The sequence below is a fragment of the Archocentrus centrarchus genome, chromosome 19, assembly GCF_007364275.1.
Source record: "Archocentrus centrarchus isolate MPI-CPG fArcCen1 chromosome 19, fArcCen1, whole genome shotgun sequence".
NCBI classification, from domain to species: Eukaryota; Metazoa; Chordata; class Actinopteri; order Cichliformes; family Cichlidae; genus Archocentrus; species Archocentrus centrarchus.
Genome location: NC_044364.1, coordinates 25,154,111 through 25,298,289, shown reverse-complemented (window position 1 = coordinate 25,298,289; position 144,179 = coordinate 25,154,111). Strand labels below are relative to the sequence as shown.

The 144,179-nt window shown below is 41.8% G+C and overlaps 1 protein-coding gene across 1 annotated transcript; it reads right to left on the bottom strand.

Moving 5' to 3' along the window:
- Positions 1-32,086: 32,086 nt before the first annotated feature.
- fmn2b (formin 2b) lies at positions 32,087-137,231 on the bottom strand. Its single transcript, XM_030755152.1, has 19 exons — positions 135,397-137,231; positions 128,020-128,261; positions 126,597-126,775; positions 125,616-125,766; positions 123,247-123,296; positions 119,649-120,661; positions 118,954-119,098; positions 95,429-95,516; positions 91,003-91,064; positions 90,192-90,283; positions 81,154-81,283; positions 80,285-80,431; positions 65,590-65,649; positions 50,672-50,792; positions 48,895-48,987; positions 44,988-45,039; positions 34,897-35,046; positions 34,613-34,694; positions 32,087-33,176 (listed from the first exon to the last, which is right to left on the bottom strand). Exons 1-19 carry the CDS (start codon positions 136,980-136,982, stop codon positions 33,150-33,152), a joined length of 4,470 nt encoding a protein of 1,489 aa, XP_030611012.1. The 5' UTR covers positions 136,983-137,231; the 3' UTR covers positions 32,087-33,149.
- Positions 137,232-144,179: the final 6,948 nt, after the last annotated feature.

The window sequence follows — 144,179 nt, the reverse complement described above, 5'->3', positions numbered from 1 at the left end:
TTTTTTTTTTTTTTTCCTGCTCTCGGTGGAGACAGACGCATTTTCCTCTTCTCCCCAACCTTCCCTATCTACCCCTGCTTTTTGCTGCTTCACTGCTTAGAGCATCTCTTCACACATCCCCGAACTGGAAATTAAATTATGGATCTGGTCAGCTGGTCTTGCAACACTATTAATGGCCAAAAATCTCATCACGAGGAGATTGGAAGAAGGGAAACCCTCTTTACTCTCGTCCAACTACACACCCGGCTGGCTATGTTATGGATTCCTGTGGGGACGGAAGATAACGTTCCTGGCTGCACTGTGTGGACGTGACATATATATTGATACCAGGATTTTTTTCCCCGAATTGGACCTGGGGATACCTGGTTTCCGGGCAGCTGTTTAGGCCCTAGTAAGGCTGCCTATGCAGAAACAGTACGAACTCAATCAGACTCAGTAGAACTGAATCGAAATGGATTACATCTGGAGGAGTGTTGGAGTCTCTGTTCTGCATGGTGGAGTAGAACCAAATTCAGATTATTGGACTTCTGAGATGTGACCAGAAAATTGTAAGGTCTGTCAGCAAATAGTTATGACAGCCTGAACCAAAACAATTGCAGTATTTGGAATTTGGCTCCCAGACAGCCTTGGATGGCTGTCTATCTAAATTGCCTCTTGGAGATTTTATGTAAACAGATGCTCTTCACCCCCACCCCATGTAGTGACCTGTATGAACTGGTATCCTGGCAACCAAGGCTGACTATACCATCTTATCATGAACATTATCATGAACTGCTGGTCTGGAAGCTGTGTGGCCATCACAGTGTCCTCCTCGTCTCCACTGGCAACCCCTCCCATACCCACCCTAGTGCTCTCCAGACTTTAAATGTGCTACTGCTTTGCTGAGGTGTTTTTTGGAACCTCGTAAGGTGTTCACAATGAACACAATATGAGATGTGTTTGATCCCACAGGTATTTACCTCTGTGACAGCTTCTCCGTTTCATAGGGTCCTGATCATTTGGTTCGGCAGGGCATTACCCACTTCCGAGCCCAGTGATACTACTTAAGCTGTGGCGGGGCTGCTCGTCTGGCTCTAACTGCTAATAATCCTATCATCTGCCCCTCTACCTCTCTGTTCTGATGCTATCGTTCAGGAAGGCTCACACAGACGACCCAAAACAAAGTCCAGATAGTTATAGCAGCCAGCCCCTTGATCAGTGCACTTGTAACCGACCAGAATCTTTTATCGGCTCGGAGTGAGCCCAAGGGACATAAGTAAAGTTGAAGTGGATTACTAAAGACTAGTGTGTCCAAATAGAACCTGATGATATAGCTTAACTTTTACTGTTCATGGACATTAAGTGTACCGTTAGAAAGGGAAATAAATTCTCAACAAATTTCACTGACCTTTTAGAGTCAAATTTTATTTGCAGGTTTTTAGCTCAAGCAGTTTGCATTTAGCTTTGAATCAATCCTTAATCAATGCTCTACATGCAGTAATCACTCCTAATTACCAGATCTCAAAATCATAATAAATCAATCACTTCTTAAACTGAGTAAATACTTATGAGCTGGGTTGATGAAGAAGGGGCTTGAAATTGTCCAAATCATTTAAAATCCTTTTTGGAAGAAAAGACTTCAAGTTGGTGCCTGGCCAGAAGCGACCACACCCAAAGTCCAGTCCGTTGCTGCTGCAGTGAAGTTGGGGAAAAAGGAGAAGTCCAAAAGAGTGAAGTTATCCACTTCTAATTGACTGTCCTTCTTTTGTAATCCTTACTGTTCTTCAGGCTTCATTTTAGAAATCCAACAGCTCAGGCACTTCCAATCTTCATCTGACAATGCAGGGAGAATTCTCACAAAGACAGTTTGAAGTCAATTAAATGTCCACATCTGGGTTGGCTTAGTCCAAAGAGCAGACCTGTCTAGGTGCTGAGAAGGGCTCCGCAGAATCTCGTACGATGTTTTCGTGCACCTCCTTATATAAGCTGTCTAAGACACATCCTAGTTTTAACAACAACATCATGACAAATTATCACCCCACTGCTCTTATTACCAATTATGGTATTAGGCTTTAGTCAATACCTCATTTCTCGTAATACATGGCTTGTTTGGTACTTTCCAGTTAAGATTATTTTTAACTTGTTTTTCTCCTCTGTTCCGTCTTATTCCTAGGCAACAGGTTTCAGTTCCTCATTTCCCTTGCTCAGTGATTTTCCAAGATTTCGCAACTTTGTATCACACTCTGAATCATTTCTGTGTTACACACGTACTTATCAACCTTAAGTAGAAATCATACAGATTATTTGTTACATTCCATAAATCAACTTTTAACAACCTAATAAATTGCAATCATAAATGCCCACATAGTATCAGGCACAGGCCATCGAATAACCAAGATCTCAACCTCAATCCACTTCACTTGACACCCCCTTCTTGAGATTGCAGGTTACCTTTCGATGACTTTACAGATCACCGTCCCAAGAATCATCAGAGATTGTTTCCAAAAGGGCTGGAACGTAGTGCTCACTGGGTGTTTCAATGCCTTCGAGCTGATTCTCCGAATGCTGTGCTAGCGCAGGTTCTCTCGGCCATTCTGTCACATCGAGCTGCTCCAACATTGCTGCCAATGTGGGTGCTTCTTCCACTGGAACGCCCAAGGGCTCCGATGCAGGAGAGGGCTCTTGTAACTGTTGTTCCACAGCCTCGGCCATCTCTTCCAGGTGTGCCTCGTTACCCCCGTCTTCGTTCTCCACGCCGGCGTCATCGAAGTCCGTCTGCGTCTCCACGTCCCGATGCTCCATTAGGGATTCTGCCGATGACTCCGGTGCTGCTGATAGGGGTGTACGGGGTCCTGCCTGGTATGGTGCAGGTAGCTGTCGAGCACCTGCTATCAGGATTCGCCCATCCAAAGAATGGGTTGTGCGAAGGCGAGATCTGTCGTGGAACTCCCAAATGCGGGTGTAGGTTGGTGTGTAGAATCCCCCCACGACGACGCGTGGTATCCACATTGTTCCTCTGTTCCAGAACGAACTCCAGATGATTCTAGCTTGCTCTTCAAGCTCCATGGCCGTTTCTACTGGCACTTGTGTGGTCATAGTTCCTTGGAGGACGCCATGGACTGCATGCGGGTGAGGATCCTCCATGTAGCACCTGGAACACTGCATTCTTACTCCTAGGTTCCACAAACAACCGGCCTCTCTCAGCGTGGCCCCGCACCTGCTGCATCCTGCGTCCTCCTATAATCAAACAACAAAATCAATAATTAATGATTAATTATTTTCCATTTCTTCTTCTCATTTTCGTGCAAGCGGAGCGTTGGTCAAGCTTCTTTTTTGGATCAGGCTAGGGTTCCTCCTCCTTGAACCCTACTGCTGATCAGATCAAGCCAGCCTTCTTTCTGGAGGTGGGGTTCTTCCTGCCATTCGGGCTTGGACTCGGGGATAGAAGATGGGATACAGCATGAACCATCCAGCCATGGAGACCGATCCCTCAGCCCCAGCACAGCAGGCGGATGTCAGGACTATCCAGCCCAGGGCCCATATGGTTCCAGTGATGACCCGGTCAAGCTGACACCATCCTGGCCTCCCATATCTGACCAACGTCCAGGTCAGTAGATATGCCAGGAAGACAGCCAATGACACTCCTTCAAACAGGTAGCCAATGTTCCATCTGTCTCCGATGACGTCCACTGCGATGTCGAGCAGCAACCAAATCAGCAACGCCACTGTTCTAATCACTCCTCTTCTGTTGGTGTCAATGTCGGTGCGTCCCAGTAAGTAGATGACGAACCAGGACAGGGTGATCTTCATTCTTTGCATCATGATTGTTTCCATCAACGCCTTGATTATAGCCGATAAATAAGGCTATAATCCTCAAGGGTTGCTTGGTAGACCAATCTCCACTGCAGCAGAATGCCAACCATATACACTCGAAAATCCAGAAATCAATACTTTTAAACTTGATTTCTGGCTCTTGGGACTCAGTGCAATTCTGGAGATAAGTTGGAACTGTACTTACTCCTATGAACATGGTAGTGGCAGTAGTTGCTGCAGACATGGTACTCATGGTGCTCATCTTTCCGCTGTGGTGTTGCCTCGGCTCTCCCCGATCTCGAACTGACCACTTCCTCTTTGGAAGTTATATCTTTTAACCCCGCCCCCTTTGGGCAGGTTCCTTCGTCTCCTGCTTACTTTCTTATCCATACATGGTAACATAAATCTTGATTGGGTGATTATTTTTAACAGAGCTGTAGCTAGCAAAAAGCATTGGGCTGCCTTTGTGACGAGGTTAACGCCTTCCAGTATCTTTTTCAGAGTGGGACTTCTTCATACATATGTTCCACGCCCCTCGTCCAGCGTCGGGTGTCGGCTGTCCTGGCTCTTCCTTCCCTGGGCGAACCGCTATCCGGCTCTTTCCGAACTGGTTGAGGGAACAGATCCCCATACAGGATGAACCAAACGATCAGGGGTAGGTTGGTGGTGACTTCCAGTATACTCATGATACTCAGAATTCCCCAGCCGAATCCCCACAGGCACAGTCGAAGTAACTTGAGTGCCCACCTTGAAGCATGGCTGCCTTTCAACTTGCTGACTTGGGAGTACATGTAGCTCAGTAAGCCCACAACCACCAGTCCCTCTAGTACCAGCCTAGCCCAATATGCTACTGGGTACCACATTGAGGCCAAGTCCAGTACCAGCCAGATGACTAGTATGATCATTCTCATAATTCCTCTTTTGGTGGTGTCGATCTTGAGCCTCCCAAGAAGGAAGGCGACGAACCAGGATGTGGTGTAAACAGGCTCACCTCTCCATACGTTTACTAGCCGTACTCGTACCATCCCTTCAACCAGGCAAAGGACCCTGAATGCTTGACTTCCAGCCCAGAGTCCTGTACAGCAGAAGACAAACCATATTACTTCTAAGGTGACGAACTCCGTGACTTCTCCCTTGAAGTCTTTAATCTGCCAGGGTGGTGCTGTGGTTGACCCAGTCCAGTTTCCTGTTTCTGTGGTCATGTCGAAGGCTTCAATGCTGATTGTGGTCTCCCTTGTCACGCAGGCAAGTCCCGTTATGGGTTCAAGTTGGCAATTAGAACCCTTTACTCGCGAGGTGATCCTTCCTCGCGTAGGAGGAGCTCCAACTCCTCCCGGTTTCTGGGCGTAGCTCTTTTCTTCCGCCCCCTTCTGCAGAGTCCTCTGACTCCTGACTTGATCAGACCTCCTAGGAGTGGCACCAACAGGACGACTCCTATTCCAATCAAGGCGTAGGGCAGAAGTGATCTTATAATCGCCCAAAGCTCTGACCCCAGAGCTACTGCTCCATCCTCAATCTTCTCGATTATCTCCTTGGGTACTTCCTCAATACCCTCGAGCACGGTTCTTCCGTACAGTTCCGCCACTGTACAGTCGTGCCCATTGCACTGCAACCAATGTTCCTGTGGCATTTCACAAGTTCCATTGTTATACATTTTGTTAGGTCCGATCCATTCGAACCCCTCTACTTCTTTTCCATCACACAGGCTTTTGCGGAATGCATATTCCTCCAGCCTGGTGAGTTCTGCTTTACTTACTGCAGGTACTACTTTCCCAGTCAGATGGCGCTGTTTTACCATCGGACCTAGTAGGGCTTTTACACAACCGTACCTTCCTGGTCCTGGCGCCCATTGCCACTCTGGTTGTTTCTGCTTTCTTCTAGTCAGATTTCCCAATATATGGACATCGTTTCTTACCCAGGTGGCGCCCTGCTGATAGGCCTCGTAAGCTCCGTCATACCATTCAGTACAGTCGTTACTCCAGCCTTCTAACTCACTGCAGGGTCTACGTGCCAGCTCTATGGTGCAGGTGTCGTTGGCCTGATTACATCTCATTTTCCACGGTCTCGGGGTTAAGGTCACACTCGGTCTGATGCCAGTCCATCTATACCATTCATAGAGTCCTTCCCCAGTGGAGTAGACTGTAGCCACGTACTGATACTTAATCCAATAATTCTTCGCTTGTGACAGGCATGGTAAAACCCAGGCTTCGGTTTCCTCTTTCTGCAGCCCCCACCACGTCCGAGTCCCACCACAGCGGCCACTGCTCCAGCACCCCCTTCATGGTGTTATGGCCTTTCATCCGGGAACAATTATACTTCCAATATCCCTCATCCCATGCTCCTACCTGAGTAATGTCACATCTCGGCGACGCCCAGTACTGCGACACTGTTCCTTCACCTTTTGAGTAGTCCTTCCCATCAAGATCTTCCGCCATTCTCTTCAGAACACACCTGTCGATTTTGTCGAAGTCTCCTGATGGTGCAGACCATAACTCATCAGGGGTAGGGATCTTTTGGACATACTTTTCTGATTTCTCTGGGCCTCCCAGTTGGTTGGGTTGCGTCACGGTGTCGGTAGTTGCCCTCAAATGGGTGACTCCCTTCTTCCATACCCACGGTAGACTCTGATTCAGCCAGTCGTCAATCCAGATCCCCCCAGAATCGGGTGGATCTCCCTTCCTTCTCGTCCTCCTCCCGAACCAGTCATTACTCCAGATTCCCCAAGTCTTTTCTTCGACCTGGCTCAGAACCAGATAGTGCTGTTTTTTGCACACTATAGGCCCCAAACTCCAGTGACAAGGATCAAGCTTGAAGACTTTCCCCTCCATACACCTACTCATTCTCTGCTGATCAGCTTCTGAGACCTGGGGAGGCCTCTTCTGGACCGGTTGTAGCCTTTACCTCGTTCCTGGCTTCGGTGTAGAGTTGCTGGCTGTTGTGGAGCTATTCCCGCGGGTTGTGGGAAACTCTCTGGTGCCGTTATTCTCATTCCCTTCGAGTTGGGTCTGCATATCACATGTTAGATTCAGATTTCCCCAAAACCCCTCCGGTTTAAGGATAGTTGCGTGACATTGCTGCGGAAGTTCATGAGCTGGCAGAGTCACCTCTTCAGCCCAGTAGGTTATCTTTCTTCCTCTGATACATGCCTGCGTGTAGTACCAGTACGGGCTTTGTCCATCCACTTGGATCCAATTAGCTTGCACCATACGAGTCTCATTTTGTTGAGAGATGATGCCATGCAAAAGCAGTGTCTCACCTTGAAAGTCAATTGCTTCGATTACTCCCCCTCCTTCTCCTCTCTGGGAGTCAAAGAATTGCAGTAACGTTGAAACATTAAAAGCCGACACTGCTTCCGTGCAGTTCTCTTCTCCGTTTTCATCACAAAATAAGGAGAAATTCCTTATTGTGACTATTTCCTTTTTGACCTTCCAACAGGTCTTAATATATCTCTCAGTTGAAGTGTGGCTGATCCTCACATGATCATTCTCCCAGAGTCCACTTCCATGACAATACAAAAATATCAAAATAGCAGAAAGTCCCAGAAAGCCGGCTACAGTTTTAAAAATAATCCCTTTTGCGGGACAGAATAGAATTCTTTCAGCCATGCTGCTCACCTCTCAAGGCCTCAGGTGGTGAATGGATTTAGGCCTTTCAGGGCTCAGTGTTAATCACAGCCAGTAGCTCCTCCCCTTGTCTCCAGGTGACAGAGGAACCACTGTTACCCGGGGTCGTGGGGAGTGCAGATGTCCTGATGGGTTCCTCCACAGTCGAGCTATCATGAGCGGTCTCATCAACGGCCAAGGGTGGTCCCCATCACAGTTGTGCACCTTGTAATTTTCTTTAATGTATGGGTCGAGGCCCTTCCACATCCAACGATAGCGGGTGATGATGACTCTTCCCGTAGGCTGCCGCGGATTCTCTGGCCGTACTATTGCGAGTTCAGCACATAGGGGTTCCCCACAGCGGTCCACAAGTTCCACCACCTTGCCCCAGATCTCAGGCCTTGTTGTAGGGCTGATGATTATGTCCCTATTTACCTTTGGGAGGCTGCTTATAGACTGCCGATCATTGGGATAGTCTTTCTCCTGCACCTTCAGAGGTAAATGCTGGTTTTCCATAATGATCCTTTCTGGATCATTAACCCTCTGCTCTAAATTCTTAGAGGTGCTAGGGCTATTAGTCCATATCAGCATGTTCCCGAGCCATATTTCCACATATGGCCCTAACCAAGGTTGGCAGTGATTGACTCCCCACTTTAACTTAATCAGCTCCTGATTGACCTGTAAGTACACTGTGTTAAGGATCCAGGGCATCCGTTTTGGACACTCCGGCACTGACTGGTTCTTCCATTTGCCCTTAGTGAGTTCATAGCTCATGGAAAAGCACTGCAATTCATAGCCTCGGAACACTCTTTTCCCTATCTTCCCTTCATCAGGCTTAGACAAGTCGGCTAATCTGGTAAATTCCACATTGCTGCAGCAATAAGCTGCAGATCCACAATACATCCAATTATAGAAATAGTCTTTCTTCGGGTATTTTAACCATACCTTCTGATTTGGCAGTTTAATATAGGGTACACGGGCTAGCTTCCTCTGCCATTCTTCTTTCCGCCTCCTGGCCCGTCCCTTTGTCCCAGGTTTGGCTACTGCTGGGACTTGCGGCTCCATTTCTTCACTTTGAAGCGTTGGAAAGGGTTCCACTTCCCTTTCCCCTCTTTTTCTGCCTCTTCAGGCTTTGGTGGTTCTCCAAGGCACGTCACTGTAGCTCCGACTGAGTAGATTCCTCTGAAGGGAATGATCACAGTCTGAACCGCCACTCGTACTCTGGTGAGCTGCTCAGGGTAGGTGGGCGTGGCCGCACGCCCTGCCCACGTCCCAGGCAGTTGGACCACCCCTTCTCTACGCCACACCTCTGGCGTCACCACATACTCTTTACTCTTTTCTTTGGCTCGCGCCGCCTGGTGGCCCCATGCGTCCAGGCTTGTGGTGCTGTAGAACAGGTTGGTGCTTCTCGCCCCGGCCTCTCTTGGAAGTGGTTCCAAATCCTGGACCGGTATGGACGGATCAGAGTAAACCTCCTCTATCAGTCGACCCCAAGTGGTCAGCTCCCATGGTCCCTTCCAGCCCTGGCTCTCCGCCATCTCCCGTTGATCCTCTCTCAGGTCATTCGAGATAGGGGAGTATCCTGGGTCCTCGGGATCCCATTGCACTCGAAACACCATATTCACCTGCTCCATTGATGGTGGTGGCTCATGAATCTTCTTTCAAGCTGGACTGTAAGTCCATCCTCTTCTAATCGCCTCCTTCCACAGTTGCTCCTCCTCAGGATGTCTCGCTGGTCCTTTCCCTCGCCCTTTCGCTGACGAGGGTCCCGGTGGCAGGGGTGGTGCAGAAGGGCCTTCAGTCTCCGGCGAGCCGGGATCAGGGGAACTGAGTGGGTCACTCCCACTTTCCCCTCGTTCTCTTCCTTCCAACGTCGCTGTCATGAAGCATTGCAGAGGGTCCAGGAATTTCCTCACCTGCCATCCCTCTGCGGTGGCAACCTGCAGCAGACGTCCACTCTCTTGCTGCAGCTTGCAGCTGCTACATGGGTGGATACGTTCACCATCCCACTGGCAGGCACATTCTCTGCAGTCCACTTTTCCTCCTCTTAAATCCCACTGAGTGTAAAACTTCAGCCGGGGTAATCCGTTTAGCCGGCATAGTCCACACACATGACCATCCAGCACTTTCACTGGTTTGGGGTACATCCCCTTGTATTCCCTCCGATTTGCTTCAGCCCGGAGGGGCTTGTTTCTTCCTGGGCCTTCCCACTGGACTCCCAGGGTGGTGGGCTTCCAACACACCACACAGTTGTTTTTAATCTCCTTCCATTGCAGGAACTCTCTGTCTCTTGAAAGAATTCCTTCTTTAGCAAACTCCATTTTCTCAAGGGCTCTGCCTGCCCAGAGCCCATCGGTACTGCGTCGCATGATAACCACCCCCTTAACAGTGGCCAGTCTGACATAGGGTGGTAGGCAAGGTGTGCTACTGGCCATGGTTTTGGTTCCTAGGTCACCTAGTCAGGAACTGGTTTCAGCTGCTCTACTCCTTGGATCCCCGACTTCTTCAACCGAACCGTATTTCGGTCCAAGATCTCAGTCACTATGTCAGTCTTGTCGTACTTTGCTTTCACAGCTGCTCCAGCTGGGTGAGCCCGTGCTTTAATCCATACTCGCTGTCCAACCTGCAGTGACATCCTGCCATCGGGGGAGGGCCTCTTGTCATCTGAGCTCCTCCCCGCCTCTTGTGACGTGAAGGGGCGTCGATTCAGCTCCTCTGCTGGCGAGGGCCTCCCTTGTCGATGCCTGTCATTTAGGGTTTTGACTAGCTCCAGGACCTTTGTACTCCATTCTTTACCATTAGCATTTTTACCAATCCAGCTCTTTACCAGTCCAATAGTTCGCTCGACCACTCCGTTGGCCTGTGGCGTGTATGGTGGTGAATACACTCTTATCACCCCATTCTCTTGACACCATTTGTCCACCTTAGTGTTCCGAAAGTGCGTTCCATTGTCTGTTCTTAGCTCGTTTGGTATTCCCATATAGCAGCATGCCTGATCCAGCATGCTGACCACACTAGATCCATTTGCTTGGCGCACAGGTTTCACAGCAACATACCCCGACATAGAGTCCACCAACACTAACAGATATTTTTCTCCTTTCATACCTGTTATCCCTAAGGGTCCTGCTACATCCATACAGATCGACCCCCAGGGAATGGTGCTCTTGATGGTGAGTCCTCCCATGCGCTGTCCCCGCCGACCTGCGTTGTACCGACCACACTCAACACAGTCTTTGAGAACACGCTGGATTTCTCGTACTGGAATCCATAACTGCTGTTTCCTCAGTTCCCTGCGCGTTGGGTCAGCTCCGGCATGGCCTAGTGCCTCATGCACTGCTTCCGTTACCCCCTTCACGCAGTCTTTCGGGACAATCTTACCCTGAGGCGTGTTGTCCCATTTCTCGATCCCGACAACGACAATTTTTCTCATCTGGACGAAACGATCCACTTCTTCGTTTCCTCGCCAGTGAGCTCCTTCCTTCACATGGGCTTTTTGATGTACAATTTCCAAATCCAGGTTCATCCGCAACTCGGCAATCTTTTTCCACAAATCTTCATGGGCTACTTTCTTTCCTTTCGCTGTTTCATATCCATTTTCTTCCCAAATGGTCAGATCTTCTCTTAGTGCTTGAGCGCAATAATAACTGTCTGTTATTATTTTTGCTCGTTTAATCTTCCTCTTTTCCAGCTCCAACAGGCCCTCCAACACTGCTGTCACTTCCCCAGCCTGCGCGCTGCCGGGTGCTTTCCCTCGCTGGCGGGTCTGTTCTTTACCTTTCAGCTTGAGAATAAATCCCCAGTACGCGGTGTCGTCAGGTCCTTTTCTCGAGCCGTCTGTGAAAAGAGTCCAATCATACTCTTCTTGCATCGGTTTTTCAGCTGTTGCAGCCTTGGGAACTCTCGGTTGTAGCGGTCCAATTTCAAGATCTGGATCTAGTAGGATGTCCTCCCACCGACCCCATCTGGCGTTAGTTGCTTTGGTGCTCTCGATAGTGGCTTTTCTGAGGAAATGGTGTACTTGGCTTTCGGTGATGACTCGGATTCCCTGACCTTGCGCCAAGTCCTTCAGGGAGCCCCAGTACCTTGCAAGCACTGCAAGCTCCTTCTCTTCAGGGGGGAATTTCACCTCCACCGAAGTCAAAGTTTAACTCCATAGGGTGACTAATCCACCGCCCTCATTGCTCACCTTCACCGTAGCACTGTCCTCATCGCAACTTATTTCTGCAACCAACCTTGCTGTTGGACTCCGGGGTTCAAGCCTCAGCGCCCCTTGGATTGCTTGTCTCAGCTCTTCCAAGTGACTTTGGTCAGCCGCTGTCCAAATCCATGCCGTAGTCTCATCCGGCTTCCTTAGTTTGGCATACAGGGGTTTAGCATACCTCTGATAACCTGGAACATAGTCTCTTACATAGTTACATAGTCCTAATACTTTCTGCAGTTCATTCAGTGACGCTGGAGGCTCTATCTGTTCAATCTTTTTCCTGTACACTTCAGATAATCCCAAATCGTCAGACACCTGGAATCCCAGATAATCCACTCGCTTTCGCCCAAACTGACACTTTTTCAAGTTCAGCTTGAGTCCTGCAGCGGTTAGTCGTTCCACGATCTTTTGCAGTCTATCCAAGTGCTGCTCCTCCGTGTCATCTGCAATGAACACATCATCTATATAAATAGTGGCTCCTAATCCGTCAAGTACATTCATAACTGCTGCTTGGAACACGTTGGGAGAATTTTTGTAACCCTGCGGAAGCCTCTCCCAAACGTAGGATCTTCCCTTATGGGTGAAGGCTGTTTTCCCTTGGGATCCTCGTGCCAGTCGTAGGGAGAAAAATCCATTTGCCAAATCTATACAGGATTTATAGGGTTTTAGCTTTAGGGTCTTTAAAGTCCCTTGCGGGTTAATCAGGCTGGCTCTGTTTGCTACAGTCCTTCTATTCAGAGCTTTGAAGTTGATCACCGGTCGCCAGCCTCCTCCTGAGGATTCTGGCTTCTTCACTGCCTGTATCGGGCTGTTAGTGATCGGATTCAACTCCTGACGAATCACCCCCAAAGTCAGTAGTACTCTGACTATGAGGTCCATTTCTTTCACAGCTCCTGGGTTCAGGGGGTACTGTCGAACTGGTGGATGTACTCCCCCTTCTATGGTATGGATGTATTTGGTTCCTAAATCGCCACAGTCATTTTTGAATCTCGCTACTTTTGCTTTGGAGATGATCTCCCTCAGCCGCTGTTTTCCTTCTGGAGAGAGATCACTCTCCTGTAATTTCTGCTCTGTCACCTCTGGAACATTAACCGGTTTGTACCAGGCCCCTTCAGCCTGGTCCTCGACCGTAGGTATCTTAACCAGGCGCGCCTGCAAAATCTTCAGACGTTCCTCCACCTTCCTGCGGTTTCGTGGTTTCTGATGTAATCCTTCTAAATCCGTGATGGTTACCAAGTCATAGGTCCCCAGGATCCATATAATCCCCCTCCAGATGCCATAGGGGACTTCGGCGATGGAGGCGTCCGCTAACTGCACCGTCAACCTTCCTTTAGGACTCAGAGCCCTCCGTGTCATTGACACCTCAGCCCCTGAGTCCACCAAATACGGAGCTCCATCGACCTGGGTGTAGATCTTATCCTTGACCCGGTAAGCATGCTCTAGGGTGACTTGAGCTGTCGTGTCCATTACTCCTTCTTCCCCCCAGCAGCTGTCTGCTGACGGGCTATTCTGAGGGCGTCCTTCTGTTCAGGCGTTAATTTCTTAAACTCCTCGAAAGGCAGATATCCAGGCCTCTTATTTGTAGAATCCCCTTTCGGTGGTCTCTGGTCCGATGGCCGGCTGCTCGTAGCATTCTTTGGTGGACCCTGGAAAGCAGGTCGCTGATCTGTCTTCCTTTGTTGGCCCTGTGGGTTTGGTGGGGGTTTCGGGGTGGCTGCCTTCTGTTGAGTTCGTTGACTCTCTTCGGCCCGCCTTTGTTCCTCAAACTTCCTCTTGAGGTCCCACTTTCTCACCACCTCCCTTATCTGCTCCTGTGTGCTGTTTGCAGGGTGCAGGGCAACGAAATCCATCTCACCCTTACGGCCCTTCATCAGCTTCCTGAGCGCCTGCACATTCCGACCTACGGGGATCTCATTACTCAGCACATGCCATAATTGTGACAGGGTCTGCCCTTGGTCTAATTGTCCCCGTGCCTTTTCTATCTTGGTGTCTTCATCATCGAAGTCTTCCAAGACTAGTCTTTTGTAATGCTCTTCAGCTGACTCTTCTGGGCCCAATGCCTGCCCAGTGGCACGGGCTAGCCACATTAGTCGTGCCTGGTTATCTTGGGTGCAGGTCATCACCATTTGCCAGTGTTGCTTCAGGTACTCCTGTAAACTCTGTGTTGGAGATCTTTCCTGCACCAACGCCTTTATTTTTTTGAATTCTTCAAAACTCGAACCTCCTCCCATCACTGCTGCTGCTCCAACCCTGTTAGCATCCACCGCTACATCTCTGCTGGTCTGGCGTGTCTGCAGTTCAACTCTTGGGTGGAGGGGTATTCGTGGCTCTTCCTCATCACTAGAGGATAGTTCCCGTTGGTGCCGAATCTCTGTGTCCTTTGCATATTTGAGGGCTGATTTCTTCAGGCGACGGAGCATGACATCATGTGTGATGGCTAGGAAGGCATTCTTGAAATTTGTTGTTAGCGGCTCATGGCTTCTCAGGATAGGATACGTAGGAGCCATTAGGAAGTTAGCCCATTCTCTCATTGGTGCTTTCACTGGCAAGACGACCTCTTCCTCAAGTCGGTCTGCCCATTCTATCGGTATTCCGTAATCCTGCTGGCCGACCTCTGGCATATATGCCTTCCGTCCATCCCTGGTTTCCACACACCCGAAGGAGATATCCCGGGCCATCTTCTCTGAGGCTCGATAGACAGAGTACACGGGGGGTTTCTTCTTTGCCCCTTTCCTCTGTCCTACCCTCAGCTCCACCGCTCCGGTAATATCCTCCTGTCGTGCAGAAGTCATGGCATCCACCTCTTCCTCACTCTCTCTCTCTCCCCCACTGCCACTGTCCTCACTGATGTCACTATACTCCGGCTGTCGTTCAGCGTAGCTGGACGAGATCATCGGCTCCCTTTGCACCTCACGTCGTGGGGTAACTGCTGGTCCACGACTCGATGTGTTGACCACTTCTGGCACATTAGTGGGAGATGGCACCCTGTAAGTGAAGGTGGCAACCCCTGTATTCCCCTCAGTCTGCATACCAACATAATCATTCACTGGCTGCAGGCTAAGTCGTGCAGGGGAGGCCTTCACCTTTGAGGTTACCTCTTCTGGCTTCATCTGCGCTGGTGTCATGACTGGGGGATGCTGTCTTTGAGATGTCGATGGTTCTTCACCGTCATCCTTGCCCGGGGTTGAAGTACTCTTAAGCCGCGATGTCCTCAGTGGGGCTCCTGGCGTCTCTCTGGCCACCGGAACCCAGGAATTCTCACCTCCCTGCCGCCTCAGCTTCACGGAGAGTCGTTCCCGGAACTCTTTATGTTGCTTCTTGGAGGTGACCAGGACCAACTCTGTGATCCCAGACCAAGCCGCTGCTCCAGTGGTGTGTAGACGCCCCGCTCTCACCATAGCCTGTTCCGCCACAATCCACAGTCCTGCACAGTCCTTCTTCTAGGGCATCGACCAACCGTTGCTCATACTCCTCCGAAGGTTGCCCCTTCGGATATCCCGGCACCGGAACATGTATGATGGCAAAGTGCCTAGACTGTCCCCCACTGGTAATCAGGACCTGAGTTCCTTTCTCCGATCCCTTCAACTCTTTAACTCTATCTTTTAACTCCTCGGTGTATTCTCTGCCAGCTTGATTCTTTAACTCCTTTTTGAAATTATTATTTCTAGGATTATACTGGGAGTTTGTCAGAATAATCAATCCATGTCCATCCAACTCCCATGGCTCACCGTAATGATGATACATTGTCCTCTGAGTCTGTCCCCTCCACCTCAGGGCCTCCACTGGAACAGGACCAAGTCTGGGGAGCCAGTCCGACGGCGATTCCTCTCGAGCCGGTTCCTCAGCCAGGCCGAATGGAGAAGTCCATTTGTACTTCTCTCTCAGCCGGTCCTCCTGCTCCCGCAGGAGATTTTGCACCTTCCTGGGTGTCTCTGATGCACTCTCAAGCTTGTATGGCAGGTCCGCTAGATGCAGGGTCGTTCCCTTTAAATCCCATCTTCCATCTTTTCCAGAATCCAATTCGGAGTTATATTCCGAACCTGTCTCTTCACCCTCTACTTGGGACCCTATTACACTTTCAGGCGGGTCTCTTAACAGTTCTTCAGCCTTTCCTTGATACTTCTCCAACTGTATCAATAACTCTCTGTGTTCTTTGTACTGCTTAGCTGCAGTGACTTTCGTTTCTATCTCGACTGTAACAGTACCCGTCACTTTCCCTAACATTTTGATAACAGGGTCATATTCTCGTTGGGGACTAAGCCACCCTGCTATTGGTAGGGGCTCCTCTTCTACGCCGTTGGGCCATATTACCTTCACTGCCCATTCCAGCCACTTCTGTATTATATCCTTCTTCGTCCCGGGCTCAGGGGACGGTTCCACTTGAACCCAAATTCGTTTCATCACTTCGGGCGTCCGAAAAGCTTGGTTTTTACTACAAGCCTCGTCCACCGCCCTACCAACTTCTCCTTCGTCCATTTCCATACACCTTGAAGCTACATGATATTGAATTGCAGCTTCCCATTTCTTCCATCCTTGTCCCCATGGGACAACATGAATCATAGCCCATGCCTGGACTTTGGAGGCTGCTGGCCCTGTTGCACCCTGCTCCTCCGTCGACCCTGCCTCCGATGGCGCAGGCGCCTCTGGTTCTTCCTCGCTGGGTGCCTTGAGTGATTTAAAGAGGGACGCTCCTTCTGATTGGGGCTCCTCTAGCACTCCTGCTTCTGCTGCTGCAGCCATCACTAGACTGGATCAGCACTCTTGTCTTTGTCGTCTCGAGTTGCTCTCCTCCAAGGCCCCTCATGATATCTCCGAGGCAAGGGATGGAATCGAGCGATGCCTTCCTGCAGAGTCCTCTGGGCCCCTGTCGGTCTGGGTGTCCTCAGCGATGTCTGCTGCTACTTCTGTCCGCGTCACTCTGCTTCCTGGACAGGTTGAGAGCGTCGGTTGATCCCCGCTTACGCTCCTGAACAGCTCACGAAGTCCTCTCTGCCTCGCGCTGCTCCTTCAATCAGTCCTGGGGTTATCTCCCACGAATGATAACCTCTCCGGGCTATCTAGGTTCTTTTAGAGCGACGAAATCCTCTCAATTTCTGTGGCCCCACGTTGGGCGCCACGTGTTTGATCCCACAGGTATTTACCTCTGTGACAGCTTCTCCGTTTCATAGGGTCCTGATCATTTGGTTCGGCAGGGTATTACCCACTTCCGAGCCCAGTGATACTACTTAAGCTGTGGCGGGGCTGCTCGTCTGGCTCTAACTGCTAATAATCCTATCATCTGCCCCTCTACCTCTCTGTTCTGATGCTATCATTCAGGAAGGCTCACACAGACGACCCAAAACAAAGTCCAGATAGTTATAGCAGCCAGCCCCTTGATCAGTGCACTTGTAACCGACCAGAATCTTTTATCGGCTCGGAGTGAGCCCAAGGGACATAAGTAAAGTTGAAGTGGATTACTAAAGACTAGTGTGTCCAAATAGAACCTGATGATATAGCTTAACTTGCTTAACTTTTACTGTTCATGGACATTAAGTGTACCGTTAGAAAGGGAAATAAATTCTCAACAAATTTCACTGACCTTTTAGAGTCAAATTTTATTTGCAGGTTTTTAGCTCAAGCAGTTTGCATTTAGCTTTGAATCAATCCTTAATCAATGCTCTACATGCAGTAATCACTCCTAATTACCAGATCTCAAAATCATAATAAATCAATCACTTCTTAAACTGAGTAAATACTTATGAGCTGGGTTGATGAAGAAGGGGCTTGAAATTGTCCAAATCATTTAAAATCCTTTTTGGAAGAAAAGACTTCAAGTTGGTGCCTGGCCAGAAGCGACCACACCCAAAGTCCAGTCCGTTGCTGCTGCAGTGAAGTTGGGGAAAAAGGAGAAGTCCAAAAGAGTGAAGTTATCCACTTCTAATTGACTGTCCTTCTTTTATAATCCTTACTGTTCATCAGGCTTCATTTTAGAAATCCAACAGCTCAGGCACTTCCAATCTTCATCTGACAATGCAGGGAGAATTCTCACAAAGACAGTTTGAAGTCAATTAAATGTCCACATCTGGGTTGGCTTAGTCCAAAGAGCAGACCTGTCTAGGTGCTGAGAAGGGCTCCGCAGAATCTCGTACGATGTTTTCGTGCACCTCCTTATATAAGCTGTCTAAGACACATCCTAGTTTTAACAACAACATCATGACAAATTATCACCCCACTGCTCTTATTACCAATTATGGTATTAGGCTTTAGTCAATACCTCATTTCTTGTAATACATGGCTTGTTTGGTACTTTCCAGTTAAGATTATTTTTAACTTGTTTTTCTCCTCTGTTCCGTCTTATTCCTAGGCAACAGGTTTCAGTTCCTCATTTCCCTTGCTCAGTGATTTTCCAAGATTTCGCAACTTTGTATCACACTCTGAATCATTTCTGTGTTACACACGTACTTATCAACCTTAAGTAGAAATCATACAGATTATTTGTTACATTCCATAAATCAACTTTTAACAACCTAATAAATTGCTATCATAAATGCCCACATAGTATCAGGCACAGGCCATTGAATAACCAAGATCTCAACCTCAATCCACTTCACTTGACAGATGATTTTTTTGAACCTACCTATCCCAGTGTATCTCTTTCTGTTTTCCTGCTAAAGGTAGTGCCGGCAAAATGGCTGCACGACCTCAGACACCTGTCCCCCCCTGTTTGTTTGTTTTGTTTGTATTTCTCTTGGATAGGTGTTCTGGAATGCAAATTTTGTTATATGTTTACATATAATGATAATAAAGTCTTCTTCTTCTTGAATATTCAATGAGTACAGCTTAGCATTCAACACCATTGTCCCACATAGTCTATGTGAGCTGCTCTCACTTGGACTCACACTCTCTCTCTTTAACTGGGTGCTGAACATCCTGTCAGTCAGAGTTGGAAAGTGGACATCAAGCCTCAGAACCATGAGGCCAGGGATCCCTCCAGTGTGTGACAAAAGCTGCACAATACATCACTGGAGCAGCCTTCCCATCACTACAGGACATTTATACCACCAGGGTCACGAGGAGCACCCACAACATCATTAAGGACAAAGCACACCCACAACATAGCCTGTTCACACTTCTGCCCTTGGGCAGATGCTACAAGAATCTGAAATCAAGACTCTTGTGGCAAAAGACTCTTAAATACCTCCTACCCACACATCAGACTTCTGAATAAGACAGTCAGCACTGTCCCTGTCCTACACCATAACTTCTCTTACTGTAATTATTATTTGCTATTACACAAATCTGTTTGCAACCTTGCACAAGCCATAAGTATGACTCAGATTTTCAAGCCCAGGTCTTTTTAAAGCTCATTTCATTGCATATTTATTACTTGCACTTCTTTTTGTAAATTTCTTGGATCTTTGCTTTTATTCTATGATCTTTAGTCTTATTTTATTAGAATTGTCATAATTGTTTTTGGGCAGCGTGGTGGTGTGGTAGTTAGCACTACCGCTGCACAGCAAGAATGACATCTAGAAGGCCTGGGTTTGATTCCACTTTGGCCCAGACCTCTCATTGTATGGAGTTTGCATGTTGTCCCCGCGTCTGGGTGGGTTTCCTCTGGGTTCTCTCGTTTCCTCCTGCAGACCAAAGACATGCAATTACTGTGGTTAGGTTAAACTCTAAATTGCCAATAGGTATGAATGTGAGTGTGGAAGTTTGTCTGTCTCTCTGTGTTGGCCCTGTGACAGGCTGGCGACCTGTACAGGGTGTACCCTGTCTCTCGCAAAAGAAGAATTTCATTGTACAGTGTAAACCACAGTGAAACTTCTAATGAAGCACTACTGTAACTTTTCCTTTTAGAAATTAGGAATGCGCTCATTAATATCATTCCGATTCTGACCAAAAAAAGCTGCATTGGGTATTTGTCACAATGGGTTGACATCTCCAAATGGAGGTATCTCAGGGTTCACGAATCAGGGGGAGAAGGGAGTGGGAGACTGACAGATGGATTGAGGCTGCAGCTGCAGTGATGCGAACAATGCTCTGGTCTATCATAGTAAAGAGAGAGCTGAGCATAAAAGCTGTCGATTTACCAAGCAATCTATGTCCCCACCCTCACCTATGGTCACGAGCTTTGGATAGTAACCCAAAGAATGAGACTACGGATACTATGAAACATTAGAAATGAGCTTCCTCCAATGAATAGCTGGCCTCTGCATTAGAGATTGGTTGAGTACAGTCATCTGGGAGGGGCTCAGCATAGGGGCACTGCTCCTCCACATTGAAAGGAGCCAGTTGATGGTGGTTCAGGCATCTGACTAGGATACATCCTTGGTGCTTCTTGGTTGAGGTGTTCCAGACATGTCCTGCTGGGAGGATGGCCCTGGGCAGACCCAGGACATGCTGGAGAGATTAGATCTCTTGACTGGCCTGAGAATGCCTTGGTGTTACACTGGATAAGCTAGAGGTTGCTGAAGAGAGGGAGGTCTGGGTTTCTCTGCTTGGGTTGCTGCCCTCACGACCTGGTTCCAGATAATTGGATGGAAATGGATTGGTGGGTTGAAATATGGGGCAGATATAATCAATTCAGTTCCATATTGTTCTGTGTTTACTGTGTGGACAGGTTGCTACAAAATTAGAGAGAAAACCCCCACAATCAAGCAACTACTATGAATGAGCACTTGGCAACAGTGGAAGGAAAACCTCACCTTTTGACCCTATAACACCAGGTGATCACCACTGATGCTCCTGTGACCTGCCCTTATCTGCCATGAACAGCTGGTTAACAGTGAGCATTAACATTATTAAATGCACTTTGAATTACCATAATTACGTGACTGTTTGTCTTATTGGAAAAATTCAAACAGTTTTTGAAAACTGAGAAATTGTGTTTCATGGCAAACATATGGTTATTACAGTAATTGTTGATGAAAGTCCACAAACAGCAGGACATTTGAAGTACGCAATGTGCCTGACAACACATTCAGGGTTACTGGGAAGAAACCTGCAGCAGAACCAGGCTCATGACTGTGTGCAGCCCTGTGAAAAACAGTATACACCATGATTCAGTAGTTTGTAGAATCACTTTTAGCAGTGTATTCGATACACTCCAGGGAAGTTAAAAATCATGTTGTACCAAAGTAAAAAATTCAGGTTTATGTTTTTTGGAATAAATTATTTTTTTAGTTAGTATTAATGTAAATTTCTGGGAAATTAAATACTTTTGACTGATTTAAAATACAATATACAGTTTCAATCAAATCAGAATTATGGCTTTAGAAAAACTAATAAATTTAGCTGTAACAAATTAGAGTAATTTTTTAAAGTTAAATCATTGCAGGCAGACTTTGTTGTACCACATTTTTCCATTTTATTTCTCAAAGCTCAATATAAACAATTAACTCAATTGCCTTGTGAAGCAGGTGTGACCTTTCCAGCAACCCTAAGCCAAGCACAGAGGGAGAAAACCACCAAAAGAAAAAAAAAAAACCCTCTTGACTGGGCAATTAGCAGCCCCTTTTATACCCAGCTGCTGATGAGCCACACCTTGCTACACAACTTGTAGGAATATCACACATTTTTATCAACAATAAAAATATGCAAACAGTTAGACAACAACATTTACAATTAAAACCATCACCCAAACAAGCTCCCTAACCCAATGTCTACAATAAAACCAAATACACGTAAAAAAAAAAAAAAAAATCCCAAGCAACTCCCCCACCGTCCTTGGTCTTTCCCAGAAACTTTAAATTGTGTTCAGACCCCCGGGAACACATTTGCCTGAACACACCCTAGAAGGACAAAAGAAGAAACAGGTGAGTGATTGCTACACCACAAACCCACTTGCACTATATCACTATATCTGCACCCATATTGGCAGTCACTGCATAAGTTAATGACCCACACTTTTCTTAACCACAGGTCAATTACAGTTGTGGTTAACACTAGTTCTTTATTTTACAGCATCTGCCTGCCACACACCGAGTAGCTGGAAGACAGAGCCATACTAATTAAAATACTCAATAAAGAATCAATAAATATTTAAGAGTCCTCATTTTTGAGTGTATGTCAAACAGTGCTGAGTGCTAATAAAGTGCAAATGTGTCCCAACATTTAATGCCCAAACCATACAAATTAATATAAACAAGTAATGAAAAACCTCGTCGTTATAGGCTCTCTCCGGGCTTTCTTCCACCTGCTTTCTACTCTCACTGCAGATTGCAATATCCTCTGCAAACATAGTCCACAAAGACTCATGCCTGACCTCTCAACCTGTCCACTGATGTTCCTCCCTCTTCTTTAAATATGTGTTCACCACTGCCATTTCCACTGTTTTCGCAAAATCCACTACAATCTGGCCATCTGCCTTTCTCTCCTTAACGCCATACTTACTCAACACCTCCTTGTGACCTCTGTTCCCTTCCCTACATGTCCATTGAAGTCCGGTCCAATCACCACTCTCTACCACCTGACCCATCTTACTCCAGAATGGTTCCTTTTTTTTTTTTCCAGCTGACATATAAACGTGTGGGGTATACGCTAGGGATGTTCCTGGTGACTGAATTCTTATGTGACCAAACATGGGAAAAAAAAAAAGCAGTTGTTAACCCAGGTCTTAACCAACTCTCATTCTTGATGTTCCAGAATTTGATTAGGCAATGATTTTATGCTTAATGCCCTACTTGACGAAACCCTCCCCATTTATCTGGCACTTGGAGTACACTGATTTGTGGCCCACCCATGGCTGGGTTGTATAATTCTCCCGTGTATGACCTTTTTTTGGTATTCTGCATCTTGTCTGCCTTCTTTTATCAGTTGTTTGCTCCTGGACTGTCTACTGATGTTCATCCCAAACTCTGACCCATAAGACTAAGACACAGACCTTTTGATCAAAGTAAGAGCCTAGAGTTAGACATAAAACACTGTTGGCAATTTTAAAAGGTTTATTAAAAGACAGTCAGTTCTGAATAAGGAGCTAGTGTGAAACTCGAGACTTTGTTATTATGTGGAGAAGGAGGGGTGAGTTATGCCTACTGAAAATCACGAAATGCTAGCATTCAAGAACTCCCTAACAGATATGAACAAACAATGAGGTAAGATGGGTCTTTTATTATTAGATAACTTATTGAACATTAACTCTTTGGGAGCATGTTATTTGTTCGTTAGCATTAATGTAAAATTAAGCTAAGGAGCACAATCTTTAACCTTCCTAAATATATGGGCCACTGACATCTGTAGTTTTGTGTGCATCATTTTGTGTTTAAAAGAACCTTTTTTTTTTTTTTAAGAATTTATTCGGTTCATGTCATGATCCTTTGTTTTTTGATTCTTTGTGTTTTTTTTTTAATTTACAATTTTTGGCCACATCAGCTTTTATTGGCAGTGGAGAGAGACAGGAAATGGGGTAAGGATACAGGGGAGTTGGAGGCAGCCCGGGACTTGAGCCTGCGCCACCCGCACCGCAGCGCGGCATATGTATGTGGTTGCTGGCTTCACCACTAAGCCACCCAGGTGCCCCCGTGTTTTGCAGGAGCACAAAATGTGTTTTTTTCCCCTTGTGTTATTATGTTCAGCTGTGCCCTTCACCTCTTGCCTGTTCCCTCATTATCCCTCTATGTACAGGGTTTGGACAATGAAACTGAAACACCTGGTTTTAGAAAACAATAATTTATTAGTATGGTGTAGGGCCTCCTTTTGCAGCCAATACAGCGTCAGTTCGTCTTGGGAATGACATATACAAGTCCTGCACAGTGGTCAGAGGGATTTTAAGCCATTCTTCTTGCAGGATGGTGGCCAGGTCACGACATGATGCTGGTGGAGGAAAACGTTTCCTGACTCGCTCCTCCAAAACACCCCAAAGTGGCTCAATAATATTTAGATCTGGTGACTGTGCAGGCCATGGGAGATGTTCAACTTCACTTTCATGTTCATCAAACCAATCTTTCACCAGTCTTGCTGTGTGTATTGGTGCATTGTCATCCTGATACACAGCACCGCCTTCAGGATACAATGTTTGAACCATTGGATGCACATGGTCCTCCAGAATGGTTTGGTAGTCCTTGGCAGTGACGCGCCCATCTAGCACAAGTATTGGGCCAAGGGAATGCCATGATATGGCAGCCCAAACCATCACTGATCCACCCCCCATGCTTCACTTTGGGCATGCAACAGTCGTACGCTTCTTTGGGGCTTCTCCACACAGTAACTCTCCCGGATGTGGGGAAAACAGTAAAGGTGGACTCATCAGAGAACAATACATGTTTCACATTGTCCATAGCCCAAGATTTGCGCTCCTTGCACCATTGAAACCGACATTTGGCATTGGCACGAGTGACCAATGGTTTGGCTATACCAGCCCGGCCGTGTATATTGACCCTGTGGAGCTCCCGACGGACAGTTTTGGTGGAAACAGGAGAGTTGAGGTGCACATTTAATTCTGCCGTGATTTGGGCAGACATGGTTTTATGTTTTTTGGATACAATCCGGGTTAGCACCTGAACATCCCTTTCAGACAGCTTCCTCTTGCGTCCACAGTTAATCCTGTTGGATGTGGTTCATCCTTCTTTGTGGTATGCTGACATTACCCTGGATACCGTGGCTCTTGATACATCACAAAGACTTGCTGTCTTGGTCACAGATGCGCCAGCAAGATGTGCACCAACAATTTGTCCTCTTTTGAACTCTGGTATGTCACCCATAATGTTGTGTGCATTGCAATATTTTGAGCAAAACTGTGCTCTTACCCTGCTAATTGAACCTTCACACTCTGCTCTTACTGGTGCAATGTGCAATTAATGAAGATTGGCCACCAGGCTGGTCCAATTTAGCCATGAAACCTCCCACACTTAAATGACAGGTGTTTCGGTTTCATTGTCCAACCCCTGTATATATTGTGTGTGTTCTCCCTTGTTCCTTTCCATGTCCTTGTCTATGTGTGGTCAGTGTCATCATTACTTCCCTGCTGTGTACTTGAGGTTTCATACTACGTTCTTAGTTATTTTCATGTTTATGTTCATCTTCAAGTTTAATATTGTGTACTGCTGGCACCTGGTCAGCCTCGCTTCATATTTGACATGGTCAGTAAAGTCTAAGTTTAATTATAACTCTTGCCTTGGAGTTCTGCATTGGGGTTCTCTGCTTTGCCTGCGCAAGCAGAACTTGACAGTTCATGAGTAACAGGACTTTATACTATAAAAACTTGAATGTAGAGTACAGGTACTGGTCATAAAATTAGAATATTATGAAAAAGTTGATTTATTTCAGTAATTTCATTCAAAAGGTGAAACTTGTATATTATATTAATTCATTACACACAGACTGATATATTTCAAATTTTTATTTCTTTTAATTTTGATGATTATAACTGATAACTAATGAAAACCCCAAAATCAGTATCTCAGAAAATTAGAATATTAAGACCAATACAAAAAAAGATTTTTAGAAACGTTGGCCAACTCAAAAGTATGAACATGAAAAGTATGAGCATGTACAGCACTCAGTACTTAGTTGCGGCTCCTTTTGCCTGGATTACAGCAGCAATGTGGTGTGGCATGGATTCGATCAGTCTGTGGCCCTGCTCAGGTGTTATGAGAGCCCAGGTTTCTCTGATAGTGGCCTTCAGCTCTACTGAATTGCTGGCTCTGGCGTATCACATCTTCCTCTTTACAATGCCCCATAGATTTTCTATGGGGCTAAGTCAGGTGAGTTTGCTGGCCAATTAAGTATAGGGATACCATGGTCCTTAAACCAGCTACTGGTAGCTTTGGCACTGTGTGCAGGTGCCAGGTCCTGTTGGAAAATAAAATCTACATCTCCATAAAGTTGGTCAGCAGCAGGAAGCATGAAGTGCTCTAAAACTTACTGGTAGATGGCTGCACTGCCCTTGGACCTCAGAAAACACAGCGGACCAACACCAGCAGATGACATGGCACCCCAAACCATCACTGACTGTGGAAACTTTACACTGGACGTCAAGCAACATGGATTCTGTGCCTCTCCTCTCTTCCTCCAGACTCTGGGACCCTGATTTCCAAAGGAAATGCACAATTTCCTTTCATCAGAGAACATAACTTTAGACTACTCAGCAGCAGTCCACTCCTTTTTGTCTTTAGCCCAGGCAAAATGCTTCTGATGCTGTCTCTTGTTCAAGAGTGAAGCTGAAACCCATGTCTTGCATATGTCTGTGCGTGGTGGTTCTTGAAGAACTGACTCCAGCTGCAGTCCACTCTTTGTGAATCTCCCCCAAATTTTTGAATGGGTTTTATTTCACAATCTTCTCCATCGTGCTTGTACACTTTTTTTCTACCACATCTTTTTCTTCCCTTCGCCTCTCTATTAATGTGCTTGGACACAGGCACTGTGAACAGCCAGGCTCTTTAGCAAGACACCTTTTGTGTCTTGCCCTCCTTGTGCAAGCTGTCAGTGGTTGTCTTTTGGACAGCTATCAAGTCAGCAGTCTTTCCCATGATTGTGTAGCCTACAGAACTAGACTGAGAGACCAGTTAACCTATTAAAGCCTTGCTGCTCATGGTCATCTCGGCGTCACAGAGCCTGAATATTAGAAATAGAGAATAGCAGAGAAGATTTATGGATGTATTCAAAGAGGATATGCATCAGCTTGTGCACATCCATCTTTGTCCCCTCTTTTCACTCTGTTTATACACCACTCCACATTTAACCTTTAGTTATTATTAATCTCTGGATCTCTTCCACAGCATGTCTTTTGTCCTGTCTCTCTCTCCTCAGCCCCAACCAGCTGTGGTTGAGCAGAAATATTATTTAAAGTGTTCAAAAGGATTGTCTACAGCAGGAGTCTACTGGAAACTGCTTCAAAGAGCAGTGAGAGCATGATAAATGTGAGCTGTAGTTGTCAGTTAAGTGTCTGTAATAAAAAACAGCATATCCCTAAAACAGTTGGAGTTTTTTGAGTGAGTTGGGTTGACGTCACTCTGAAATTGCACTGAACATCCTTCATCTGCTACAAAAGCCAAGGATGGATATCTTAGGTATGTAGAATTCATACTTATAGATAAGAGAAGAGAGTGGTTCAGTTTCCAACAACAACTGTTTGGCCAAATCAGAGTAGCTCCTGAAGCGTCCATCGTAAGAAGTACAAAGTGCTCTGAGTACTCAGTTGAATAGAAAGGTGCTATATAAATGACATATCAAAAACAATTTGAATGTTGGTTTTCTTCAATAAATGTGGGTAGGGCAGGGTTAGGGTTACCACCTATAATGGCTTAGATCTCAAAAGGTTAAACAGGCAACGAGCCAAGAAATGTCTAAGTTGCCAACACAAGATTTGCCTCACCTCACAAACATGAGAGTGATTGTCCAGCCACTGTCAGCTGCCAGAGTGAGGAACTTGATGTGGCAGAGTTGCTGACTATGCCACATCAAGTTCATAGTCAGCAACTCTGCCCCTGCCTTGACATAACAAACTTCTTGCACCACAAATTTACCAGAGAAGAATGTCATATGGCAGGGTCCCCATTATATTTCTCAACTCAGTTCATTAATTGGATGGTGAGGTTCAGTGGGTGGATCCTGCTCTCCACAGGAGAATGGTTTGAGGTGGAGAGTCAGAAGGAGCTGGAGTTACAGAAGAGGTTGCCAACTAGAGAAGGAATCCATCATGGTTTCCAGGGAAGATTGAAAATTTCTCTGTCCTGTCTAAAGCTTTTACATCCCAGTTGTTAGGCTGGTGAGCCCGATAGCCTTGATTTTAAGTAGCAGTGCAGAGAGGATCAGATCCTGTCATGATTAAATTGTACTATAATGGGTGAACCAAATAGTAGAATGTATAGAATAAAAGTCCATGTGTCAGTTTCATTGGTAAAAACTTGGGTCAGACACAGCTCCAGGAAGTCAATAGTTGACAAAAAGGGGTAGGCAAGAGGCAGAATCTAAAACAGCCCCAAAAGTCCATAAATTCACAGGCACAATCCCATTAGAGTGATAAGGCAAACAACAACAACAAAAAGAAAAAAAAAAAAAAAAAACAACCAAAAAAATCAGTGGTCAAGAAAATGTAAGGAGGTCATACATGAGACACTGGAAAAAGACACTGGACACTGGAAAAGGCTAAAAGGCTTGGCAAAATGCTGAGACAATCTGGCAGGGAAAAATGGAAATGTGGCTGTATATATACTGGTTGAGTGATTAGTTGATGGCAAAGCAGAAAATTGTTAGGAAAACTGGAACAAAGGCAGTAAGTAGAATTAGCAACACTAAAATCAGATCAGTAATTTCAAAATAAAAAATTAAATGATTAAACAGAGTTCATGTGGGTCATCACACTGTTCACTCAGTATTTCTGTTTCAGTTCAGTTCCTCCATCTTCTCTTCCCCTTCAACCCACCTATGATACTCTGGCAAGGAAATATTGCACAAAAACAGAGTAATGCCTGCACAATTCATCTCTTTATTTAACGTAACTCACTCCATTCTCCCAGACTCCATACATCATGTCATGTTTATATACATGTCCACAGAAACATTAATTACATGACGCTGAATTAGATTACAATTGTAAGTATCATGCTGTCAAAGAGAAGAGGATATAAAATAAAGGAAAGACAAAAATGTGTCTCATTGTTTTAACAATTTATTACTTTGCATTAATCCCGCAACTCCTGGAAAATGCGATCAGTGAGGTGATATGACCCCTCCATACACCACACACACACACACACACACACACACACACACACACACACACACACACACACACACACACACACACACACACACACACACAATCACTGTATATGTCATAGGATATGACATAATATTGAACATACTTTAAAAGAATGTTACTTTACAATGACATTGTTCTCCCACCTATCAGCACTGCTATACAAACACATTCTGATTTTCTAGTGAAATGTAGTCTGTGGATGTAGAAGCACACACAGCATTGCTGTGAGAGGTTTATTGAGACAAGATAATACTGCAGCTTTTACAAGGATGGCTGTATTCTGTGATGAACCACATTTATGTTCATTTTAGAACACAGCCTATTAAGTGACAGAATCTACACATTAAAGCCCAATAGAGCCATGAGTATCTTCTAATGAAGCTAATTAGTGCCAGTCACTCCAGTTCTTTTGGCACAGCTGGTTGGCTCTGTGTAATTTATTGGAATATTTCACACTCCCAGACACAGTTACAAGAAAGCAAAACATATAGTAAAGAACAATCATAGTGATATCTGATGTTTACAAAGAGTTATGTCGCAGCTAAATAAGTAAAAGATAAAATGAAACACCCATATGCATATAGGTGTCTTACTGCAGATAAACACTGATCATGTTCCTGTTGAGTTTTTTCTTTGTAGGCCTACACCTTCCTGAACTGTATGTGCACTGCACAGTATGTGCAGTGAAGTCTTCTCTCTCCCCTGTTCCTAAGCAACAGTATGTTCACAAAAATAAAATTGTGAAGTGTTCAGATGAGGTAACTTTGAATGGTGTTTGATATCAATTTGCTATTACTAAAACTATTAATGATAGATTGTGATGAATCATGTTTCTCTAAAGTTTAATATTTAATAATAGCAAAGTCTATGAGATAAGTCTATAAATTCAAAATGCCACAGCTGGGATTCATAAGAATGTGATGTGGAAAATAGCCAGTGCAACTTCTGTGGGCATGTATGCTATCCTAAGTGGTCAATACAAAATTTGTACAACACTTAGAGTAGGACTGAGCTGAGTTGTGTTGCGGTGGAACTGAATCAGTCTGTTAGAAATGGTGCTCCTCTGCCTTTGCAGTATGGCCAACACTAGTCATACCCCTACCATTTTTCACATTTTATTGTGTTATTAATTTTATCCCAATTATTCTACACTCAGTAACCCATGTAACAAAGTGAAATCATGACCTTCTTTTGATAATTTGAAAGTCAACTCCAAATTATCATATCAGAGCTGTTGTGGCACTCCAAATTGTAGTCACCTGCAAGTGGATGCCTCTGTGGCTCAGGCAGTAGAGCACATCATCTACTACTCAGAAAATTGGGGGTTCAATTCCTGGCACATGCCAAAATATCATTGGGTAAGCCCAAGTTGCTCTCCAGTGCAACTGTTGGGGTGTGAATGTTAGATTGTAAGCACTTAGCTGTAGAAGGAAGTGAATGGGTAAATGCAGATGTGTTTGTGTAAAGTGCCTTGAGTGCTCAGCTAGAATAGAAAAGCAATTTAAGAACTAGTTTAGGAGAAAGGTCATTCTTTTGAGGATGCCATTGTTCACATTTTGGACAAGGAAGACAGATGGTTTGAAAGAGGACTTAAAGAAGCCATCTATGTCCACTATGAACAACCATCACTGAACAGAGATGGATTACGTCACCAACTTTCCCCCATCTACAATAGTGTCCTGAGCTCCCTCCCCAGGCTCCTCAAACCCCATTCACACCAGTGACTTCAATAGGTCACTTGATACAATGGAGCGATGGTCCCAAATTGGTTTCACCTGAAACCACTGATTGTAATGACCCACGCCTCCATTCACACCTTCATGCTTGTTATTATGCACATAAACAATAGTGGGTCACAACCATCTCCATGGGACTAAGCATACTGAGGTTTAAATACCTGGGTCTCTCCACCTTTTGGTTTGAAAACTGAAGAAGCTTTTCAGATGAGAGGTGAAATGTGTTCAAGAAACATAAAGACATCCGGTCACCCTTTTTCAAGCTTCAGAGACCGATCACCACAAGTAAACCTTTTCTTAAGGTTTGTGGCTCAGGAGGTAGAGTGGGTCATCCAGTCAGAAGGACTGGCTCCTCCAGTCTGCATGCTGAAGTATTCTTGGGTGAGATACTGAATCACAAGTTGCGACTGATGCATCCATCAGAGGGTGATTGTGTGAATGTTAGACAAGGGGTGATTGGTATAGAAAAAAAGTGCCTCTAACTATGTGTGATAGGGTGAATGAGCCTTGTAGTGAAAGCACTTTGTGTTTTCAGTTAAGAGTAGAAAACTAAATAAAAGTCCATTTAAGCTTAATGTACACTGCTCAAAAGAATAAAGGGAACACTCAAATAACATCCTAGATCTGAATGAATGAAATATTCTCATTGAATACTTTGTTCTGTACAAAGTTGAATGTGCTGACAACAAAAAATCACACAAAAATCATCAATAGAAATCAAATTTATTAACCAATGGAGGCCTGGATTTGGAGTCACACACAAAATTAAAGTGGAAAAACACACTACAGGCTGATCCAACTTTGATGTAATGTCCTTAAAACAAGTCAAAATGAGGCTCAGTATTGTGTGTGGCCTCCACGTGCCTGTATGACCTCCCTACAACGCCTGGGCATGCTCCTGATGAGGTGGCGGTGGCCAGTCCATAGCTTCAATGCATTGTCCTGCATTAGAAGGAACTCAGGGCCAACCGCACCAGCATATGGTCTCACAAGGGGTCTGAGGATCTCATCTCGGTAACTAATGGCAGTCATGCTACCTCTGGCGAGCACATGGAGGCAGTCCCGTCGCCAGATCTCAGTCTTAAGGGGGGCTTATGAAATCCAACAGGGGGGCACCACTATTATTAGCTTGATTAGTGATCTGGCTTGGGTGGGCGGGCCAGGGCGGGCCCAAGCGTATCAGTGGGTGGGCACGGCCCCCTAGGGCCCGCTCATAGCGACGGCTCTGCATGGAGGGCTGTGCGGCCCTCCAAAGAAATGCCACCCCACACCATTACTGACCCACTGCCAGTAATGGTGTGGGTCAGTAATGGTCATGTGGGTTAGTCATGTTGAAGAATGTTGCAGGCAGCAGATCGCTCTCCACGGCGTCTCCAGACTCTGTCACGTCTGTCACATGTGCTCAGTGTGAACCTGCTTTCATTGGTTTAGAGCACAGGGCGCCAGTGGCGAATTTGCCAATCCTGGTGTTCTCTGGCAAATGCCAAGTGTCCTGCATGGTGTTGAGCTGTGAGCACAACCCCCATCTGTGGATGTCGGGCCCTCATACCATCCTCATGGAGTCAGTTTCTAACCGTTTGTGCAAACACATGGACATTTGTGGCCTGCTGGAGGTCATTTTGCAGTGCTCCTCCTGTTCCTCCTTGCATAAAGGCGGAAGTAGCGGTCCTGCTGCTGGGTTGTTGCCCTCCTACAGCCTCCTCCACATCTCCTGGTGTACTGGCCTGTCTCCTGGTAGCGCCTCCAGCCTCTGGACACTACGCTGACAGACACAGCAAACCTTCTTGCCACAGCTCGCATTGATGTGCCATCCTGGATGAGCTGCACTACCTGAGCCACTTGTGTGGGTTGTAGAGTCCGTCACATGCTACCACGAGTGTGAAAGCACCACCAACATTCAAAAGTGACCAAAACATCAGCCAGAAAGCATAGGAACTGAGAAGTGGTCTGTGGTCCCCACCTGCAGAACCACTCCTTTATTGAGTGTGTCCTGCTAATTGCCAATAATTTCCACCTGTTGTCTATTACATTTGCACAACAGCATGTGAAATTGATTGTCAATCAGTGTTGCTTCCTAAGTGGACAGTTTGATTTCACAGAAGTTTGATTTACTTGGAGTTATATTGTGTTGTTTAAGTGTTCCCTTTATGTTTTTGAGCAGTGTATTTTTTGGAGCAAGGCTTCAATAATTGTGACATGACATGAACTCAGGTAGCAACTAATTCTCAAACCATCCAGTGAAAGCTGAAAAACATTCCCTATTGAAGCTAAGGAGGTCATACATGAGACAGAGGTGATCCTGGAATCACCAAACACGAAAGCCGCCATCACATCTCATTTATAAAGATGAAGCATAGTTGTGGCAGCATCATGCTAGGGAGTGCTCAACAGCAGGTCCATGAAGACTGAAGGGAAGGATAATTGAATATGTTCATGGGCTTCAAACAGTCCTATCAAAACAATAGGACTGTTTTGATATTTAATATATTTGAAAAAAATTGATTACTGTCATTATGGGCTTCTGCATGGAGTAGAATTAAAAAAAAAAAAGCCAATTCTATTAACTGAAAATTAGATAAAGACTGTAACAACTCAGGGGGACTGAATATATTTAATAGTGACCGCAACACTGTCATGTCACTGGTGCTTTGGCCAGTTGGTCAGATGCTTCAATTCCATCACATCTCAGTGGGCTCATTGGCTTTTAATAAAGGTCGCTGTCATTGGAAATAAGTGCTTATTCTTTTTATTATTTCTCAAGCACTTACAATTCTACCAGGAAGCTCAATAGTCCTTATTTTAGTGAATGTATTACAATATTAGTTAAACTTGGGCTCCACAGGCAAAAGATGCTGATATTGAAGTAGAAGTTTACTGTGTGTGCACCTAATGGCCCTGCATCTTTTCATGATTGTGATAAATTCAATAGTCATGTAAGGCAAAAGCAGACAGATCAGACAAATGTGACCAAACTTAAAAATAATGATGAGGAAAGAAGTCCACAGAAGGCTTGCACTGTCGATGCCATTCTCATTTATTCCGTCCCTTAGTTGTCTCATTGGCCATCTTCATACTTTTATGTTTGACTCACTGCTGGTGTCCAAAGTCATGAAAATAAGCACACCAAGCCCACTATGTCAAATTTTCATGCCAAGCTTGGCTTTCTGTAGAAGAGACAGAAAGGTTAAGTGAGTGTGAGGCCTTTCCCACGTTATAATGTAGAATGTACCTTGTAAGATATAACTGGATGTAAATTATTGCTAGGTGGCTTTATCTAGACTACAGTATATGGACAATACCATTGAATTGATATGTTTTTAGTCCTATTACCACAGGTGTATAAATTCAGGCACCTAGCCATACAATCTGACTTTACAAACATTTGTGAAAGAATGTTTCACTGTTCATGAAACTCAGTTTATGAAATTTCTTCTAAATATTCCATGATCAAATGTCATCAACTAGTATAACAGCAAAGTGGAATCATTTAGGAACCACAGAAACTCAGCCATGAAGTGGCAGACCACATCAGGTTAGATAATGGGGTTGCTGAGTGCTGAGATGTATAGTGCATAAATTTGCCAACACTTCGCTGACTCAGTAACTACAGATTTCCAAACATCCTCTGCTCTGGCATTAAAATCACCACAAAAACATGGCACTGGGAACTTCACAGGATGGGTTTCAATGGTTTAGTTGGTCCTGTAGGTGTAATATGTAGGTGGCCCAATACTTTAGTGTATGGTATCATATGTTAGAAGATGATGTTAAATAATAAGTAACTAATGGCATAAATAAATGGTATTAATCACAAAGTGCAATATTTGTATCCAAAATATAGTAAAGCAGAAGTAGTAAATAGCGTAACAGAAATAATTCAAGTGCAAGTTAAAACAATACACTTAAGTGCAAAGTTACATTCCACCACTTGTTCCACTAGACTCCATTGAGCTCGGTACTGTACGATTAACAATACTCTAGACCAGGGGTGTCCAAAGTATGGCTCGAGCTCAGATTTGATATGGCCCACACAAGTATTAAATAAAAATATTTATATGCATCGTTTATTGTTTAAAATAATGTCATCAGGAACTGTTGGCCCTCAGGCACTTTCACATTGTCAAATCTGGCCCTACTTAAAAAAAAGTTTGGACACCCCTGATCTATGGTGTGAATTTGAACATCCTAGGTGAGATCATTTTCAAGTTATTGTGTTCAAGGTTGCTGAAATTTGAAGTCATCAGAGATTTTTAGTGGTTGTACTTCTGATCTTTACCTTTGGGTCAAGGTAACCAGGATGCAGGATTTTTGATAGATGCATCTATGGTGTGAATTTGAACATTTTAGATCATGTCATTCTCGAGTTATGCCAACTTTAAAAGTTTTTGAGGAACAGGGGTCACTACGCCAGCGCTAAGACTTTAACAGTCATTCAACTTGTTTTGTCAGAACTGCAGAGCTAAACATCATTATCAGACTTAATTAGTGTGTTAATTAAGAGTGAAAATGTGCAATAAATTTTAGAATTTTAGTTTGTTACCTAAACAGCACAATCATTTGATTTTAACCCAAGAAAAAGAGGACCTTATGGTTAACATACAATGCCCGATGATTGTTTGGGTTTGACACTGTAGGAAGCCTTCTCCTTGGCCTGCCGGAAACACTCTTCTGCTGCTTTTAACCTACAGAATATACACAGACCACACACAGAACAGCTAAGATTAATGACAGGATGGAAGACAGAAAAGGGAAGAAAGATATTAAGAAGTGAAAACAGGAAGGAAAGAAACAGAGGAAGGTTTGTGTGTGTGTGTGTGTTTTCTTTTTTTTTTTTTTTTTTAAAAAGGGTAATAAAGAGCTAAAGAAAGAAACAAATCACTGTACCTCTCCTTGAGAATTGCTTTGTTCTCCTTCTTCCACTGGTCCTTGAAGTCAGAGGAGAACTCATGCCAGATGGAGAAGAACATGTTGGGTGAAACTTCTTTCTCTCCTGCCTTGGTTTTCACTGAGAAAAATACTGTGAGCTCCAGGAACCTGAAAGGACCAAAGATTCACCTTTCATCTGACACAAGACTGTCTTACTAATAAACCTTGTTCCTGTTTGTATGAGTTTATCAAAACTACTTTAAAATTTGTGGTATTTCTCTTTTCGTTGTTATAAATGCCAATAATCAGAAAGAGATACAAAAGGGAACATTTCAGAAGTGTTGTCAAACACATGAGTGTAAATGAAATGCAATAGCTGTTTTTGTTTTGTTTTTTCTCCCCAAATGTAATAAACATTCGTCTGATAGTAGTATCCTGACAGATGCTAATTGGAAGTTTCTGTTTCACATAGAGTTTAGCTTAGCACAGTGGTTCTCAACCTTTTTACAATGGTAAATGGACTGATTCTTATATCGCACTTTTCTACTCTACTTAGGCACTTAAAGCACTTTATACAACATGCCTCACTCACCCCCATTCATACAAGCATATTTTTTCTAGTGCTTCTAGTGCTTTCTATCTAATATTCACATTCCAATGAACAAGAATTTAAAACTACTTTCACCCCTGCTTAGAGAACAGAAAGTCCTGCACTTGCATATTTTTACATCTAGTGTAAACAATCAACTTTGCCATATCATAGCATTTGTAGTCTTATCAAGCTATGAATAGAAAAATAACAACTACTTTTAATGCACTCAGTCAGTGTGCTTTTAACATCATCTGCCATGGCTTCAATTTTGCCATGACACCATGTCATTGGCAGCCTTCTCCCCATACATGATGTGTGTTAACTCTTTGGCTAATGGTAGACACAGTTGTTTACCAATTGTGTTTGGCTGATCAGCTTTTGCAATGAGGAGACTGGCACAAACATACCATGTAGTGTAGAAGGAAGGGAAGGGGTTATTTTGTCATAGGGATTTTGTTAAAATGTTTTTCATTACTATTTAGATTTGCTGTAGTTTTGATTGCATAGCTGTTGAACCATCATTTTTCATTCCTTCACTTGTCATCATAGCTTGGTTTGTCAACGATTTAAGCTTACAGTTAGTCAAGTCTGGTATGCTTTTAGCCTATTTGATGATATGAAAATGAATATACTGTTTTCAGGAAAGTCAAAACCTACACTCGATTTCAGTGATCTTCTACTTATGGAATATGGAATTTTTTAGATATACACTATATTGCCAAAAATTTCCAGTTTCACTCACTCATCCAAATCATTCAGGTGTTCCGATCACTTCCATGGTGTATAAAATCAAGCACCTAGGCATGCAGACTGCTTCTACAAACATTTCTGAAAGCATGGGTCGCTCTTAGGCTACATTCACACTGCACCCTTAAGCAACCAAAATCAATTTTTTTTTGCCCTTATGTGACCTGTATCTGATCTTTTCATGACAGTCTGAACAACACAGATCCGATTTTTTCAAATGTGACCCAGGCCACTTGGATATGTGGTCCTAAACCCAATGCGTATCCGATCTTTTCAAATGTGACCTGTGTCTGTACAGTCAGGTCACATTCATCCGACCTGCACGTCATTGATACTCGAGAAACGTCACTATTCTGCATCCTGCTATGCGGAAGCGGGAAGAAAAACAAACTTACTTCTGCAAAAGCTGAGCATGCTTGCTACGTGTGATGTTATTGCATCCTCTAGTGCACATGTGGGACACTTTTAGGTTTGTTTTCAGTTCACACACAGATCACATACAAGTCACATATATTTGGAAATGTGAACGACCATGCAAAAACAAAATTGGATTTCACAAAAAATCGGAATTGGGTTACTTAAGACTGCACTGTAAACGTAGCCTTATAGGCACTCAGTGAATTCCAGCGTGGTACTGTCATAGGATGCCACCTGTGCAGTGTGCAACAAGTCCAGTCATGAAATTTTCTCATGACTAAATATTTCACAGTCAACTGGTAGTGGTATTATAATAAACTGGAAGCAACTGGGAATGACAGAAACTCAGCCACGAAGTGGTAGGTCACGTAAAATGACAGAGTGGATGCTGAACGCTGAGGCGCATACCGCACAGAGGTCACCCACTTTCTACAGAGTCAATTGCTACAGGCCTCCAAACTTCATGTGGCCTTCAGATTAGCTCAAGAACACTGCACAGAGAGCTTCATGCAGTGGCGCAAAAAGGGGGTATGCACTATATGCAATGCATAGGGGCGCCACACAAGAGGGGGGCGCCAAAACGATGTGGGAAAATATTTCTCTAGTTGCATTTTCTGTATTTAACAGCTGTGCATATGACATGATCAATAACAGGCGCGGCACTGATTAGGCGCCCCTGCGCTCCTTCACCTCCCTTCCTCCTGTCCCCGTTTAAAGACAGTCGGCAAGTGATGTCATAGAAGTCTTGTATTTTATAAGTCCATGAATAAGTGATCTGCACACATGAACACAGTAAATGTTGAGAGTACGCGGATGGTGTGTGTGTGTGTAGTGTTCTAGCTATAGCGGTTGATCGCAAGGTGCCGCGCCGGTCTGAGACGCCCTCCACTCGGGCTGAGGATTTCACCGCTTCACTTTCGGAGCTCTGCTGTCACTGCATTTAGCAAACAGGAGCTGCTTTTATCGCTGCTTACGCCTGAATTATTTCACTGCAATTTACAATCTACCACAGCAGGGAAAGTTCACAATGTGCACGTTTGCTGTCCCTAAGGTCATGTGCGCACTTGATTTTGTGGCTACAGAAATCGAAATGACAACCAGCATGAATGAGGAGAAGTAAGAAGAAAAACGAAGATCAAATGAAAATTTCAGGCACGATTTAACACGAGTGGATCATCGCTGACAAGTTTTTTCCACGCCTCCACTGTCTGTGTGGTTTTACTGGCTGTGCAGAGAATGTCAGCTGTTATTTTTTCCCTACATCAGCTGTAGCCACCAGAACGATCACTATAACCACAATCTGGTGGTAATTACACTAGTGTGGTTTGGTTTGTGCGATTGTTTGGTGCCGTTTCCTTCCCTTTCTATGAACTGACAGATTTCCTCAGGCAGCTCATCGCACCTGTGTAATAAGGCACGTCACCAAATTCAGAAGCTATTTACTCCAGAAAAGACTGAAACTGCTGCGATTTAAACCTTTGCCTCTTATAAAGTTCCCTGTCTGTGTTACGGTGTTTATGGCGCGTTCTGTCTTCAGGACTTTGCTGCGCAGCGTTTCCTGCTGTGTGACGCAGTGATGCACTGTCAGCTCACCTGTGCAGGTCTCCCTCTCTATCTTTTCCCGTATCTGTCCCACCAATCCGCTCTATTCTGCGTAGCGCAAGTGAGGAAAAGAGACAGATGGTTCACCTCCGATGTCAGCGTTCAGATCTTTTGCCTCCCACCTGTTTGGAAAATCCCTGTTTTCCACTTTTCCTTTGGTCATTTTTGGGGAGTCAGGCAGCTTTAAATGTCACTGTAAAAAGTGCTGACCGATGTTTTATCCGCTGATCACTGATCAATTACTGACATTCTGTACTTAAGTAGAAGTACAAGTACTTGTGTGTAAAAAATACTTTAGTAAAAGTCGAAGGTACTGGTTCAACTTCTTTAACTTAAGTAAAATTAAAAAAGTACAGGCTCTGAAATGTACTCAAGTAAGAAAGTAAAAGTGTTCTTTGGAGGATGTTTCTACCTGCTATTTTTGTGTAAAACAAACCGAACCTCATTATATATTATTGTAATAATATAAAATATACCTGAGAATAGAAATGTTATTCCAATCTAATTTTAATTCTAATGAATGCTCTCAGCTTGAATCTGTTCTGTAGACACAAACTGTTTAAAGGGAATTTAAACACAGCTCTGTTCTCTGTGTCCTCCATAGTAGAGGGTGACTGTGCCTCCACCTAAACACAAACATGAGGATACTCAGGGGTTACAGTGGGATTCAGAAGGTGGAGGAACCCCCTAAGATCAGCTGTAGTGGCTCTGCATGGGGAGAAGAATCACAGCTTTCTATGTGAGCTGCAGTAAATGATGTTGGTGTGCAGGCTGTGATCAGCTTGACCTGCTGTGAACTCACAAAGATGTAACCCAGTATTTCACAGCTCTCTGAGCTGATCTCCATCCCCTACACTGACAGCATACAGGCTGCATAAATGTTGGATTCAGTGAATGAATCTCAGCATCAGCAGCTTTGATTCAAACTCATCTCTGCTGCAATGATGTAACCTGTAACTCTGACCATGAACACAAACACTGTGCACCAACACAGAGCTTTACTGTAGTAAGTACAACAAGCTAACCTATTTATTACACACTAAACTGCAGTATTTCATCCAATCTTTGAATTACACAAAGTCAGCATAGTTCAGTTTATTTTCCAGTCCTTACCTTTAATTCTAACCTCTCTTCTTCCTCTCCTGTCCTCTTTCTCCATCTCTGAGTGAACTTCTCTCTCTTTGCTCTCCCTGAAATACAGCAGCTGTTCTTTTAGCTAGCAGACACACTGTGTGACAAACTGCACACACTTTGTGTGTTTGCTGATATTTGTTGAGCATTTAGAAACGTTGCATTTACCTGCCACACGTTACTTCCTTCATGCTCGCTTCCTCTTCAGTAGCGCTAGCTAAGCTGTTATGTGCCGCAGCGCAACCTTACGGACTCGGTCCGCCCGATTATAGCGCTATAAATGATACATTAATTATATGGGTTTGCGTATTTAATCCCTTTGTACGAGATAAGCCCCGGTGAGGGAGGATACGCAGTACGATGGTCTCTTATGTGTTATTATTCCTCCGTTTAGGCTCAGATCGTTTGATGTTTGACGGCGCACTGACCGAAATGCAAACTCTCTCTGACGTGTTAAAAAGTAACGGAGTCCGTTGTGGAAAATGTAAGAAGTAGAAAGTACCGATACTTGTATAAAAATGTAGGGAGTAAAGTAAAAAAGTAGTCAGAAAATAAATACTTAAGTAAATTACAGATACCGAAAAATCTACTTAAGTACAGTAACGAAGTATTCAATCGGCAATACGGAAAACGGGTTAGCACACAGTTCTTGGCCTGCCGGCAGCTGTTGCAATACATGGAATTTGTAGTATAAGTGGTGGGAGCACATTTACCCACGGGCTATTAATAATAGCTATATGAAATCATCTTGCTGGCCGTAAGTGGCCAGAAGTGGCCCGCAGAGCTTGAGTCTGACACATGTGACATAGAGAAAAACTGCAGTACGGAAGGTAAAATGTGCAGATGAACTGATAGTACGAAAAATTATTTCTTATCCGATTACTTGATTAATTGATGGAATAATCGATACAATACTCGATTACTAAAATAATCGATAGTGGTATTCAGAAAGCCATAGTCAAACATTAGTTTTCAGCACCAGTGGAGCTGTGAAAGGCCTTCAAGAAAAATGACATGCACCTCGAGAAATGTAACTACAGGTTCACTGTAGACTGTGATTAGGCTTTAGATGTGCTTTCTGGTTACATGTGTAGGCCCTTTCACTCAATTAACAAGTGGGAGCAGCTTTTAGCGGTTAGTATTAGCTTGCTAATTAGCATTACCGCCCCCGCCCATGGGGGGGGGGGCTAAAAATGTGTCCGCATACACCTCAGAAAGTATACAGCTGCGCCCCTGGCTTCATGTAATGGGTTTCCATGGCCAAGCAGCTGTAGCCAAGCCTTACATCATCAAGCGCAATGCAAAGCATCAGATGCGATGTAAAGGATGTTGTCACTGGACTCTAGAGCAGTGGAGACATGTTCTCTGTGGAGTGAAGAATCATGCTTCTCCATTTAGGCTCGGCAGTTGCCAGGAGAATGGTACTTGTCTGACCGCCTCATGCCAAGTGTAACATTTGCTGGAGAGGGAATAATGGTGTTGTTTTTCAGGAGTTAGGCTCAGTCCAAAGGTTCTAGTCAAAAAAGACTTAATGCTTCAGCATACAATGTATTTTAGACTATTTCATGCTCCCAACTTTGTTGGAACAGTTTGGGGATGGCTCATTTTTGTTTTAACAGGACTGCGCACCAGTGCACATAACAAGGTCTATAAAAGGTCTTTAATTTCCCTGATGGAATCTTCTTAAAGGGATTAATAAAGTTATATCTGATCTAAAGACTTGGATGAGCAAGTCTGGTCTGGAAGAACTTGACTGGCCTGCACACAGTCCTGACCTCAACCTGATCGAATACCTTTAGGATGAATTAGAGCAGAGACTGGAGGTCTCTGAAAATGGGAGAAGTAGCAAATTCCTTTTCACTAGGGCATCTATGGCATCCAGCCCAACTGAAACGGTCTTTACGTCAGGTGATTTGAAGATGCAATCTAGAATCTTAAAGAGCTTTACGATGTTTACATCATGATAGGCAAAGTGCACACTCAAATGCAAGACTTGGCAAACAGATATAAACTAAGAGCACCTTTACTGTTGAACAACAACATACAACCTCAAATCATCAAACATTGCTTCTGTCAGGCTCTAGGACCTTGATTTCCAAATGAAATGCAAATATACTATACTTGAAGTCCTGAAAAGAGGACTTTGACCACTGACTAATAGTCTAGTTCTTTTTCTCCTTAGTCCACATAAGATCATCCTGATATTTTCTCTAGTGAAGGAGTTTCTTCCTACTAGGAATATAACAGTTTTATCCCCTTCCTGAAGAGGTGTAGTGGTTCTTAATGTACTGACACCAGCCTCAGATCATTCCCTGTGAAACTGTACCAAGTTCTTGAATCAACTTTTCTGAAACCCCCTCAAGGCTGCAGTCATCCCTGCTTGTGCTGCTGTGCTTGTGCACCTACCAGTCAACATTCCATTAATATGATTTTTAATACAGCATTCTGGAAACAGACAGCCTTTTTAGGAATGATCATCTGTGGCTTACTCTCATCTGGAAAACAGCAGTCTAGTTTTCTCCATGATTGTGGTTTTAATCAACTAGACTGAGAGATACATGGCATGTATGCTAGTATAACAATAACTTTCACTCAAAACTAAATATTGAAATAATTACCTATGAACCATAATCAAATAAAAAAGGTTAGAAATATTTCACTTTAGGTGTAATGAAGGAATTCTATGAAAGGAAAGGAACAGTTTTCTTCTTTTCTTTTTTTACAATACTCAAATTTTTTTGAGTTGAATTTTTTGAGCAGCAAGTTTGACCATCTTATCAAACCTGCTGTTCATTTACATTTTTATGGCAACTAAGTAGTTGGCCTACTATGGTGAAGGTCCGTTCACAGAAACAGATGATATTTTACCACCAACATAATCTTTTCCTAAATCTAAAAAGTGAGTGAAAAATAGCTGAAAATGAGGCTGGATGGATGGACGGACGGATGGCTGGATGGATGGATGGATTTATAGATGGATGGATGGAGAGATTCTCTGTTTATGTGACACACAAAAGATGGCCACATTATTTTTTTTTATGTCATTACATACCATAAGGGTCAATAGTTGCAGGATAATTATCCCAGCTCTTGCTGATATATTATTTATTAAAAAGACTTAAGAGACTTTAATTTAGTCTTCATGGACTCTTCTTTGGGACAATACCCAAAACCGTCAGTAGGTGACAGCTGGGCATCAGGCGGCTGTCTGATACGCTGTTTTGCTCTCACTTTATTCTGCTATGAGAGAGCATGCAGCAACAGCCAAACGTTGTCCTGTCTGTCATAATGTTTTATCATGGTGAGCAATGTGCACACAGGACAAGGGCTGGCAAAATAAAGCAGAAATAAAACAGGAAATGACGAACATGGCAATAATGCAGACTTGAAATAAAGAGCACAGGGAAACAAGGAATTAATATCAATAATTATAACCAAGAATGCTCAGAAAAATGAAACTAAGGCCTGAGGATACAAACAGGGAACCAAACCAGAAGCTATAAGAAAATGTACACCCATACTAACTTAAGAAACACTGGGAGACATTAAAAAACAAAGGTTGAAACTGAAACGAGCTAAAAACACTGGATCACAGGCCCAGGACCACAATAAATTTGACATTAGAGCATAAGCTACCTGACTGTGGCCATTCAACATATTAATAGACCCATGGGGTGACAGCACAGGCTTATTGACCTGTATCTGAAAAACCAAATACGGTAACGCTTTCTTTTATGGCCCGCCCTTAGACCGTAACTACGCGTAATTTACAGGGATTTATCCTGTATCCTTTAACTTATGTGTAATTAGGCTGTACTATTTTTAATTAAGCTGTAATAATTTTTAATAAGGCTGAATTATTTTTAATAAGGCTGTAATTATTTTTAATAAGGCTGAATTATTTTGAATAAGACTGAATTATTTTGAATAAGACTGAATTATTTGTAATACGGCTGAATTATTTTTTGAATAAGGCTGTATTATTTAGACTAAGGCCATAATTGAGGCTGCCTTGAGGCGACAGTTTGTTGTGATTTGGCGCTATATAAATAAAATTGAATTGAATTGAATTGAATTGAATTGAATAATTACTGTGACTAAGACCATACTACTTTGACTAAGTATTTTACAGGGATGTATCCTCTAAGAACAATTCTATTCTTAGAGACAGAATTCTTGCCGGTTGATAGGTCATCAACTACTTATTTCATGCAATAAAATGCAAATTAATTTTCAAAATTGATAAAATGTGTTTTTTTGGATTTTATTTAGATTGTGTCTCTCACAGTCAAAGTGTACCTACGATAAAAATACAGACTTCTCCATTTTTCTGGGAAAACTTTGTCATGGTCCTGGGTGTGACCCCTTGTTTCTTAGTTTATGGTCTTTTGTAGTTCTGTTACCCTAATTGTTACTGTTTTGTTATATTTCATTTGTTCCCCTCATGTATTCCTAGGTAGTTCCCATTGCTTTATACCTCAGTTCTCCCTGTGTTCCATGCTATAGTGTTTCCCCTCTGTGTGGAGTTTCCTTTGTTTATTTTTCGCAGTCTGTCTCCCTGTGTTGTGTCTAGTCTGCATCCTCTTTATGTGGTGTCAAGTTTGCATTTGTGTATACGTCTCCTCACTTCATGTTTTATTATGATATGCCATCTCTTGTGCTTTGTGTTTTGATTTGATTCCCTGAGTCGTGTTGATGACATTATGTTCAGTTCTGTACAATTAATATTAAATAAAAACATTTAAAAAAAAAAAATTAAAGCTGCAAGCGGTGATGATCAGGCCCTTGCACCCAACGCATTGACCGTTGACCTGTGGCGCGTTCGAGCCATGCCATGTTCAGAGGGTGTCGCTAACCGGAGATTCGTGGGCTCACCTTGATGCTGTCAGCCCAGCAGGCTACCTGTACCTCACATGGTTCGGCTGCTGAACTTCTCCCGCGTCCACTAGGTGGCGTCGGTGAGCGCCCACTAATTCAGCCTTATTACGGCCTTATTAAAAAGAATTCAGCCTTATTAAAAATAATTACGGCCTTATTAAAAATAATTACAGCCTAATTAAAAATAGTACAACCTAATTACACATAACTTAAATTTACTTACAGGATAAATCCCTGTAAATTAAGCATAGTTACAGCCTAAGGGCGGGCTGTAAAAGAAAGCGTTACGTAATTGAGCCTTATTAAAAATAATTCAACCTTAATAAAAATAATTCAGCTTTATTAAAAAGAATTACGGCCTTATTAAAAATAATTCAACCTTAATAAAAATAATTCAGCTTTATTAAAAAGAATTACGGCCTTATTAAAAATAATTCAGCCTTATTAAAAAATAATTCAGCCTTATTAAAAATAATTATGGCCTAATTAAAAATAGTACAGCCTAATTACACATAATTTAAATTTACTTACAAGATAAATCCCTGTAAATTACGCGTAGTTACGGCCTAAGGGAGGGCCGTAAAAGAAAACGTTACCCCAAATACTTTAATAAAACTGCCAGCAGTGACAAAATCTCAAACAAATAAACAAACAAACAAAAACAGAGCTGCAGTGCATATATGAAAACAGCTAATGAGACGTTGGTGTCACAAATGTAACAAATAAAGAAGATTGTTCTTACAATTTGTGAGTGCTGCTGAGTTGAGAATCCAGCATCTCCAGTTCACTTTTAGCTAAGAAAAGAGGAATAATATATTAAGTCAATATTCATATAATATGGGAAAAAAACATGAGACAGTTATTGGACTTGCTGTCACAAACTGCAACCCATTCATTTCAGTGAAAAATTAGATAATAAAAAGAAATGACTTTGCTCTGTCCCCAAGTACTAATTATTTCTTTCTCCATAAACACAAGAAACTTTTAGAATGATACATATATTCCAGTATAAGAAAATTAATGAAAACGGATCCAAAGAGATGACTGATGGCACCTTATCCAGCTCACCAAATACACTCAGTGGCCACATTATTAGGTGTGCATCTGTTCAACTGCTAATTAGCACAAAAAATTGAATCAACCAATCACATGGTATGTGGACACGGTCAAGATGACCTGCTGAAGTTCAAACTGAGCATCAGAATGAGGAAGAAAGAATCAATGTCACTTAAGTCACCTATCTGAACCAAAGGTCATTTAAGTGACTTGAATGTGGCATGGTTGTTGGTGCCAATGGCACAAAAACTGATAAGGTGATTTTTAAATCTAAATTCTGGATTTGACAGGAAGCCAGTAAATCAATGTTAATATGGTAGAAACATATTAACATATTAAAGCTGCAGCCTTTTGGATCAACTGAATGCTTTTCAGTGTGTATTTAGGACAACCTGATAATAATGATTTAGAATATTCCAGGCTAGAAGTAACAAATGCATGAACTAGTTTTTCAGCATCACTCTGAAACTGGATGCTTCTAATTTTAGAGATACTGCACAAATGCAAGAAAGCAGTACTACATATTTGTTTAATATGCACACTGGAGGACATAGCCCATAAAAAAATAACTCCCAAGATTCCTCCCAGTGTTATAGGTCTTCATGTGTTTAAGACATTCTTGCAGTCTAACTAATTTGTGTTTCATGAGGTTTTAGTAGGCAGAGCATACATTTTCATTGCTATGTAGAAGATACCCATGTTTAAGAGAACCATGTATAATGTAAATCGAATTGGTCCTAGCACAAAACCCTGTGGAACTCCATAATCAACGTTAGCGCATGAAGAAGAGTCCCCATTTACATGAACAAATTGGAATCTACTAGATAAATATCATTTAAACCACTGCAGCATAGTACCATTAATACCCATAACATGCTCTAATCTCTGTTATGGTCAACAGTATAGAAAGCTGCACTGTCTAGCAGGACAAACACAGACATGAGCTTGTCCTGCTAGACAGTGCAGGACAAGCTGTCAGAGGCCATAGGAAGGATTATTTTTAATCTTCACTAATGCTGTTTCTGCACTGTGATGAATTCTGAAACCTGACTGAAACTCTTCAAATAAACCACACCTCTGTAGATGATCAGTTAACTGTTTCACAAACTATTTTTTCAAGAATTTTTGAGATAAAGAGAAGCTTGGAGATTGGTCTATAGTTAGCTAAGACAAGTTTAATTACTGGCACCTTAAAGGCCTGTGGTTTGTAGCCCATGAATAGAGATAATTTGATCATATTTCAGATCGAAACATTAGTTAATGGAAGGACTTCTTTGAGCAGTCTTGTAGGAATGGAGTTTAATAGACACATTGGTGTTTGGAGGATGTAATTACCGTATTTTGCGGACCATAAGGCGCATTATCAATGAACGGGTCTATTTTCATACATAAGGTGCACCAGGTTATAAGGCGCATGATAAAACATATGTGGAATGAAACAAAAGCGTTAGGTAAGTCCAACTTTATTCAACTCATTCAAAATAACTCAGAATCTCTCACCATCTTCTTCAACGTCTTAACAGACGCTACAATATATTCATTATTAATGAGGGTAAGAACAAGTCATTTCTTCATTTTATATGTATAAGCCCTTCACAAATCCTGTCCATTAGTATATTTACCGATTTAAGCAAAGAAAAAACATAAAAAAAAAAAAAAGGAAATCCCTTTTTGACACAACACCAGAAACCTGAAAACTCCGCTGTCACCGTGTTTTGTGTACATACAGCGCTCATACTGCTCGTACGCTGTGGCGTCGCCCAGACCTCTCTTTGGCACCGAGGAGGACCACACACACCCTCGGGTCTCGATTCGTCCTTTAGCAATTTTTGAGACAGCCAACAGCAAGTTTTTTTACACAAAAGTTGGCAACAGTGCTGGCCACCGATCACCAGATTACGCACAAATATCCGTCCAGCATAGATGAAAATAGGCCAGGAACAAAATCCATCATCGTTTTCTGCGGTTTACTGCGTACGGTTTCCATTTTTGGAACAATGCTTCTTGTTGAATTTATCTCCGGTGGCTTTGGCTGCTTTCCACACCTGCTGCACTGCGCTCACAGCTTGTTCCTGTTTAATATCATCAGTAGAGTCATTTTGTGAATCGATGATGGACTATTTTAGAGAATTCAATGAGACCTTTGAACTGATCCGCAAGACCTGAGACCATAGCGCTGCAGACCACTCAATGGTGCAGTGGAGTGGATGCCTCGGCCATCGGCGGTCGGACAGCAGGGCTCAAATTACACAGACTGCTCCCCTCCCCCCCATCGTAGGCTTTTAAATGAGTTGAATAAAACCACATAAAATTGTTTCAAGGTCAGTAACCACAACAAGAATTCATATATAAGGTGCACCGGATTATAAGGCGCACTGCTGATTTTTGAGAAAATTTAAGGATTTTAAGTGCGCCTTATAGTCCGAAAAATACGGTACTGTAATAAACCCAGTTCAATCAGAGAGAAAGAGTCTAAATAAGCATCAGTAGAACTGAAATTAGCTGTATGAATATTTTTTTTCTCGAATGGTTAAAATGTTATTTGTAACAAAATTCATGAAGTCATTACTAGTTCAGGTTAAAGAAATACATGGCTCAATAGAGCTTTGACTCTTTGCCAGTGTGGCTACAGTGCTGAAAGGAAACCTGGGGTTGTTCTTATTTTCTTCAGTCAGTGATGAATAATAAGATGTCCTAGCTTTATGGAGGCTTTTTTTTTTTTAAATATATAGACGAACAAATTCTTTTTCCAGGCTAAATGAAGATCTTCTAAATTAGTGAGACGCCATTTGTTCTCCAGCTTATGGACTATCTATATTATGTGGCACATTTGCTGGTTATACCAGGAAGTCAAGCACTTCTGCTTGGGGCTTTCTTTGTCAGAGCAGCCTCAGTATCCAGAATCATATGCAGTAAGGATGTAGCACTGTTAACAAGATAATCAACCTCTGTGAGAGTAGGGATTAGTAATGCGCTGCACTGTGTTGGCACATGTCATTAAAAAAAGATAACAGAGGAGGAATGTTCACTTTACATGCCATTTGTCAGAACAAGATCCTGAGTGTGATTAAAGTGGTAGATGGGCTCATTGATATTTTGAAAGAAGCCAACAGCAGAAGACCACAGTGGCTGCCACTCAAGTCAGCAAAGAACGGGAAACTGAGGCTACAAATTGCACGTACACAACAAAATCGGGCAACAAAAGACTGTAAAAATTTTGCTTGGTTTGATGAGTCTTGATTTTTAGTTCAATTCAGTTTTATTTATATAACACCAATTCACAGCGACAGTTGCATCAAAGCACTTAATATTATAAAGACCCTACAATACAATACTTTCACACTCTACTAACATTGAATGGTAGTTCTCAATCCAATAGAGTGCCTGTGGGATGTGGTGCAACAGGGGATTTGCATCATGGATGTGCAGCAACTGCATGATGCTATCATGTCAATACAGAACAAAATCTCTGAGTAGTGTTTCTAGCACCTTTTCAAATCTGTGCCATGAAGAATTAGGGCAAAAGGGCTGACCAAACACATATTAGAAAGGTGTACCTAATAAAGTGTATATGTGGGGTTTAGGTAATTTACCTTGTGTGAGGAAATCATCCATTTTTTCTTTGAAAGGCTCCAAGTTCTCCTCATCTGAAACTTTACACACTTTTGCCACTTCTGATATACATGCTGAGAAAATGATAATGAAAACAGTCATGGGTTGAATTAACATTTGCAGCTTTACCAGATTTTTCATGCACACATGGAAGTATGATTCATGTTAAAATCATTAATGAATATGTTTATAGCCTGATCCAAGAAATGGTTTTGGCCTCTATAGATAGTTTCCTGTTTCTAAACACCACTACAGGGGGTTAATCTTTAATAATTACTCCATCTAGCAACACATTGACAACTTGAAAGTTCATCCTCTCTTTCAAATTTAGTTACTTTAGTAGCCTCAACACTAGACATTGGATATCAATGGGTGACTAAGTCCAACTTTTAAATACAGTTTATGATTAGGTCTGGGCTTGCCATCATTTTGGCATTTATTTTGGGGAACTAAGAGATTCAAGTAATCTTGAAAATCTGAATTTCCAGCAAGTTTGTAATTACTTTGTTATTTCTGAATTGCTAAAACTCTAAACCCCATTCCCTTAACCAAATCCACCGTAGCCTAAATGATTTTCTCAAATCACACACTCTTTTGGCCAAACCACTAACACAGTTCAGGCACTTAGACACATCTGGTGCAACTCAACAACTCTTTTTTGTGAAACATCAAACACATTCTCAGTCACTAAACACACTCCACACCTATGTTGCAAAAATGTAAACACTGGCGGCAGAATGCAAACACAACTCCAACACTGCTGTCATCTGTTACACACAGCAACTCACAATTGAACACATGTGTCCGATGATGTGACCAGATCAACTGGGCAGGATAAAAGTCAGTTTAGTGTGCAGGTGGCACATGTGAATCTACAACGGACAGACATATACAGAGAGGCAGAGGAGGAAGAGTGCATGTGAGAGGTGGCATACGAGGAGAAAGGGGATGAGGATAAGGACGATCAAGAACAGTCATCACCGATGAGATATGGGCAACCATTGTACACCATGTCCTCGTCCAGGGGATGACCATGAGGTCTAAGGGTCCAACCCAATCTGAGCAGATTCTCTGTGGCCAGCATCACGAGGACATTCACTGTTCTGTGCCGTACAACATTTGACACACAGCATGCCACATTACAAGTACTGTGATGCTCATTACAATGCAATGTTCATTGGCTGTCATGGTCCCAGGGCATGTGCCCACTGTTTTGTGTTTTATTGCTGTAGGTTCTGTTTCACAGAGTTATCTTATGTTCTTAGTTTGTTTAGGTTTTGATCAGTTATCTTTGTTCCTGTCTTGTTATACGTTATTGTTACATTTTGATTTCCTAGTTCCCTTATGTGCCTGTCTCCCCTGCATCTGTTTTTATTCCCAGTGTTGTGACTAATCTGCATCTCTGTCCCGTGTCTGTGTTTCTCTTTGTCTGTTTCCCCGTGTCTTGGTCCCTGTTTAGTTTCCTCTGTGTGCTAGTCCTCCGTGGTGTCAAGTCTGCCTGTACTTTGTTACGTTACTTCCTGTTTTATTTTGACAGTCTCATGTTCCCTGGGGAAAATGGGTGGTGGATTCAGGAAATATGTTTTAGCAATTCAGAAATAGTGTACTTCAAATAGAGAGAGGCTCAAGGACTTGTGAATCATCCTTCTGATCTTTAAATGAGTGGTAGACAAATGATGGTTATTGTTAGGTTCCAAGGAAAAGAATGCATGTAAATTGAATGTCCTTTAATCTGAAGGAAATACAGCTGTGTGTTACCTCTCAGGTCCTTCCTGAGTCGTGCCAGGTCTTTCTGAAAATCTTCAAACTTCATCTGTGAAGCCTGGAACAAGTCATGAGGCTCAGGGAGAGGATACACACTTGTTTCCCTGCCAGCATCCTGGAGATGGACAAACCAATTAAAACATAATACATTTGCTTATGGCCTACATTGTTGGAATGACCATCTCAAGTTAGATGCACTACAGTTTTCTATATCTATCTATAATGATAGTATATTAACTATGATTATGAAAACATAGCTCTTAAAATGTGTGCAATATACAATTTGTACAATAATCAAAGATAATAAATGTATACATATATCACACAGTTAAATCATTTTGCTTGCATTGGCTTTGTTTTTTTGAGGCTTTTGATGATTTCTTTGAACTATTCTTTTTCCAGAGTGGAATGATGATGCAGCATTCATCTATAATAACTTTAAAAAACAAGAATTGGGTTCACAGTAACTGTGGCTTGGGAGGTAGAACAGGTCATCTACTAATTGTAACTTTGGTTGTTCAATCCCTGGCTTACTCCAGTCTGTGTGCTAAAGTAGTCAAGATTCTGAACCCCGAGTTGCTCCTGATGCATTCATCAAAGTGTGATTGTGTGTTTAAATGTTAGGTAGAAAGCACTTACATGTAGAAAAAGTGCTTCATTCACCCATTAACACACCCATTGTGTGTGTTAATGGGTGAATGAAGATGTGCTTTGAGTGCTCTGTTTCAGATCATCAAATAAATTTTAATATTAGACAAAGAACCACAGTAAATACAAAATGCAGTTTTTAAATGATCTCATTTATTAAGGAAAAAATGGTAACCAAATCTACCTATGTGAAAAGGTAATTAAAGCTGATAAACTTAAACCTAATAACTGGCTGTGCCAACCTGCATAGCAAGAACTATAATCAAGCATTTACAATATGTAGGAACGTTATCGAAACATATAATTCACAATCCTGTGGAGGAGTTTTTGCCCACGCTTCCTTGCAGAATTGTTTTAATTCAGCCACATTGGGGAGTTTTCAAGCATGAATGGCCTGTTTAAATCACCTCAATGTGATTTGAATCCACATTTTGATTAGGTGACTCCAAAACCAGAGCAGAATTCAGGGTTCCATCAATCACGGCACGTCATCCAGGTCCTGTAGCAGTAAAGCAGTCCAAGACAATCACCCTATCACCATGATATCTGACTCTTGGTATAATGTCCTTTTTAATTAAGATCCGAATAGCATAAGCTACATACTGCATCTGCTATTCTTCCTGGGGTCAGTTTACATTAAAAAAAAAATGTTATAACTTCAGAGTCTAGTGTACTTTGTCTTATACCATGATACTCTGATACAAACATACGTAAAACACAAACATGTACAATAACATCTCTACTTTCATAAATATACAAACACACACATACCTGTACAATAGCATCTCATAAATATTCAAACACGCACATACATCCATTAAAATTAAAAATTATTTTTATAGTTCAATTGCTTCTTTAAACTCTAAGCAGTACATTGTTCAATGTTTTATGGTAGTGAATGCCATTCATTGCTCTGAACATCACTGTAATTTGGCTTAAACTAGTTTTACATTTTGGCAGAGTGAAACACAATCCAACTGCATGACTTGTTGAGTAATCATGGGTATCTTTGTTAAATGGTAGTTTTTTGTAAAACATAAATGGAGTTTTTAATGTAATAATATTATTTAAAAAAATAGTACATACAACCCTCTGTCCTTCACCCATAACCAGGAAAGCTGATTATGCATTCTAGCAACATTTTCCAAATTCCACATTTTAAAAACCACACATGCTGCCTTATTTTGCACCAGTAGTAATTTTTACTGTATAATTCAACTTTTGATATACATACATTTTTTAAAATAAAATTGCATGTTTTATGACTCATCATTTAATTTATTAGTGAATATATTATTTGCCTTATTCAAGGTGCTTCTTATAGAATCAATCTTATTTAATACTTGTTTAAATGATTGACTACATGCATATCATATGATTTAATTAACCATCCACTGTTTGTCTCCAGATAGGAGGAAGTACATGTACTGCCTTTCAAGAGAGAATTTAGGGTTGTCCATAATTGTTTACTGTGTTTACGTTTTTGTATTTTCTCTTGATAGTATTTTTTCTTCTTTATCTTGTTTTGTTTAGTTACAGAGTTTCTCAGTTTACGATATGTAAGTCAGTCTGACTGAAGTCCAGATTTAACTGCAGTCAGCTTAGCTTGCTCTCTAGTCAGCATTTGTTGTTTTAAATCCTCCTCCAGCCACGGAGTGTTTAATTTGCGCACTGTAAACTTCTTTACAGGTGCATGTTTGTTCACAATGTTAGTTAATAACTTATCAAATATCTGAAATGCATCTTCAGAATTTTTCTTTGCAAACACTTCTGTCCAATCAACATTTTAACCTCCTCTACATATTTATCAAGATAAAAATTTTTGAATGTTCTTTTTCAGATAATTTTTGGACCAATTCTAGGAATTTTTGTTTTCCTTACTATTGTTATTAAATTATGGAACCCTTAAATGAGCACTTAAGTGGGTGAAGAGTCTATGCAGAAATGTGACATGTTTGTAAAAATATGGTCAATACAAGTTGCTATTTTGGTTCCATCACTTTTGCTAGTTCATTTATAATTTGTGTTAAACCAAAAGCAGCAGCCACAGTTATTAGTTTTGATTTCATGGGACAGTTTGAAGAGCACCAATCAATGTTCAAGTCTCCCAATAAACAGACTTCATTGTTTGTGTTTGTGACAAGATCCAGCATTTGACAAACATGTTATAAAAAATAATTTTTTGCATTTGGGGGTATAGCAACAGCCTATAATTAATGGCTTAATGTACTTTAAATGAACTTGTATCCAAATGACTTCAACTGTGTCCAGCATAAGTTCTTGTCTTCCTTTTATTGGTATATGACTTTGAACATAAATGGCAAATCCTCCCCCATATGTATTTCTATCTTTATGAAATATATTGTATCCATTTATTGCTACCAAGCAGTCCTTGAATGTTGAGTTGAGTGGGTTTCAGATATTGTCAGTACTTGGATGCTATCTAAAAAAAATAATGCATTTTCTATTTCACATATTTTATTTCTAATGCTACATATATTAATGTGTACTTTTTACTTTTTTGAAGTGTTAAGTGACATTTTTATTTATTTTGTTTCATTACCTCAGACCTTTATTATTTTATTTGTTATGTTTATATTTTTGATATAGCAACATTGAATTTTATGGACAGAATTTCTAGGCGTAGCCAGGTGGCGGAACGCTTCTTCCTTGGTGGCCTCAGAGTCTCATCTCTGCTTTTTGCGGATGATGCAGTTCTGTTGGCTTCATCAGGGGGTGGCCTCCAGCTCACAGTGGAACAGTTCGCAGCCAAGTGTGAAGCGGCCAGCATGTGAATCAGCACCTCTAAGTCTGAGGCCATGGTCCTTAGCCAGAAAAAGGTAGAGTGCCCTCTCCGGCTCAGGAACGAGTTCTTGCCCCAAGTGGAGGAGTTCAAGTATCTCGGGGTCTTGTTCACGAGTGATGGGAGAAGGGAACGGGAGATCGACAGACGGATCGGGGCTGCTTCTGCAGTGATGCGGACAGTGGCGGTCCTAGCCTGTTTGGCGCCCCGGGCGAGCATCCCCGCCGGCGCCCCCCCCCCCCCCCCCCCCACACACACACACACAATAGCGATCGCCGCACTACTACACTTGGGGGGGTAATGAGCGACTGCTGTGTGGTGTATGTAGCTTTCTGCCATGGTCTGACAGACAGGCTTTAACAGAAGGTCCCCCCACCATCACAGGCACACTCAGAATTTCTTTTAAATTTTTATTTGAAAAAACATGGAAGAAACTGAAATATTACACAGCTTCTGCTTACCTTTATCTTTGCTTGTTTCTCCTCTTCTTCTTTTCTCTTTTTCCTAAACTGTGCACCTGATGGCTTTGACCTTTTCCTTTCCATCTGCCACAATTCGCCACCACCACCGCCCATCCCCAGGGTTGTCAGATCTGACTGACAGTTGCCAGCCCAACACAACAAAACCTCTACTGAAACTCATGTTAATAGCACCAGGTGTGATATATATTTAAATATACAAGCTTTGGGTAACTTGTTAAAATTTTGGCTGCTTTTCACCATATTTGGTAGGTTTTTAGGAAGTTTTTATTGTAAAATTATATATCTATATAATTTTATAATTATATAGAAATATCTATATAATATTCCACCCCAATGTGTTCACAAGCTGCCCAATCTGGCAACACTGCGCCATCCACCAACATTTGTCCAAACTGTCTAGATTCGTATTTGTGTTATTTTTTTTATCAGGATTCGGGTTCACACAAATACTGTGATTTAATGACCATATTTACAGTATTATAAATGAAATGGGCTTTGTGTTCTATCAGTTGTGTGCATCTAATTTTATTAGACGCACAGATTCATTCTGTGGAACATGGGAGGAAAAAAAAAAAAAAAGAGTCAGTTTTGCATATCTCGCAAAAGTTTTGCGAGATCCTGAGTTACTTTTGCGAGATCTCGCAAAACTTTTCAATATTAGGACATACACTTCGCGTTAATCTTGATATGGCAGTGTCCGTGAGGATGAAAGGTTTGGCGAGAGACTGCCAGCAAAAGTCGCCTTTATTTATAATTCAGCGGTTACTGTTGGCTGTAACCAGGCCCAAACTGTACAGGCATGAATGAATGAACCCGGCTGACAGTCTCACTCTCACGCCATCACCGCTTCACTCGACTCGCACCCCAGGCTGAGAGGAGAAGGGGGCGGGGCAGCGCTGTGTGTGTGACGATCGAGTGAAGCAGTGACAGCGAGACAGAGAGAGAATCCCCCGCCTGCCCTTTTTCTTCTGTTACAACCTGTCTGACCATGGCAGAAAGCTACATGCAATACACAGCAAGCAGAGGGCGCCCATTATCCCACAAGTGGAGCAGTGCGGTAGGCGTTGCTGCGGCGATCGCAATGCGTTGGGGGGAGGGGGGCGGTCATGCCGCCCTAGATGAAATGCCGCCCTGGGCGGCTGCCCATGTCGCCCATATCAGAAACCGCCACTGGATGCGGATGCGGCACCGGTCTGTCGTGGTGAAGAAAGAGCTTAGTGTAAAAGCGAAGCTCTCGATTTACCGGTCGATCTACGTTCCTACCCTCACCTATGGTCAGGAGCTTTGGGTAGTGACCGAAAGAATAAGATCGCGAATACAAGCAGCAGAAATGAGTTTTCTTCGAAGGGTGGCTGGCCTCTCCCTTAGAGATAGGGTGAGGAGTGCGGCCATCCGGGAGGGGCTCAGAGTAGAGCCGCTGCTCCTCCACATCGAAAGGAGCCAGTTGAGGTGGCTCGGGCATCTAATTAGGATGCCTCCTGGCCGCCTCTTGGGTGAGGTGTTCCGGGCATGTCCCACCGGGAGGAGGCCCCGTGGTAGACCCAGAACACGCTGGAGGGATTATATCTCTTGGCTGGCCTGGGAACGCCTTGGGGTCCCTCCGGATGAGCTGGAGGAGGTGGCTGGGGAGAGGGAAGCCTGGGCTTCTTTGCTTAGGCTCCTGCCCCCGCGACCCGGCCCCGGATAAGCAGGAGAGAATGGATGGATGGATGGATATTACTGTATCTATATCTATCTATCTAAATCTTTGAGATCTTTAACAATCATAGCTTTGATTCGATCCTTGGATTGTATCATCACCTTGCAATTTCTGGTCCATGTTGTTTTAATTTTATTTTGTTTTTTAAGAATATGTGCATGTTTTGCAATTTCTGCTTTTTCTGGAGTTAAGTGCTCATTTAAGTATACTTCAGTACCCCTCAGAGTTTTTGACTGTTTAATTAACTAAATTTTATGTTTCCTGTTCCAGAATCAGACAGTTATGGCTGGTTTTATTGTCTTGTCCTTTTTAGGGAGTGTATGACAGACTTCGATGTGACTATTCTGAATAAATATGGTTTTCCTTTAAAGAAGTTTATAATCTGTTGTTCAAGTGTTTATAATTCCTCAACTGGCACATCCTCTCCCTCCTCCCTATTCGTTGATACAGCTCTGGCGTATGTATCCAGTCCTTGTATGATTATATAGTTTATTCTTGAATAGTGTGCCAGATCATCAATTCTTCTTTTTAATGTTTCAATTTTCCCGGGTGTTTGGCTGCAAAGTTTATTCTTCACATCACTTTCACTTTTACATGCTGTCAAACTCAAAGCCGTCGTCGGTGTCCTAATTCCTGTCACTGCTGGGATTCCATTCTGCCATGATGGAGTCTAATCGCCAAATAGCTTAAATGAATTTGATATATCAATCAATTATATTCAATTCCTCTTAATGAGCTCTCCTTATTGAAACATCCTGATATTTTATGCCAGATGTAACGAGATTCAAACCTTCCAAAAAATTAATAATGTACATACATAATATTTTCCAAAAAGTCTTGGGGATCATCAAACTGTTTTTTTTTTTTGGCAAATGTGAGACAAGCCTTTGTATTCTTTTTAGTCAGCAGTGGTTTTCATCTTTAATTCTCCCATCAATGCCAGTTTGCTCAGTCTCTGTCTTATTGTTAAATCATGAGCACTGACCTTAACTGTGAGGCCTGGAGTTCTTTAGATGTTGTTCTGGGTTCTTTTGTGACCTATTGTAAGTGCTGTCAATATCATCTTGGATTAATTTTACTCCTCCATGAATCGCCACCTTATTGTGGTGGAGGGGTTTGTGTGTCCCAGTGATCCCAGGAGCTATGTTCTCCAGGGGCTTCTCCCCCTGGTAGGGTCTCCCATGGCAAACTGGTCCTGGGTGAGGGTCAATACAAAGAGCGGTTCGGAAGACCCATTTGTCTACAAGAACTTCGACAGCATTCCGAGGGAGGCTGAGGACATTGAGTCCAAATGGACCATGTTTCGCACCTCCGTTGTTGAGGCTGCTGCTCAGAGCTGTGGCTGCAAGGTGGTTGGTGCCTGTTGTGGTGGTAACCCCCAAACCAGATGGTGGTCACCAGAGGTGAAGGGAGCCATCAAGCAAAAGCAGGAGTGCTATCGGGCTTGGTTGGCCAGTGGAACTCCGGAGGCAGCTTACAAGTGTCAGCAGGCCAAACAGAATGCATCCCGGGCAGTGGCCGAAGCAAAAACTCAGGTGTGGGAGGTGTTCGATGAGGCTATGGAAAAAGACTTTTGGATGGCATCGAAGTGATTCTGGCAAACCGTCAGGTGACTCAGGAGGGGAAAGTGGTGCTCCACTCACAATGGTTTATAGTGCGGGTGGGGTGCTGCTGACTTCAACTGAGGCTATAGACGGACGGTGGAAAGAATACTTCGAGGACCTCCTAAATCCCACTGACACACCTTCTGTAGTGGAAGCAGAGTCTGGGGATGAGGGGGAGGACTTGCCCATGACCGGGGGTGAGGTCACTGAGGGGTTAAACAACTCCTTGATCAGATCCAGTTTAGTTAAATTTAGCAGATGGTCAGGGGTCGAAAAAAGGTTCCCAAATGCTTGAACTTCTCCTTTGTTTTTTAGAATGTATGCGCGTTGCTCCAATCGAAGTGTATTGTTCAAAATTTGTTTAAACAGAGTGAATATTGGGAGGTTTTGCTGGTTCCAGTTAAGCAGAATACGGCATGCTATGTATGTTTGCTATATACACTGGATGCTAATCTTTTTCGTTGAAATAGGGTCCAGTGTCCTGTCCAGCTCTGTACTAAAAAGGTATCTTACTGGGGACATGTCCATTTGGCTTCCCAAGCCCTTAACAGTCAAGTCATGCACCTCTGTCCAGAAGTGTTTTAATTTTTTACATTCCCAGAAAATAAGAATGATTGTGTAGGTTTTGCACGTGTGACATTTAGGGGATGAGTTGGGATATATCTTACTCAACCTTACCGTTGTGAGAGACACCCTGTACAAAAATTTATAGTTTTGTTCAGTCATTTTGTTACAGGACAGAGAGGAAAGCACATTCCGGCATATAGTGTCCCACTAGTCATCGCTAAAGACAACCCACATCCTTCTGCTAGACAGTTTTCAATAGAGACAAGGATGAGCTGTGATGTTCCAAAGGAGTATTATAAATTAAATATATTTTCCTTTCAGTGATGCAGAGTTTGTCAATATTTCCTCCATCTCTGCCAGCTTCAAAGACAGATGTCCTGTTCTTTTTAGGACATTTACTACATTCCAAATTTAAAAGTATTTATAAAAATCCTGTTTGGGAATTACAAATTCTGATCTTAGGTCTGAGAAGGATTTTAAGGAGGTCTCTTTCAAATAACTGTTGAAACTCATAGATGTTAGATGATAGATTCTTTTCAATTCAACAGCAAGGATTTTTTAATTGGAGGTGACAGATCTGGGTTAGAGGATAGAGGAGCTAATATTGAAATTCCACTATCAGATCCGCAATATTTTTTCACATTTGGCAGGCCTGTAGAGTATTATAGATTACATAATAGGTTCTTAATATTGAGGGGAAGGCATTAACGTTATTAATGAATGGTAAAGAGCTCAGTGGAATGGAAATTTCTTCTTCAATATCTGTCCAATGGGCAGCACCTCTTGTCCATACCTAACTGATCAATCCCTTTATTTGAGCAGGCCAATTATACAGTTGGAGGTCTGGGAGTCCCAATCCACCTTTCTGTTTTGAATTAATTAAAATTGTAAAGGCTATTCTAGGTGAGGAACTTTCCAAATAAAGGAGCTCAATAATTTTTTCACATACTTAAAAAATGAGTTGTCTACGTAACAAGGAAGAGACTGGAACAGGTAACTAAGCCAGGGTAGTATATTAATTTTAAGTACATTAATTCAGCTCAGAAGGGAAATAGAAAGTAGATCTTTTTTAATAAAGGCAGGTAGTTTACACATCTTTAAGTTTGGGGGCCACATTCACTCCCAGGTACTTAAATCCACTTTGTGCCCAAGTAAACTACAAAATTGTTTTAAGGCTGTTTGTGATTGGTGAATTCAGCAACAAAGAATTACATTTCTCTAAATTTATTTTATTGCAGATATTTTTCCAAATTTGTCAATTAAATCTAGTACTGCTAGAACTGAGTTCTCTGGGTTTGATAAATATAAAATAATGACACTGGCTGCTGCTGTATCAATTCCAGAAATCTCTTTACTCCTCCTGATTGCCACAGCTAGAGGTTTGATGGCCAAGTTGACCAAAAAAAGAAATAGTGGGCAGCCTTTTCGGCATCCTCTATGTAGGCCAGATCTACTTATAAGAGAGCCATTTATACATATTTGGGCTTGCAGGTTACTATACATGGCTTGAATCCATCCAATTAGTCTATATCCAAAATTGAATTTTTCAATCGCAGAAAATAGATATTGCCACTCGACCCTGACAAGTACTTTTTTTGCATCTAATGAGATTATAAACACTTTTTGGTTATGTATGGCCAAGTGATCAATTATGTTTGGTAGCCTCCGGATGTTATTGCTGCCAATTTCTGTAGCCAGATTGGTCAGGGTTAGTGGTGGATGGCTTGGTATTGATATTGATCAATACCAGTGTAATGAGAACAATACTTTAGCTTCAGTTTCTGCAGTTCTGCTACGGTTTTAGCAAAGATGCGAGCTGACTGTTTAAGAGCTGCTCCTGTCACAGCAGAGAGCAAGCACACTTTGTTCCTCCCCACCCTGCATTGTTTTGACTTCATACCATCACGTGACACATAACATACAGTATTTCACTTGGGAAAAAAGGAATTTGTCAGTGGTCTAAGGCTCCCAGCCTGTGGGCCATTTCCAGCCCTGCCCCCTACTTCTGGCCCACAATTGGATGTCAAAAATATAAGACAATTTGGCCCTTTAAGTTACTTTTTTGACATTTCGCTTCCCATCCAATTAAGAGGAGTGAGCAAAATGTCAAAAAAGTAATTCACTTCCATTCCAACATGTCCACCACCATGGGCAAGACAAAAGAGCATATCAAAGGACATACAGGACAAGACTGTAGCTCTGCACAAGAATGGAATGTGCTACAAGAACATCAGCAACAACTTGGTGAGAAGGTGACTGTCATGGTCTGGGGTCCTTTGGACCCCGTGTGTTTTGATTTTGCTTTATCTTGTCTGTTCTGTTCTGGGTTTCTTTTGGTTGTGGGGTTTATTTAGTTATTTCTAGTTCCTTGTGTTCTCCCAGTATTTTGTGTCAAGTCTGCGTCTTGGTTCCCCCGTCTGTCTTCCTGTTTTATTTTGATAGTCGTCTGGTCTCTGTCTGTGTTCAGTTTTGTTTCCCCTGGTCTCGTCTTGGTAATCAGCATCACCTGTGTTCCCACCTGTTTCCTCTTCCCTCAGCACTCCCCCATGTCTTTTAGTCTAGTGTTTTTAGTGCCTGTTGTCGCGTCGTTGTCTTATCCTTGCCTCGTCTCCCTGCTGTGTGTCCTGTTCCGCCTTTGTATTAAGTCTGGTATTTTGGCACTGAGTTTTGCCACTAACCCTGCCTAGTCCGGCCTTTTGTTCAGCACCTGCAAATAAAGTGAATTACCTTTTACCTTTGCCTGGCGTGTCCTGCATTGGGGTCCTCCTTCCTGCCTGCCACACCAACATTACATGACAGAACGACGCGACCATAATGGACCCCGCGGATACGGAATTGTACAGCCGCACTAGCCTGGCTCTTGGAGGACCTGCGTTCTGGAAAGGTCCCCGGCGACGCCGCCATCTTCCCCAGCCAGAGTCAAAAGAATTCCGAGCGGGTGGGCTTTTTCTGGCTCCAGCCACTCACTCCCCTGCCTCTCCATGTGCTAGCCACTCTTCTCCTCAGAAGTCTAAACAGGGACGGAGGAAGCGTTTTCCCGCTACCTGGGATATACAGTAAAGGTCCCTGGCCACCCAGCTCACTCACTTCACTGCCGTCTCAGGCTGTTCCGGAGGGCAGGCAGCTAGACTCCCAGCAGCAGTGGAGAGGATCACCTCCGGCACCGTGCGATATAAAGCCGCGGATTTTATCACCGCCACCACGAATTTCCACCCATCTGCACCGCCATTTCCTCAGCCTGCTTCAGTGGGGAAGGAGCATCACTGTCAGCATCCAAAACGACAATCGCAGCCCACCAACACAGTGAGTTGCTCTGTTTTGACCTCAGTAAAAAACATTAAATCACGGACTGTATTTAATAATCCAGTGGTTAGCGAGACTCACATGGACACCCCTGAAACCATGTCATACCGTCAAGCTATGGACTGCTGCTCTCGCCCTGTTTGAGGAGAAAAAGAAAACCATCATTTGGAGAGTGGACACACTGTGTTTTGAACTGTTGGCTGACCCGTGTGAGGAAGAACAGGAAGCCATTACAACCAAGCTTCAAGGACTGGTTGTTGGCTTTCCATGGTTGCTGGATTCCTTACACGGGTTAGTAAAGGACTTTCTGATCACCACCCTTCACCTCCAGCCATCCACGCCTGCTGCAGCCACTCTCAAGTCTCCATCCCAGCTTCAGTCTCCGTCACCTGCAGCAGCAGAGCTTCCGTCCCAGCTTCAGTCTCCATCGCTCGCAGCAGCAGAGCTTCCGTCCCAGCTTCAGTCTCCGTCGCCTGCAACAGCAGCAGGCCCCAAGCCACAGCCACGCTCCACAGTGTTCCCATCATCCACAACAGCTGCAGCTCTTCCCCAGTCTCTCTCTCTGTTAGCTGTAGCTCCAGCCTCCCTCCAGCCTCAGTCCCTGTCTCTGTTAGCTGTAGCTCCAGCCTCCCTCCAGCCCCGCTCTCAGTCAGCTCCAGTTGCCCTCCCTCGCTCTCAGTCAGCTCCAGTCGCTCTCCCTCGCTCTCAGTCAGCTCCAGTCACTCTCCCTCGCTCTCAGTCAGCTCCAATCGCTCTCCCTCGCTCTCAGTCAGCTCCAGGTCCAGTCGCTGTCCCTCGCTCTCAGTCAGCTCCGGGTCCAGTTGCTCTCCGTCAGCTCCGGGTCCAGTCAGCTCCGGGTCCAGTCGCTCTCCGTCTATTCCAGTCTCAGTCATCTCCGGTAGTTCTCCCTCAGTCCACAGTGTGTTTCAGTTAGCTTCTTCACCCCCTTGGTCTCTCTGGTCAGTTCAGTTTCAGTCCCCTCAGTTCCTGTCTTAGTCCCCTCAGTTTCAGTCCCAGTGCCCTCAGCTCCTCCTTTCTCTGTAGTTTTGGTCCCGTCAGCTTCTCTCCAGCCAGGGTCACAGTCAGCTGTGGCAGCTGCCCCCTAGTCAGAGCCCTTGTCACCATCATCCTCACCACCACCAGACTCACCCAAACAATCCCCAAAGCAGCCCCAGTCGTCGGAGGAGATGGCTGCGCGCCCTGCAAAGCAGCCCCAGTCATTGGAGGAGACGGCTGTGTGCCCTGCAAAGCAGCCCCAGTCATCGGAGGAGAAGGCTGCGCGCCCTGCAAAGCAGCCCCAGCCTGCGCATCCTGTGTCCAAGCGTCCAGAGGGTCCCGCTCAGCCAGAACCCGCGCTGGAGGGTCCCACTCAGTCTGAGCGTCCAGAGGGTCCCGCTCGGTCAGAGCGTCCGGAGGGTCCCACTCAGTCTGAGCCTGCGCTGGAAGGTCCGGCTCAGTCCGAGTCCCGTCCTGCGCCTCACCCGGAGCCCGAGCCTCCTGTCTCGTCCCCCCACCGCTGGGAACGCAGCAGGCCCCCTCTTCTGTCTCGTCGACGCCGCCGCTGGGAGCGCGGCCGGCCCCCTGTCCTGTCTCTTCACCACCGCCGCTGGGAGCGCGGTTGGCCTCCTGACGAACCTTGGGTTCCCCAGCCTGTGAGTTCAGCTCCTTGGCCTGGGCGGCCCCCTGAACATTATGGACTATTTTTCAGGCCTTGTGCTGTTTTTTTGTTTGGGCCTTGTGTTTTCAGTTCTGACCTTGGCCCTCCTGTACTGCTTCATCCGTCTCCGCCTTCATTCCCTGGACTCTGTTTTGGACTGCTTTATCCAGCCTTGGGCTGCCGCCTTTTGTTCTCGCTCTGTATTTTTGTTTTGTTTTGGACTTTATCCCTTCCCTGGCAGACCCCCTGAACTGTTTTTGATTTCTGTTTTGTTTCCCGGGTTTGGTTTGTTTGTCTCGTCTCCCTGCTGTTTGTCCTGTTCCGCCATTGTATTAAGTCTGGTATTTTGGCACTGAGTTTTGCCACTAGCCCTGCCTAGTCCGGCCTTTTGTTCAGCACCTGCAAATAAAGTGAATTACCTTTTACCTTTGCCTGGCGTGTCCTGCATTGGGGTCCTCATTCCTGCCTACCATGCCGACATTACATGACATTGACAACTATTGTGATTGTTCACTGTTTTACTGTTGGTGTGATTATTCAGAAATAGAAGTGATAAAAGCTCTTGCCTCATGGGGTGAGGATGATCATTAGAAAGATCAGCCCAGAACTACACAGAGAATACATGTTAAAGATCTGAAACTCAACCACAGAATGGGCCAAAATTGAAAACTCAGTCTAAGTCGTGGGCCAGACAGGATTAACTTTTAATGAACAGTCTAAAACTGAAAATATTTAAATCAGCAATATGAATTTGAATGGCCACAATACAGCAACATTTTCCTAAACACATTAAATAAAATATAAAAATAATATATTTCTTCAAAAATAACATCTGAAAAAAGGTTAACATTTAAAGCTGATGAAAATTTGCAAATTTCTTTTTTGAAATGATATCAGAAAAAAGTCTAGAGACAATAAACAACAATCTATTTAGTTTTCTCTCTTATTCCATTTCTCTATTACTTTCCATGAACTGACAAATTTCCTCAGGCAGCTCATTGCACCTCTGTGTAATAAGTTATTTCCTCCAGAAAAGACTGAAACTGCTGGTGATTTAAAGCTTTGCCTCTTATAAAGTTTACCATCTGCGTTACACTGCTTATGACATGTTCTGTCTTCAGGACTTTGCTGCACAATTTTTCCTGGTGTGTGATGCAGTGATACATTGTCAGCTCACCTGTGCAGGTCTCCGGCTGCATCTTCTCCCACATCTGTCCCACAATTTCACTCTTTTCCCTGCACATTGCAGGTGGGGAAAAGCCAGTTATTTGGATGTCATCACTTTGTTAAGGTCTTGAAGAAGACCAAAACTGTTACCCTCAGGAACCACCAAGGCTCAAGCCTGCCATGGACTGGATACTGCTGAAACACCAGCATCACTGTCCACAGTGAAGTGAATTTTACAGAGATTGAGAGGGTGTTGACTAAGAAAAAAGCCAAATGCCTTCTGGAGGAAAGTTTATGGTCAGACAAGAAAAAGATTGAGCTATTTTGGAAAAATACCAGACTTGTTTTGGAGCAACAGGAGAATGATCCCAAACACACATCAAAACTGGTTTTGGAATGGATAAAGCAGGCTAACATTAAACTTCTGGAATGACCTCAACTCCATTAAAAAAATTTGTTGACTGTGCCTAAAAGCTTGGTCAGTGTAAGCAAACCAACCAATTTAAGTAAACTCTATTATTCTGCCAAGAATTGTGGTCAAATATCCAGCTAGAATTATGCCAGATGTTACTGAAGGCTTCCAAAAGTGTCCAGTCAAGGTGCAACTTGCTAAGGGACATTTAACCAAAGTAGGGGTATAAGTTCATATTTAAGTCTATGTATCTAATTTGACCCCATGTGGATTAGAGCAAATCCAAAAAAAAATTCAACTTAGTGCACCCAATTCTTGTTTGTCAAAGTCATTAAAGGTGTACAATCAAAATAAAAACAGGAAAAAAAACAGTTCAAAGAAATAATTAAATTACTATGATGAGTATATGTAAACTTTTGATCAAGTGCGCATACAAGCTATTCCCTAATTATCAGTTAGTTGATGGTGGAATAAACTTGGAAGAAAAAGAAGATGTGTGTAAGAATTTACTCAGGGTAGATAAAGATCAGCGTCTAAACAGAAGAACATGCAGTATGGGTGGAAATTTACCTCATCAAAGTGTCTGAGGTAGTATGCAACAATGTAAGACAGAAGACTTTTCATACTGTCCTGTATGTGGAAAGAGGAACAAATGTAAGTGAAGATGGCATTTCTAATGTGTCACTATATAATATATAATATATAATATATAATAAGGAGACACAATACACCAAGAATCCCAAATAGAAATCTCTGAAAACATTTTAAAACCCAAAAGATGGTAGTAGTCCTAGCCCTGCCCCTAAAGAGCCTATCAACGCCTGAAACGATAAAGCGGTCAGTTGTATTGTTGTCCAGTCACAGCAGATGACTGCCCCTCCCTGAGCCTGGTTCTGCTGGACATTTTTCTATTAAAAGGGAGTTTTTTTTTTTGCCAAGTGCTTGCTCATAGGGGGTCGTTTTGACTTTTGATTTTTCTCTGTAATTATTGTAGTCTTTACCCTACAATATAATGCTCCTTGAGGTGACTTTTTGTTGTGATTTGGCGCTATATAAATACATTGAATTTAATTGAATTGTACTGCCACATGCACATTTTAGTGATTGATGGGTGTTTCAACTATACAGCTAAATGTAGTAAAGAGTAGATTAGTTGGTAATATGGCCCATGACTAAGAATTAAATCAAATTTCCAGGAATGTTACACGAAATTACAAAGTATTAAAAATTATTACAAAGTAATTTCACTTGGTGTTGGCTCTCACTGCGGTATTGTATCACTTCCTGTTCCTGTTTCGGAGCACAGTGTTTTGCTGTCTGTTAGCTGTTATATCTGTATAACTCGATTTATCTGGATAATAACATATTTTAGTGTAATCTTCACCTACTTTAAATAGCATACTCTTTGCTGAATCACCTGTATTCACATTACATTAAATGTAGTCTGTTTGTAGCTGCTCCCAGACCACCAAAAACCAAAGCTAAAATCAGCAAAAAACTATTTAAGCATAAAAATTCAAAAACAATAAATAATACAGCTTCATCAACTGCACCAAAGAATAAAACAATTAAATGTGGATTGTTAAACATTAGGTCTCTCTCTTCCAAGTCCCTATTAGTAAATGATTTAATAATTGATCAACGTATTGATTTATTCTGCCTTACAGAAACCTGGTTACAGCAGGATGAATATGTTAGTTTAAATGAATCAACACCCCCGAGTCACAGTAACTGTCAGAATGCTCGAAGCACAGGTCAAGGAGGAGGATTAGCTGCAATCTTCAATTCCAGCTTATTAATTAATCAAAGACCCAGACAAAGTTTTCATTCTTTTGAAAGCCTGACTCTTAGTCTTGTCCATCCTAATTGGGAAAATCAAAAACTTGTTTTATTTGTTATTATCTATCGTCCACCTGGTCCTTACTCAGAGTTTCTGTCTGATTTCTCAGACTTTTTATCTGATTTAGTGCTCAGTTCAGATAAAATAATTATAGTGGGTGATTTTAACATCCATGTAGATGCTGAGAATGACAGCCTCAACACTGCATTTAATCTATTGTTAGATTCAATTGGCTTCTCTCAAAATGTAAAGGAGCCCACCCACCACTTTAATCATACTCTGGATCTTGTCCTAACATATGGCATAGAAACTGAAGACTTAACAGTATTCCCTGAAAGCCCCCTCCTGTCTGATCATTTCTTAGTAACATTTACATTTACTTTAATGGATTACACAGCAGTGGGGAATAAGTTTTATTACAGTAGAAGTCTTTCTGAAAGTGCTGTAACTAAGTTTAAGGATCTAATTCCTTCATTGTTGTGCTCTTCAGTGCCATGTGCCAACACAGTGCAGAGCAGCTACCTAAACTCTGCTCCCAGTGAGGTCGATTATCTCGTCAATAGTTTTACATCCTCACTGCGTATGACTTTGGATACTGTGGCTCCTCTGAAAAGGAAAGCTTCAAATCAGAAGTGCCTGACTCCGTGGTATAATTCACAAACGCACAGCTTAAAGCAGATAACCCGAAAGCTGGAGAGGGAATGGCGTCTCACTAAATTAGAAGATGCTCATTTAGCCTGGAAAAAGAGTTTGTTGCTCTATAAAAAAGCCCTCCGTAAAGCTAGGACATCTTACTATTCATCATTAATTGAAGAAAATAAGAACAACCCCAGGTTTCTTTTCAGCACTGTAGCCAGGCTGACAAAGAGTCAGAGCTCTGTAGAGCCGAGTATTCCTTTCACGTTAACTAGTAGTGACTTCATGGATTTCTTTACAAATAAAATTTTAGACATTCGAGAAAAAATTATTCATAACCATCTCAAAGATTATTCTTCATGTTCGGCTGCTTTCAGCACTGCTGGTATTTGTTTAGACTCTTTTGCTTCAGTTGATCTTTCAGAGTTAACTTCAATAGTTACTTCCTCCAAACCAGCAACATGTTTGTTAGATCCCATTCCTACTAGACTGTTCAAAGAAGTCTTTCCAATTATTGATGCTTCAATCTTAAAAATGATCAATCAGTCTTTATTAGTTGGCTATGTACCACAGACCTTCAAGGTGGCTGTAATTAAACCTCTACTTAAAAAGCCATCACTTGACCCAGCTGTCTTAGCTAATTATAGGCCAATCTCCAACCTTCCTTTTCTCTCAAAGATTCTTGAAAGAGTAGTTGTAAAACAGCTAACTGATCATCTGCAGAGGAACTGTTTATTTGAAGAGTTTCAGTCAGGTTTCAGAATTCATCACAGTACAGAAACAGCATTAGTGAAGGTTACAAATGATCTTCTTAGAGCCTCTGACAGTGGACTCATCTCTGTTCTTGTCCTGTTGGACCTCAGTGCAGCTTTGATACTGTTGACCATAACATTTTTTTACAGAGATTAGAGCTTGCTATAGGTATTAAAGGTAGTGCACGGCAGTGGTTTGAATCATATTTATCTCATAGACTCCAATTTGTTCATGTAAATGGGGAGTCTTCTTCACACACTAAGGTTAATTATGGAGTTCCACAGGGTTCTGTGCTAGGACCAATTTTATTTACATTATACATGCTTCCCTTAGGCAGTATTATTAGAAAGCATTGCATCAATTTTCATTGTTATGCAGATGATACTCAGCTTTACCTATCAATGAAGCCAGATGACACACATCAATTAGTTAAACTGCAGGAATGTCTTAAAGATATTAAGGCCTGGATCACCTCTAATTTGCTGCTTCTAAATTCAGATAAAACTGAAATTCTTGTTCTCGGCCCCACAAATCTTAGGAACATGGTGTCTAACCACATACTTACTCTGGATGACATTACTTTGGCCTCCAGAAACACTGTGAGAAATCTTGGAGTCATTTTTGACCAGGATATGTCCTTCAATGCACATATTAAACAAATATGTAGGACCACTTTTTTGCATTTGTGCAATATTTCTAAAATTAGAAACATCCTTTCTCAGAGTGATGCTGAAAAGCTCATTCATGCATTTATTACTTCTAGGCTGGATTATTGTAATTCCTTATTATCAGGCTGTCCTAAAAGCTCCCTGAAAAGCCTTCAGCTGATCCAAAATGCTGCAGCTAGAGTACTGACAGGGACTAGAAAGAGAGAGCATATTTCTCCCATATTGGCTTCTCTTCATTGGCTCCCTGTTAAATCTAGAATAGAATTTAAAATTCTTCTCCTCACATACAAGGTCTTGAATAATCAGGCACCATCTTATCTCAAAGACCTCATAGTACCATATCACCCCAACAGAGCACTTCGCTCTCAGACTGCTGGCTTACTTGTGGTTCCTAGGATACTTAAGAGTAGAATGGGAGGCAGAGCCTTCAGCTTTCAGGCGCCTCTTCTGTGGAACCAGCTTCCAGCTTGGATTCGGGAGACAGACACCCTCTCTATTTTTAAGATTAGGCTTAAAACTTTCCTTTATGATAAAGCTTATAGTTAGGGCTGGATCAGGTGACCCTGAACCATCCCTTAGTTATGCTGCTATAGGCCTAGTCTGCTGGGGGGTTCACATAATGCACTGTTTCTCATTCACCTTATTTACTTTGTTTATACTCCACTCTGCATTTAATCATTAATTGATATTAATCTCTGGCTCTCTTCCACAGCATGTCTTTCTCTCCCCTCAGCCCAACCGGTCGCGGCAGATGACTGCCCCTCCCTGAGCCTGGTTCTGCTGGAGGTTTCTTCCTGTTAAAAGGGAGTTTTTCCTTTCCACTGTCGCCAAGTGCTTGCTCATAGGGGGTTGTTTTGACTTTTGGGTTTTCTCTGTATTGTTGTAGGGTCTTTACCCACAATACAAAGCGCCTTGAGGCGACAGTTTGTTGTGATTTGGTGCTATATAAATAAAATTGAATTGAATTAAATTGAATTACTCACTTTATTTGTTTTTAGAAATTCGCTAGCTTAGCTCAGCTAGTAGCTTAGCCCTTAGCCGACTCACTACCAGCATGGCTCCTTCTCCTGTCTCTCCTGCACTTTCCTGCTCTGGGTGTCACATGTTTAGTTACTCCTCGGCCTCCTTTAGCAGTAACGGTACTTGTAATAAATGTAGTCTGTTTGTAGCTCTGGAGGCCAGGCTTTCTGAATTGGAGACTCGGCTCCGCACCCTGGAAAATCCTGCATCTAGCCAGGCCCCTGTAGCGGGTGCGGACCATGGTAGCTTAGCCGCCGTTAGCTCCCCCCCAGCAGATCCCGAGCAGCAGGGAAAACAGGCCGGCTGGGTGACGGTGAGGAGGAAGCGTAGTCCTAAGCAGAAGCCCCGGGTACACCACCAACCTGTTCACGTCTCTAACCGTTTTTCTCCACTCGGCGACACACCCGCCGAGGAACAAACTCTGGTTATTGGTGACTCTGTTTTGAGAAACGTAAACTAGAGACACCGGCGACCATAGTCAAATGTCTTCCAGGGGCCAGAGCAGGCGACATTCATGGAAATTTGAAACTGCTGGCTAAGGCTAATCGTAGATTTGGTAAGATCGTTATTCACGTCGGCAGTAATGACACCCGGTTACGCCAATCGGAGGTCACTAAAATTAATATTGACTCGGTGTGTAACTTTGCAAAAACAATGTCGGACTCTGTAGTTTTCTCTGGGCCCCTCCCCAATCAGACCAGGAGCGACATGTTTAGCCGCATGTTCTCCTTGAATCGCTGGCTGTCTGAGTGGTGTCCAAAAAATGACGTGGGCTTCATAGATAATTGGCAAAGTTTCTGGGGAAAACCTGGTCTTATTAGGAGAGACGGCATCCATCCCACTTTGGATGGAGCAGCTCTCATTTCTAGAAATCTGGCCAAATTTATTAACCCTCCTAAAAACTGACTACCCAGGGTTGAGACCAGGAAGCAGAGTTGCAGTCTTACACGCCTATCTGCAGCTTCTCTCCTCCTGCCATCCCCCCAAAACCCCATCCCCATAGAGTCGGTGCCTGCTCCCAGACCACCAAAAAACAAAGCTAAAATCAGCAAAAAGCTATTTAAGCATAAAAATTCAAAAACAATAAATAATACAGCTTCATCAACTGCACCAAAAATTAAACAATTAAATGTGGATTGTTAAACATTAGGTCTCTCTCTTCCAAGTCCCTATTAGTAAATGATTTAATAGTTGATCAACATATTGATTTATTCTGCCTTACAGAAACCTGGTTACAGCAGGATGAATATGTTAGTTTAAATGAATCAACACCCCCGAGTCACAGTAACTGTCAGAATGCTCGAAGCACAGGTCGAGGAGGAGGATTAGCTGCAATCTTCAATTCCAGCTTATTAATTAATCAAAGACCCAGACAAAGTTTTCATTCTTTTGAAAGCCTGACTCTTAGTCTTGTCCATCCTAATTGGGAAAATCAAAAACCTGTTTTATTTGTTATTATCTATCGTCCACCTGGTCCTTACTCAGAGTTTCTGTCTGATTTCTCCGACTTTTTATCTGATTTAGTGCTCAGTTCAGATAAAATAATTATAGTGGGTGATTTTAACATCCATGTAGATGCTGAGAATGACAGCCTCAACACTGCATTTAATCTATTGTTAGATTCAATTGGCTTCTCTCAAAATGTAAAGGAGCCCACCCACCACTTTAATGATACTCTGGATCTTGTCCTAACATATGGCATAGAAACTGAAGACTTAACAGTATTCCCTGAAAGCCCCCTCCTGTCTGATCATTTCTTAGTAACATTTACATTTACTTTAATGGATTACACAGCAGTGGGGAATAAGTTTTATTACAGTAGAAGTCTTTCTGAAAGTGCTGTAACTAAGTTTAAGGATCTAATTCCTTCATTGTTGTGCTCTTCAGTGCCATGTGCCAACACAGTGCAGAGCAGCTACCTAAACTCTGCTCCCAGTGAGGTCGATTATCTCGTCAATAGTTTTACATCCTCACTGCGTATAACTTTGGATACTGTGGCTCCTCTGAAAAGGAAAGCTTCAAATCAGAAGTGCCTGACTCCGTGGTATAATTCACAAAAACACAGCTTAAAGCAGATAACCCGAAAGCTGGAGAGGGAATGGCGTCTCACTAAATTAGAAGATGCTCATTTAGCCTGGAAAAAGAGTTTGTTGCTCTATAAAAAAGCCCTCCGTAAAGCTAGGACATCTTACTATTCATCATTAATTGAAGAAAATAAGAACAACCCCAGGTTTCTTTTCAGCACTGTAGCCAGGCTGACAAAGAGTCAGAGCTCTGTAGAGCCGAGTATTCCTTTCACGTTAACTAGTAGTGACTTCATGGACTTCTTTACAAATAAAATTTTAGACATTCGAGAAAAAATTATTCATAACCATCTCAAAGATTATTCTTCATGTTCGGCTGCTTTCAGCACTGCTGGTATTTGTTTAGACTCTTTTGCTTCAGTTGATCTTTCAGAGTTAACTTCAATAGTTACTTCCTCCAAACCAGCAACATGTTTGTTAGATCCCATTCCTACTAGACTGTTCAAAGAAGTCTTTCCAATTATTGATGCTTCAATCTTAAAAATCATCAATCAGTCTTTATTAGTTGGCTATGTACCACAGACCTTCAAGGTGGCTGTAATTAAACCTCTACTTAAAAAGCCATCACTTGACCCAGCTGTCTTAGCTAATTATAGGCCAATCTCCAACCTTCCTTTTCTCTCAAAGATTCTTGAAAGAGTAGTTGTAAAACAGCTAACTGATCATCTGCAGAGGAACTGTTTATTTGAAGAGTTTCAGTCAGGTTTCAGAATTCATCACAGTACAGAAACAGCATTAGTGAAGGTTACAAATGATCTTCTTAAAGCCTCTGACAGTGGACTCATCTCTGTTCTTGTCCTGTTGGACCTCAGTGCAGCTTTTGATACTGTTGACCATAACATTTTATTACAGAGATTAGAGCTTGCTATAGGTATTAAAGGTACTGCACTGCAGTGGTTTGAATCATATTTATCTCATAGACTCCAATTTGTTCATGTAAATGGGGAGTCTTCTTCACACACTAAGGTTAATTATGGAGTTCCACAGGGTTCTGTGCTAGGACCAATTTTATTTACATTATACATGCTTCCATTAGGCAGTATTATTAGAAAGCACTGCATCAATTTTCATTGTTATGCAGATGATACTCAGCTTTACCTATCAATGAAGCCAGATGACACACATCAATTAGTTAAACTGTAGGAATGTCTTAAAGATATTAAGGCCTGGATGACCTCTAATTTCCTGCTTCTAAATTCAGATAAAACTGAAATTCTTGTTCTCGGCCCCACAAATCTTAGAAACATGGTGTCTAACCGGATACTTACTCTGGATGGCATTACTTTGGCCTCCAGTAACACTGTAAGAAATCTTGGAGTCATTTTTGACCAGGATATGTCCTTCAATGCACATATTAAACAAATATGTAGGACCACTTTTTTGCATTTGCGCAATATTTCTAAAATTAGAAACATCCTTTCTCAGAGTGATGCTGAAAAGCTAATTGCATTTATTACTTCTAGGCTGGATTATTGTAATTCATTATTATCAGGCTGTCCTAAAAGCTCCCTGAAAAGCCTTCAGCTGATCCAAAATGCTGCAGCTAGAGTACTGACTGGGACTAGAAAGAGAGAGCATATTTCTCCCATATTGGCTTCTCTTCATTGGCTCCCTGTTAAATCTAGAATAGAATTTAAAATTCTTCTCCTCACATACAAGGTCTTGAATAATCAGGCACCATCTTATCTCAAAGACCTCATAGTACCATATCACCCCAACAGAGCACTTCGCTCTCAGACTGCTGGCTTACTTGTGGTTCCTAGGATACTTAAGAGTAGAATGGGAGGCAGAGCCTTCAGCTTTCAGGCGCCTCTTCTGTGGAACCAGCTTCCAGCTTGGATTCGGGAGACAGACACCCTCTCTATTTTTAAGATTAGGCTTAAAACTTTCCTTTATGATAAAGCTTATAGTTAGGGCTGGATCAGGTGACCCTGAACCATCCCTTAGTTATGCTGCTATAGGCCTAGTCTGCTGGGGGGTTCACATAATGCACTGTTTCTCATTCACCTTATTTACTTTGTTTATACTCCACTCTGCATTTAATCATTAATTGATATTAATCTCTGGCTCTCTTCCACAGCATGTCTTTCTCTCCCCTCAGCCCAACCGGTCGCGGCAGATGACTGCCCCTCCCTGAGCCTGGTTCTGCTGGAGGTTTCTTCCTGTTAAAAGGGAGTTTTTCCTTTCCACTGTCGCCAAGTGCTTGCTCATAGGGGGTTGTTTTGACTTTTGGGTTTTCTCTGTATTGTTGTAGGGTCTTTACCCACAATACAAAGCGCCTTGAGGCGACAGTTTGTTGTGATTTGGTGCTATATAAATAAAATTGAATTGAATTAAATTGAATTACTCACTTTATTTGTTTTTAGAAATTCGCTAGCTTAGCTCAGCTAGTAGCTTAGCCCTTAGCCGACTCACTACCAGCATGGCTCCTTCTCCTGTCTCTCCTGCACTTTCCTGCTCTGGGTGTCACATGTTTAGTTACTCCTCGGCCTCCTTTAGCAGTAACGGTACTTGTAATAAATGTAGTCTGTTTGTAGCTCTGGAGGCCAGGCTTTCTGAATTGGAGACTCGGCTCCGCACCCTGGAAAATCCTGCATCTAGCCAGGCCCCTGTAGCGGGTGCGGACCATGGTAGCTTAGCCGCCGTTAGCTCCCCCCCAGCAGATCCCGAGCAGCAGGGAAAACAGGCCGGCTGGGTGACGGTGAGGAGGAAGCGTAGTCCTAAGCAGAAGCCCCGGGTACACCACCAACCTGTTCACGTCTCTAACCGTTTTTCTCCACTCGGCGACACACCCGCCGAGGAACAAACTCTGGTTATTGGTGACTCTGTTTTGAGAAACGTAAACTAGAGACACCGGCGACCATAGTCAAATGTCTTCCAGGGGCCAGAGCAGGCGACATTCATGGAAATTTGAAACTGCTGGCTAAGGCTAATCGTAGATTTGGTAAGATCGTTATTCACGTCGGCAGTAATGACACCCGGTTACGCCAATCGGAGGTCACTAAAATTAATATTGACTCGGTGTGTAACTTTGCAAAAACAATGTCGGACTCTGTAGTTTTCTCTGGGCCCCTCCCCAATCAGACCAGGAGCGACATGTTTAGCCGCATGTTCTCCTTGAATCGCTGGCTGTCTGAGTGGTGTCCAAAAAATGACGTGGGCTTCATAGATAATTGGCAAAGTTTCTGGGGAAAACCTGGTCTTATTAGGAGAGACGGCATCCATCCCACTTTGGATGGAGCAGCTCTCATTTCTAGAAATCTGGCCAAATTTATTAACCCTCCTAAAAACTGACTACCCAGGGTTGAGACCAGGAAGCAGAGTTGCAGTCTTACACGCCTATCTGCAGCTTCTCTCCTCCTGCCATCCCCCCAAAACCCCATCCCCATAGAGTCGGTGCCTGCTCCCAGACCACCAAAAAACAAAGCTAAAATCAGCAAAAAGCTATTTAAGCATAAAAATTCAAAAACAATAAATAATACAGCTTCATCAACTGCACCAAAAATTAAACAATTAAATGTGGATTGTTAAACATTAGGTCTCTCTCTTCCAAGTCCCTATTAGTAAATGATTTAATAGTTGATCAACATATTGATTTATTCTGCCTTACAGAAACCTGGTTACAGCAGGATGAATATGTTAGTTTAAATGAATCAACACCCCCGAGTCACAGTAACTGTCAGAATGCTCGAAGCACAGGTCGAGGAGGAGGATTAGCTGCAATCTTCAATTCCAGCTTATTAATTAATCAAAGACCCAGACAAAGTTTTCATTCTTTTGAAAGCCTGACTCTTAGTCTTGTCCATCCTAATTGGGAAAATCAAAAACCTGTTTTATTTGTTATTATCTATCGTCCACCTGGTCCTTACTCAGAGTTTCTGTCTGATTTCTCCGACTTTTTATCTGATTTAGTGCTCAGTTCAGATAAAATAATTATAGTGGGTGATTTTAACATCCATGTAGATGCTGAGAATGACAGCCTCAACACTGCATTTAATCTATTGTTAGATTCAATTGGCTTCTCTCAAAATGTAAAGGAGCCCACCCACCACTTTAATCATACTCTGGATCTTGTCCTAACATATGGCATAGAAACTGAAGACTTAACAGTATTCCCTGAAAGCCCCCTCCTGTCTGATCATTTCTTAGTAACATTTACATTTACTTTAATGGATTACACAGCAGTGGGGAATAAGTTTTATTACAGTAGAAGTCTTTCTGAAAGTGCTGTAACTAAGTTTAAGGATCTAATTCCTTCATTGTTGTGCTCTTCAGTGCCATGTGCCAACACAGTGCAGAGCAGCTACCTAAACTCTGCTCCCAGTGAGGTCGATTATCTCGTCAATAGTTTTACATCCTCACTGCGTATAACTTTGGATACTGTGGCTCCTCTGAAAAGGAAAGCTTCAAATCAGAAGTGCCTGACTCCGTGGTATAATTCACAAAAACACAGCTTAAAGCAGATAACCCGAAAGCTGGAGAGGGAATGGCGTCTCACTAAATTAGAAGATGCTCATTTAGCCTGGAAAAAGAGTTTGTTGCTCTATAAAAAAGCCCTCCGTAAAGCTAGGACATCTTACTATTCATCATTAATTGAAGAAAATAAGAACAACCCCAGGTTTCTTTTCAGCACTGTAGCCAGGCTGACAAAGAGTCAGAGCTCTGTAGAGCCGAGTATTCCTTTCACGTTAACTAGTAGTGACTTCATGGACTTCTTTACAAATAAAATTTTAGACATTCGAGAAAAAATTATTCATAACCATCTCAAAGATTATTCTTCATGTTCGGCTGCTTTCAGCACTGCTGGTATTTGTTTAGACTCTTTTGCTTCAGTTGATCTTTCAGAGTTAACTTCAATAGTTACTTCCTCCAAACCAGCAACATGTTTGTTAGATCCCATTCCTACTAGACTGTTCAAAGAAGTCTTTCCAATTATTGATGCTTCAATCTTAAAAATCATCAATCAGTCTTTATTAGTTGGCTATGTACCACAGACCTTCAAGGTGGCTGTAATTAAACCTCTACTTAAAAAGCCATCACTTGACCCAGCTGTCTTAGCTAATTATAGGCCAATCTCCAACCTTCCTTTTCTCTCAAAGATTCTTGAAAGAGTAGTTGTAAAACAGCTAACTGATCATCTGCAGAGGAACTGTTTATTTGAAGAGTTTCAGTCAGGTTTCAGAATTCATCACAGTACAGAAACAGCATTAGTGAAGGTTACAAATGATCTTCTTAAAGCCTCTGACAGTGGACTCATCTCTGTTCTTGTCCTGTTGGACCTCAGTGCAGCTTTTGATACTGTTGACCATAACATTTTATTACAGAGATTAGAGCTTGCTATAGGTATTAAAGGTACTGCACTGCAGTGGTTTGAATCATATTTATCTCATAGACTCCAATTTGTTCATGTAAATGGGGAGTCTTCTTCACACACTAAGGTTAATTATGGAGTTCCACAGGGTTCTGTGCTAGGACCAATTTTATTTACATTATACATGCTTCCCTTAGGCAGTATTATTAGAAAGCACTGCATCAATTTTCATTGTTATGCAGATGATACTCAGCTTTACCTATCAATGAAGCCAGATGACACACATCAATTAGTTAAACTGTAGGAATGTCTTAAAGATATTAAGGCCTGGATGACCTCTAATTTCCTGCTTCTAAATTCAGATAAAACTGAAATTCTTGTTCTCGGCCCCACAAATCTTAGAAACATGGTGTCTAACCGGATACTTACTCTGGATGGCATTACTTTGGCCTCCAGTAACACTGTAAGAAATCTTGGAGTCATTTTTGACCAGGATATGTCCTTCAATGCACATATTAAACAAATATGTAGGACCACTTTTTGCATTTGCGCAATATTTCTAAAATTAGAAACATCCTTTCTCAGAGTGATGCTGAAAAGCTAATTGCATTTATTACTTCTAGGCTGGATTATTGTAATTCATTATTATCAGGCTGTCCTAAAAGCTCCCTGAAAAGCCTTCAGCTGATCCAAAATGCTGCAGCTAGAGTACTGACTGGGACTAGAAAGAGAGAGCATATTTCTCCCATATTGGCTTCTCTTCATTGGCTCCCTGTTAAATCTAGAATAGAATTTAAAATTCTTCTCCTCACATACAAGGTCTTGAATAATCAGGCACCATCTTATCTCAAAGACCTCATAGTACCATATCACCCCAACAGAGCACTTCGCTCTCAGACTGCTGGCTTACTTGTGGTTCCTAGGATACTTAAGAGTAGAATGGGAGGCAGAGCCTTCAGCTTTCAGGCGCCTCTTCTGTGGAACCAGCTTCCAGCTTGGATTCGGGAGACAGACACCCTCTCTATTTTTAAGATTAGGCTTAAAACTTTCCTTTATGATAAAGCTTATAGTTAGGGCTGGATCAGGTGACCCTGAACCATCCCTTAGTTATGCTGCTATAGGCCTAGTCTGCTGGGGGGTTCACATAATGCACTGTTTCTCATTCACCTTATTTACTTTGTTTATACTCCACTCTGCATTTAATCATTAATTGATATTAATCTCTGGCTCTCTTCCACAGCATGTCTTTCTCTCCCCTCAGCCCAACCGGTCGCGGCAGATGACTGCCCCTCCCTGAGCCTGGTTCTGCTGGAGGTTTCTTCCTGTTAAAAGGGAGTTTTTCCTTTCCACTGTCGCCAAGTGCTTGCTCATAGGGGGTCGTTTTGACTGTTGGGTTTTCTCTGTATTATTGTAGGGTCTTTACCCACAATACAAAGCGCCTTGAGGCGACAGTTTGTTGTGATTTGGCGCTATATAAATAAAATTGAATTGAATTGAATTGAATTAAAAAGTGAATAATTTGTTCATTACATTATCTGTGAGAACGTTGTTTATTTAAAGAACCAGTTTTGTTGCCAGTCAACGTACTTAAACGCATTTTTGACCATTATTAAATGTTTTCGACCAATAAAACATATCAAATTTTTCACTTCTGTGCGTTAATAAATTATTTTTGTGCTGCTGAAATATTTAGATTGCTAGTAAATGAAGGCTTGTGAGGGCCGCATTGAGAAAAAAAAATCATTTTGAGCATTTTGAGAAAAAGTTAAAATCAAAGTCATCATTTCAAGTCAAATAACGGCCACAGCTGCTATACTCTCTACAAAATGCCTTGGGTAGAAACAACTTGATCAGCTGTGTTATTGTGTCTTGTGGTTCTACATGTCCCCTCTGTACTGTATGAAGGTGCAGCCATCCTTCCATCCATTGCCAGTTTGTGTGGTTTTTCCTTCTGAACAGATGCAGCTTTCTGCACTCTCTCTTTAACGTCCTCATACTTATCACTACATCGTGTTTATGTACTAAAAGAGAAATCATTTCCTTGTTAATAAAACCAATTCTATCGTTTCACTAACTCATAATACAAGACATTCTGGAGGGTATAACAGACGTGTCGTGGCAGTTGTTTGACTTGAAACAACTTTAATCTGCACATGTCAACTTTTTTCTCAAAATGTTGAATTTATTCTCAAAATTCACAATTTATTTTTTTTCTCAATGTGGCCCTAATACCCCTTTGTACTAGTACCAGTGTGGCCAGCTGATAAAGTAAGCCCTACAGCCTGGAATGACATGGTCATTATTCTTCATAAAAGACTCAAGCCATTTTGTTTGGTGGTTTGTTCACATCTTATGATTATAAAACATATATATATGTAAATTATACATGCAATAATATAGGTGTACACAGCAATATTTTTCCAAGAAACATTTGAAAAAGAAGAAAGTAAAAGATCAAATAGCATTTTTTATGCTTTGCTCCGAGTCAGGTTGTCCCCCCCCACTACTAAACTCCTTCCTACGCTCTTGCTTATGTTCAAGTAAAAGTCTGTACTCTGTTAACAAATGCAGCTGACAGTGTAATTTAAAATACTATTAAAATGACAACTTATAAATTGGATACATTTTATTAAACATAAGCAAGTATAATAGTGATTTCTGTCAGTGCCTTTTGGTGATAAGGAACAATATAGTATCATTTCATGCCACAGCACACAGAGTAAATTAATTTTTCTTCTATAAGCTGGTTCATAATTCCTGCAATTGCCTCATAATGGACTCCATATGAGTAAGCTTCTTCTAAACTGTATTGTTGAATACAGAAGATAGACAAAAAACAAAATGTGAATATATTGAATTTAGAAGGCACAGATGGAATTAGCAGGACCATGAACCCCTATTTGATGATGGAAAGACAACATTATACTGTATTTTCAGTGTTCTGGTTACTTACGCTGCTCTTGACATCTTTAAGTTTGGGCAGGATGTCAAGTGTGAAGCCATCAGCTTGGCCTCTGGTTCGATTACCACCATTCATAAAGTTACCAAAGGCCAAAATCAGACTTAGAACCTTCTTCACCGTCTCACTATCTTGTAATCCCTGTACAAAGACATCAAAAAGAGAGAAAGAAGAGATCATGGGATTACATAATTTGGGGGAAAGGACATAATCCATTAATACATATGTTTTCAGCATAATGAATACTTTGTATTTTGATGCTAACACTTTTGTATTAAATCTACAGTAGGATTATGACTTAAGTAAACACTTTTCACAACTTTGAAAGCAGTTCTTATGAAGTGCTTTTCTACTGGAGCACTCAAAGCACTTATACAAAATATCTCATTCACCCAAATTTTCATACAAGTACCTTTTTTCTACATATAATGCTTTCTATCTAACATTCACACACTTCGATGGTTGCATCGGAGAGCAACTTGAGGTTCAGTATCTTGCCCAAGGACACTTTGGCATACAGACTGGAGCAGCCAGAAACCACCAACCTGCTCTACCTCCAGAACCATAGCCACACCTGACAATATCCAATAAGAGACAGTTTTCAGGCTCTTGTGCTGCAGTACTTTATATGTAACTGAACACTGGACTAGTTTAGTTATTTCAGACTTTAATGCAAATCATGAAAATACTTCTTTATATACATGTGTTATTCATCCTGAGACAAGTAATTCCCAGGTGGGTCTGATCAACCTGTTCTTAAAATACAAATACAAAATAGGTATGTGTGTTCAACTTTCAAAGATTTGGACAGACATGCCCACTCTTATTCTGCAATGTGTTCTGCCATCTGCAGTTTGACTCACCTTGGATACTTTCTGCAGTGTGTCCAGTTTTCTTGTGATAGATGACATGCACTCATAAAAGCTAGACTGGAAAAGAATGCAGAATACTCTACTGGAGAAGTTTGGGATCAAGGAAAGCTGGTAGAGAAATCTGCAATGCAGACAAAACACAAAGAGAGCAGCGTTTACTTATATATTTACCTGTACACTTGAACAGTGCCCTCATATGCTAAGAAGTGATAGTATTTAATGTCACTTGCTAATAATCATACTTTTAAGGAGTATTAATGCTTTAACCCTATATGGCATGAATTTTTATCTTAGGAGGAAAAAAATATTTCACCTTAGTTTTTTGGAGCTTGAGGGTCCCTGATAATATAGCAATCATAAAATATGCCTTCCAAATTTTGGTTTGTTGCCTTAGAGCAAGTGCCACCCCCATCCCCTATGCAGGCCCCCAACCAGAACTAGAGGTGAGCCTTTGGGCTGCAGGAGCCAAATGCCTGAAGGCGCTGGTAGTGTGCTGAGTTCCAAGGCTCATCTTTCCAGACACCCATCTCCCAAATATTCTGGAGACCATGGTCTGGTTTGTCCCTTTATTAGCTTGCATGCACGGGGTTAAAACAGAACATGTTGTGGCCCTGGCTCAAAATTCGTGCTCATTGTCACCTGGTGATATCACCACCATGGTACCCAGGCATGGTCCCCCTGACTGGCTCACTGTTGCCTGAGAAAATTACTGCCACGATACCCTAGCAGGGTCTCCTTGACTGGGTCACTGTCACCTAGAAAAATCGAACCCTGACCTCCAGCAGGTCCCAGGGGCCCACACCCTGCCTTGCCCCAGGGAACCACAAGAGAACCACTGGGAACCTTGTCTTCCATCTTCATTTTCCTTTTCATCCACAGACTTATTGTCATTAGACAGGATATCTGTTTTCAAAATTAGGAATCAAAAATTTAGAACTGGTCATAGCCTAAATTCTTGATCATGTTCCGTACACCGAATATTTGTGTATCCATTTCTGGTGAGTAATAGTACCTCATACAGCAAAAAAAAAAAAAAAAAGTTTATATTGATAACTATGCATCCCTGCACATCTCCATCCATAAGGATAAAATTGTTCAAACAAAAGTGGCCTAACTGTGCAATGTTGCCCTGAGGCAACGAATGAAATACTACCATTTTAGTAAATAGTAAATACTCAATCAAATATGTTTCTTTACATATTCATGCACATTGCAGATATTTTTTGTGCAATGTTATTTAAATTTAAACATGTTGAAAAGTGAAATTTAGCTGACCTTCTGCTAGCAGTGAGTGCAAGCTGGCTATGGTCCCAGAAAGGACTGTTCCACCCCCAGACAAAAGCTCAAAACCACACCTACCTCAAATTCATTGGTCAAAGACTTTCCATCAGACTTTGTGAACTTATGATTTACTTAAAAAAAATTTAAAAGGGGGGGCAAAATAGTGGTTTGTTGACTCAGGGCAACGGTACAGCATTTACTTATATATTTACCTGTACACTTCAACAGTGCCCTCATATGCTAATAAGTGATAGTATTTAATATCACTTGCTAAAAATCATAGTTTTAAGGAGTATTAATGCTTTAATTTTACAGGTAAAGCAGAGGATTCAGTGTCGAAAAATCTCAAATTATGTAAAGATGTGGATTTCCTTATACAGAACTTTTGTGGAAGTCTTGTGTGTCCTGCTTGTTTCAGATTATGTGACTAGCATTTGGCAGTTCAGTAAATAAGCAAATCCTAGCACAACAAAGCTATTCCATCTTTTTTCTGGGAGTTCATCACTATGTGATGGGAGCCTCATTACAAAATCAAGATAATGTTTATTTGTCACATGCACAGTTATACACAGTACAATGCACAGTGAAATGTATTTTGTTACTTGCAGCCAATAATAAGTAGTAAAAACTAAATAAATAAATAAGTAATTCACACTATACCCTATACACACTATAAAGAGAATAAAAGAATAATATAATAATTTAAACTGTGCAATAATAGTCTAGTTTAGGGCTCACAGTTGAACAGATAGTGGCTTGTGGGTAAAAACTCTTCAACTTTTCAGTCTTAGTCCTCAGGCAGCGGTAAAGCTGGCCTGATGGGAGCAGGGAGAAGAGAGAGAGTGTGGGGTGGCTGGACTGTTTAAGGATCTTCATAGCCCTCAACCTGCACTGCTTGGTGTAAATGTTCTGCAGGCTGGGGAGGTTGGTTCTGATGGTCTGCTCAGCTGAACAAACCACCCTTTTAAGCGCCATGAAGTCCTGTTTAGTGCAGTTTCCTATCCAGGTGGTGATGCTCCCACGCATGATAGAATAGAATAGAATAGAATGCCTTTATTGTCATTATACAGGATGTACAATGAGATTGGAGCACCTACACCATGCTCTCCATGGTGTAGGTGTAAAAGTTCCTTAGCACCTTGAGTGGGAGCTTGAAATCTCTCAGATGCCTGAGGAAGTAGAGATGCTGTCTGACCTTTTTCACAGTGATGTTAATGTGATAAGTCCAGGACAGGTCCCACGAGATGGTCACTACCAGGTATTTGAAAGTATCCACTCTTTCTACCTCAGCACCACTGATGAGAAGTGGATGATAGTCCCTCTGCTGCTTCCTGCTGAAGTCCAAGATCAGTTCCTTTGTTTTGCTGATGTTAAGCAGAAGGTGGCTCTCCCAGCACCAGTTCTCCAGGTAGGAGACCTCCCTCCTGTAGACTGTTTCTTCATTGTGGGAGATCAGTCCCACAACAGCCCTGTCATCAGCAAACTTTTTGATGACGTTGGACTCTGATGTGGCCTCGCAGTTGTGGGTGTACAGTGAGTACAGCAGAGGGCTGAGCACACAGCCCTGGGGGATCCAGTGTTGAGGGTGAGGGAGGATGAGATGAGGTGAGGGCTTATAGAAAGGTGTGGCCTATTTATGTAAAAAGTTTTATTTCTTTTAAAATTCAGTTGGTGCGGCTTACATTCAAGTGTGCTCAGTATTCTGGAAATTAAGATAGGTGCATACATTTTTGGACAATAACATATTTTTGCCTTGGTACATGACCACAGTGGATTTTAAATTAAGCCACTAATCTGTAAGTCATGTAGATTTTCAGCTTTAATTCAAGGGGATTTTCATAGGCTCAAAAGTAGATCAGTGCTGAAATTCAAAAGTGGCCAAAAGTGTGCCAGAACTGCAGTGGCCTGCTGCCAGTTTCGATTCAAGAGATAGACACCCTCTCTGTTCTTAAGCGTAAGCTTAAAACTTTCCTTTTTGATTAAGCTTATAATTAGGGCTGAATCAGGTGACCCTGAACCATACCATACTTATGCTGCAATAGGCCTAGGCTGTTGGGGGGTTCCCATGATGCACTGAATAATTCTGTCATGGTCCCGGGCCTTTTCCAAAGGCAGGGGTTTTGGGTTCTTTTAAGTTCTGTTATTGTTAAATTTCTTAAGTTGTGTTTCTTAGCTTGCTTATGACGTAGATTCATTGTGGGTTTTGAAGTTCTGTATTTTCAGGCCTTCTTAATTCAATTATTCAAGTCATATTCTGGGTTTATAGTTTATTTATATATAATTTTCTGCTTTCCTGTGTTCCCCAGGTCACTCTCCATCTCTGTTTGCCTATGTGTGTTTTGTCTCTGTGTCCTGTTCCCATGCCTCCCCTTGTTGTTTTCAAATCTGTGTTTCTGTTTCCATGTCTTCTTCCTGTTTTACTTTGGCAGTGCTTTGTATCCTGCATTGTATTCAGGTTGGCTTCCCCTTGTTTTAGTTAGCATCTCTCTAGTCACCTGTTCTCCTTTTGCTTTTGTCCTGGGTCTTAGCTTGCAATGTGTTTGCTCCTGACCTGCTTTACTGTGAGATTGTTAACTTTGTGAATTACCAGTTAATAAAGCTGCATTTTGAGTTGACTTTTGCCTGTGGACTCTGCACATTAGGTCCTCAACCTTCCTGCTTCTCAGTGCACATGACAGAAGGACACAACCAGACAATGGACCCGAGGACTCCAGGTTTTTCAATGAGTTTGAAGAAGTCATCACACAGCTTTGTGATTACACCCAGCTTGTATGGGAGACCGGGGCACATTGATCATATGTCCACAGATTTTTCCTTCATCACTGGAGCTGAATCAATCTGCTTTAGACTGAAGAGACCTTTATTGGTAGCCACTCTAGTCACAAAGTACATGTGCTTTGCCAGCATCAGCAACAGAGCTATATTTTGTTGTCTCAGTGTCAAAAGTAAGTACAGTAATCCCTCACTTATCGCGGGTGTTACGTTCCAGGACCACCTGCGATAAGTAAAAATCTGCGAAGTAGGGACGCTATATTTATTTTAATACTTATACATTAGTTTAGTAGTTATACACTATTTTAAGTTTTTATAACCCCCCCCCCACACACACACACACACACACACACTTATACACCAAATATATGCATTACTGTACAACATGTACTTTGCATGTGAAGAACGAGTACCGCAAAAACCCACGAAACAGCGAAAATACCGCAATAAATATTTTACAGTAATATTGATTGAAACCCGCGAAACAGTGATTCTGTGAAAAGCAAACCGCAAAGTAGCGAGGGATTACTCTATTACATTTTTTGTGCAAATCTTGACAATGCTTACACCACAAAATACATTAGCATCCACTTCATTTACTAATTAAGGCATGAATAATTGCCCAAGAATGTATGTATCTGTGTGCATGCATATGCATAGTACTGCATGAAATGTGGGTCAAATCAGTAGCAGGTAGGTTGAACCACAATTTGTGGGGCACATACCACAAAGATGACTGGTTCAGTGTGCCCGGGTAAGACTTATTTTTTACTTCAGTTTATTTTCAGATATTTTAACACCTAAGCCTCAAAATGTCCGCCTGGACTTCCTTGCTTATATAAACTATAAAAGGGCCTGAAAATGCCACTCTCTATGCCAGGCATGTTTGTGTAGAGCAGGGAATATAGGAGCAGATTTGCACACCAGTTTTGAAACAATTCTTATATTACATCGGTCTTTTTTGTGTTTAGGTATTGTTGTATTATTTATGGTATATGCCACATATATCTTACATACATTTACTTCCCTGAGAAATTTGTCTGGAAAATAACATAACGATTAAAAATACAGAAGCTTATAATGTTCCGTGTCATCATGAACTTTGTGTTCTGACTGTACAACGAACCACACTGATGAAGACTACACAATGATAGAAATGGAGACTTCGAGGTCACCCTGTTGTTGAAATTCTCTGCTTTCCACATTCTGTTTTGTAAATGATGTAATCAAGACTGATATGCTGTGACTATATGAAACTGTAAGTTGAATTAGAATGTGCCAGTACTTCATGCCATCTCATGGCATGCAGTCTGACCCAGATATCTGAACTGTTTGAAATGGCTTTATTAAATTTAATAATTAGACTCCTTATTCCTGTTTTGTGTCATTCCTGTCGATAAACGAACATGCAGAAACCTAAAGGCTTAAATAGCAACACACACACACTTATTATTTAAATTCCTTCAGTATCTACAGGACTAAGTCAAGGTACTAGTCAGTTATTTGCAATGACAATCTGTTAGTTTTGGAAGTTCAACTGCTGCATTGACAAGTGATTCAAAATACCCAGGTTGAGGTAAATGGATTAAATGGTAAAAGGACTAGTTCTTATATAGCGCTTTTCTACTCTATCTGAGCGCTTATACAACACGTTTACATTTACCCATTCATACAAGCACTTCCATATGTATCTAAGCTAAGTGCTTTTATTGTCTAACATTCACACACATTCATACTCCAACGCTTGCGTCGGAGAGCAACTTGGGGTTCAGTGTCTTGCCCAAGAATATTTTTACACACAGCCCGGAGCAGTCAGGAATTGAACCACCAACCTCCTGATTGGTAGGTGACCTGCTCTACCTCCTGAGCTAAATAAGAAGCTTATTTTTGAAACCAGAGACTTCTGAGTAATCTGCACTTGAGCTATGCATTAGATGTATGTTGCTATTAGTACTCATGCAATTGTCAAGTATCACACATTCTGTAATGTTCTTGTTCAAATAAAATGGGAAAAAAAATCTCTTAAATCATGCTAACATCTGTCTTTTTTTGCTATTTGGTTGATGGCACAACTTCATTTTTTTAAATTCAAAATTTCAATATGATCCCCTGAATTTTCCAGCATGAATCTCATACCAAAAACGACTAACATCTTACCATCTTGACTCATAATAATATGGTTGCTTTCTTAAAATCAGGTTTTGTATTAGGGGCTAAAAAAATCAAAAAACCCTGTCTAGTGTGCCCCAGTCTCCACTACATAGCACCCAACAGTTCATGAAAACAATCAACAAAACTGAGGGCCAAAAAGTGAAGCTACAGGTTTCCATTGCAATTCTAGATTTTATTATATCATGGACTTTTTTTTCCCTCTTCAATTGGAGTCTGTCAGCCCCTAGAACCATCTGGTCAAAGGTTGTGAAATTTTTCACACTTCCTCAAGACAGTCTCATTTTCATTTTCACCACGTTACATGCCACTAACTTGAACACTGTAGTGCCACAATTGGGGCAAAGTTGAACTTTCATTTGTGATCATAACTTGTGACTGATTTTCAAAATTGAGTTACTATTGGAATCCTTGGATCTAGCAGAGTTCAACGCACCTTTAACATTGTTTTCTGCTATATTGGATTTTCCACCACATTGGATTTTATGGTATTCTTTCAAAAGATTTCACAGGTCACAAAGTTTGTCCAGTAGTTATTATATGATTATTTGATTTTTCCAAGGCACTTGCCCATCAGAGCCAATCAAAATTGGTGGCAAAGTCACCAAAATGGAATTGAGCTCGTATCTTGGCAATGCTTTAATCTATCAAAACCAAAAGTGGCATGCAGACTTGGGACTCCTTCAGAAAGAAGCACAATGATTTTGGTGATTTTTTTTTTTTTTTTTGTTTACCTTTTGGGTACGATATAATTAGTGAAAATGTGTTTTGACCAGTAACAGCAAATGCATTCTGAGTTAAAATGAAATCTGTGTGCCTGCTAATAGGTGAGTTTGCTGGCCAATTAAGAACAGGGATACCATGGTCCTTAAACCAGACACTGGTTGCTTTGGCACTGTGTGCAGGTGCCAAGCCCTGTTGGAAAATGAAATGTGCATCTCCATAAAGTTGGTCAACAGCAGGAAGCATGAAGTACTCTAAAACCTCCTGGTAGATGGCTATGTTGACCCTGGACCTCAGAAAACACAGTGGACCAACACCAGCAGATGACGTGGCACCAAAAACTATCACTGACTGTGGAAACTTTACACTGGACCTCAAGCAACGTGGATTCTGTGCCTCTCCTCTCTTCCTCCAGACTCTGCTGGGACCTTGATTTCAAAAGGAAATGCAAAATTTACTTTCATCAGAGAACATAACTTTGGACCACTCTGCAGCAGTTCAGTCCTTTTTGTCTTTAGCCCAGGCGAGACACTTCTGACAATGTCTCTTGCTGAAGAGTGGCTTGACACAAGGAATGTGTCTGTGCATGGTGGTTCTTGAAGAACTGACTCCAGCTTTTTTGAATGGGTTTTGTTTCAGAATCCTCTCCAGGGTGCAGTTATCCCTATTGCTTATGCACTTTTTTTCTACCACATTTTTTCCTTCCTTTCGCCTCTCTATTAATGTGCTTGGACACAGAGCTCTGTGAACAGCCAGGCTCTTTAGCAATGACCTTTTGTGTCTTGCCCTCCTTGTGCAAGGTGTAAATGGTTGTCTTTTGGACAATTGTCAAGTCAGCAGTCTTCCCCATGATTGTGTAGCCTCCAGAACTAGATTGAGAGACCATTTAAAGGCCTTTGCAGGTGTTTTGAGTTACTGTAATTAGCTGATTAGCGTGTGGCACCAGGTGTCTTCAATATTGAACCTTTTCACAATATTCTAATTTTCTGAGATACTGAATTTGGTGTTTTCATTAGTTGTCATTTATAATCATCAAAATTAAAAGAAACAAACATTTGAAATATATCAGTCTGTGTATAACGAATGAATATAATAAACAAGTTTCACTTTTTGAATGGAATTACTGAAATAAATCAACTTTTTCACGATTTTCTAACTTTATGACCGGCACCAGTATTTCTACAATGGTTTTGCCTATCAAGACCAAACTTCACAGTTCACTTCTGGACCCCTCCTTGAGGACACCTGAGGAATTTGGTGTCATTACACCTTTGGGGGATGCTGTAATTAACAAGCGTGCTTTACCATAAAACTTGCTGGCAGATCTTAACACCTCTTCCTTGCTATTCTCAACTTTTTTTCCTAGCAACTGTTGTGTCTTGCTGCTTGGTGCCCTGATTGCTGCTTGCAGTATAAGTGTGCTTTCACAGCCTGTCAATTTATTTATTTTTGGGGTGTAATAGGCTGTTAAACCCCATTGCCAAACAATGAACATTATAAAATGCTCTAAAATGTTCTTCTTGTTGAGATATTGCTTTGCATGATGAATATGGGGTCATATACTGTAGGCTCTCTAAATCAAGATTATGCACCATATTAATTTATCAAAATGTTTTTAAGGATTGCTATAGTTTACTTTGCATTATTCATGTCTGTTGTATTGACCAGATTTAGGACTGTCATGAATTCATTTTCTTTTAGTCCTCCCAGTCTTTACTTGGTCATGAAAGTGCTTCACATTCAAACTTTCCAATAACATTTAGCCTCTGAAAATGGGGGAGTATATATAAAACGGCTTCAATTTCTAATCTGTTAATGCAATATTTTTGTTAAACCCCCTGAATTCAAGTTGAAAGTCTGCACTTCAATTACAGTTTGATTATTTGTTTGATTTAAAACAAACCTTGGTAGTATACAGTGGCAAAAATCACACAATTGTCTAAAAACTTATGGACCTAACTGTAAATGCATTCTTGAAATTTGTTTTGGTATCTTAGTCCATGTAATCTAAACATTCATGTCAATGAGATTGTAAGTCATGTCATAAACTTCATTTCTGTGAAAGTGTTGGAGGAATCACTCACTGTTCTGGTTTGTCCAGAGGCTTGGCGTTCTCTTTGTCTTTAGTGGACTTAATGTGCTTTTCGATCTTGTCCAGCTCTTCCTGTTGTGCTCTCTGTGGGAGAGACACAAGAAACTGGCTCCACCGGTTCTATAATTTATATTATTCATCATATCAGTAGAAAATATAACTAATGCAAAATCCCAGCAGTTTCTACAACAAGAAATTGATGTACGACTGTACTCTGGACTCTGTTGATATTCAGAAAACTATACTGGCACAATAAGAAGTCTCTTCAACCTGAATGATCATAGAAGTGCACAAAAAGCACCCTGTTTATAAGTTATAGTCATGTTTTCTGCTGACTGGTGGCAGGAAATGGATTACAGATCTATAGCCTTTTACATCTAATTGGTTAGTTTTAAACAAAAAAAAAAGACAAAAGGCAAAATCAGGGTTTGGGGTAGAATTACATGTGCTTTAAGGTAACTGTGCAGTACTACCAGTTTGAAATAGCAATCAAAAAGTAGTCACCTCCCCTTAAACTTGAGATCAACAGCAATCTTACTCAGGGTTGGATTCACATCTACCCCTCTCTATGGAATTTTCATCTATTTTACACACACAAATGGATATCTTAAAACAGAAGAACTATAAGGCAAAAATGGATGTAAGAGACTTTATCTGAATGGAAACATCTACTTTCTGAAACTATGCCTAACTTTGGCCCTAAAGCTAGCCTATAGCATGTGGCTTGAAAGAACATTCAGTAAGAATTTAAGTGCCTAAGATCCCTATGTGCAAACAAGATAAATTGAGTGTGTGCCACTCACGTTTTCATACAGGGCCTGCAGAGTCTCCAGGTCAACTACAGTGTTGTCCAAGTTCAGGATGGCTAGGAGACAGAGAGCACGTGGTCACTGATGACTTCATTCAAAACTAATGCCCTATCCCTATTTTAACAAAGAAAAATTAAAAGTTGAGTGAAAACCCTAAGGAGAAAAATGATTGATTTAAGGTGCAAAAGCCAGAAAATGTCCCACAACTTCTTAGTTCTTGAATAGTCCAGGAAATTTCCTAGTTAGCTACTGGTTAGCTAAAAAATGTGTTATTTGCATTTGTAAATTCAGATTTTCAAATCTTTCTAAATTATTATAATGCTTAGATTGCATAAAATGCCAAATTTAAATGGGTAAACATTTTGTCTTGAGGGAACTACTTGGCAGTTTTAGAGAATCTTGCACCTTTGTGTGACCATTTTTGAGGGAGAAAAGTAAAGCAGGTGCTTCTAAACTGCCTCAAAGGAAAAAAAAACTGTGGTGGTTCTGACATTGATTGGATGACCTTGTGCCATTTTTGGAAAACTAGCAACCAAGTGCAAAGGATACAATGAATCCTAAAAAACAAGGGCTGAAAGAAAGCTGTTTGTGCTATCTCATGTCTGCTTTCATTGGAAAGGTTATCCAGAAACAAATTTAAAACCTTATTTACAAATTTCTTGATATGATAATTTATTAAAAGTGAAAATTACTAACACTGTATGCAAATTGTCCTATTGTCCTAGTCCTTTTACCAAGTCCTGCAACTGATATTAGGTTTTAACGCTGACATTTTAGGGAAAAAAAAAACAGTATCCTGAGTAGCACACACCACTTCTGCTTTGATATATATATATATATATATATATATATATATACACTGCTCAAAAAAATAAAGGGAAAACTCAAATAACACATCCCAAATCTGAATGAATGAAATATTCTCATTGAATATTTTGTTCTGTACAAAGTTGAATGTGCTGACAACAAAATCACACAAAAATCATCAATGGAAATCAAATTTATTAAGCAATGAAGGCCTGGATTTGGAGTCACACACAAAATTAAAGTGGAAAAACACACTACAGGCTGATCCAAGTTTGATGTAATGTCCTTAAAACAAGTCAAAATGAGGCTCAGTATTGTGTGTGGCCTCCACGTGCCTATATGACCTTCCTACAATGCCTGGGCATGCTCCTGATGAGGTGGCGGATGGTCTCCTGAGGGACCTCCTCCCAGACCTGGACTAAAGCATCCGCCAACTCCTGGACAGTCTGTGGTGCAGCGTGACGTTGGTGGATGGAGCGAGACATGATGTCCCAGATGTGCTCAATCGGATTCAGGTCTGGGGAACGGGCGGGCCAGTCCATAGCTTCAATGCCGTCATCTTGCAGGAACTACTGACACACTCCAGCCACATGAGGTCTAGCATTGTCCTGCATTAGGAGGAACCCAGGGCCAACCGCACCAGCATATGGTCTTACAGGGGGTCTGAGGATCTCATCTCGGTACCTAATGGCAGTCGTGCTACCTCTGGCGAGCACATGGAGGACTGTGCGGCCCTCCAAAGAAATGCCACCCCACACCATTACTGACCCACTGCCAAACCAGTCATGCTGAAGGATGTTGCAGGCAGCAGATCGCTCTCCACGGCGTCTCCAGACTCTGTCATGTCTGTCACATGTGCTCAGTGTGAACCTGCTTTCATCTGTTTAGAGCACAGGGCGCCAGTAGCGAATTTGCCAATCCTGGTGTTCTCTGGCAAATGCCAAGCGTCCTGCATGGTGTTGGGCTGTGAGCACAACCCCCGTCTGTGGATGTCAGGCCCTCATACCATCCTCATGGAGTCGGTTTCTAACCGTTTGTGCAGACACATGCACATTTGTGGCCTGCTGGAAGTCATTTTGGAGGGCTCTGGCAGTGCTCCTCCTGTTCCTCCTTGCACAAAGGCAGAGGTAGCAGTCCTGCTGCTGGGTTGTTGCCCTCCTATGGCCTCCTCCACATCTCTTGGTGTACTGGCCTGTCTCCTGGTAGCGCCTCCAGCCTCTGGACACTATTCTGACAGGCACAGCAAACCTTGCGACAGCTCGCATTGATGTGCCATCCTGGAGGAGCTGCACTACCTGAACCACTTGTGTGGGTTGTAGAGTCCGTCTCATGATACCACAAGTGTGAAAGCACCACCAACATTCAAAAGTGACCAAAACATCAGCCAGAAAGCATAGATACTGAGAAGTGGTCTGTGGTCCCCACCTGCAGAACCACTCCTTTATTGAGTGTGTCTTGCTAATTGCCAATAATTTCCACGTGGTGTCTATTCCATGTGAAATTGATTGTCAATCAGTGTTGCTTCCTAAGTGGACAGTTTGATTTCACAGAAGTTTGATATACTTGGAGTTATATTGTGTTGTTTAAGTGTTCCCTTTATTTTTTTGAGCAGTGTATATATATGTGTTTGTGTTTGTGTGTGTGTGTGTGTGTGTGTGTGTGTGTGTGTGTGTGTGTGTGTGTGTGTGTGTGTGTGTGTGTGTGTGTGTGTGTGTGTGTGTGTGTGTGTGTGTGTGTGTATCAACCAGCTGCTAGAGGCTTAGACACACCCAGATCCCCAGGGACCCATCCAACTGCAGGCTCATAACCTGCCTCAGTACATCATGGAAACTCTCGTAAGGTATTAAAGCAGCTAAGATGAGTAGGCACATGGCACAATACATGAGCGGGGCCCAGAAAGGAATAGGCAGAGATGCCTAGAACTGTACAAGATCAAGCCTCAGAGCCTTCATCAAGAACTCAATATGAATGTGGAGAACAACAGTAGAGGCCAACTTCAAGCCAACTGCACAACTCAACATCAAGTGTGGGATTTACCAAGATGTTCTGCCCCTGCTGCTGTTTTACATAGGCCAGAATCCCCTCAGCCAGATCATTAACAAGACTGACTACGGATACTGACTACAGAATGGAGCCAACATCAGCCACCTCCTCTGCATGGATGACATCAAGCTGTACACCAGGAGTGAATGAGATAACGATTCACTGAGCCACACCACCAGGATCTACAGCAATGATATCAGAATCTCATTCGGACTGGAAAAGTGTAGTCAGATGTTAACTAAGAGAGAAAAAGTAGTCAGAACTGAGGGGGTTGCACTACCAGAAGGAAAAATTGCAGACATTGAAGACAGCTACAAGTACCTTGGAATCCCACAGGCAAATGGGAACCATGAAGATGCCACTAGGAAAGCTGCAACCTCCAAGTACCTGCAGAGAGTAAGGCAAGTCCTGAAGTCAGTTACATGTGTTTTGTGGACCTGGAGAAGGCATTCAGCTGCATCCTTTGGGGCATCCTGTGCGGTGCTGCGGGAGTATGGGGTGTCTTGCCCATTGTTATGGGCTATTCAATCCCTGTCTGTAGCCAGACTCATTTCCAGTGAGTGTTGGACTCCGCCAGGCTGCCCTTTGTCACTGATTCTGTTTGAAATTTTTATGGACAGAATTTCTAGGCATAGCCAAGCGGCAGAAGGTCTCTAACTTGGTGGTCTCAGAGTCTCATCTCTGCTTTTTGTGGCTGAAGTGGTCCTTTTGGCTTCAACAGGTGGTGGCCTTGAGCTCACACTGGAGTGGTTCATAGCCGAGTGTGAAGCTGCAGGTATGAGAATTAGCATCTCTAAGTCTGAAGCCATGGTTCTCAGCAGGAAAATGGTGGAGTTCCCACACCAGGTCAGGAGTTTAAGTAGTTCAGGTCTTGGAACCAGAAGAGAGAAGGGAGAGGGAGAGTGACAGATGGTTTGGGCCTGGGGCTGCGGCTACTGCTGCACCAGTCCATTGCACTAAAGAGAGAGGTGAGTATAAAAGTGAAGCTGTCGATTTAACAGTCAACCCCTGGTAAATCGATCAATGTCCCTACTCTGACCTATGGTGACAAACTTTGGTTAGTGAAAAAAAGAACAAGATTGCAGATACAAGTGGTGGAAATTAGCTTCCTCCAAAAGGTTGCTGGCCTCTCCCTTAGAGATGCAGTCATTCAGGAGGCTCAGAGTAGAGTCACTACTGCTCCACATTGAAATGAGACAGTTGAGGTGGTTCAGGCATCTGACTAGGATGCCTCCTGTGCGCCTTTTGGGGTGAGATGTTTCGTGCATGTCCTATTGGGAGGAGGCCTGGGGTAGATCCAGGATACACTGGAGAGATTATACTCTCGGCTGGCCTGGAAGTGCATTGGTGTTACCCCAGATAAGCTGGAGGAGGTGGCTGGTGGGGAGAGGGAGGTCTGGGTTTCTCTGCTTAGGCTACTGCCCCTGTGACCTGGCCCCAGATAAATGGAAGAGGGAGGATGGATGGATGATGAGCCAGTAAATTAACTCAGTGTACAATGATACATAAGAGGTACAAACTGGGGCTAATTGAGGTATTTTAATACTATCTAACCAACTGTGGAACTCACCATGCTGAATATCTTTCATGTCAAGGTGAAGCGAAGACATGAGGATTCCTACAGCCTGAGAACGCTTATTATTTAGGAGCTTCACAACCTAAAACCAAAACAAAACAGAAAAATCTTAGAGATCAGCTCTCATAGAAGGTGGAGTGTAATGTAATGTATTGTAATGTGCTTGCATTTATACAGTGCTTTTCTAATCTTACGAACCACTCAAAGTATTTTTATTGCAAACCAGAAACAGGAGGGGAATGGGAAAAAATCAGGAAGACGGACAGACAAAGAAACACTGAGGAATTGAGCATACGAGAAATAACAAACTCAAAAATAGCAATTCATTTAATGTGGAATATATTCAAAATATATTCTACATTGTGAAGTGCTTCTAATTTCTGCCTCAAAAAGCTAGGCAATAGTACAGTACAAAAATAAAAATAAATAAATATATATATATACAGGGGTTGGACAATGAAACTGAAACACCTGGTTTTAGACAACATTAATTTATTAGTATGGTGTAGGGCCTCCTTTTGCAGCCAATACAGCATCAATTCGTCTTGGGAATGACATATACAAGTCCTGCACAGGGGTCAGAGGGATTTTAAGCCATTCTTCTTGCAGGATAGTGGCCAGGTCACGACGTGATGCTGGTGGAGGAAAACGTTTCCTGACTCGCTCCTCCAAAACACCCCAAAGTGGCTCGATAATATTTAGATCTGGTGACTGTGCAGGCCATGGGAGATGTTCAACTTCACTTTCATGTTCATCAAACCAATCTTTCACCAGTATTGCTGTGTGTATTGGTGCATTGTCATCCTGATACACGGCACCGCCTTCAGGATACAATGTTTGAACCATTGGATGCACATGGTTTGGTTTGGTATTCCTTGAATGGTTTGGTAGTCCTTGGCAGTGACGCGCCCATCTAGCAAAAGTATTGGGCCAAGGGAATGCCATGATATGGCAGCCCAAACCATCACTGATCCACCCCCATGCTTCACTCTGGGCATGCAACAGTCTGGGTGGTATGCTTCTTTGGGGCTTCTCCACACCGTAACTCTCCCGGATGTGGGGAAAACAGTAAAGGTGGACTCATCAGAGAACAATACATGTTTCATATTGTCCACAGCCCAAGATTTGCACTCCTTGCACCATTAAAACCGATGTTTGGCATTGGCACGAGTGACCAAAGGTTTGGCTATAGCAGCAAAATTGTCCAACCCCTGTATTATTATTATATATATATATATATATATATATATATATATATATATATATATATATATATATATATATATATATATATATATACATATTAGTGTGGGAGGTTTAATGGCTAAATTGGACCAGCCCGGTGGTCAATCTTCATTAATTGCACATTGCACCAGTAAGAGTAGAGTGTGAAGGTTCAATGACAATGCACCAATACACACAGCAAGACTGGTGAAAGACTGGTTTGATGAACATGAAAGTGAAGTTGAACATCTCCCATGGCCTGCATAGTCACCAGATCTAAATATTATCGAGCCACTTTGGGGTGTTTTGGAGGAGCGAGTCAGGAAACGTTTTCCTCTACCAGCATCACGTCGTGACCTGGCCACTATCCTGCAAGAAGAATGGCTTAAAATCCCTCTGACCACTGTGCAGGACTTGTATATGTCATTCCCAAGACGAATTGATGCTGTACTGGCTGCAAAAGGAGGCCCTACACCATACTAATAAATTATTGTGGTCTAAAAGCAGGTGTTTCAGTTTCATTGTCCAAACCCTGTGTGTGTATATATATATATATATATATATATATATATATATATATATATATATATCTTCTGGTGCACAACAAAACCTGATAGATAAGCAGCTAGTATATATACTAGCTGAGCCACCTAGGTGGCTCTTGCTATTCATTCACACCCCTGTGAATGAAACAAGTCTAGTAATCCCATAGTTCGTTTCCTGCTTCCACTCCATTCTGAGGAGCTGATGCTGCTTGGGCTCACAAAGCTAACATCCAAGCAACAGTGATGGAGAAATTAGGCAAAATTCTGATTACTGTGGTCAGCCTGGTCATTTTGTCAAAACCTGCCTGATGCAACCAAAGCCATCACTCTCCAGTAAGAGTGGGGATATTAGTGGGCAGTACACTTCCTGAAAAAGCACTTTCCTCTATGCAGCTCCCAGCTGCCATCTGTTTTGCTCAAGACAGCCTCATACCAAGCTTTGCTGTCTTCTGGTGCAGAGCAAAACCTGATGGATAAGCAGCTAGTTTACCATAAACATCAAACAGGATTGGTCCAACTCATCCTTTCTGGTAATCACAGTGAGTTCCTACAGTTTTATGTGTTTCAATTACCACACTCCTCCATAGCTCTTGGTTACCCCTGGTGTGAAAGACACATCCACATTAACTGGGAGACACATAGAAAGCTGTAGTTAAATTTATTGTTTATATCACAATATAATCAGAAATTCCACCTCCAAACAGAGAAACCACTAGAACAAACCACTTCTCTCTGACCTCTCTCTCTCATTCCCAATTCATACCATGACTTGGGACCAGTATTCAGAAAATATAAAATCTTGTCTCTCCCACCTCAACAACCATAGGACTGCGACTGCCACACTCCACCAAACCTATGGTGCCTTCTCTGGATCCCAGCCTGTTTACCTGCTACCCAGTCACAGTCTCAATTTCCAACTCTAAGTAAGGCCTCTGAGCTTATCAAGTCACCTTTGAAAATCTCTGTCTGCTGGCTCTCACTAATAACCTGTCTCCCTCACTGCAGACCGTTTCTGAGTATTCCTGACAAAAATAGCTACTTCCTGGTTGCTCTGCTGCCTGTTCATTAATTGTGTAAATAAATCTTTTTAAATATTTACTGGTTTTCTGAGTCTTAGGTCCAGTAATTGCAAAATCATGACAGAACTAGTGTTCAAAATTACAAGAAGGATAATGAAAACCAGGCGTCAAACCCCTTAAATTAACATCAATGCAAAAACTAAGAGTTTATAGTGAAACCAAACCGAAATCAAGACTTAATAATACTAAACAAAAATATCAAACTCAAAACACCACAAAGCCTTGTTCATATTCAGAATAAGTGGTAGCTGTTTTACAGTAATGGTAGACACGTGCTTATTCAATATAGAATAAAATTTGATGGAATTTGCCTTTTCTGGGTCCAAATGCTCCTTTAGTTAACAAAAGCAAGTAAGCACAGATACACCTCTGGAGAGGTAAATTACCTTTAAATTTAACATTTAGGGGTCACTTTTGCTTGGCATCTCCAGCATGGACATTCCTTATTTATATATGTGTACATGATTTTTCAAAAGCTTAATATGGAAAGCGGCTGGACCAGACGGTATTAGTGGACGTGTCCTTAAGACCTGCGCTGACCAGCTGGCACCTGTGTTTACACTGATATTCAACCTCTCACTGAAACTGTGTGTGATTCCCACCTGCTTTAAAAAGTCCATCATAGTCCCTGTCCCAAAGAAACCACACCCCAGCAGCCCCAATGACTTCAGGCCCATAGCACTCACCTCTGTGGTGATGAAGTGTTTTGAGAGACTCATCAAGACATTCATCACCTCCTCACTGCCCACCACCCTCGACCCACTACAGTTTGCATACCGGCCAGACAGATCCACAGATGACGCCATATCCTTCCTCCTCCACAAGACCCTTTCACACATAGACACTGGTAAGGGGAACTATGTGAGAGTGCTGTTTGTAGATTACAGCTCAGCATTCAACACCATAGTTCCCTCCAGGCTGGTCTCTAAGCTGCTGGACCTGGGCCTGGGCCCATCCCTGTGCAGGTGGGTTCACAGCTTCCTGACCAGCAGACCACAGGTGGTACGAGTGGGTCACCTCACCTCATCCTCCCTCACCCTCAACACTGGATCCCCCCAAGGCTGTGTGCTCAGCCCTCTGCTGTACTCACTGTACACCCATGACTGCGAGGCCACGTCAGAGTCCAACATCATCATCAAGTTTGCTGACGACACTGCTGTTGTGGGACTAATCTCTCACAATGAGGAGACAGCCTACAGGAGAGAGGTCTCCCGCCTGGAGAACTGGTGCCAGGAGAACCACCTCCTGCTCAACGTCAGCAAAACAAAGGAACTGATCGTGGACTTCAGCAGGAAGCAGCAGAGGGACTACCATCCACTTGTCATCAGTGGTGCTGAGGTGGAAAGAGTGGACACTTTCAAATACTTGGGAGTGACCATCTCACAGGACCTGTCCTGGACTCATCACATAAACATCACTGTGAAGAAGGCCAGACAGCGTCTCTACCTCCTCAGGCGGCTGAGAGACTTCAAGCTCCCACTCAAGGTGCTCAGGAACTTTTACACCTGCACCATCGAGAGCATCATGCGTGGGAGCATCACCACCTGGATGGGAAACTGCACCAAGCAGGACTTCATGGCCCTAAAAAGGGTGGTTCGTTCAGCTGAACGGACCATCAGAACCACCCTCCCCAACCTGCAGGACATTTACACCAAGCAGTGCAGGCTGAGGGCCATGAAGATCCTAAAACAGCCCAGCCACCCCGGACACTCTCTCTTCTCCCTGCTCCCATCAGGCCGGCGTTACCGCTGCCTGAGGGCTAAGACTGAAAGGTTGAAGAAGAGTTTTTACCCACAAGCCATCCGTCTGCTCAACTCTGAGCCCTAACTGGACCATTATTGCACAATGTAAATATTATAATTTCTAAAAGTGTGTATAGTGTATAGTATATAGAGTATAGAGTATAGTGTATAGTGTGAATTACTTTTTTTTTATTTTTATTCTTCTTATTTATATGTGTGTGTATATATGGTTGCAGGTACAAAATACATTTCACTGTGCATTGTACTGTGTATAACTGTGCATGTGACAAATAAACACTATCTTAATCTTAATCTTAATCTTAATATGGGAACTACTGATCAGCATGTCAACCAAATTTTAACTGCTGGTTAACTTGTGGGTTGTGTACCACAGATATGCTTACTATGCAATCAGCTATATTTGAAATAGTACCAAAGCACGGTGGGAATGCCGGTTCATTGGGAACAGCACGAGCACTGGCACGAGCACTAGCACCTCGACGGTGGAAACGTAGCATCAGAGAATAAAACTGCTGATTGAGCAGGAGGGAGGACTGAGGCAGAGCACAGCAGCCAGTGAGGAGAGAGATGGGGAAGAAGCACCTGAACATAATTTTCCTTTTGCTCTGTTTTTACACACTGGGACACAAAGACTCATGAAGAGTTATTGTAAATATGTTTTATACACTTCAAATTCCAAAACTTGTTGTTTGTGTACAATTTCAAATTTTTTCCTCAGTAAATGGCACTTTTTGTTTTTCTTCATTTAAAACTGTTGATACACTCTTTTAAATGTAAATAATTGTCAGATATTGAAAGTTCAAAGTGTTCTGGAGAAATGGGCAGAAGAACTTACTCAAAGGACATTTTCAGTCCCTTTTGTAGTTCAAATAAGCAGAAAAGTCTAGGTGAATATTTTGATACTTAGGTGTTAAAGGGTTAACTGTTCTCCTTTGTGGTGAGGTGTAGTGCCCAGACCTACATGAAAGAGGATTTACCAGTCTGAACTGAGATTAGAAGTAGGAGTAAGCGAGATAGCTAGCTGATGTGCAAAGGTAATTATATACCTGAGGTATTTCTAAAACAAAACAAAAACTGCTATATCTTTGGACTCCAGTGAGGTTTTGGATGATTAGTGAAATTTGGCTAGTTGACATATGATTTGCCATACAATAAACATTCAGACTAAGGGTCAGCTAGTGAATAATGGGCAAGCAGACAAAACCTGGTTTTAATTCTTTCAATTAATTCAATTCAATTTCAATTCAATTTTATTTATATAGCGCCAAATCACAACAAACTGTCGCCTCAAGGCGCTTTGTATTGTGGGTAAAGACCCTACAATAATACAGAGAAAACCCAACAGTCAAAACGACCCCCTATGAGCAAGCACTTGGCGACAGTGGAAAGGAAAAACTCCCTTTTAACAGGAAGAAACCTCCAGCAGAACCAGGCTCAGGGAGGGGCAGTCATCTGCCGCGACCGGTTGGGCTGAGGGGAGAGAAAGACATGCTGTGGAAGAGAGCCAGAGATTAATATCAATTAATGAGTAAATGCAGAGTGGAGTATAAACAAAGTAAATAAGGTGAATGAGATACAGTGCATTATGTGAACCCCCCAGCAGACTAGGCCTATAGCAGCATAACTAAGGGATGGTTCAGGGTCACCTGATCCAGCCCTAACTATAAGCTTTATCATAAAGGAAAGTTTTAAGGCTAATCTTAAAAATAGAGAGGGTGTCTGTCTCCCGAATCCAAGCTGGAAGCTGGTTCCACAGAAGAGGCGCCTGAAAGCTGAAGGCTCTGCCTCCCATTCTACTCTTAAGTATCCTAGGAACCACAAGTAAGCCAGCAGTCTGAGAGCGAAGTGCTCTGTTGGGGTGATATGGTACTATGAGGTCTTTGAGATAAGATGGTGCCTGATTATTCAAGACCTTGTATGTGAGGAGAAGAATTTTAAATTCTATTCTAGATTTAACAGGGAGCCAATGAAGAGAAGCCAATATGGGAGAAATATGCTCTCTCTTTCTAGTCCCTGTCAGTACTCTAGCTGCAGCATTTTGGATCAGCTGAAGGCTTTTCAGGGAGCTTTTAGGACAGCCTGATAATAATGAATTACAATAATTCAGCCTAGAAGTAATAAATGCATGAATGAGCTTTTCAGCATCACTCTGAGAAAGGATGTTTCTAATTTTAGAAATATTGCGCAAATGCAAAAAAGCGGTCCTACATATTTGTTTAATATGTGCATTGAAGGACATATCCTGGTCAAAAATGACTCCAAGATTTCTCACAGTGTTACTGGAGGCCAAAGTAATGCCATCCAGAGTAAGTATCTGGTTAGACACCATGTTTCTAAGATTTGTGGGGCCGAGAACAAGAATTTCAGTTTTATCTGAATTTAGAAGCAGGAAATTAGAGGTCATCCAGGCCTTAATAGCTTTAAGACATTCCTGCAGTTTAACTAATTGATGTGTGTCATCTGGCTTCATTGATAGGTAAAGCTGAGTATCATCTGCATAACAATGAAAATTGATGCAGTGCTTTCTAATAATACTGCCTAAGGGAAACATGTATAATGTAAATAAAATTGGTCCTAGCACAGAACCCTGTGGAACTCCATAATTAACCTTAGTGTGTGAAGAAGACTCCCCATTTACATGAACAAATTGGAGTCTATTAGATAAATATGATTCAAACCACTGCAGTGCAGTACCTTTAATACCTATAGCAAGCTCTAATCTCTGTAATAAAATGTTATGGTCAACAGTATCAAAAGCTGCACTGAGGTCCAGCAGGACAAGAACAGAGATGAGTCCACTGTCAGAGGCTCTAAGAAGATCATTTGTAACCTTCACTAATGCTGTTTCTGTACTGTGATGAATTCTGAAACCTGACTGAAACTCTTCAAATAAACCGTTCCTCTGCAGATGATCAGTTAGCTGTTTTACAACTACTCTTTCAAGAATCTTTGAGAGAAAAGGAAGGTTGGAGATTGGCCTATAATTAGCTAAAACAGCTGGGTCAAGTGATGGCTTTTTAAGTAGAGGTTTAATTACAGCCACCTTGAAGGTCTGTGGTACATAGCCAACTAATAAAGACTGATTGATGATTTTTAAGATTGAAGCATCAATAATTGGAAAGACTTCTTTGAACAGTCTAGTAGGAATGGGATCTAACAAACATGTTGCTGGTTTGGAGGAAGTAACTATTGAAGTTAACTCTGAAAGATCACCTGGAGCAAAAGAGTCTAAACAAATACCAGCAGTGCTGAAAGCAGCCGAACATGAAGAATAATCTTTGAGATGGTTATGAATAATTTTTTCTCGAATGTCTAAAATTTTATTTGTAAAGAAATCCATGAAGTCACTACTAGTTAACGTGAAAGTAATACTCGGCTCTACAGAGCTCTGACTCTTTGTCAGCCTGGCTACAGTGCTGAAAAGAAACCTGGGGTTGTTCTTATTTTCTTCAATTAATGATGAATAGTAAGATGTCCTAGCTTTACGGAGGGCTTTTTTATAGAGCAACAAACTCTTTTTCCAGGCTAAATGAGCATCTTCTAATTTAGTGAGACGCCATTCCCTCTCCAGCTTTCGGGTTATCTGCTTTAAGCTGTGCGTTTGTGAATTATACCACGGAGTCAGGCACTTCTGATTTGAAGCTTTCCTTTTCAGAGGAGCCACAGTATCCAAAGTTATACGCAGTGAGGATGTAAGAGTATTGACGAGATAATCGACCTCACTGGGAGCAGAGTTTAGGTAGCTGCTCTGCACTGTGTTGGCACATGGCACTGAAGAGCATAACAATGAAGGAATTAGATCCTTAAACTTAGTTACAGCACTTTCAGAAAGACTTCTACTGTAATAAAACTTATTCCCCACTGCTGTGTAATCCATTAAAGTAAATGTAAATGTTACTAAGAAATGATCAGACAGGAGGGGGCTTTCAGGGAATACTGTTAAGTCTTCAGTTTCTATGCCATATGTTAGGACAAGATCCAGAGTATGATTAAAGTGGTGGGTGGGCTCCTTTACATTTTGAGAGAAGCCAATTGAATCTAACAATAGATTAAATGCAGTGTTGAGGCTGTCATTCTCAGCATCTACATGGATGTTAAAATCACCCACTATAATTATTTTATCTGAACTGAGCACTAAATCAGATAAAAAGTCTGAGAAATCAGACAGAAACTCTGAGTAAGGACCAGGTGGACGATAGATAATAACAAATAAAACAGGTTTTTGATTTTCCCAATTAGGATGGACAAGACTAAGAGTCAGGCTTTCAAAAGAATGAAAACTTTGTCTGGGTCTTTGATTAATTAATAAGCTGGAATTGAAGATTGCAGCTAATCCTCCTCCTCGACCTGTGCTTCGAGCATTCTGACAGTTACTGTGACTCGGGGGTGTTGATTCATTTAAACTAACATATTCATCCTGCTGTAACCAGGTTTCTGTAAGGCAGAATAAATCAATACGTTGATCAACTATTAAATCATTTACTAACAGGGACTTGGAAGAGAGAGACCTAATGTTTAACAATCCACATTTAATTGTTTTATTTTTTGGTGCAGTTGATGAAGCTGTATTATTTATTGTTTTTGAATTTTTATGCTTAAATAGCTTTTTGCTGATTTTAGCTTTGGTGTTTGGTGGTCTGGGAGCAGGCACCGACTCTATGGGGATGGGGTTTTGGGGGGATGGCAGGAGGAGAGAAGCTGCAGAGAGGCGTGTAAGACTGCAACTCTGCTTCCTGGTCTCAACCCTGGGTAGTCAGTTTTTAGGAGGGTTAATAAATTTGGCCAGATTTCTAGAAATGAGAGCTGCTCCATCCAAAGTGGGATGGATGCCGTCTCTCCTAACAAGACCAGGTTTTCCCCAGAAACTTTGCCAATTATCTATGAAGCCCACGTCATTTTTTGGACACCACTCAGACAGCCAGCGATTCAAGGAGAACATGCGGCTAAACATGTCGCTCCTGGTCTGATTGGGGAGGGGCCCAGAGAAAACTACAGAGTCCGACATCGTTTTTGCAAAGTTACACACCGAGTCAATATTAATTTTAGTGACCTCCGATTGGCGTAACCGGGTGTCATTACTGCCGACGTGAATAACGATCTTACCAAATCTACGATTAGCCTTAGCCAGCAGTTTCAAATTTCCATGAATGTCGCCTGCTCTGGCCCCTGGAAGACATTTGACTATGGTCGCCGGTGTCTCTAGCTTCACGTTTCTCAAAACAGAGTCGCCAATAACCAGAGTTTGTTCCTCAGCGGGTGTGTCGCCGAGTGGAGAAAAACAGTTAGAGACGTGAACAGGTTGGTGGTGTACCCGGGGCTTCTGCTTAGGACGACGCTTCCTCCTCACCGTCACCCAGCCGGCCTGTTTTCCCTGCTGCTCGGGATCTGCTGGGGGGGAGCTAACGGCGGCTAAGCTACCATGGTCCGCACCCGCTACAGGGGCCTGGCTAGATGTAGGAATTTCCAGGGTGCGGAGCCGAGTCTCCAGTTCAGAAAGCCTGGCCTCCAGAGCTACAAACAGACTACATTTATTACAAGTACCGTTACTGCTAAAGGAGGCCGAGGAGTAACTAAACATGTGACACCCAGAGCAGGAAAGTGCAGGAGAGACAGGAGAAGAAGCCATGCTGGTAGTGAGTCGGCTAAGGGCTAAGCTACTAGCTGAGCTAATCTAGCGAATTTCTAAAAACAAATAAAGTGAGTAATGTGAATACAGGTGATTCAGCAAAGAGTATGCTATTTAAAGTAGGTGAAGATTACACTAAAATATGTTATTATCCAGATAAATCGAGTTATACAGATATAACGGCTAACAGACAGCAAAACACTGTGCTCCGAAACAGGAACAGGAAGTGATACAATACCGCAGTGAGAGCCAACATGAATTAATTATTCATATTGTAGTGTCTGATCGATCTGTGTGTTAAATTGTGTGTTAAACTGCATCTATGTATAGGTTTTCTCCATTAGGATTATGGCCTTGAGTCAGGGCTGCTTTAGGAGTGAATGGTATGAGAGAGTGTAACCTTTTGTTGCTCTCTCTAAAAAAGGAATGACCTCACATACATGCAGGAAATAAGCTATACCTGGTTATTCAGAAAATACTTTATGTAGTGTCTGTATTGTTCTGTTAAACTTTCTATGTGTATGCATATATGGTCCCTTTCTTTTAGCCTTTATTGATTGTGCAGAAGGGTAACCTGAGCTTTAAGTTCTGGCCTCAAGCCAGAAGGAATGCATAGAATGTCCTTGTAGCTCTCTGGCTTGCCATATAAGGAATGACCATATGTTTAGCTGTAGGTTAGGAGGCTGAAGTTTGTTTCTTAACCATGTATGGAAGTTAGGATGTGGGGGTTGCCAACACTACACTATATAACTCTTGCAAGTCCCTTTGTCTGAGAGTTAGGGCGATTAGAGACTTACCCTCTCCCAGGTCGCAAAGGAAAGCGCCTGTTTTGACACTGTCTGTTTCTTTGCAATAAACTTTTGTATATATGCATTAAGACATTTGTCAGCGAGGATTTTTTCCCAAGAACACATCACTGAATACACCTTAAATTTTGGCGTCACGGATTGAGACAGCTTGTGATGACTGCAGCCTGACGACTCGACGGTCCAGCTTTCTGCTCAGAGGCCAGTAAAGAGGGTGAGTGTGTGCTCCCTTTATTTTGAGCCAGCTGTTTCCCGTTTGAGCGGCTATCAGAGCTGTTAATGTCACACTGAAAAAGCCCTGTGTGTGGGGTTTATAGTGTTTGTGTTTTTTGGGGTGACCTCGTTCTAAATTTTAAGAGAAGGGATGAATATAGTGAAAAGAGAAGTGCACAGCTTATCAGTAATGGTAAAACAGCATTAATTAATACTATGCTTGACAATTAGTGGGCCCATTTTCTGATTGTCTCAGTCATGTGTTTTATTTTATGCTATGCCTTGAAAACTGAAGCTTGATTAAGTAGTGGATCCAGAAGTGTGTAACCTGGCCAGGGAAGAGATTATAGAGAATAAGAGAAGTGATAAATAAAGGAAAAGAGCATACATGATAGGTATGCAAGTGTTAAGAGAAATAGCCGCTTAATTGGGTTAAGCCTTCTATAATGGAGCTGCTTTAGGCAGGCCTAAATCCTGATTAAACATTAGAATTGGTTAATTAGGTCAGTTTTTTTGTTTGGGAGGAAAACTGGAAGTGCAAAAAGTTCTATGGAAAAGGTTTTCATCACTGCTGACGAGTTGTGTATGATATAACCTTCTATTTGAATTTGCACTTGGTTAAGAGGTAGCATAAATTTGTATCCTAGAACTAGATGAGAAGAAGCGGCAGTGGCAGAGAAGAAAAAGTCGACTAGTCTGTGTATTTCTGTTTCATGTTGAGCGAGACGTGTCTGTGGAATTGGTTTCTTTCTTTTTGTGAGGTTGAGGCCCCACCTGACTTCCCTTGCTCTTTTGTGTCAGTCTAAATGTTTATGTGAATTGGGATGTTGTTTGTCCTTTATGTCTGTGTGTGCGTATGTGTAACTGCAGTACACTATGCACAGATGTGTGTGTATGTTGGATAAGTTGGAGACATGTGTGCGCATATGGAGAGCAGTAATTTCTGTGTGTGTGTGTGTCAGTGCTAGTGAATTTATGCTTTGTGTGTGAACTGGGTGTGTTGGCATATGTTTATGTGAAGGAAGGGATGTTTAGGTAAGAGTGTGAGACAGCACCCCAATCTTGTGTGTATGTAGGGCCCCCCCTCCCTTTTCTTTGTTCAGTGAGCAGGAGCTGTATGTATGTGTGTGTGTGGGTATGTGTGTGTGTCTCCTGCATTTGTGACTGACGTAGAATGTGTGTGTGTTGAAATGTTTTTTGTTGAATCTTTTTGATAATTGCTGCTGGACGGTGATTGGAAATAAAGGTTTCTGAATGTTGTTATTACTTAGAATATAAAAAGAATACAATACATGAGCTGCCCTTATTGTTAAAAGTCATGAGCCCTTGTGAAGGACAAAATCCATGAGCCTTCACAAGAGAGACATTTGATAGCCATTTTTTCCCTGGGGACTTTTGTTAGTTTTATTATCTGTCATTAAAATATATATATATATATGCATTTAAAAAAAAAAAAAAAAGAGAGAGAGAGCGGGAAAAGAAAGAGAAGTCCTTTAATTGATTGTTATAGAGCCCCATCTATGAGCCCCAAAAACATACAGACTGCTGTGAGAGGTGTTTTGAGTGTGAAATAAACTTTTCTTATTAAAGAAATAAACCTTATTGTCATATGGAGTGTTATATGGAGAAAGAATCTGATGTGCAGAACTGTGTTAAATGTCAAACTAACCTTTGCCCCTTCTCTCCTTCTTTTTGCTTGAGTGAGAGAGAGAGAGACCAAGGGGGGGTGAGCTGAGCTGAGTGCGTCCAGATGTGCCTGGACTGAATAGCCCTGCAAGCTGACTTCAGCAACAGGCCAGTGTTTGTTTTTTCTTGTCAATCAAACTCCTTTGATAAAACACCACTTTCTAAAGTTCTTTAAACACACTTATTTTGCCTTCATTTATATACTATATAGGCACATACTTTGGTTTGGTGTTTTATACAATATATTTGCTTTCATTCTTTGCACAGACTTGGCACAGATTGACCGTATATTAGTGAACACAGTTTGAATTAGTTATTAAAAGTCCATAGGTCTTGAATTTGATTTATCTTGTATTGTGTTTGAGTATTTTGGTGTTTCATATAATATTTGTTTACTGGTTTGACAAATTTATACAGCATTTTGACGAATTTGTTTCACAAAAGACCGCGTGTCAAGTGAAATTTTTCGCAACAGCAGGCTTGCTGTTTCTTCTGGTGTTGGCAAACTTATCTTTACTAATTGTGCTACAATTATTAGCATTAAATAAGGTTGATGATATTAATCGCATAACTGAATAAATAAATAAATAGATTATTAATAAAAAAAAAAAAGGGGGGAGTAAGCCAAAGATTCAAGAAAATTTTTGATTTTAAATCTAAATAAGGGAATAAATATAATTGCTAAAATGTCTAAGAAAGACATTAAAACTAAGCAAACAATCACACCAATTGAAGTGGTTCAGCAAAGTAATCCTTTGATTAAACCACTTATCGTAAAAGTGTCGAATAAATGGAATGAGCGTTGGCCAGATTTGGAAAAGCCCTGGCCAAAGGCAGGAACTCTCAACCCAGAAGTGATCAAAACTATGCAGGTGCTTGTGTCCACCTACAAACTAAATCAAAAGAAGGGAAAAACAGGACAACGACGAAAAGAGAAGAGACAAGTGGAGCTTGGAATTTTACAGCTGTTTGACATCGAAGGACAGAAGCTGGTACAAGCTACAAGAGAAGAGAGAGAAAAAAGCTTGAAAGAAATTGAGAAAAATACGAAACAAACGGAGACATTGATGGAAAAAATTAATCTGCCATTTTCAACTGATTCCAGTACAAAACCCACCTCCATACGAACAGAAAGTGGAGTTTGAAGACGTCTACCCACAATTACCAGTACTCAATCAAGATGGCAATTATCACATTAAGGATGACAATGATCGAGTAATTGAAGTGGGACAAGCTGAGACCACTATAAAATTGACTCCAAGTTCTAAAAGTAAAAAGAAGACAGCAACCTTGAAGACTAGGAACAAAAGGATGGAAGGAGAACAAGGTGATGATGGAAACGACTTGGAAAGAACTGTGGGTGGATATGATCCTCAAATTAGACGCATATTAATGAAAGCAGAAAAGAAAGGAGGAAAGATGAAGAAGAAAGAAGACTCAGAAGACGACACTTCTGAGGAGAGTTTGAATGGAGACAGTGATGAAGAATGGGAAAGTAAAGATTCTTCTTCCAGAAGGTTCCTTCCATCCGCATCCAGCACAAGAATTGAAGAGGACAGACAAAGAACACTAAGAAACATTGAAAGAAGTATCGATGAGTGCTTGTCATTCCTGGATAAAGCTACTATTTCAACTACTCAAACCGCTTTGACAAATCAATTAAAGGAACTGAGGGCTCAGAAGAAAGAGCTTCAGAAGGAAGAATCTCAGAGATCAGCAATGACATTACGTCTAAGGAAGAGAAAAACGCCTGAAAAGATGTGTCCAGTAATCATAAGGGGACAGGCATTGGAGTATAAGCCCTGGCAGAATACGGACATGTCAGACATACTTGAGAAGCTCCCTACCCTTCAAGATGGTGCTCATCCGTGGATCTCAAAGCTGGAAGAGATAATGGTAGGAACACAACCAGCTATGGCAGATGTGAAGAGACTTTTGGCAAGTCTCCTTGGGATACCTGCAATGGAGGAGATTCTGCAGAAAGCAGGACTCAATGAATATGTGACGACTGCAGCAAATGATGCAGACCTCTTTGCTGCAAATAGAGGGCGGATGTGGAGAGCTCTGAGAGACACATTTCCTACGAATGTGCACCCAGATAACATCTTTATTGAACCATTGGGACAGGAAGAAAACCCGAGAGCATATGTATCGAGAGCTCTTCAAGTTTGGAGGAATGTTACTGGAAATGATCCTGATTTGAACCAAATGGAACAATCAATTTTGAGAGCCAAGATACAGAAGGGACTACCTTTGCCAGTAAGAAGCAAATTGGCAGAAGTAGTTGGCCTTGGAAGCATGGAGAAAGGAATATACACGGATCACATTGCTCACCAAGTGGAATTATATCGCAAAAAGAACATGACCAAAAAGAACAAGATCAAGAGACACTCAGGAAGCTCAATCAGATACAGCTGGGAGAGAGTAAGAGGAAGGAAAAGAAGCAAGCTGTTGTCATGCAAAGTCAGCCTCCAGTAAACCAACCAGCAATACAAGTGCAGCCCAGTCAGGCTGAGCCTCAACCATTTCAGCTTTCATCGGTGGTTCCGGTTGCACCCTACCCCCAACCAGTGTTCAATTCAGTGCAGTCCTGGAGAATCAGAGGACGTGGAACACTGGGAAGAGGAAGAGGAGGTAGTTTTAACTCAAATTTACAATGGTCTTCAGAAAGATGCTACAATTGCGGACAATTTGGCCATTTGGCTCGAGACTGCAACAGTTCAGGAGGAAACTTCAGAGGAAATTTCAGAGGAGGATTCAGAGGCCAACCAAGAGGATCCAGGGGACCGGTTAACCCTTTCAGGGGGCCGGAACTAGGATTTTAGGGATGCCCAGAGAATCCGAGTGGGAGGTGTCAGCTGGTAGCATCAGGACCAGAAAAAGATCCAACAGTAAAGGTGGAAGTGAATAATCGCCAATTGGAGATGATGGCAGATAGCGGAGCAGCTTTCACCTGTGTGCGACCTGAAGATGCTACACATCTTCCTATGTCTGGACAATATGTGAGGACAATCGGATTTGAGGGAGTAAAGCAGCTGGTTCCTCTTACTAAGCCAATCGAGCTCTGCTATAAAAACCTGAAGACTACATTGCCCATACTGGTATCAGAACATACACCTGTGGCACTTTTGGGCAGAGATGCTTTGTGTAAATTAAATTGCACAATTAAATGTACACCAGACGGTTGTCTGGTGGATGTGCCAGAAGATGTGTCTCATCAATTATCAATGACAACAGAGACTGAAGCCTCGTTAGTATTTTGGATCGGAAATCTTGACACCAATTTCCTGGAACCAGTCAGACTATGGGAAAAATTTATTGTGGCAAATATACCAAAAGCGAGACTTCCTGAATACCCATTGCATTGTACACTTAAGTACTTCAAAGATGCTACAAAAGCAGATCCAGAAGAATGGTTGGGTCGTCAACCAGAACAAGTTCAACTTTCTTCAAATTGCATAATTTTGGGACCACAAGGAGCAGCTATGAAGATAGAAAAAAGTGAATTTTTGCAGAAAGAATTCAACGTTGAGAAAAGTGTGCCACATGTAACTTTGCTGGTGTCTGAAGAATACGAGCAGAAGGACCTTGGAGAAATGATGGAAAAAGCAGAAGGAGCTAGTTTTGCTCCACTTAAAGAAAACCATGCCATCTGGATGAGTGAGGATCGTCGATTTATCAAAATCATGATTTTTACTCAAGGAAAAGGACAGCCACAGGCTGTACAAATGACTTATGAATCTATTTGCAGTGTTGAAGTCGACTCACATTTCCTGAAAGAGGAGATGCTACGACAAATTCCAGAATGCTTATGGTCCCAACATAGTACTGACATCGGATATGTGAAATCAGCGCAGCCAGTAAAAGTGGAACTTAGACCTGGAGTCAAACTCCCCTGGAAAAGTCAATATCCATTGAAAGAAGAGGCAATCCGAGGGATTGAACCACAAATTGAGGGACTTTTGAAAGCAGGTGTTTTGGAGATAACACAGAATCCACAAAGCAATACACCTCTGTTACCAGTGAAGAAACCGGATAACTCTTATCGTTTGGTACACGATTTGAGAGCAGTGAATGAAGTGGTTGCTGATTTTCCAGCTGAAGTTCCAGATCCGCATACTTTGTTGACTCAAGTCCCACCAGAAGCAACGCATTTTACAGTCTTGGACTTGTGTGGAGCATTTTTCAGTGTCCCACTTAGTACTGAAAGTCAAAGTTTGTTTGGATTTACATTCAGAGGACAACATTTTGTTTACAGACGGTTACCACAAGGATTTGAGCACAGCCCTCATATCTTCAATAAAGTGTTGAAAGACGACCTGGAAGGAATTGGTCAGGTGCTAAAGAGCACTGTCATTCAGTATGTGGACGACATTATGCTCTGTTCACCTGACGCAGAAACGTGTCACAAGGATTCAATGAAGTTGTTACAGATATTGGCAGAGAAAGGACATAAGGTTTCTCAGAAAAAGCTGCAGTACTGCCAGGAGAAAGTGGTCTACCTGGGACAGGTAATAACCAGAGGACATAGAAGTATTTCTCACAGTCAGTTGGAAGCAATCCGAAAGGCTCCAAAGCCCAGAACCGTCCGAGAGATGATGACATTTCTTGGGATTGCTGGCTATTCTTCAGCGTGGATTGAGGATTATGCTAGTTTGACAGGACCATTGAGAGCTATGATAAAGGACACTGGAAACTCTCAGCTTCACTCTATGCTCTCTTGGACATCAGATGGCTTTGTAGCCTTTGAAACAATTAAACAAAGATTGCAAGAAGCTCCGGCTTTGGCGCTTCCAGATTACTCCAAGAATTTCTTGCTCTATGTGTCCACCTCTACGGGAGGCAAATATGCGTGTGCAGTCCTATGCCAACCAACTGGCACAGGAACAAATCCTCAGCCGATTTCTTATTACTCGACTGCTTATTCAGAAGTGGAGCAAGGACTACCACCATGCTACAGAGCCTTAGTGGGAGTCTCACTAATGTATGAGAAAGCATCAGCGATCACGATGGGTTATCCAGTGACAATACTTACTCACCATAGCCTTCGAAATTTGTTGAACTATGGTAAGTACACATTGACTATGCCCAGACTTCGAGAATATCACAGGCTGCTGGAGCAAGAAGACGTCACTTTGATGAGGTGCGTCACAACGAATCCAGCTGAGAGCTTGCCAACATTAGAAGACGGTGAACCACATGATTGCGTACGAGAAGCTGAGAAATATTCTAGGCTAAGGTCAGATCTACAAGCCCTCCCATTGCGTGAAACAGATCTGGAGCTTTGGACCGATGGGTCCTGTTATCGTGTGGGTGATAAGTTGAGTGCTGGCTACGCAGTGGTAAAAGCACAAGGATTAGATTTTGTTGTTGAAAAGGCTGAAGTCATACCTCAGCCAGCATCAGCACAACTTGCTGAACTTGTGGCACTGACGGAAGCATGTTTGCTTGCAGAAGGTAAGCGAGTGACAATTTATACTGACTCTGCTTATGCACATAATGTGTGTCACTTGTTTGGAGCAGTATGGAAAAGCAGAGGTTTTAGAAAGACAGATGGTTCGCCAATACGTCACCATGAACAAATAATGAAATTGTTGCAGGCCATGATGAAGCCTAAAGAAATAGCGATAGCTAAGTGTGCAGCACATAAAGCGGATATGTCAAGGGTCACGCAAGGTAACAAAGCTGCTGATGAAGCTGCAAAAGCGGTGACTGGCGCTAATAAAGTGGGTGAAGTTTTTCTGGTCACTCATGAAGTAGATTTAGAAGACAAAATCACGCTTAGGGATGTGATTTTAATGCAAGAAGCTGTTCCTGACCTTGATAAACAGCTATGGCTTGATCGAGGTGTCACCCAAGATTCTATGGGACTTTGGAGAAACCATGAGGGACTCATAGTAGCTCCCCCAGACCTTTTAGGTCTGATGATCCAAGAAGCGCATGGGTTAGCTCATGTGGCGAGAGGAGAAGTCAAGAGAAAGATCATTAAAGAGTATGGTTTTTGGGCACCATGTTTGCTTGAACAGATTGACTATGTCATAGGCAGATGTGTCATCTGTCTGAAAAACAACGTTCGAAGGGGGGTGACGGTTCTTCCTGGTCACATTCCGACTCCGAGGGGTCCAATGCGTGAATTAGTTGTAGACTTTGTTGACATGGTAAAACCAGTTGAAGGTAAGAGATACATGCTCGTAGTGGTTGATAGATTTTCAAGATGGCCTGAGGCCTGCCCAACAAAGCGAAAAGATGCTCAATCGGTTGCCAATTTTCTGTGTAAAGAAGTGATTAGCAGATGGGGTTTTCCAGATCGTATCGCTTCAGATAACGGGAAGGAGTTTGTTGATAAGACAGTGAAACTGATTTTGAAAAAACTGGGGATAAAACAGCGTTTTGGTGCGGTTTATCACCCGCAAAGTCAAGGGATTTGTGAAAGAATGAATGGTGTACTAAAAAACCGTGTCGTTAAAATTTGTCAGCACACAGGCCTAAGAATGTACAGGAGATGTTTCAAGTGACTTTTAAGATACCATTTCAAAAACAGAGTAAAACTGTGAGTGTGAAACATCAACTGTTGCCAGGTAATGTAACTATAGGAAACTTTAAAGATATCTGGTGGGTTTGTGGTGATAAAGCATATTTATTTCTGCCATATGGGTGGACAGGATGCTGTTATATGGCAACTTTGAAATTGCCATATGAGGTTTTTACTATGCAGAGGGGTGAAGCACCCAATAAGAACCAATCCAATGAAATTTGGGGAAATAGAAGGAAAAGAGAACTTGCCCAATTTCATAACTTGGAATCTTATCATTGGAGAATAAATTTGGGAGAAAAATGGGGTATAGGAATTTTTCCATGGTATGGTGTTGTGTTTTTAGCAGATCACATTGATAACATTACATATACTTTACAGGGTTTCGCAAATGAGACCATTAAAGGATTTGAACTTTTGTCAAACACTCAAAGAAGTCACCGACTGACACTGTTGAAGCATGATATGGCTCTTGATTATATTCTGGCCAAACAAGGTGGCCTATGCATGACTTTGAATTTAACAGGAGAAGCATGTTATACCTTAATACCAGATAGTTCAGATAATATCACTAGTGTCATTGATGCATTGAGACATATTAGAGATGCATTTGGTCCGTCAGAAGGAGCTGGATGGTCAGCTAATGCTTGGTTGCAGGATAAATTGGGACCAATGGGCGCAATATTGGTTCAAATTTTGATTGCAGTCATTCTATCATTATGTGTAATGTTTTGTTTTTGCACAGTGCTGTTGACTTTTGCGAAAGCAATGATATTGAGATGGGTTGGAATAGTTATGCCTAGTGATCGAACTCAGATGCCACTAATACAAACAACTGATATGGATGAGGAGGAAGATGTGGTGATAGGAGGAGTGGTGGAGAGATATCCATTTTGATCTTCTTTATTGTACTTTTAATATTTAGCCTTATTATACTCTTAAATATTTACTCTCATATTATTAATTTTCCTTATTTCTTTACTGATGTTTATTATAACAGTGTGATGTTTTCCAAGGGGGGAAAAGAGAAAAGTAAGATAAATTGGAAATGCAAAAATGGGAAATAGGAAATTTCACATTTATCTAAAAAATATAAAATAAAATTTTTACATTTGATGTTTTCAATGTTATTTGTTGCTTTTACAAAAGATACTGTTCAGTGTTTCATGTCTCTTTCAGAAAAGGTGTTTGGGAACCCGCTGAGATGAGGGGTTCATATGAAAGGACAATAAAATGGACTGAAATGTCTTGAACCAACACAGTATGGACACCACATGATGGAGCCAACGTGGCTGGAGACCTACAGCTGATATTCAAATGTTTGGCTGAATTTACATGATAATAAAATATTGTTTCATTGTATGTACACTATAACACAATAGTTGGACTTGTGACAGTTTTCTATGTATGCACAACATTTTTGGCTAAATTAATTCAAGAATGATGTCTCTGTCGTTTGGTAAGTACACTGGGACCTCAGAGGTTTTATTATTTTATTCGATTTTAGGGAGAGAAATGGATAGGCAGGGAGAGGTCCATAAGAGAGGTCCGATGGGTCGACCAGCTGATCTAATGGACACTTTTTTTTGATTTTCTTTGCTGAGGCTTTCTTGTGTATTTGCTAAATGGTAATATGACAATCATTAACACTCCCTTTGTCTTTTTGAGTTCCTCTGGGGTACGAAAGGTGATCGCTGTGGGCAGCAGGGTCGTGGGAGAATTTTTCCAGCCTTGATTGTGTTAAGATGGTCATTTAAGAAAGAAAGCTGCCAGGCAGGGTTTTTTTGCTCCCACACCTCATAGGAAATCAGAAAAGAGTTTTGTTAAAATCATGCTATGGGAGAAACTGTTATTTGGAATAATAATAAGTATCTTTGTTTTTGAGACTTACTTGGAAGTCTCAAAGGGGGGAAATATGTAGTGTCTGATCGATCTGTGTGTTAAATTGTGTGTTAAACTGCATCTATGTATAGGTTTTCTCCATTAGGATTATGGCCTTGAGTCAGGGCTGCTTTAGGAGTGAATGGTATGAGAGAGTGTAACCTTTTGTTGCTCTCTCTAAAAAAGGAATGACCTCACATACATGCAGGAAATAAGCTATACCTGGTTATTCAGAAAATACTTTATGTAGTGTCTGTATTGTTCTGTTAAACTTTCTATGTGTATGCATATATGGTCCCTTTCTTTTAGCCTTTATTGATTGTGCAGAAGGGTAACCTGAGCTTTAAGTTCTGGCCTCAAGCCAGAAGGAATGCATAGAATGTCCTTGTAGCTCTCTGGCTTGCCATATAAGGAATGACCATATGTTTAGCTGTAGGTTAGGAGGCTGAAGTTTGTTTCTTAACCATGTATGGAAGTTAGGATGTGGGGGTTGCCAACACTACACTATATAACTCTTGCAAGTCCCTTTGTCTGAGAGTTAGGGCGATTAGAGACTTACCCTCTCCCAGGTCGCAAAGGAAAGCGCCTGTTTTGACACTGTCTGTTTCTTTGCAATAAACTTTTGTATATATGCATTAAGACATTTGTCAGCGAGGATTTTTTCCCAAGAACACATCACTGAATACACCTTAATATCAAAAGGTTTTGATTCTGAGTCTAATCTGAAATCTCAGTTGGCCCAATCAGAAATGATAAGATCATAAGCACTATAGTATACACCAGGGATTAAAGTGGGCCACAGTCTGGAATGCCTTCTGGCACCTTCAATTAATCAGAAATTAAATCTAATAAGCAATTTATTGCATACTGTCAAATGAGTTACTTGTAATTTTTCATGTGCTTCCAGCAGATGACATGAAGATACTCAGTAATAAGAAAATAATGACAGCTCACAGCATACTATGTTTTTCTTTCTTATCCTTGTGATGCAATCAGCATCTAGCTACTGCTCCAGATGAGGACCAAGCAAAAATGGAGTGGCATTTTTTAAGTGGCACAGAGAGAAAGAGAGAGAGAGAGAGAGAGAGAGATTAGCATGTTAATATGGACACTAAGAGATGGAGAAAGATGTACCTGTAAGAAAGATCAACTGGAGATTTCAGTTTCACTTGTCACATTCTAATTCTTCTTTTTTTTTTAAATTAGATATTGGATCTAACATGATGCGTTGCTGAATTACTTTTCTGTGAAACACCTTGCAAAACTAATTTAAATATACAAATTTTGTGCTATGCAAAGGTTGGATTAAAATATCTACCATGCAGTTTAGTGCAGTGTAGGTCAGGCTAAACTGCTAGTTTTCAGTATTGTTGGGCAGTTTACACTGACACACTATCTTAGACCAGCACAGAGCAAGCTATGGTGTTCACGATAGGTTAGCAGACATCAATTTAGATTCAAGGTGATGATCTTGATTAGATTCAGTCACCAAATTCTACCTTTTATGAGGGTTGGAAATCAACCAGCTTCAGCCAATGAAATCTAGGCTTGGAGTTGAAAAGAGGATCAATACCTTATCAATTAACAAGCAGATACTGTTGTATTAGACTGACATTTAAATTATCAATCCACTCAGACAGCTATGCTTGCATGCCTCTGTAGGCACTCAGCACCGAGCTGGAGATTTCAGCAAATCTGATCTCTCCTAATCGTAATAATGTATGCACAACAATCTCTGTTACTATGACTATGACCTGAATGCAGTAATGGCATTAAAAAAATCTAGTTAGGTATGTAAGTTCAGCGCTACTGGTAATGCCTACAGGGATACCAAAATTAGGCTTTTCATACAGTCAGTAGAACAGTTGAGCTTCTCCAGGTGAAATAAGTTAAAATGTTTGCACTGTAAAGGAGCACCCTTAGACATATGTGACCTATCAGGGTTTCTAAGATACAAAATGGCAAAACACAGTGTGACCTGTAAAGTGATAAACTAGCTTCAAAGTTAGCTAAATCTACGGGTTTTCTAAAGGTGTGTTTCAAAAACACTTAATACTGACTTGAATGACTGATGCCCATGTCTGGGTTAAATACATTTAAATGTATTTGAAGACAAGACAAGCACCTTTTTCAGCTCAGAGGATATAAAAACACAATTAAACACCTGTTTGGCCTTGGATTTGGTTATGGTGTCAGACAGCGGCTGCTTCTTCTCCTTCACAGCTGTTTTGGAGAACAATTCCACAAACTCCTCAAAGTCTACTTCAGGCTCCTCAATTGTTTCCCACACAAGTGAAGAAGAAATCTCCCTAAGAGACATAAAACAGCACTTAATTCTGTTTAGAAAAGTGCAGTATAAAGAAAGATTATTGTTTTGATCATTATTATTGTGAACTTACAAAATTCTCCACTTCTGTTCTTACAAACATTCTATTCTTACAGAATGATGCTGCACAGATTTTTTTAAACAGTGAGTGAGGTCTGGGAATGCAAAAGTTGTGCTTGGATCATTTGGTAGTAGGGGTGTCATAACTGCATTGACGATATCTGTTTATTTGAAAATGAATTCTTAAAATTGTGTTATAATACACAGAGCTGGCTTTGATCTTTTCATGAGTTGCCAATAAATAAACATCAACCATATCTTTGAGGTAATGATGTCTAATGGAATCTTTACCAGAACAAAATCAAAGCATTTAGTCATCATTTAGTCACAGTTAGGCCTATAAGATTTTGGACTATTACACACTTTTTTGTAATTTTGCCTGTGTACACCACCACAGTGGATTTTGAATCAAACCACCAGACATAGTATTTTCAAAAAAAAAAGAACCTAATTGTACATGTTAATGTCTTTACTTTTTGGTGTGGAGCTGGATCCTGGTCCAATAGAGAGGCTTCATTGCCCTTGGTGGCTCCACCACAGCCTTCCTTGGTGGTTTCTCCTGAGTTAGACCCAGAGAGTACAGCCCTGGTGGTAGTGGAGGAGGCAGGGAACCCAGAGCTCCTGGAAGAGCTGGAGGAACACAGATGGTTCCTAGGGGAGGAGGGGGAGGAGGAGGGGGAGGAGGGGGAGGCCCACAGCCTGGAAGTGGAGGTGGAGGTGGGACTTGAAGTCCTGGTAATAGAGAAGGAGGAACGGAAGGTAGAACTGTGCCAACTGCAAGAGGAGGGGGTAGGTCTGGGACAAGACCACTAGGAATGGCAGGAGGAGGTGGGGGTGGAGCAAGATAATCAGGGAGAGGTGGAGGTGGAGGTGGAAGAGGCAATGGGGATGGAGCCAGTCCACCCAGGATAGGTAGAGGAACTGCTGAACCTGGTGGAAGAGGAGATGGAGGAACTGGGACTAATACTCCTGGTAAGGGCGGAGGAGGAGGAGGTGGAGGCGGAGGTGGAGGAGGAGGTGCCACAGTCTGCCCTGGGCCGATTGCTGCCTCCACTCCACTTCTAGGAGGAGGTGGAGGTGGAGGGGGAGGAGGAGGCTGCAGCTGACATGAGCACTGCAAGCCATCCTGCCTGGGCACAGACTGCAAGAATCTGTCAACCCCATCTTGATTACTACAAGGCACTTTGAACGTAAACCTGTCATCCATGGGCGAGGTCTGCACTGACTTTGCTTCCAGGCTTTCTGGAGAGGGGGCCACCTCTGTTTGAAGGTTAGCATCGCACACAGCCCTTAGCAGGTCTTCCTCTCCTCCACACTCTCTGTCTGTGGTGGATGTGGTGGATTTTATACCGTCTCTGTCCAGAAGAGGAGGCTGTCGCTCCAGCTCAGCAATCTTAGTCCTGAGATCTTCTATGGTTTGTTCCAGCTGTTGGATGACATTGACATGTTTTTCTTTCAGTTTTGTTGAAGGAAGGATACATTCATCCTGCAAAAAAAATACAAATCCACGAGTTATTCCACAAGTCAAAACAGAACTAAGTCATAGAAAGACTCTATGAGGACATCTAAAAAATTTTTGAATAGTGTGAAAAACATTTTTTTTTAGTTAAAAAGGCAAAGTTTCAACGTTTGAGTATATTATATATACAAATTGAAATATTTCAGGCCTTTTGTTTGTTTTAATTTTGATGATCATGGCTTATAGCTCATGAAAACCAGAACTTCAATATCTCAAATTTTTAAAACATTTCCTAAGGCCAATTGAAAAAGTATTTATAAAGTATTTACTATACAGAAATATCCAAATACTGAAAAGTATGTTAATTTACACAGTCAATACTTGTAGTCTTTAAGCACATATTACTACATCAATGCAACATGGCACGGAAAGGATCAGTTTATGACACTGATAAGGTGTTACTGAAAACCAGGTTGCTTTCATTGCAACCTTCAGCTTCTCTGTATTTTCAGGTTGGGTGTTTCTCATCTTCCTTATGATAATACCTCATAAGTTCTCTATAGGGTTCAGGTTGTTACTATGCTGCCCAGTCAAGCACAGTAACAACATGGTCATGAAACAATTTGGTAGTACTTTTGGCACTGTGGTTAGGTGCAAAGTAAATGGTAAATGGACTAGTTCTTATATAGGGCTTTTCTACTCAGTCCGAGTACTCGGAGCACTTATACAACATGTTTACATTTACCCATTCATACAAGCACTTCCATGAGTAACTAAGCTAAGTGCTTACTGTCTAACATCCACACACATTCATACTCTGATGCTTGCATCAGAGAGCAACTTGGGATTCAGTGTCTTGCCCAAGGATACTTTGGCATTTAGCCCAAAATCGAACCGCTAACCTTGGGCATATTTTTGCCATAATTACTGGTGTTCTGAAAAATTTAAATAATTACCTTCCATTTAAATTTTTTTTTTCATGATGTTGAGTACTTCCCTGCATATTCCTTCCCCTTTAACTGACTGTGTAATTTAGCATCCCAGTTCCTTTTTATATGTATTGTAGTGTTTTCAGTCATGGATATAAAATGGGGTATAGGTGACATCAATTTCTCATCTCCATTTCCTCTTTTTGTTTTAGTTAAAAAAATCCTTAGTTGTAGAAAGCAGAAAAAGTCTGTGTTGTTGAGATTAAACTCTACTTTTAACTGTTCAAATAATTTAATGCTTTCATTGTTATCAAGTTGGTATAATTTAACAAGGCCATACTTATTTGGCCTGTTTTTTAAGCCTGTGTCAATATATGCGGGAGTAAAATCCTACAAAAATCCGATATCAGAACAAGAGACTTGTTGGCCAATAGAACTCCACTGTCAAATGTTTTTCTTGTACAATATGTGATTCATTTGAATGGAAACCAGAACAATTTTAATTTACAGATATGAACAGGGGGCATCTGAAAGGGATACAGAAGTCTGGGCAATACATGAGCAACGTTCTTGTGATTTGGCGCTATAGAAATCAAATTCAAATGAGTACTTTTAGTATGGGCAAGTAGAGACAGAAGGAATGTTGACCATTGATTTAAATCCTTGGGAATATTTTGGATTGTTAATTGTGTTGGATTATACAAGGACTTCCATGCATTGTTGTAATTGAATTCATGCATTGTTGTAATTGTATTCATTTATCTAATGATGATGCAATTCCAAGATATTTAATGTCATATTTTGACCATTTGAACCCACTCTATAGTTTGTTTCTGGTGTCCCACAGCCTACATCCATGACAATTGCTTTATCAATACCTACTTTGTATCCTAACAGAGAACCATAATTAGAGATGAGAGTCCTTAGATGAGAAATTGATATACAAGGTTCTGATAAATATAAAAGTAAATCGTTGGTGCATACCAATAATTTATGTTGTTCTCAATTTATTACCAGCCCTATTATGTTATCATCATCTCTAACAAGTTTCACAAATGGATCATTACTTATATCAAACAGTACAGGAGATAGAGAGCACCCTTGTTTACGTCTCAATTCAAGAACAAACCAATCTGAAGGAATCTGTTTACTTTAACAGCAGATTGTGGATTTGAGTATAATATTTGTATCCAATTTATAAAACTGGGGTCAAACTTATATCATTTTACTGTCTGGATGAGAAATTTCCATTTCACTCAAATGCCATATCAGCATCAAGATAGTATCACTGCTTTTCTTTGCTTCTTAATCTTTGGATTTCTCATTACATTTAATAACCTTCTAACACTGCATGCTTGTTTTAGAGCATGAAATAGATTCCAAAATTGTGATCTTTTATGTTGTTTAAGTACCATTTGTTTTTTAATTCAGTCTGCTTAGTTTCACTTCTCTTTTTTTCAAAGGTAAATTAAATTATTCACCCCTTTATCTATCACACAGTCGAAAGGATGAGAAGTGATATTTCAGATGAAGTGTTAGTTCAAGATAAAATTTAGTTCAATCATTACAAATCTGATAAATTCCCTATCATTTGGCAATGATGCATCTAATTACCAGTGCTTGGTTGTTGATCTGTGGTTTATGTACTAAAAGAAAGAAAGAAAGAAATTGAAAGTGACTCACTTCTTTGTTCACTTGTTGCTGCCTCAAAACCAAGATGGCTGCACGGTGTTCTGAACAAACAAACAAGGGTAAATCACACCAGCACAGGGTGACAGAGCCAAATTCATATTGCTGATTCAAATATTTTGAGTTTTAGACTGTTCAACAAAGATTAATCCTAATGGGCCAGCAAATTAGACTGTGTTTTCACAACTTAGGAGGAGCTCTGTATGAATAAAATTGAATTGAATTGAATTGAACTAAATTGAATGAAAATGGAATGAAATTTATTGGATGTGTCAAACTTTTTTAACAAATAAAAAACTGAAAAGTGGGGCGTGCAATATTATTCGGCCCCTTTACTTTCAGTGCAGCAAACTCACTCCAGAAGTTCAGTGAGGATCTCTGAATGATCCAATGTTGTCCCAAAAGACTGATGATGATAAATAGAATCCACCTGTGTGTAATCAAGTCTCCGTATAAATGCACCTGCTCTGTGATAGTCTCAGGGTTCTGTTCAAAGTGCAGAGAGCATCATGAAGACCAAGGAACACACCAGGCAGGTCCGAGATACTGTTGTGGAGAACTTCAAAGCTGGATACAAAAAGATTTCCCAAGCTTTAAACATCTCAAGGAGCACTGTGCAAGCAATCACTGAAATGGAAGGAGTATCAGACCACTGCAAATCTACCAAGACCCGGCCGTCCCCCTAAACTTTCATCTCAAACAAGGAGAAGACTGATCAGAGATGCAGCCAAGAGGCCCATGATCACTCTGGATGAACTGCAGAGATCTACAGCTGAGGTGGGAGAGTCTGTCTGTAAGGGGACAACTAATATGGTGATGTAAATGTTCATACATGTGGAATATTTTGATATCGTTCTGTGTTCTGTTAAAATATTGAGTATGAAAGTTCACCAATCTTTTTCATTTTTTTCATTTGGTCATATGTGAAGGGTATACTGTTTTTCAGTGATTGAATATGTATCAATTGCCTATGTTTTTCCAGTTCCCAGTGTTCACAAGTAATTCAGGAATGGCCCCTAATCTGCAGGGCAGTGAGATGTGTACTGCACAGTTTCTGCCACAAGGTGGTGCTAATTAGTAAATAAAACACATTGTAAAAAAAAAAAAAGTGGTACTGTAGAAGAAAAAACTCTTGTTCTGTTGTTGCTTTTTTTGGTTCATTAATAAAAAAGAAGTGGTGACGAGAGAAGCTCTCGCCGGGGCACCAGAGAATGTGTTTGTGGACTATGTAATCGATGAAGGATTGTACTGGCGCAAGCAGAAAAAATAAAGAGTGCCACATACAGAAATCATCAGTGTCCGCCTAATCTCTGGTTGCAACATGTCCATAGGACAACAATCAGTCGTACACTGCACAAATCTGGCCTTTATGGAAGAGTGGCAAGAAGAAAGCCATTTCTCAAAGATATCCATAAAAAGTCTCGTTTAAAGTTTGCCACAAGCCACCTGGGAGACACACCAAACATGTGGAAGAAGGTGCTCTGGTCAGATGAAACCAAAATGGAACTGTTTGGCCACAATGCAAAATGATATGTTTGGCGTAAAAGCAACACAGCTCATCACCCTGAACACACCATCCCCACTGTCAAACATGGTGGTGGCAGCATCATGGTTTGGGCCTGCTTTTCGTCAGCAGGGACAGGGAAGATGGTCAAAACTAATGGGAAGATGGATGGGGCCAAATACAGGACCATTCTGGAAGAAAACCTGTTGGAGTCTGCAAGAGACCTGAGACTGGGACAGAGATTTATCTTCCAACAAGACAATGATCCAAAACATGAAGCCAAATCTACAATGGAATGGTTCACAAATAAACGTATCCAGGTGTTGGAATGGCCAAGTCAAAGTCCAGACCTGAATCCAATCGAGAATCTGTGTGAAGAGCTGAAGACTGCTGTTCACAAACACACTCCATCCAACCTCACTGAGCTCGAGCTGTTTTTCAAAGAAGAATGGGCAAGAATTTCAGTCTCTCGATGTGCAAAACTGATAGACATACCCCAAGCGACTTGCAGCTGTAATTGCAGCAAAAGGTGGCGCTACAAAGTATTAACGCAAGGGGGGGCGAATAATATCGCATGCCCCACTTTTTAGTTTTTTATTTGTTAAAGTTTGACACATTCAATAAATTTCATTCCACTTCACGATTGTGTCCCACTTGTTGTTGGTTCTTCACAAAAAATTAAAATTTTATCTTTGTTTGAAGCCTGAAATGTGGCAAAAGGTTGAAAACTTCAAGGGGGCCGAATACTTTCGCAAGGCACTGTATGTGGGGCTCTACAAAGATTCAGTGCAGAAGTCTAAAATCAGGCCTTTTCCAGCCTGTAATGAGTGCTGTGTATATAGAGCAGTGCTGTTCTTACCTTCCTCTGTGGATTTAAGTCCATTCCTGTGGTCTCCACCTGGTTTGGCTGGAGACCAAGGGCTCTTGATCAGACCTGGTAGTTTCCCCTCACAGAGATCCATAGAGAGTGGTGGCTGGTTGACAGCTGCCCATGTGTACAGTTGGTCATGCTGGGTAAAACATATCTTTTTTTTAACATAGGTTTCATTTGCACTGATCATAATTTTAACCATCACAAATAAATCCCCACATTTTGCAAATGACAATTATAAACAGGAACTTATTTTTAGACTGTTCAAATCTTGTGTGTAAAATACAGGTAACCTTTCCCTTACAACTTGGAAATCAGGAAATTAGCTTTCCTTTTCCTATCCACGAGTAGGTCGTGTGTGGAACACATTTGTACCATTGTGCATCATGCCTCCTGTTTGATCTTAAAACATTTTTGCTTTGTCACATTAAAACCAGAATCAGTGCTGACCCATAGTGTAAGGACAATAGCAAGCCAAGCTTAGCTTGCAGCTACACTAAATTATCATTTACTGACTGAACACAGTGGGAGGGTTTCTTATAAATTACAAATTTTACATACTCTTCAATACCATTTTATTCTACTTAATATTTTGCATCAGTGGCCATTAAGAGGTTCACCATTTATCCATTTTTATGCCAAAAGTCCACATGGATTGCAAGGTGGTGGCAAAGGAGAATGTAGCTAGAGCTGCATGAAGTCTTGTGATAGCCTAAACTAATGCCATTAGTATGACCGTAACAACGATTGGAACTGATTGATGCCCACAGGCTCTGCCACTTATGTGCAAATGCTGACTTGTGAAGATTACTTATGCTACCACTCTACAGAGGTACAATTAAAATGATTACATTCCTGTCATTCATATTAAATGACAGTTACCCATATGCTTTCTCATCTCAAATAATGACTATTAAAATAAGTCTCTAATAATACGGGAATGAAAAGCTGTACTGTAAAACTACATACATCAAACTTGACTGATGCAGTGGAAGTGATGTGGGCAGTGCTGCCCCCCAGTTGCTCTTTGAAGCAGTCGGTAAATGGCAGCAGGAGACCCATGGCTAAGATCCTGGAACAGAGCCTCTCGGCCTCCTCTGGCTCCTCCTGCTGCTGTTGCAAGAACAACTTGTCCAGAAGAGTTTGACCTGAACATCAGGGAGAAAATAGAGGAACAGACTTTGCTGAGGCAGTACAATGGCACAATAATTAGCTTTATTAGCTATAATATAATTAGCTATTATATTATAAATAATATAATAAGAACCCTCCCGAGGAAGCAGCCCCCAGGTAATTTGAGTTTGAGACCATTCTTCCAGAATGTGAGGTCAGACACTGATGTTGGATTCACAGTCATGTTGAATCAGGACGGGGCCATCCCCAAACTGTTCCTACAAATCTGGGATTATGAAATTGTTCAAAATGTCTTGGTATGCTGAAGCATCAATAGTCCCATTCGCTGAGACTAAGTGGACAAGCCAAACTCCTGAAAAACAACCACACACCAAAATCCTCCCACCACTAAACTTTACACTTGGCACAGTGCAGTCAGACAAGTACTGTTCTCCTGGCAACAGTGAAACCCAAAATTATCTATCAGATTGCCAGACAGAGTAGCATGATTCGTCACTCCATGGAGAAAAACTCTTTTTTTACTCTAGAGTCCAGTGGTACCACAAGGCTTGGATGCAGCTGCTTGGCCATGGAAACCCATTCCATGAAGCTCTCAATGCACAGATCTTGAGATAGTCTGAAGCCCACATGAAGTTTGGAGGTCTGTAGCGATTGACATTACAGAAAGATGGTGACCTCTGTGCACTATGTGCTTCAGCATCCACTGACTCCACTCTATGATTTTGTGTGTTCCTGTTGTTCCCAATTGCTTTAACTTTGTTATAATGCCACTAACAGTTGACTGTGGAATATTTAGTAGGTAGGAAATTTTGTGCCTGGATTTGTTGCATGGCATCCCATTATATAGTGATCCATTCTTTCACAGATGTGTGTAAAAGCAGTCTGCATGCGTTGGTGATTGATTTGATATACCAGTGGCCATGGAAGTGATTGGAACACTTAAATTCAGTGATTTGGATGGGTGAGTGAATACTTTTGGCAACATAGTGCACATGTAACACAAGTGGCTACAGTGACCTACTGAGGCTCCATGGTTGTTTTTTTTAGTTAAATCCCTGGTTTGCCATTCAGGGGATTGGCAAACCAGTCATGGGATTTATTTGGCCCATATAGCCACTGGAAATTTTGCTGTGATTAGCCTGTCAGATTTGGCCCAAATTTAACCCCTATATGGAATCCCTTTTGGACCCCAGATACAGTACGCATTGAAATTGAAACTGACTTCCAAAAACTTTACTGATCCATGATTGATACTCACCCGTAAAGACATCCTGAAAACCACAAGTAGATACTTGTCCACATGAAAATCTTCTGGTTGCACAGATTGGCTGGCTGCCTCCTCCTCTGTAGCTCACCAAATATTCTCCTGAGCCCTCTCCATCCTCCTCTCTGCTCCGCAGCCTCCTCTCAAGCTCTTCTGTCCAGTCAGCTGAGCGACTCAGTGGGCTAGCAAGACTTCTAGAGCGTTTTCTGCGCACCTGCTGACCCTCAGCCAATGTCCTGTAACATTCATGTTCCTGGTTAGTTTTGCTCTGAAAATGTATCACTCTTAATGTGTTGAAAAATAGTTTACCTTATCCACAGTATTCATTTTGATTTCTTCAATTTCAGGTATGAACACTCACTTTGATAGCCCAAAGCTTTTCCTTTAGAAAACCAGCAGAGCATTCATGCTCCCCCTGAAGTGTCAACCCAAAGTACCCAGCTACACAGCACTGACAAGCATACAGTGGCTTGCAAAAGTATTCATACCCCTTGAACTTTTCCATATTTGTCACATTACAACCACAAACATAAATATATTTAACTGGAATTTAATGTGAAAGACCAACACAAAGTGGTATACAATTATACATGATTCAAAAAATTTTTTACAAATAAAAAACTGAAAAGTGCGGTGTGCAAAAGTATTCAGCCCCTCTGAGTCAATACTTTGTGGAACCACCTTTGCAAGCCACTGTATTTACAGCTTGGTACAAAAAAAAAACCTCTAGGAGCTTGACAGATGGATTGGGACAGTGGCTGCAGTGATGTGGGTGCAGCACTAGTCTGTTGTAGTATAGAGAGAGCTCAGCGTAAAAGTGAAGCTGTCAAATTACCAGTCTATCTACATTTCTATGGCTAAATCGGGTCCTATGGTCAGGAGCTTTGTGTAGAAAAAACAAGACTGCAGATACAGGCAGCCAAAATGAGCTTTCCCCGAAGGGTGAATTGCCTCTCCCTTAGAGATAGGGTGAAGAGTGCAGTCAATCAAGAGGGGCTCAGAGTAGAGCTGCTACTCTTCCACATCAAGAGGAGCCAGATGAGGTGGTTCGGGCATCTGACTAGGATGCCTCCTGGATGCCTCTTGGGTGAAGTGTTCTGGGCATGTCCTGCCAAGAGGCCCTTTGAGTGCTCAAGTGGAGTAGAAAAGCACTATATAAGGCCATCGTAATTAAAGTATTAGATTACTGTCCAAGAAAATCTAAAATCACATGATGCTTTATTTCATTATTCATTTTTCATCAATATATTAAAGGCAATTGAAGACTAGTAAAATGGTATGAGAAAGTGAAAACAATTGCACAAGTCACCACCAAGTGTGGGATTTACCGAGGAGATGCTCTATCCCCACTGCTGTACTGTACCCCTTCAGCCAGACAAGACTGGCTTTGGATATGACTACAAAATGGAGCAAACATCAGCTACCTCCTCTATGCAGATGACATCAAGCTGTATGCCTGGAGTGAACAAGACATCAATTCACTGATCCACGCCACTAGGATCTACAGCAATGATATTAGAATGCCATTCAGACTGGGAAAGCATAGCCAGATGGTAACAAATATAGGGAAGGTAGTCCGAACTCAGGAGATTACACTACCAGAAGGGAGAACTGAAGACATTGCAGCTTGCTAAAAGTACCTTGGAATCCCACCTACGCCTGGCAAGTCATCACATACACTGCTGGGATAATAAGCTGACCAAAGGAAGAGCTAGAAGCCACTGATGCTGTTGGAAATTTATTACTACTTTTATCCAGCATATATACTTTTCCCCCTCTGGTAGTAGTGGGTACTTGCCACTATACATATATTCCATTCACTGCCTGTATCATTCTGCCCTTAACAGCCCCTGTACTCTCTATACTTTCTTTCGCCTCTTTGAACTTTCTCCCCTTATACTCTCTCTCTCCTTATACTATCTATACTTTCCCTCCCCCTCCGAATTCTTTCTCCCCTTATGTTCTCTGTACTATCTCTCCTCTCTTTGAACTCTCTCCCCTAATACTGGTTGTACCTTTGACCCCTTACACTGTTTGTACTTTCTCTCTCTCTATAGGTGTCCTTATCAGCGTCATATGCTGTTTGTATCCCTTCCCCCCATCATTAGCAGTAATCATTCTTCATTTGTGTAAAAAGGGACTCTCCCTATTGTTAGCAGTGATTCATTCACATGTGGTAAAGTGTGGTTTTAGAATGGGTCTTAACTCTATTAATCACTATTTACATTTATTATTATATGGGGATATACTTAATTATATTATTCATTAATTATATTGTTTTAGTGCTATTAGTTTCATCACATGTAGACTTTGCAGTACTTTCACATAAGCACCTGGGGTTGGTGGTTTATCTTAAAGTACCAGGGGCCATTTTTATGGCATGTGCCGATAGGACACACACACACTAGTGTGTTGAGTGTTTTATGCTTTTGGGTCACTGAGGTGAGGATAGGACCTGTGTGTGTGTCTGGAGCCTTTGAAGAGTTCCCACTTAAGCACTGTCTTATTTGACATTTGTACCCTATTGTCATATATCAGTCACGTTTTACAGCAGGTGCACTTCCAAAAAAGTGAGTTCTGTGGGTCCCTTGCAGTTTTACAGATGAGAAGGGGGGAAGGAATAAAAATCTGGCAAAGTGGGGGACTGGTGATCTTATCTTAATGGATGTTTGAGTAGAAAAGGTCATCATTGGTGACCTCTGTTTGAACCTGAGCGCTAGACCTGTGAGGTGCAGCCTTAATCATGTGTCCTAAAGTGGGTGACGAGTGCCCAAAAGTTGATGGGGTGAAGATCAAATTTCAAAGGGTAACAACTTATGCATACTAATTTGGAGTGGAGGAAAGTCCCGCGGACAGGGTATAATTGCTCTGTTTTTCGCCGTTGGAGCCTCCTTTTTCATTGTCTGCGCTGCTTCTCTTTTTGCTGGACTAACTGCTTAAGGCTGTACACTCTTGCTTGCTTTTCTTACTTTCTTGCTTTTTGTAACACTTTGTGGAAATAAAACTTTGAAACGAATCCCGCTCAATTCCAGTGGATTATTTCAGGAAACTGGATTATTTCGATTTTTTGTGGATTATTATTTTGTGGATTTAATTGGGAAATTTTCCAGCCGGGGCCAGGGCGCAGTGGTTAGCACTGCTGCCTCACACAGTTAGAATTCTATCTGGAAGGCCTGGGTTCAATTCGACTGTGGCCCAGGCCTCTCCCTCTCTCTGTGTGGAGTTTGCATGTTCTCCCCGTGCTTATGTGGGTTTCCTCCGGGTGCTCCGGTTTCCTCCCACATTCCAAAGACATGCACTTACTGGGGTTAGGTTAATTGACTACTCTAAATTGCCCATAGGTGTGAATGAGAGCGTGAATGTGAGCGTGAAAGGTTGTTGGTCTCTCTGTGTTAGCCCTGTGACAGGCTGGCGACCTGTTCAGGGTGTACCCTGCCTTTCGCCCTATGACAGCTGGGATAGGCTCCACCCCCCCACCCCCACCCCCCCCCCCCCCCCCCCCACCCCCCACCCCGACCCTGAACAGGATAAGCGGAAGCGAATGGATGGATGGATGGATTTCAAAAAAGTGGATTTAATTGGGAAATTTTCCAGCCAGAGCCAGGGCCACCCTGAGGATAAAAAGGTAAAAAAGGGGAACCCAAACCACGACCTACAATGCCAAGACAAGAAAGTTCCTTACCATGCATGTACAGTAGGGTTTCACCCCAAATCCAGCATCATGAGACTGTCAGAATCACTAGATGAAACAACAAATATCCATGAATACATCAGGAAGACGGCCACAACTTAGCATGTGCTTAGTGAACACCTCAGGCAGCAGAAACCCGACAAAGAAGAGGAGCAAGAACAGGAACCATCAAGGAACGACAGGCCTCTGCATTGTATGTACCACCGTCAGATTGAAGAAGTGGCTGATATCGAAAAATCGTACCAATAGCTGGACAAAGCTAGGCTGAAAGATAGCACAGAGGTACTAATCATGGCAGCACAGAAACTGTGCAGAGATGCCCCAGAGACAATCCACCGCACAACAGCAGGGTGCAAGATTCTAGGGCAGGGCAGGAAGGTGAAAGTAACAGTGGTAATCAGAACACTCAGTGACCCCAAACTTGGAGAGTGGCATCAGCAGATTCAAGGAATGACATCTGAGATCTTTAGTTTCATTTTAGTCTGTTTTTTTTAAGCCTTTTTTAAAAAATTTTATTAAATTTTTTTTTTTAAGTTCAAGTTAATTCATATAGCACCAGCACTTTACAATACTAGAGAGAAAACCCCAACAAACAGATGATTCCCTAAAATTAATTTCAGTCATCTGACTTCATAGATAAATACAACTATATATCATGTCTATGGTTAAACTTGAATGAATCGATCAAGGTGAACACTAAATTATTACCCAACCATGTGATACAGGTATTGCTGAACTTCATGCTTGAAAATATTGTGCTTACTATACTTGTGTATACATAGTTTTTCTCTGCAATGAGTAAATATATGAAATATTATAGATGTATTTACTTTTTCAAATTGAAAGCATATTTCAGCTGCAGTCTCAGGGCTCTTCCACATGTTCAGCATGTAAACCATCACATTATGAAGCCACCTATACTATGAATATGGAGAACTTGTTTTTTAACAATGAAATCTAACTAAAACATTTATTTACAACCTGGCTGGTTATCTGATTACTTATGGTTCTTGTCAGGCTTTGTTGTAGTGTTGTTACCATGTTTCCAGCCCTTAGACAATTACTTATTACTACTGATAACTGCTGTGCAAAGAAATGTAGTCCATCTCTAAGTAGGGCATTTTGTGAAGTAACACAGTAGTTTACTATGTGCCTCTGTGATTTTAACAAACTGTGTTGTATCTGATTATTACTGAACACAAAACAACCAAAAACCTTTCTAGCCATTCTGTTGACATGTGACCAACCAGTGTAATTAGCCTGTATTAGCCAGTATGTTTTGGAGTCAATTTATTACTACTTATTGGAGGCAAATGATCTTTCTGTCATATTTCAGATGATCTCAGTGTGTCTACAAATGCACTCAGTCAGCACTTTGCAAACACTTGCATGCCTGTTTACTTGATTACTACTCCAACAGTCAGTCAAATGACTGCACTTCAGACACAAGAGTTATGTTACACTAAACCTTGGAATGGAGAAAACTGTGCTGTCAGAGAATATGACTGTGGTATGACTGATGGTAGCAGACAGGTTGATTTGTGTGTGTTTTTTTAAGCAGATCTCCTGGACTTTCACCACAATTTCAGTGTGCAGTTGACATATCTGCAGAAATCATGTTATGCAGTCATGTCAACCTGGAGCTGAACCTCAAAGGAAAGGTTTCAGCACTGTTTGACAGCAAAGTAAGGCCCCATACAATATTAGTTTGGTGTTCCTAATAAAGGATTAAACCAGTGACGTGCAGTCAGGGGAGGCAGGTGAGGCACGGCCTCACCTGTCATCGTGGAAATATAAAATTAAAAAATAAATTAAATGGTTATATTCATTCAGTGATTTGTATTTTAAAGTTCTTTTCGATTTAACTACACCATTTTTAGATTAGTTTTTTCAAAATCGCTGAATTTTCGCATTTGCCGGTCAAATACTAAGAGACGAACGGTGAGGCACCAGCCCGGCGAGCCGCACCACGGATTGCGCAATCCGTGATGCGGCTCAGTATAGTCATTGCCAATGACTACTAACTGTGCTGGCATGCTATGCAGTGAGACCGGATTACTTTCCCTTTGCATGTGGCTATTAAAATGTTCTAACACTTTTACTATATGAACTAAATTTCCATATTTTAGCTGGTGTATATAATGCACAGTTTTTTTTTTTGTTTTTTTCATTAACAACTGTATGTGTGTGTAATGCATTCTTGTGTTGAGCGATCATGAAACTGCTGCGAAGAGACACTAGGTGAGGCACGCAGTTCTCGTGCCTCATGGTAGGGGGCGCTGGTGATCCCAGGGACTCTACGACTCCTCGGCGGCAAGCTACCATAAACAGTTTAGCAAGGCCAGTTAGTTTTTCCTGTTGCTTGGCCTTATGTTCAACATGGAAGATTACATAACTCAACTGAAAGAATTTTCTAAACTGGACTTTCAATCGAAGCAGAAGATAATAATTAAAGGAAGACCAACACCGGAGCTAAAAGGTTTGCTTCAGACTATGTTAATGTTAAACAAAACAACTGTTGCCAATCAAATGGTGAATAAGCTATATGTTTGTAAATCTGATGTGATGACGTCAGTGCCTCACCAGTCACGACCCTCACCGCACGTCACTGGATTAAACATCATATTTAATTCAGATACAATGTGGCTTTCTTAATGAAATCCTACACATAACTCTCCAGAATAAGGAATAAAAAAGTAGCTGGTACTGTACAACACATTTAGATTACATTGTGTAGGAACACTGACCACACTTTTACCTGTACCGGTAAATTTATGCAATTTCATGCTGTATCACACAGCAGGATAGTCTGTCTTAACCCATGTAGGGTTAGAATTTGAGTTGGATTTTATTCTAGCTATGTCAGATAATTCATTTTAAATAATGATCCAAAAATTACCAACATTACAACCATGGTAGAGAGGTCCAGTTCAGTGAGAAGAATAAACTCAGGTGAGGCCTAGTTAGTTTGGTCAAAATTGTAATCACATCCAGTTTGAGGATGCATTGCTGCATATGTTTCTTGAGACTGGGATGTCTTCATGACTGTATCTCAAGTGTTTGTATTGGGTACAGTATTTGTACCTTTTTGAACTTCTTAAATCTCACAATCTGGAAAATACCACCCATATCATAATAACAAAGTTTACAATCAACACTGAAACTAGCAAAGCCACGGTGGAACTGAAACCAAAGTGCACTGAAAAAATATTTTAAAAAACAACTAATGAAAAATTATAATCTATAATATCTCTGATCTGGTGATTTGCTTACAGCTTAGCTGAACTCTCATTTTTCTGTCTTTTACTACTTCAGATGTTCTTTAGTAACATTGCTGTGTGCCAAGATCTCATCAATCAAGTTGGTAAGTACCATTATAATGAATGGTCTTTATACCCAAAACTACAAAAAATAACTGCCAAGATGCAATTGACTGAAGTTATTCTTGAAAATAAGAGAAATGATGAAAATATATTAGAAAATAGAAAAAAAAAATTAGTCTGTCTTAACCCATGTAGGGTTAGAATTTCAGTTGTATTTTATTTTAGCTACATTCTGAATTGGCAAATTTTGTTAAACTAGACGTTATCTTTCAAATTAGGTCTCATACAATTATTTTGATATTACAGTGCTATAAAATTCTAAAAATAATATTAACCATGCAGCAAAACCACAGGTACCTGTGGAAGTGATGGTGAGCTCTACGTGGGGAGAGGGGGCTGTGAGATGGGGAGTGTCCTGGGGAACTGAGTTGTCTTGTAGTTGTTTTGATGTAGGATGGGAAAATGGGTGGGTAGGGTTTCACCACAGGACTAGAAGAGGTGGAGGGGTGGATGGACTTGAAGAGTCTTTTAGCCAATGTGGGGTTCTCCTGAGGAGGCATCGGGCTGAAGCAGATGCTGCTCCTCCTGAACTGCTGGTTGGAGAGGGAAGCCTTGGTGCCAGCAGAGTGGGTGGGTTCTGAGCCAGCACTCAGACAGTCCTCGAGAGATTCAGCACTGGTACCCAAGCCCAAGTGAACCTCAACTTCTTCAAACACAGTCCTTGAACTCAGCTCCTCTGTGGTTTCAGGACTTTTATGGTAACTTGCCAATGGAGGACTGAGATTAGCATCCATTTCAAGCTCTCTGTCCTCCTCCTGCTGGGTTTCTCCTAATGACTCCTCCCCTGGGATTTTTCCAGCACTATCAAATGTGAGATTGTGGAAGCCGTTACCAACAGTCGTCATGGTGACCAGGCAGGCTGCTGCCCCCCCTTCAGCAGTTATGGAAATGTCTGTGTGAGGGGGCTGCTGGAGCAAAGCATGCTGGTCTTTCGTGCCTGTGGCAACACAAAGAGCAGCTTCTCTTTCCCCCTGTCCCTTCAGCTCCAGACACACGTCTTCATTCTTCTCATGCACCTCTGTAAAGAAGGAGTGGTGCAGTGTGAGAGGTGGCTCATTTTGCTTCACAGAGCCAGTAATAGTTCCAGCCTCTAGGAATGTCAAAGCATCAGACCCTAGCTCTAATTCTGGGGTTAGGTCAAGCACCTTAGGAGGAGTTAATTTAACTACCCCATTACCCTGTTTCCTCCTTCCCTCTCCTCCTCCCCAGATCAAATCCCCTCCCCCCTCTCCTTGCGTTTCTATAAGTGGGTTACCTCCCCCATGCTGCTGGTGCTGGAGCCTTATAGCAAGCTGGATGTCCGCAAGCAAATCCTCATGGTCAGCTGCTGAGTGGAAACTGTAAATGTCTGTGTCTGACCCAGAGCTCCCTCCCTTCTGCCCTCCATCCTCTGCAGGAGAGGTTGCTGTTGAAGCTTTCTGCTGCATCTGCTCACCTTCATCTCCATCCCTTTTCCCCTGCTTCTTTCTCTTCTCAGGAAAGGTGTTCTCAGTGTCTGACTGGCCCAGCTCATCTGCAGACAGATCAGGTGTTTTTGTGCGATCCAATTCATCACGCTGAAATGCTAAAACGTCCTCCTTTGAGCCTGTCACTGATGAACACACGTCTCCTTTTCCTTTAAGGTTGCCCTTTCGCTTCCGGATGGAGAAAACAGAAGACTTGGACTCGGATTTATTTTTATTTTTACCTTGTCCTGTGCCGTGTGTCACCCCTCTTCCTCCTCCTCCAAAGGCTGTTCCTTTACCTCCATGCTTACCGTGGAGTTTCTTTCCTCCCTTTTTTGTTATGTCCCCTCCTCCCTCTCTACATCCTTCATCTAGTGATGGGTAGCTTCCATTGCTTGATGCTGCAGTTTTCTTTTGCTTTGCCTCCTGGTTACCCATGTTGATGGAGAAAGAGCGACAACCTGCCTCTCCTCTCAGGTCATGCCTGGAAGAGTGTCTCCTATCTAGGAGTGTTTAAATGCCTGTGCTTGGGAAAGGTAGATGCTTCTTGACCCAATTTTTGGATACACGTTTGGTGCTGCTGCTACTGCTGCTGATGGTGATGGTTCTTTTAAGCTCCCTTGTATGATGATCTTCCCCGTTGTTTTCCGGTGACGAAAGCTGGTGTGGCAGTAATGTTGACGCTGATGCAGAGACATATGGCTCCCTCTTCTTCCACCCCTTTCTCAGTCTCTCTTACCCTCCCCCTCCTCATCTCTATCTGGTGAAAGGAGTGACGCAGGCACTGCGTGCTCAATAGAGCTCTGACTGTGAGGTAGACTTGGTGAAATGGAGAAACGGAGATGGATGCAGAAATCTTTCAGAATCTGAGAGGAAAAAAATACTTCTGGCACTATGGTGCAGCTGGGGAGGCAGGGATCCCATGTAAGGGGTGGAAATGAAGCTGTACCCTCTTCATTTGTCTGGGTTTTCTCTTAGTGTTTGTCACTGTAGCTAATCACAGTTCCTCACTACATTTCCCATGATTCTGAGACTACCTACCTACATTACATAAAATGCTACATTTGCTGTGCTTGTGCAGTTCTACATTACAGCAGGAAGGAAAAAAGAGATATAAATAATTTTCTATTTAAAAGTGATATGTATCTTAAAATGTGTGAAAATCTGTTAAAAATATAGTTAAAAACAGTTAAAACTGAACAAGATCAAATTTACAGTATACAAAGCAACAGCTTCTGAGTGGTCCAAAAGTCTGAGCACACAGAAAAAAAACTTGAAGTGCACACCTGGCAACCAAAAGAGATTTAGGGTATAAAAATCAAATATACAAAGTGTGTCTGAGCAACCTTTAAGTTTCATCTTAAGCCGCATGATAATGGAACAACATTATCATGTGGCGTTGAGATGAAACTCAAAGGTTGCCTTTTCAGTGACACATACATCCAGAATTGATACTACAAGTAAAACTTGTACTTGTTACATTAAATTTGACTGTTTTTGGCCAAATTATACTGGTAAAGATTAGTTCAAAATACTTCAACCTTGTATAAACACTCCATTGCACACATACAGGTAAACATTCAAGTGCACAATATCCACACTGTTTGAAAAAAAACATGTACATATTATCTCACAGGAACTTCAATTTAGATATATAGACAATACTGTCAATTTAAAAGAGGTGGTAGATGAAAAGGGAGATTGTGTCAGATAAAAGGCTCTTTCAATCAGTTAGTGAGTGAGAGTTGAGGGATTGACTTTAAACATTTGTTTAGTTATTAGAACAGAAAAATGTTAAAAGAGTGATGACCCTGAAAGGAGTACATTTCTGTTAATCAGATTCAAATGTGGATAAGTATGAATCTGAGTACATTAAGCCTCAACCTGAAGCTGAATGAAGTCCATGGGTCTGTGAAAATACAGTACCAGTCTGTACAAACTGAGTGTGTCCTAACTTTTGACTGGTACGGTAGATGAAAAACACTTATCCTGAATGCAGTGCTGCTTTTCTGACCGTGCTGGTCAGGGCTTGGTGACACTAAGGCAGAAGAACAGCCTTTAAACAGCTAAGATTTTAGACAGAAACAGGTTCCAGGAGGGGCAGCCTTCTGTTGTGGAGGATTGGACATTTGGAAGAAGAGAAAACAAAACAAAAACAAGCAATCTGACCACATCCCAGGCCGTGTCATCCAATGGGCAAATGGGCATGTGCCCAGGGGCCTTTGGCAGTTGGAGGCCTATCCAAGCCATCTTTTTTAAAAAAAAAAATTTAACCTATGAAAAACAAGTAGATATTTGTATTTTCCTAAAGAGAACTGTATTATTGACAAAATTCAGTAGTTCCCACCAAACTCTACCCTATACAGCCAGACTAGTTCCCCCCCAAACCAACATTTAGCTACAGAAATGAAAGAAACATGCAAGGATGGGTGGCTGCAGCAAACGAAAGTGACAAGAAGAGGAGATGAACTACTTGGTTCTTCACATAAAAACAACTTTCTTGGCATTCTGGAAGTTATCTTGAAGTTTGACCCTTTCCTTGCTGAGCATATAAATAAGTATGGACAAAAAAGCAGACGAAGCACATCTTATCTTATATCCATTCAAAGTGCTTCATACAACATGTTTTCATTCACACACATTCATGTCAGCACTTACAGTGCTGTTTATCTAAAATTCATGCACACACTCACACTCAGGGTTGAATATCTTGCTCAAGGATATTTTGGCTTGCCGACTTGAGCAACCAGGGAGCGAACCACCTTCCAATTAGTACTGTAGATGGTCTTCTCTACCTCCTGAGCCACAGCCACCCTGTGAATTGAAAGGCTAAACTTAGGCCCACTAGGTAGATAAATAAGGACTATTTTGACCACCAAGTCCTCCAATCCAGTCAGTTGTTTGTGCTTTCTCAAATATGAGTGTTTCCAAAATGAGCACCTGTACAGGTAGCTGGAGACAATGCAACCCGATGTTGTGACATGGCATATAAACTTCAGGCCACCTTTTAAAATAACATTTCCCATGTCATGTCAGCCTGTAATGTTTAAGCTTTTCCTATGGCATCAAATACCATTTAGTTCCCATAGACTTTTCAATGTGAAGTAGTGGTGGGCAGCGCAATCCAAATATCGATAATATCGATACCAAGGTTGGTATTGATATTGATAAATACCACTGTAATTAGACCGTTACTTTTGCTTCAGTTTCTCTCCTGTATGCAGTGCTGCAGTTTCATCAAAGGGTTAGGGTTAGGGTTAGGGTAGGGTTAGGGTTAGGGTAGGGTTAGGGTAAGGTAACCCAGAATTGGTTGCCTGCATCCCGCATCTGCATGTGGTCATAAACATTTGTTCATCTTGGCTAAACTCTCTCTTGTGTTTACATTTCCAGATTCATATCAATATGATAGAATGGACAGCAAGAGATGCTAAAGGAGGAGGATGCAGGTCCAGAGAGAGGAGAGGAAGGATGTGCCGCTCCAGAGCAGAGGAGGCTGCAGCTGCAAAGGTAGGAATCATCACTGTGACTGGAAGAGCCATTTTCTTTTCTTTCTTTGTATTATGTGCTTGGACACCAGGGGGCACTTAGTTTATGAGTTATTGTATTTAAATGGGAAGTGGTTTGCTCATTTGGATGGTGTTAATGGTGACTGCACAACAGTTTTTGACTGTGCAATTTGTGTCAAGTATGCCAGCATTTACAATGTTTAGTTAGGCTGCATATACTGTTCAACGAAAGAGACGAGAGCTACCTGTTGTCGATCACAAATAATAAAAGGAAGTGAAGACAAAGATGTTTGAATTTGTCAATGTGTGAGTAAGCAGCTGTGGAGCACGTGTTAGAATCAGCTCAAGTTAACGGCGAGTATCAGCATAGGAAAGCTGATACAGTGACATCATGGTTTGTGAATGAACTTCCCTAAACATAGCTTAGTGTAAAATTGCTGGCATGCTCAGTCTATTAAAATAATGTCATTCTGTCTTTTACACACAGTTGGTTTTGCATTAATGTTCTTCACAAGTTCATTCAGACATTCCCATAACATTGATGAAATGAGCCACAACATGCAGCATTTCTATAGATTAGCCAGCAGTATTATATAATGCCTCAGGTTTGATTTCTCTTAACTTTGCAGCTATATTTTGATGTTTACTTTAATAATTAGACTCTGTAGTAAATGGATCAGACAGTTTTAAAACTGTGACTCATAAATGACATATCACCTGTCTCTGTCATTTGCTGTTAGACAACGATACTGTGGTTCCCTACACACACTTTGTCATTGCACTGACCAAAGTGTAACATTACCCCTACTAGACCTCACATCACAGAATAGAAATCTGTAGGTAATACCTACTGAACTAAATATGGTGGAGAGGGAATTTCTCTCTGCTAATTTTCTGTCTAGCTGTAGATTGTTTCAAATTTACTCAAAACCTCACAAATAACTTTTCTTTATGGGGGTAACATTTCTCCCCACTCTCTTGATAGATTTAGTCCACATTCTCCTCTGTAAACTACACAATTTAGGACTGCATCACATGATTTCTGTGTGTCCCACTCTGGAGCCAGGCCTGGGGAGGGAGCTTGAGGTAGAGCTTCTGGCTCCCACCAGTTGTCTCTTGTTTTTTGATGAGCGTAAAGACAGGCTTCTAGCCAGGAAAATTTCACAGGCCGGCTCTATCAGACAACTGGTGGGAGGCGGGCCCGGTGGAATTTTCTGTTTTTTAAGTGGGCTGCAGCTCTCTTGAATTTGGGAAGGGCTGGTTTAAGCTATTGCAAATTAACCATACCACAACTATTAATGAATAGTTGAGTTTACTATCTGAATTTTATAGATGTGTTTTGTATCAAAATAATGGTGTGATAAAGGCTCAAATCAGGCCTGCACATTACTGATCACCAGTGATCAAGAGAAGGAGTCACAAATCTTTGAAGTCAGTCAATCTTCACCAACTGCAATAATGCATCAGCTATAAGAACTGATGCATTAGTCTCTAACATTACTTAATTATCTTGCTGCCTCAAAAACATTAAGCATACTTGGCAAGGGAGGCGTCACACATCAGCACAACCCTAACCCTAATGCATTTTTCAGACTTGAGACCAGGCCCTTGCTATAAATTTTAACTATTTATTACCTTGAAATGAATAAAAAACAAACAAACAGTAAAACAACTTAGCAGTGGTCATTAATTACACCCAATTCAGTATCATTATGAAATTACCTAAGGGCATGGCATGGAAGTTTGCACAGTAGGTCATGACATCTAAATCGGTACAGTAGGGCACTTATGTACAATAATTTCTTGTACTACGATAATTAAGGGATCATTCACATATGTTTAGTCATATGTTTAGATTCTGTCAGGTTTCCATGTGTAAAGTCGGCATGTGCATCATGGTTGGTCACTTCCTGTTTTATTTTGACAGTCTCATGTTCCTTGTGCCTTTTGGTTGGTTTTGCTTCCCGTGTCTCATCTGTGTAATTACTGTATGTTCAGCCGTACCTCTCACCTGTTGCCTGTTACCTTGTTATCCCTGGTGTATTTGATGCTGTGTGCCTGGGTGTTAGTGTTTCGAGTTTATATTGAGCTGGCTTCTGTCCAGTATTTTGTATCTCCTGAGTTCAAGCAATAAATATTAAGTTTAACTTGAGTTGTGTCTTGTCAGTCCTGCTTTGAGGTCCTCAGCCTTGCCTGCCACAGCATCAAACCATGACAGGAAGTTAAAATATGCACTGAACTGTTGATAAGACAAAAGTATTTCTAAGTATAAAAACAAACAAACAAAAAAAATTATTTCTTTTCCAATTACTTGATTAATCAAGGGGATAATCAATAGAATACTCAATTCAATTCAATTTTATTTATATAGTGCCAAATCACAACAGTCTCCTCAAGGCGCTTTGTATTGTGGGTAAAGCTCACAATACAGCCTCATTTTGACTGTTGGGTTTTCTCTGTATTATTGTAGGGTCTTTACCCACAATAATACAGAGAAAACCCAACAGTCAAAATGACCCCCTATGAGCAGCACTTGGTGACAGTGGGAAGGAAAAACTCCCTTTTAACAGGAAGAAACCTCCAGCAGAACCAGGCTCAGGGAGGGGCAGTCATCTGCCATGACTGGTGGGGCTGAGGGGAGAGAAAAAAAGACATGCTGTGGAAGAGAGCCAGAGATTAATAACAAGAGTGGAGTATAAACAAAGTAAATAAGGTGAATGAAAAGAAACAGTGCATTATGGGAACCCCCCAGCAGCCTAGGCCTATAGCAGCATAACTAAGGGGGGGTTCAGGGTCACATGATCCAGCCCTAACTATAAGCTTGATCAAAAAGGAAAGCCTAATCTTAAAAATAGAGAGGATGTTTGTCTCCCGAAACCAAGCTGGGAGCTGGTTCCACAGAAGAGGCGCCTGAAAGCTGAAGGCTCTGCCTCCCATTCTACTTTTAAGTATCCTAGGAACCATAAGTAAGCCAGCAGTCTGAGAGTGAAGTGCTCTGTTGGGGTGATATGGGACTATAAGGTCTTTGAGATAAGATGGGGCCTGATTATTCAAGACCTTGTAGGTGAGGAGAAGGATTTTAAATTCTATTCTAGATTTAACAGGGAGCCAATGAAGAGAAGCCAATATGGGAGAAATCTGCTCTCTCTTTCTAGTCCCAGTCAGTACTCTAGCTGCAGCATTTTGGATGAGCTGAATGCTTTTCAGGGAGCTTTTAGGACAGCCTGATAATAATGAATTACAATAATCCAGCCTAGAAGTAATAAATGCATGAATTAGCTTTTCAGCATCACTCTGAGAAAGGATGTTTCTAATTTTAGAAATATTGCGCAAATGCAAAGAAGCAGTCCTACATATTTGTTTAATATGTGCATTGAAGGACATATCCTGGTCAAAAATGACTCCAAGATTTCTCACAGTGTTACTGGAGGCCAAGGTAATGCCATCCAGAGTAAGTATCTGGTTTGACACCATGTTTCTAAGATTTGTGGGGCCGAATACAGGAGCAGGAAATTAGAGGTCATCCAGGCCTTTATTTCTTTAAGACATTCCTGAAGTTTAACTAATTGATGTGCATCATCTGGCTTCATTGATAGGTAAAGCTGAGTACCATCTGCATAACAATGAAAATTGATGCAATGCTTTCTAATAATACTGCCTAAGGGAAGCATGTATAATGTAAATAGAATTGGTCCTAGCACAGAACCCTGTGGAACTCCATAATTAACCTTAGTGTCTGAAGAAGACTCCCCATTTACATGAACAAATTGGAGTCTATTAGATAAATATGATTCAAACGACTGCAGTCCAGTGCCTTTAATATCTATAGTATGCTCTAATCTCTGTAATAAAATGTTATGGTCAACAGTATCAAAAGCTGCACTGAGGTCCAACAGGACAAGAACAGAGATGAGTCCACTGTCAGAGGCTGTAAGAAGATCATTTGTAACCTTCACTAATGCTGTTTCTGTACTGTGATGAATTCTGAAACCCGACTGAAACGCTTCAAAAAAACATTCCTCTGCAGATGATCGGTTAGCTGTTTTACAACTACTCTTTGACATGTTGATGGTTTGGAAGAAGTAACTATTACTATTACTATAACTCCAAAAGATCATCTGGAACGAGA

Bases quoted from the DNA above. Each gene is read 5' to 3' on its own strand.
- fmn2b (XM_030755152.1), bottom strand. From the start codon at position 136,982: ATGGGTAACCAGGAGGCAAAGCAAAAGAAAACTGCAGCATCAAGCAAT. The intron at 48,988-50,671 runs GTAACACACAGC...TCATTTTCTCAG, and splicing joins ACTCAGGAAGGACCTGAGAG to CATGTATATCAGAAGTGGCA. The intron at 33,177-34,612 runs GTATGTTAACCA...TCTCTTCTACAG, and splicing joins CCAAACAATCATCGGGCATT to AAAGCCAAGCTTGGCATGAA.